General features: G+C 25.5%; 9 protein-coding genes and 2 long non-coding RNA genes across 11 annotated transcripts; 5 read left to right on the top strand and 6 right to left on the bottom strand.

Annotated features, from left to right (window-relative positions):
- Window positions 1–3,665: 3,665 nt before the first annotated feature.
- On the bottom strand, window positions 3,666–6,493 carry LOC145842653 (uncharacterized). The gene is made up of 3 exons (XR_014370201.1): window positions 6,189–6,493; window positions 4,652–4,781; window positions 3,666–4,172 (listed from the first exon to the last, which is right to left on the bottom strand). It is a non-coding gene; the product is annotated as an uncharacterized LOC145842653 (long non-coding RNA).
- A 7,236-nt stretch (window positions 6,494–13,729) lies between these two features.
- LOC145842994 (L-threonine 3-dehydrogenase-like) lies at window positions 13,730–17,132 on the bottom strand. The gene is made up of 8 exons (XM_082950464.1): window positions 17,031–17,132; window positions 16,559–16,640; window positions 15,862–15,977; window positions 15,572–15,669; window positions 14,761–14,933; window positions 14,297–14,502; window positions 13,997–14,155; window positions 13,730–13,846 (listed from the first exon to the last, which is right to left on the bottom strand). The coding sequence occupies exons 1-8, from the start codon at window positions 17,130–17,132 to the stop codon at window positions 13,730–13,732; spliced, it is 1,053 nt and encodes a 350-aa protein (XP_082806590.1).
- Window positions 17,133–22,645: 5,513 nt separating this feature from the next.
- LOC145842993 (acylamino-acid-releasing enzyme-like) lies at window positions 22,646–24,802 on the top strand. Its single transcript, XM_082950463.1, has one exon. It carries the CDS (start codon window positions 22,646–22,648, stop codon window positions 24,800–24,802), a length of 2,157 nt encoding a protein of 718 aa, XP_082806589.1.
- Window positions 24,803–43,994: 19,192 nt separating this feature from the next.
- LOC145842992 (ribonuclease P protein subunit p21-like) lies at window positions 43,995–48,458 on the top strand. The gene is made up of 4 exons (XM_082950462.1): window positions 43,995–44,106; window positions 45,391–45,491; window positions 45,835–45,920; window positions 48,436–48,458. Exons 1-4 carry the CDS (start codon window positions 44,032–44,034, stop codon window positions 48,456–48,458), a joined length of 285 nt encoding a protein of 94 aa, XP_082806588.1. The 5' UTR covers window positions 43,995–44,031.
- A 2,599-nt stretch (window positions 48,459–51,057) lies between these two features.
- LOC145842991 (lysine-specific demethylase 2A-like) lies at window positions 51,058–52,317 on the bottom strand. The gene has a single exon (XM_082950461.1). The coding sequence runs from the start codon at window positions 52,315–52,317 to the stop codon at window positions 51,058–51,060; it is 1,260 nt and encodes a 419-aa protein (XP_082806587.1).
- A 6,387-nt stretch (window positions 52,318–58,704) lies between these two features.
- Window positions 58,705–67,232, bottom strand: LOC145842595 (6-phosphogluconate dehydrogenase, decarboxylating-like). The gene is made up of 13 exons (XM_082950065.1): window positions 67,198–67,232; window positions 66,536–66,569; window positions 66,276–66,317; window positions 65,821–66,000; window positions 65,119–65,303; window positions 64,758–64,824; window positions 63,729–63,863; window positions 62,570–62,759; window positions 61,333–61,460; window positions 60,797–60,930; window positions 60,381–60,480; window positions 59,389–59,511; window positions 58,705–59,177 (listed from the first exon to the last, which is right to left on the bottom strand). The coding sequence occupies exons 1-13, from the start codon at window positions 67,203–67,205 to the stop codon at window positions 59,058–59,060; spliced, it is 1,446 nt and encodes a 481-aa protein (XP_082806191.1). The 5' UTR covers window positions 67,206–67,232; the 3' UTR covers window positions 58,705–59,057.
- A 13,929-nt stretch (window positions 67,233–81,161) lies between these two features.
- Window positions 81,162–106,951, top strand: LOC145842673 (low-density lipoprotein receptor-related protein 4-like). Its single transcript, XM_082950145.1, has 33 exons — window positions 81,162–81,265; window positions 82,796–82,963; window positions 83,163–83,282; window positions 83,455–83,568; window positions 84,460–84,582; window positions 85,546–85,677; window positions 85,945–86,061; window positions 86,960–87,100; window positions 87,280–87,516; window positions 87,960–88,079; window positions 88,253–88,409; window positions 88,773–88,990; window positions 89,307–89,483; window positions 90,185–90,344; window positions 91,435–91,612; window positions 92,080–92,267; window positions 92,409–92,543; window positions 93,468–93,646; window positions 93,745–93,982; window positions 94,098–94,228; window positions 95,472–95,621; window positions 96,115–96,226; window positions 97,255–97,423; window positions 97,677–97,909; window positions 99,582–99,825; window positions 101,932–102,125; window positions 103,228–103,363; window positions 104,433–104,609; window positions 104,848–104,961; window positions 105,108–105,315; window positions 105,393–105,521; window positions 105,763–105,856; window positions 106,348–106,951. Exons 1-33 carry the CDS (start codon window positions 81,211–81,213, stop codon window positions 106,718–106,720), a joined length of 5,421 nt encoding a protein of 1,806 aa, XP_082806271.1. The 5' UTR covers window positions 81,162–81,210; the 3' UTR covers window positions 106,721–106,951.
- Window positions 106,952–124,214: 17,263 nt separating this feature from the next.
- Window positions 124,215–124,821, bottom strand: LOC145842990 (uncharacterized). The gene is made up of 3 exons (XM_082950460.1): window positions 124,671–124,821; window positions 124,442–124,540; window positions 124,215–124,372 (listed from the first exon to the last, which is right to left on the bottom strand). Exons 1-3 carry the CDS (start codon window positions 124,819–124,821, stop codon window positions 124,215–124,217), a joined length of 408 nt encoding a protein of 135 aa, XP_082806586.1.
- Window positions 124,822–128,870: 4,049 nt separating this feature from the next.
- On the top strand, window positions 128,871–129,479 carry LOC145842989 (uncharacterized). Its single transcript, XM_082950458.1, has 3 exons — window positions 128,871–129,021; window positions 129,154–129,252; window positions 129,322–129,479. The coding sequence occupies exons 1-3, from the start codon at window positions 128,871–128,873 to the stop codon at window positions 129,477–129,479; spliced, it is 408 nt and encodes a 135-aa protein (XP_082806584.1).
- A 6,290-nt stretch (window positions 129,480–135,769) lies between these two features.
- LOC145841847 (uncharacterized) lies at window positions 135,770–136,296 on the top strand. Its single transcript, XR_014370185.1, has 3 exons — window positions 135,770–135,857; window positions 135,990–136,088; window positions 136,160–136,296. It is a non-coding gene; the product is annotated as an uncharacterized LOC145841847 (long non-coding RNA).
- A 4,591-nt stretch (window positions 136,297–140,887) lies between these two features.
- LOC145842569 (GATA zinc finger domain-containing protein 1-like) lies at window positions 140,888–141,748 on the bottom strand. The gene has a single exon (XM_082950031.1). It carries the CDS (start codon window positions 141,737–141,739, stop codon window positions 141,080–141,082), a length of 660 nt encoding a protein of 219 aa, XP_082806157.1. The 5' UTR covers window positions 141,740–141,748; the 3' UTR covers window positions 140,888–141,079.
- Between the last annotated feature and the right edge of the window lie 2,431 nt (window positions 141,749–144,179).

The following is a 144,179-nucleotide window of genomic DNA, read 5'->3' as shown; positions in this document are numbered from 1 at the left end:
TAGTGTGTGTTAAGCTGCAAAAGATTGTTTGTTGTTTCAAAACTACTTATATATTAATTTACTATAAACAGCCGTAAAAGCTGCGGTCGAAAATAAATTCCTAAACCAAGTTTTCAGAGATCTTTTATAATTTAAATTTGAGGTAGCAAATTGTCATAAGAGCCTCAAAACAGACTACCAACTGAAATAAAGTAAACTATTCAAATTAGTTTGTTTCATTTAACAGTTAAATTACATTAGAAAAAAACTATATTAAGTTAAATAGCAAACTTTTTTTTAAAATAAACTTAAAGAAAATATTAAATAGTTTAAGAAGAGTTTTAATACATTATTAGAAAGCTGAAGTTTCGCAGATATTGAAAATCAAATGTTCGCGAACTTTAACACTTATTCGCTATAAACACGTTTTCGTAAAATTTTAATAAAGCCTTGAATTTTTATTTTATTTAATGAAAAAAAAATAAAAAATATCTTAATTGAATAGTCTTGCTTTGTAGACATGTCACTTTTTGTTTAGACTATAAAGTTATATTTTAAATGCAAAACAAACTGTTTGAGATATTTTTTGTCTAAGTCTAATAAGAATTGTAACCCACATTAAATTTTTAAGAAACTTTTTATTTTATATATAAAAAATAAACAAGAAAAAAAGAAGACTGTTTGTAAAAAAAAAAAAAACTTTTTTTGATGTTTTTGTGTGATCTAAATGTAATTGTTTTATATACAAATTTTTACAAATATCTTTTGAGATATTTTTTAGTTAAAATTTGACAAGAATTGTTACACATATTAAATTTATAAGAAACTTGTGTGTTTTATATAGAATAAACAATAAAAAATATATTTGGACTTTTAGGTCAAATAAAACACTTTATCTACGTTTCGTTCAATTTAAACAAAAATATAATACCTATAAAACAATAAGAAATGTTTAAGATATTTTTTGGCTTAATTTAATAAGAGTTGTGAATGTGAGCTTCATTAAATTTTTACGAAAACGTGTTTATGGCGAATAAGTGTTTAAAAACTTCTTTTGAATATCTGCAAACTTCAGTTTACTTACATAATTTTTTTTCTGGAAATAAAGTTACTACAACAATTAAGAATTTATATTTTTTCGTACGTCTTATAGATTTACCAACAAGTATAGAATAAAAAAGCTAAAAATGTACGGTATTGAAAATAAAAGCTAGAATCGTTAATAACTAAAATCTAGTTAAAGATTGAAATAAAAAAGGAAACATAGAAATTAGAAATAAAGTTTTAACTTCCAAATTATACTAAACCAATAAAATATTTTTGTGAAATACTTTTACAGTCAGTCTAAAAAGTACTGGTTTAATTTGATTGTTGAACAGATAGTTACTTCATGAAAATTAGTTTCGAAAACGTTGCTCAACAAAAGTTATAATATGAAAAAAAAGTTTTAATTAGTGATCTACCAGATCCAAATCTTATTTTTAAATTAAGATCCGTATCCTTGTTTTATTTGAAATTAGGATCCGGCCGGTCCAATAAACTTCCTAAATTTTCCCGTAGTACTCCGTGCAGGGTTTCCCTTTTTTTTTTTTTTCAAAAGACCCCCTTTGAAGTTAAAAAGCAATGGGTCCCCTCCGACAAACTTTTTCAAAAAAACTACCAATAAAAACTCCTAGAATCTTTTTTTATTGCTCTTCATCATCATTTTAATTTATCTAATGTAAATTCAAAACTTAAAACCTCATGCCCCCCTCCCCACTTTGCTGCTTAGTGCCGCCAAAGGGGCCACTTGGCCCACATTGGAAAACTCTGATCTAGTGTAACTTTAAAAACTACTCAAAAAAATAAGACTAAGACTTTTTTTGCTCTTTGTTATGAACTATAGAATCTCTAATGTAAGTTTCATGTATTCTCATAATATCTAGTGTAACTTTAAAAGATCTTCCTTTGACATCTATTACAACTTTCAAAACTCCCGCTTAAGACCTTTTTTCTTTTGTTCATTATCATGAACTCTAGAATATCTAGTATCAGTTTAGAAAATCTTAAACATGTCTTCTACTTGTGTTGTAGAAAAAACTAAAACGAGTAAAGTTTTTCAGTGACCTACCGGATCAGATTGATATTTTCAGTTAATATCAGGGTATTGTTTCGAAATTAAGATCCCGATCTCATTTAAAAATTATGGTCCGATTACACAATGGCCGGGTCCGAATACTAGGATTTTTTTAATCACTTGTTATAATCTTAAAGGTTGGGATAAAATAATAAAGCTCGACAATAAATTTAAAATATATTTATAAAATCAACAAGCTAAATAGCTTTAAATCGGTTCTTAGGAACTTATCAGAAGTAATCTCGTTAGTTAGCCGAATTGTAGAAAAGTTTGATAATAACTACTTCCAGATTTACATTAAAAAATACTGAATAAAAACAAATATGAAGTCTCTTTTAACTGATTTTAAGCTCATTTAGTTAGCTTGAATTTTTTTTAAATGTTGAAATTTTGGATCTAATCATTTTCCTTATCTTAAAAGCTAATTAAAAACTTTTTCTTTATTCTAGAGAACGGTCCTTTGTCTAAAAAAAATCCTTTGGATTGGGGTTTTGTTTTTTGAGTGGGGCCTCCTTAGAAAAAATTGGGTTTAAAAATTTTTAGAGTTTGAGTAAAAAAAAAATATTTTTTTTAACCTTCTTAATAATACGTGTGTAAACGGCTATAATTTTTTTTTTTCACTAATCGTAAATATTTTACACAATTTGGCCTTAGTAGAGTTTTTTTATGAATTTTTTTATTTTATGAGGTTAAGTTCATAAAAACCCAATTAAGGTATTTATTACTTAAAATTTATTTTCATAATAAAATTGTTAAGTTATATCGATATGCAATTTATTTTTTAATGGGTTTTGTTTAAATATATAGGTACATACTAGTAACGTGTATATAAGTAGCAGTGAAACAAATAAAAAATGTTGAACTCATTATTTCCTAAACATTTTTTTCTTAGCTTTTTACTAAATAAAATATTATAACAACTCCTCAATTTGTTAGCAGAAAAGTTAGCTTAATTTATGTCTTGTATTATGATAAAACAGAAGTGATTATATTTCGTAATTACAACTTTTATTAAGAAGTTATTTCAATAATATTCTCAAAATGAAATTTTTAATTAATAACTATTGTATTAACAATATCAATAAAAAGTTATTGAAATTTTACGAACTTCTATTAAGGTTAATTTTACAATTTATTATAATGTATGGCAAAAACAAGGTTAAACTTTTGTTATATTGATCCTTTTTTAAAAGTTTTTAACCTTAAATTAGTAATTTAAACATAAATCTTTTAAATACTATACTTTAAAGCTTAATTTAGGTGTGAAATCATTAATCTAAACAGTATTAGTTGGGTTTTAGGTTGAAAAAAAAGTTGTAACGAATACATAACACAAAATGTTCATCATTATAAATTAAAAAATATAAACAAGCCATACACAGTGACATATAAGTTTGTAAAGAAGAAAATTTAGATACTTAAAAACTTTAATTATTAAAACACAAACTTAATAAAATAAAAAGTTAAATTCATATTACTAAAAGGAGTGAGCAACGCTTTTAAAAAAAAAGTAAAACAAAATACATCACATAATTATTAGAATTTAACAGCAAATATGTACTAGCTTATATCTTGTTTGCTAATATTTCTTGGAAAATTTATAAACAAAGAGCTTCAAAAAAAAATTGGCAAGTATTAAGATTAATTGTTTAGATTAAAAATATATTTGCTAAGCAAGAAAATACGTTCGGACGTATTTTTAACATTCTTATTGTCTATTAGTAGACATATATTTTTCTTTTAATAAAAATAAATCAATAATTAGCATATTTCATCACTTTTATACAAAACTAATGTTTAAAGTATTAGTATGATTATAAATTTTAAACGTGTATATATAAAGTTATTTCTTAAACTACTAATACAAAACTTTTTTTATATACACATTAGGATTCAAAAAGTCTGTTTTTAATCTACAAGAAATATCTTTAACTTGAAGTTATATGCATTTAGATAGAGCTTTTTGCAATAGAAGTCGCATTGTACCTTATTAGTGCACCCAATAGTTAGATGAAACTACATGCTGTTGAGATGGCAGAAATAAATATTCGAAAATATTGTAAGGCTTGCTAGGTTCCTGAAAAATAAACAAAATAGTATATCTATTTGAGGTACTGATAACTTAGTAGATCAAAAAACTTAGTTCAATTACTTTTTCTATAAAAATATAATTAAGTTATGTTTTATACTTGACGAACCATTTATAATGTTTAATAACATTTAACACAAAAAATATATACTAATTACCAAGATAACAAAAACTATTACAACTACTCATTACAAAAAAGCTTGTGTAAACTTTACAGTTTAAAACAAATTTGAATCATAATTTTTAGCATAGTCACAGATAAAAGGACAATGTTTGTCTTCATATAGTGTTTTTAATAAAAAAAAAATTCATACAATACATCACCATTTAGAATTTTTTTACCTATATAGCTAATATAGTGTTTTTTTCTATCCAAAATAAAAGCGGATTATTTCATATTAATAATATTTAATTTAAAACAAATATTATTTTTTTGGTATTCTATAAAAAAGTGTAAAAGCAACAACCTAACTGGTTAACTTCCTGTTTTCAAAAACAGTATAATCATCTTCAGAATCGGAATCTAATGGATTCAATTCGATAGTTTCTCCACGGCTGGCTATCAATCCATAAGATCTTGAAGGCCGTTTTTTTGATCTTATAATTAATATATCATTGGTAAAATAATAAATTGGTAAAAAAATACTTATGTTTTAAATAATATTTTCTTAAAAATGTATTACTATTTACTAGAGCAATTCACCTCAAATTATAAGTAAACGGTTTAGAAAAAATAAATTAAAAAAATTGAGAAAAGTAAAAAAATAAGAGACTTATTACAAAAACAATTAATCATATCTTTAACTTTTTATAGAAAAGTATTTATATTTTGTAATAAAGTACAATAAAATTGCTTATTTTTAAATAAAGAAAGACTGAAAAGTATTAAAATAAGTGTATAAGATCATAGGTTTTCAAATAAATTGTCTTTTATTGCTTTTTTTAATTGGGGCATTCCATAAGGAACCTATCAAGCTGTCTTTGTACCCTTATAACTAAAATACTTATTTGAATATAGATTAAACAGTAAAAAGCTACTGCTAGCTAGGTTGAAAATCTTATAAAAAGTGTCTTACCTCCAATGTCTTTAAAATTAAATTAAAAGGTTATGAATAAATATTTAAGGTATCTTGCAAGTTAAAAATGAGGATTTTTTAAATAATAAAAGTACTATTATTATATATTGAAGTTAATTTGTTTCGCTAGGATCTCTATTAGCAAACGATTAGATTTAAATCTTGAATAGATTTATTAAAATATAGGTTTTTTATAATCTTCAAATATTCAAAATAGAGTATATAAAAATGTTGTAAGCTTAATTATCAATAAGAGTTTTTTTTTATTAAAATATATTTAAAAGAAACTTTATTTTAACTAATTTTAAAATTTGCAACATCATTTTAGTCTTAATATCTTAAAGCTAGTTTATAATTACTAACTTATTGATAATTACATTCCAATTAAATAAAAGTATTGTGAAAAGTTTTACCGTGAAATTAAGTTTAATATTTATCATTGAAATATTTCAAAAGTTAAACTCAGTATTTCTAAATACTACCAGTTTTGAATGAACCTATTTATAAGTAAAGATAAAATATTTTTTAACACTTATTTTGAAATCAATAACATTTAACACTGTTACTAGAACCTATTATACATTCTATTTAAAAATTTATAAAAAACTTTATTGAAACAGAATGATGCTTTACACTCTGAAGGACATAGTTCTAATCCTAAAAGAAAATGCCCTAAAATGGACAAGCACATTATAAATAAAATAAAGCTGTTTAAAATAGTTGTTAAACCTAATCACAGTAATTAACATACAAAATAATCTAAATAAATATGTTGTTTTATAATCCAATTAGACTCTAAAACTACCAAAAAGAAAACAAATTTATAAAACATTATGTAGTAAGCTAGCAAGCTTAAACTATTTTCTTCAAAAACTGCTAGTATATTTATTAAGTAATGTTTTTAATTAATAATTTATTAAATTTTTACCTATAAGTTTTTATACCAAAATATATAACTACTAGTGTAGTAACTCCAAGAAAGACATAAAATCCTCTGTATAACATATCTGTATTTTCAAAAACGCTTGGACCATGAGTTGAATTGAAGCTGGTAACATTTAGTGGAGTTAAAAAGGTAGCATTTAGTGTTTCAAGTGAAGAATATTGTGAACTATTCTTTAAAGCTTCTGTAACATTTTTTGACAACTCTTGAAGCTTAGCACATGAAATGTATGAAACAATCAAACAAAAATAAAAACCAAGATTCATTGTTGTTGATATTTTATTATACTATATATCTACAAAAGTTTGTTTTAATTATAAAACTACAATACACTTAGTTTAAAAAGTATATTAATATTCATTATTTGAATTAATAATTTTTCATAATTATATAACTTACTAACTACACAAATTTTGAAACACATAGATTTTAAACAAAAAACTAGTACAACTATAATAACACTTCTTAAAAGAATTTATAATTGCTTTGTTTTAAAAGTAAAACTATGTTCAGACTTTTAGTTTCAGCATGGTATGATAAGCATTGTATCATAAAAATACTAATGAATAAAAACTAAAAATCATATTTTTACTATGACTGGACAATGTAAAAAACATAGTCAGGCCACAAATCAAGCTGAAAAAAATTTCTTGATTTTTATAAATGAAATTCTTAATCATAACCGATTCAAAATACATAACCAAATACTTGAAAGATCTTAATTTGTTCCAAAAACTCAATTAGACCTTGAAAAAAAGAAGAATTGCAAAATAAAAATTATTTAGATAATAATTTCAGGAAAAGTAGTTTTTAGTGATAATTAACTTTCTTACTAAGAGCTTGTTTATATTAAATTTTCAGATTTTTTTCAAAAACGTTCATTTTTTTTCTGAAATTTCCTGACTTTATGGCAATCCTGCCTAGTAGATTGAGACAAAATAAATACATACGTTTTTTTATTGATATCTTTAAAAGAATAGTCATACAAGTCTGTTGTTTTAAAGGCATAGAAGGGTTAACACTTATTTCACAATTTAAACTTATTTTTAAGAGGGTTAACTAAGCTGCAAGATGATTTTCAAAGATTTTTGAAATAAAAAATAAATTTTGAGATATAGCAGGTCAAAATCAGAGGCAACAATAGGTTCCTTATGGGAGGCGCAAACTTAAAACAGCAAAAAAAAACTATTTCACTATAAATCTATCTTCTCTTACATTTTTTGAGATAAATACCTCTAAGTTTTAAAGAATATTCCTTGCAATTTTTATAAAAAAAATTCATTTTTTTTTTAATTTGTAAATAAAAATTTTATTAAAAATTTTAACAAAAAATAGTTTTTTTAAATTTTTTGTCATAAAATTTTAATTTTTTCTAAGTTCTTTCTAACAGAATTTTCTAAATATTGCAAGTAACATTTCCTAAAAGTTTGAGGTATGTATCTCAAATAACATTGGAGAAGATAGACTTTTAGTGATTTCTAGTTATTTTCCGTTTTAGTTTTGCCTCTCCCATAAGGAACCTATTGTCACCTCCAACTTTGACCTGCTATATCTCAAAAAATATTTTTAAATTTCAAAATCTGTAAAAAGCAGTAGACAGTAGAGCTTGATTAAAACTCTTTAAAATAGGATTAAATTGTGAAAAAAGTGATTTATCTCCCATCCTATGACCTTAATTGACAGTAAATATGTAAAAAAAACTTAATGATTTATGCAATTAGATAGTGTGCAGATTTATATTTTAAATTATTAACCTTATAATATTTAAATAATTAGTTTTAGTTGCAAAGCTTGTTTTTAAAATTACTCCACTTAGATTGTAGAAAATATTTGACTTTTAAAAGATTCTTTTATATAACTTTTGAATGTTAAATTGCAATATAAACCTTGTTTTACTGTTAAATTCTAGTTTTATAAATAAATATATAGTATAAGTAGTATCTGAGTATAAGAAATTCAAATAATCTAACTCAAGACTTTTTAGATCTTTATTTAATAAATTAATCAAGTTAAAAATAAAATACTTGAAGTAGTAATGTAGTATCTTTCCATTAATATTCAACAATTAAAAAAAAATTGTTCTACCTTAAGGTTTCATTTTCTACAAAAATGAGTCAATAAAAGTTGTATATTAAAAAACCTGGAAACATTGAGGCGATTCTGAATACCTTAAAAAAAGTGAAAAGCTGGAAGAAATATACAAACTAAGAAATATACAATCCGTATTGAAAAAGAACTTCCAGTTTTTAATTAAGCCAAACAGTAAGTATCATCTCACATCAAAAATTTGTAAATTGAAAAAAAAACTAAAAATTAATTTTGATTGTGACTTTAAAATATAGAAGTGAATTAAAAGATCTATTGTAACAATTTTATATTATATTTATATAGATAGTTTATTGAAGAACAAAAAAAGATGCTCAATATATTTGGTCCTAGGACCTTGTGCACTAAAAACTTTTGGTTATCGAGTGGCACACCACAGATATCTTTTAATGTCTTGTCAAGGAAAATGTGGAGATATGGTTTTTTATTAATATATGTGCAGTAACTTTGCCAAAATTAGTGTTTTTATTTAGAAGTGCTCTCTAACTGTCCTCCAAAACTAAGTTTAACTGATTATATCTGATCTAAAAGCATAACTTTTTCTGCTAATATTTTTGAATTGTGTGTTGTACATTTTAAAAGTTGCTCAAAGTAAATAAAAGCAATAAAAGGTAAATTTGCAAAAACCAACCAATAAAAAAAGAAATAACTTGGTGCCTATAATAAACTGTAGTTTACATGGTCAATATTGACTGAAATGGAAAAAAAATGATTAATTATTTCAATAGAAAAGCTACTTTATTCTGTTAAAGTGTTTACTACTAAAGGTTTTTATATTAATGAGTTAAATTGTTAAATTTACAACTCCATGTCATTATTGTGCTGGACATGACATTGAATTGTATCCTGGTTTATAATTCGATAACCAAAAGATTTTTTCGTACACCAGGTCCTTAGATCAATTTTTTGAGCACTTTTTTGTTCAATAAGCAATTTTTAATATTATTTTTATTTTTTATGGTATTAGGATTCTATACCACACGGCTTAACTTATTAATGTTTAGCAGCTCTCATAAAACAATTAAAATTTATGAACTGTATGTTAATTGATGAAATAAAGGTAACTTTTCTTACCATTAATCATAGTTCAAATTATTTACAATTTTTATCTTATAAATAATGTATTAATGTAACAGTATTAATTAACATCATTCTGATAGAAAAAATAACCTTCTACGAAACGTACTTTCATGAAAAAAGTCTTTACTTGCTTTCAATAAGCTCTAGGAACGTAGTAGACTATTTCAAGTTTTACGTATGCGCCAAAAACATGAAAAAAAGCTAACTTTCAGTAAAGTACTTTTGTTGAGTTGTATTTGCAATTTTTTGAATATTTAGGTGTGAAGAGATATACGATAACTACACAAGTAAAGTCCGAAAAACTACTTAAAACAGATCAAACGAGCGTAGTGTAGTGTAGGTAGACTATTATCTCACAACAAGCTGACAAAGTCTTAGTTGTTAAGCTGTAAACGATTTAGCTGCGTCAGTTTTTCTGACTTTACCCACAAACGGTCGCTTTATTTCTTATATACTTAAGCCTGCTTGGTTAGAAGTCAACAGCAATATCTCGCGATTATGTCATCCTGATGAGTTCTAATAAGGACGAAAAACTGGTCGTAGGTTGTCTCAGACACTGGCGTTGGTAGTCGTGTGGTAAATTAAATTACTTATTACTTATATTAAGACAATTTTGTAACGATATAAATATATTTAAGTAAGATTATGTGGTCAAGTAACAAAAATTTAAATTTAAATATTATTAAAAAAGTGAAACAAAAACCTGACAAGAACACATAAAATAATACGACAGTTAGTAAGTTTAAAGTTTTTTATTGTTTTTATTGTGGACTAACAAAAAAATAATTTATATTCAATTGAACAAAGTTTGTTAATTAAAAGTATTGAATATTTTTTTGTAAGAACATTTAACTTTTATCAATTTTAGACAAGTAAATTTAACTAAAATCTTTATAAAGTAGATTATAATAAAAACTATTCAAATTCTTTTCTTTTATCTCATAAATTTAACTTTTAGGCGGTATAACAAGAATAAAGTTTTCCTTGACTTTCTACATAACAAAGTACTTTTTTTTTATAAATGCTATATTCTAAACTAAATAAGTAAGTATAACTTTTGGTCGCTATGGATTTTCTAACCTTTAACGTATAAAAACTAATTATGCAAACATTAAAAGTTCAAATGGTTTAAAAACAGTATATACATAAGTGACACTCAATGCAGTAAACCTAATATATTTAACGCTACTCTCCTTAGTGTATACATAGCAATAAATTAAAGATAAAGTTGAATTTATATAGTAATACTAGTAACCAAAATAAACAAATCTTAGTTGCATACAAAGTTAATTACACAAAAATAACCAAAGACTAATTATAATTAAAGCTAATTAAATACAATCACATAAAGATCAAAGATAAACAATACATAAACCAACACTATGGTCAAATTACTTTTGCCTGGGTAGGTTTTCTTTAAAATATACATAGCCTTCATTTTAATTAAGTCAACAATCTTACAACAACTTTTGATTACATTAATATTTTTAAATTGAAATTTTCTGTACAAATTTGATTCTTCACCAAATGTTGAATAATAGCAGATATAATTTATGCATTTATAATTTTAACAAAATAAAAATGGTAAGAACCATTAAAAAAATCAGTCACAGTCTTATACAATCACTTTGAAGAGATCTTACGTTTATTAAAAAACAAACATTTTCAATTCTTATTTAAATAGATTCTATTTGAATAGGAATTGAAAATGTTTGTTTTTTAATAAACGAAAGATCTCTTCAAAGTGCTTGTATAAAACTGTGACTGATTTTTTTAATGGTTCTTACCATTTTTATTTTGTTTATTTAAAATTCAATCCTGTCCGGTCCTTAAAATCAAAAGAGGAAGACTACCTTCATCCCATTTTAATTTATAATTTTAACAGATATCTTTTATTTTTCTTTCTCAGGTGATTTCAGAACCTTGTCAACAAAAGTTCTTATATGTTTTTGACCCTTTTTCTTGAGCTGTCTTGTTGCTAGACCGGTATAGCTTTTGTCACAAAAGTAACAAAATCAGTTTATAACCATGCTTTTATCAGCCGTTGATATCTTGTCTTTGACTACAGGGTGTCATTACATGCTTCAGGTGTCAATACATCTTTAGTATATGCTGTTTAGAAACTAATTGTAATTAGTTTTTGTAAACTGTCAATAATGCTTAGAAATAAACAACTTTTTAAGCTTGTTTGATGAAGATTTTATGTTTATAAACGCTTAACATCTAATGCTTGTTGAAGGTTAAACAGGGCTAATTAAAAAAAAAAAATTTTTTAAGCCTGTGCCACCAAAAAGTATTAAAAAAATAGCTAGTATTTTTCACTAAACTATTTTTAATCGGAAACTTCACGTATGATAATTGATTTGCTTTTTATAAAATTTTAGAAAATTAATGTTAAATTAAGAAAGTTGAGAATATTTTATATACTAATTCACCTTAGAGTTGCATCAATTTACCATCGCTGTTTCAAATGTTAAATTTGAAATTCAATGTGGTGTTATATTGAATTGATAAAAAGAAGAGTCTTTTTGTCAAAGACACCCTTAATTAGTTTGCATAGAGTTTTAGTTATATAATTGTAAATACTAAAGTAACATGTTTAAAATATCTAGTATTTTTATATTAAATGTACTGGAAATTTAAATCTTAATTTTGAACAAATATTTAAAAGAAGTAATGTATTTAACTTATCAATAGTTATTTTTTTATAAACACTTACCTAAGGTTTTTATACCTTATACAAAACTTACAACTTTTTATTGTTTTAACATTTTAACCTAAAGTTAATATAAACTGTTACTGGCTTTAAAGTTAACAAATTTTTATTGTTTTGTTTTTTCAACTTTAATTGTTTTCTTTAATTTGTAATTTTTTGAGTAAAAATAACAACCAACAATTAATATTCACTAATAATATCTGCATATTAGTCAGTTTTAACTTTTTAGTACTGTTTTCAAACTTATAACTCTTTTTCATTTGTATTCAAAATATAAATCATATATATAGTCATAGTTAATATCTACTAACTAGGTGTTCTACATGAATTCAAAAACTTTTTAGATTTACTTATTTTTACCGATGAGCTCATTATGCGAGACACTGTTAATAAAATAGTTTGTAAAAAAAAATTCAAACTTATTAAATTTTTTTAAAATATTGTTAATAATTTGGAACTAATTTTGAATACTTAATTCTTTTTACATAGTAATAAAAAAGATACTTTAAAATTTAAGTAGACACTCATGTAAATTAAAACTAGTAATAGAATCTAATATCCAACAAGTAACAGTTTTTTTCAAGATCTACTTCAGTTTAAAAAGCAAGGAACCGCCCGGAATACTTTATGACGTTTTAAACTCAAGTTTTATAGCGTATAGATTGAAAGTTTTATAAATTTTATCTTTACAAAAACATCAAGTGTTTTGATATATCTTGATTTGTTATATCAAAACGGTTAGAATTCATAAGTCTAAGGCAATTTTTGTTTAGAGCAGGGGTCGGCAAACTGCGGCCCGCGAAGACAAGTTCTGTAGCCCGCGAGGTACATATGAGTTGAAAACATTTTGAAACAATAGAAAAAAGTTTTGGTGGTGAAAACTTGCAACTAGGGTTTAATTTAAGTAATTACGCATTACTAGTGCTCTTTATTAGCTTGTTTTGTCACATTTTTTGGTTTAAAATAGTATTTTTGTACTAATTATTACAGCGGCCCGCGGAGACTTTTTTCTGTATAGTGCAGCCCGCGAGCAAATTTTGTAATATAAATTGGCCCGCGACTTATATAAGGCTGCCGACCTCTGCCTTAGAGCCTTATTTAGTTTATCTTATTAAGTTACCATATGTACTAATATTTTAAGTGTAGTTTTAAAGTGAGTTATAATTTAGTTTAATTTCTCTGCATTTGATAGTTTGAGACCAGTAGTACTATTAAACAAACATGCTTCATAGTGAAAACCGTTAAGAGTGTCAAATCCTAAGAAATACTTTTTAGTTCAAAAAATATTTATAAGTTTTTCAGTAGCCTAATTATATAAAAAAATATTTTTTCAAAGTTTACTTTGAAATTTTAATGTTGCTGAGAATATCATCGATAACTTGCCGGTTATTAAAAGCAAATTGTTTTGCAACTAGAAGCAAAATTAGAGTGTACTTTTATTATATTAGTATGACAAAACTATTTCTATAGAGATGTCGATAAAAAAAACGTAAATTAATATTGTTTTTAAATTACAAAAAAATAACTACTATTATTCATGATTGATTTGCTTAGTTACAAAAAAGTACTATCAACACGAGAAGAGATATCGGAAATGTACTAAATAAGTTCTTCAACCAAGTAATTATGGGTCACTTGGGTCAATAAGAACTTTGCAGCAATCGCCACTAACAAGTGTTTGAAATGCATTTTTGTAATCTTTCATTGAAATATCGTGTGTTACCAGTAATGAGGGGTTCACCTGTAAACAATTACATCTATAAAAGTACATAAATTGGATCACAAACCATGTAGATATTTTTATATGCTTATATCGTAAATTGTTGTACTTTTTATGATGCTTATTTTTTTTTTGTAAAATGTGTTATAAATACAAATATGTATGTATAACCTTTTTTTCGTGAATGAGTCTTTCACATTCATTCCAAGTGTGAAATATTCTCCTACCATGCACAGTTGTTATGGTAAGGGACTTAAACACAATATCTTGCAAAACATTTTCTATGTGAAGTGGCTTTTTCGGTAAGCCTAAAATGCTAACTCTTCCACCCTTAAACAAATTAGTAGTTCAAAATACTAACCATTTCGAAAACTTTTCAAATTTTACTTTGTTTTAACCAAAGTTTTCATAATAAAATAGTAGTGCGAGCGTTTTTTAATTATTACTTTAAAAAACTTATTGTTAGCTTACTTTTCTTAGATACTTGAAGCATCCATTCAACATGTCAACATTACCGCTTGCCTCACAAATTCTTCCTATGCCGCTACCTTCGGTCAGTTTAAACACTTCCTCGTCGACTTTTTGATTCAGCGGGTTTATCGTTTTATCAGCACCCATTTTAACGGCAAGATCTAGCCTTCCCTGAAGCACATCGACAGCGTATACTTTTTCAGCACCTTTTTAAGTTGTTATTTAAAACTTAAAATAAGACTTTTGAATTTTTTTTCTTTTTTAAGAGGTCGATATGATTAAGCTTTGTAGTAATACCAAAAATTAAAATAAGTTACTAAAAAATAATAAATTATTATCTTTTTAAAACTGTTTAAGCATATTGAGACTATTAAAAATCTACTAATAGTTGTTTACGCAGCTTTAAATAATTTAAATTTTAATTTTTCATGATAATAATGTAACTGACAATAAAGCCATTTTACCCATAGCTTTAGCACAAGCGATAGCAAATAATCCAACCGGTCCGCAGCCAATGACTAGCACGTCTTCACTTTTAACTTTTAAGCGTTCCACTGCATTGTGAGCGACTCCCATTGGTTCCAATAAAACGGCTTCCGTGTCAGTTGTTGAATCGTGTTGTAGCTTGTAACAGTATCTGAAAAATTGTAGAACAGAAGTAAAAAAATATTTCGTTAAAATACTATTGAATTCAAACTTTGTTAATACATTGAGCGTAATTAAGTAATAACTCTTAAATTATAAGTAGTATTATGTTTTGAATACAATTTCTATCAAGACATGTTAAAGTTTGCATATTTAAATGAAATCGTTAGTTTTCATGCAGTTATATTATACTTTTTAATAAAAATGTAACACTGTATTATATTTTTACTACTTACATCTCATATAAGTAATTCATAAAAATATTGTTTTATAATTGCAAAAGCATTGCAATAAAAAAACAATTCTTTTCTAAAATAAGTTTTTAATACTGAATATACTAAAGTTTGTGACAATATTGTGAACTGTAAGTCTACAAATGTATTTAACTTACTATTTATTTTCTATATTTTTACGTAAAAAGTTGATAATGCTGTATAATTATAGGTTATCTTGAAATTAATTGTTACATCTTATTTAAATCTGTTAGGACGCTACAACTAAAACATACAACCTGCAGAAAATATGGTAATTTCAAATAACAAATTCAAAACCAAACTACTGTCTGTATATAAAATGTGTTCAATGCACTGGGAATTTACAAACGAAAATCTCTGATTTGATCTAACTTACTTTTCTGGAACAATCGAGTATTCAGAACAACCTCCGTGGACTGTTCCTTTTCCGTGTCCGTATTGACTCATTTTGCTGCATATGTCCCCACGTTTTGTCTTATTATATTTTTATGTATTTATTGTTTGAGAATACATAAACTATCATTTTAATAACAACGACATACCAAACTTTAATCATCAAAAACAGTGCAGTTAGTTTTAACTTATAAGCTGTTTGTTATATATTTCGCTGTAAGCTATATTTTGTAGTATTTGTTTTTCAAGTAGCAAAGTAGAATTAAAACTTACATAACATTGGTAGCAGTCACCACAATAGAAATGGTTTTCCACGGCAACTCTGTCACCCACTCGTAGTTTAGAAGTTTTTGATCCAAGCCTTGTAACTATTCCAGTTGCTTCATGCCCTGAAAGTATTTATTTTTGAAGTTTTTAAGTATACTGAATTTACATACGTAAAAAAACTTTTGAAAAATTTAACTTTAATGCATTTATGTTCTATTTTTATAAAACAAAATTAATGTTAATGTTTCTATATTTATAAAAGTATTGTAGACTGTTATATAAACTTATTGTTAAACTTTTATTGCGTTACGCCGTTTCCCTGCAGAGCAGTTCATCAGACGTTATGAAATACAAACATGCTTATATTAAATTATTATATTTAAAATAGCTTAAAGTAGACATATGTAGCTGTGCGTATGAAACATTTAAAAGTAATAACATATTTATACACTATTTTTAAAGCTTTTAGAACTGAAGTTATTAAGTATTTGGATTAGTTTTTTTAATTTCTAACAAAGTTTTTGTTTGTTTTTATGTAAAATTCACCGATCTAAACTATAAAGCATAACTTACTGTAAAAAACGCAGTACAAAAATACCGTAGGTTGCTAATTTTACGTATTTTGTATATAATATTTTTTAATTAAAACAGTCTACTTCTAAAATAAATCTTATTCTTCTTCAAAAACAAGGTAAATATTTACCAGGTGTGAAAGGAAGGGATGCAATTACTTTTGCTGTTTCATTCCACTTGTACAAGTTTATATCTGATCCGCACAGTGCCACCTTTTTATATTTTGTAACTAAAACTATATAACATTAAGCTGTGTTAAAAAATGTTTTAAATGTCTTTAGGATTTAAAAAACTAGATTTCAAGCGAAAAAATTTTAAGTGTTTAACTTTTGTTTTCTTTTTTACCACTTTTTTAATTTTTAAAATGATTTTTTAAGTGTCTAAGTTTATTATTTTTTTACTGCTTGAAAATGACTTTTTTATATAAAACACTCGAATTTCGAAAATAAAATGACGAAAATAATTTTTAATAGAGTTTTAAAAATAAGTAAACTTAAAAACACGATTTATCAAACGAAATGTAAGTAGTAGCTTTTTATAAACAATGTAAAAAATTATTTAAAACTTGTTATAGCTTTCTACTTTTAGTCGTAAAGACTAACTTTTGATACTTTAATTTGAACCTCATCATCTACCGGCTCAGGTACAGATATTTTTTGATAATCATATCCTTCCAAACCTTGTGTTTTCACTATTGCCATCATTTTGAATGTTTTTAATTATTAACACTAATTATAAGGTTTATATACTGAAAATTAGCTTATGTTTATTTTTTTCATTTATTGAAGAAATCTGTAATTTTTTTAGTTAATTGAAGAATCTCGAAAAATTATACTTAAATTTAAGACTACTCAAATACAAAAACTATATTGGTAAAAAAATTAAACTTTTAGATAGAAACCAACATACTTAAAGTATTCAAAATATCAATAACGGTTAAGTATTTTAAATCATATAATACAAGACTAAACTTTTAAGTTTAAATTTGAAATATACTAATAGTTTAAGGTTTACCTATTTAGGTCTAAGATGCTTTTGCAAAAATAAAACAGTATAACTACAACAAATCACTTTAAAGATATATATATATATTAATAGTTTATTTTTAAGTTTTGGTCAATAGTACTCGACAAGATAAATTCGAGCTAAGTAGTTATTTAATTATAAAATAAACAACAGTTTTATACAGCTGTTTCGTATATGAGATATTTCTATCTCATATATTCCTCAGTAAAGCTTAGGTTTATTAAACATGTTTTGGAAAAATTTAGAATTAATTTTTTATAAGTATTATTACGTAGTAATAATGAAGGTTTTTGTGCAGTAAGCTAAATTTAAAAAGTACGCTGATTTCAGTTTTGTTACTGGTTTAAGAATTTGTGCATTTTGAAAAAGTTTTAGTAATTGCTATTAAAATTTTAGTAAAGTATGGAAAGCATTAGAAAATATTTCTAACTGTTCGTGTGCGCAGCTTATTATTTTTATTTTTAATATTGAATTATGTTTAATTTTTCTACAAAAGTTTTTTAGTAATGAATGCATATATTTAGTCTTTTGTTCTTCTTGTTTATTGTTATGGTTATATCTGACTTATCAATTTTTATTTTAGTTAATTCGCGAACCTGCAGCCGAGTAAATAATTTTGATTTTTCCTGTTTAGTATTTCCCATTTAATCTTATAGTCTGTGTTGTTATCTTTTAAGTTCCAGATATAGTTTGCCAGTTCTGTTGTACTAATCATGTATTTGCATCTGTTGTTAATGTCGTCGAATGAAGATTTGTGATTCCTATATCTTTGTTTAAAACTATTTACCGTAGAACTGTTGTTTATTATATATATAACTTCATAATATTATTAATAATACAATGAATATTTTTTTGTTTATCTTAAAATTATACGTATGAGCTAACTGAATATATTTGATAAAGTAAATTTTAAGTTATTGACTTTTTAAGTTTTAAATTCTTTAATTGTAAAGCATTTTAGACACTTAATTAAAAAATTAATTAAATTATATTCGCCAAATCAAAACTATTAGATAACAAAACACTACTTTGAACTAACAAAAGAGTTAACGCTAAAGAAAGTAAAATGCTTTTGCTAACAAACAACCTGGTATAAAACCAATAAAACTTACATTTACGTAGTGAAAGGAAAAGTGGTAGCAAAATTTTGCTTTTTTTATTGTAAATTGTATAATGATACTAATAAATAGTAATCACTTACATATGTCGATAGAAATCTTTCTTAAAATAATGAAAAAAAAGTGTTTCTATTTCTACTTGTTTATTACAGCTAATTAATAGTTTTTATTTTAAGTAACGTATATGTAATTTTTCACAAAATATTTTGTTTTCTAAAACAAATCTAATAATACGCAGTGTACAGATTGAAAATAAAACTATACAAGTTAGAAAAAAAAACTTTAACTAATAAGAAACCAAATCAAACAGTTTACGTTGTTTTATGTTTTTGAATAAACTCATCTAATAACAAATAAGCTGTATTTACATTGAGACTAAAATAAATTAATTATTAATTCAATTTTAATTTGTTTTGCAGCCGAAACTGCTATTTTCAAAATAAAGTATAGTTTAAAGCTTAGAAACTTTTTATTATTTGTAAAAAAATATTATAATACAACAACTTTTATAAAAGCTTTAATTTGTACATTTTATTACTATCCGATATCATCATGTAAATCTACTAAATGTTAAAAAAGGTTGATGAAAAGCAAAATATAATAAAACTTTAGGATTCTAATTTAATTTATTACATCTTTTTCGGTAAATTTTAGCTTCGCTGCTGATAAATTTAGCTTTAAATTTTTTTTAGTTGTCATATTTAATCTTTTACTTTTTAATTAGTTATTGAAATAGGTTGAAAACAGGGTAAAAATATAACTTATAAAATTTCCAGAAATCAACTTTACGTCTATAGAATCTATTTTTCATATTTTTTGTACCAAATTGGTGGATAGAAGTATTTAAAAATATGAAAAATAGTAAAAAAAGCTTAAAAGTGTTCTTGACAATAAGTTTGACTTACATATAAATAAAAATATACTAGTAAAACTTAGTACATAAAGTATATTAATATAAATTAAGTGCAATAATGTATAAAACAGATAGAGATATTCTATTAAAACAATAACTTTTATATAACTTCAACTAGTCAAAAATACTAAAATACGGTTTTACTTTAATTAAACTAAAAACAAAAAAGTTATAAATGTCATTAAGTTTTAATTTTTTAAAGCTTAACTCTAGTAAAAAAAATTCTGTGCTGTTAGCTTAGTTTTTTATATAAAAACTTCAAAGAATATGTATAGATAGTAAATGATTGCTTGTTTCATGAAATATAAGTTTTCTACACAAACTGAAAGAAACAAAAACGTAAAACTTTATAAACTTAAGATAAAAGTCGGAAACTTACAAACACATTTAAGTTGACCACATGTGCGATTAAAAGTATATACTTCTTTAATTATATAAATAATAATAGCCGTTTTTTATTATTCAATCAGGTTTTTAAATACATTTACAACTGAAGTCTAAATATGTTTGTACATATTCTGAAATAGTTGGAAAATGGCTATCAACTTAAAATAAAAACTTTCTTTATTGATTTTTTTTATTGTTTTAGAAATAAATAGAAAAACTAGAGATTTTTTTAGGTATAAAAAAACTACAGTTATTTCAATCGCAAAAACAAAGACTAAAATAAATCTATTGCAGTTTAGTAACTAAAGTTTATACTAAGGCTAGTTTAGGTTTTCTTGTTTTAGTAATTGAGCATACAGCTTTTCAAGTTAAGATTTCAATAAAAATAACTACAAAATTTGTTATATACAAAATGGGTTATAATTGAATAAAAGCCCTAATCATAGTCATATAATGGAGTCTATTACAAAAAATTAAAACTTAAAAAAACTCGACCCAAAAAGCCAGAGGAAATTATAATTTGTCTTTTACATTCAGTCTTGAATAAAAAAAGTTTTTGTAAGTGATTACTAAATTAAAAAAAGTGAATAAAGTGTTTGTTAACAATTTTTAAAATATTTCTAGTTCATTTTAAAGCAAGTTGACAACTAAATGTTTCTTCTTTTAAATATCTAAAAATTGTTAAGGCTTCTTAAAAGCAATTTGAAGTATTAAGTTTTGCTAAGTAAACTTTACATGTAGCGTTTTCGCTGTGATTATTTGAATTATCCATGTTGATAGCTTCAAAGTTAGCTTGTTAGTATTTTGTTATTTAAGTTATTGATAAAACATTTGTTTTGCAATTTACACTTGTAGAGTTACAACAGTCCGCAAAAACTGTTGATTATTAATCTCGGATAATAACTTAAAAAATAATTATCAGTCTTTACTCTTTAATAAAAAAACTATTTGAATGATAAAACAAGTATTTAAAAGTAACTTAAAAATAGTATACTAATTTTTTGGCTTTAAATTTGTTAACTATTTTTTTTAAACTTGCATAGTTTTTAAACAGTGTTTGACTTAATATATAGTACCTGTAACTTTAAATTCAGCTACTTTTTTAAATTATAATTTGCTTAACAGAAAAACATTTTGAAAGCCTTAAAAAACATTAAGTTACTAAACGTATTTATAACAAAATTATGTATTAAAACAAACCTTAAGTTTATTTATCTTCTTTCTTTGAAAAAAAAACATTTCTAAAACTATAATATCTAAATTTATATTTTTAACTAGTAATAAAAATTTTAAACAAATTCTACAAAAAGCCCCTTTAGATATTCTTGTCAATTTTATACTGTAGGCTTCAGATCAGGATTTTTTATTTGTTTCTTAACTTTTTTATTATTTTTAAAATTTCCGCTAGTTTTAATTATTAATTTTTAATTTTCTATTCCTCTTTCCTTTTTTTATAATAACCCTACAAAAAAAAGTTTAAATGGTGTTGGCTGCAGTTGTAAGGTTTTCGAAACTTTTTATTCATAACATTACGCAGAAGAGGAATTTCAGCATTATATTAAGAACATATATACCCTTCTCCCTTACCAACCTTACCCGAAAACAAAAAATAATAGACCAAATTATATTTTTATTTGTACTTAAAACTTAAACCAAAAATAAGTATAACATTAACCAATCAGAAGCGCCTTTGATTTGCAGCTGACGCGTTTGTGTAGGCGCTTGGCGTTAGTTTTACTGTTTCATTTCTATCTTTACTTTGTTTGTAACACAGTTCTGTTTATTGATTTTTTTTCGGTATCGTAATGTGATTTGTATAAGTTAGAGTCATTAAGGTACCCAATTTATAAGTAGAGATTGTTTTTAACTATGGAATATATAAAGTAGATATGTTAAATTATAAGTAAAGTGTAGGAATAATAGTATTAAATAGCAGCCTCCGGATTTTTATAAGCTTATGACTAAATACTGCTTTGCATTCGTTTAAAGTTATCAATACAAACGTTGTTTGTTACTTTATCATAAATCGTTAGCTTTTGCTTCAGTTCATTTGTTTTTTTTATAATTTTATTTCAAAACTTAAAAATATTGTTAAAAATTTACTAGAGAGTAGATAACGCTTTGAGAGCTTGAAAGAATTTGAATAGATTTTAAAGGGTTATACAAATTTTCAACATACTACAAAATTTTGTGAAGCTAGTGCTAAAAAAAGTTTCTTTCTGTTTTTAAACATACATGCTCAATTAATAATGTTTTTTACTTTAACATTCTATTTTGATATAGCTAACTGAAAACTAAGAGTTTTTTAACTTAGAAATTTTTTTTTACTTAAATAAGTAAATCAATGACCAAGAGCTCTTTTTACTTACCGATTCCTTAGGCTTATTTTTACATGTCGATGTTTTTTGTGTAGTAAGTAGTAGTAATCTGGTTAAGTCAATTTAGAAAAAATAAATATGATTTAAAAAAAGCAAGGCATGTGCTTAAATTAATCATAAACATTTTTTTGGGACAAAATAAACATAATAAAACATTGAATTAAGAGAAAATGTATACTTAGGTTTACTATTAATTATATATAGATATTAATTTATGAAGCTTAAGTTGTAATTTTTAAATCATAAATTTTTCTTAGCTTTTTTAAGTAACACACTAAGAAAAAAATTTCTTTACTTAAATTGGAATAGACAAATTTGTTCAGTATAAGTTTTGTAACTGGTTTACAGATATTTCTTTTAACGTTCAAAAGCTATTGAAAGCTTTTTATGTTATAATGGATGGCCAAATAGCTAAAAATGTTTTATCAGCATATTATGAGTGTATGCAACCTCATCTAATAACTGAAGTAAAGATATTTTCTGATTTTAAAGATGACAAAGTATTATATTGGGATCTTAAAACATCACAAAGAAATCCACAAAGAAAGAAGACAGTGTCGTACAGTACACGTGGAAGAGTAAACACAGACAATTTTGATTTTACAACTTTTCCTTACAGCTCAGAAACTGACGAGTTTGCTTCAGCCTATTCTACCTGCGGTCAAATGAAAGCAATTGTGGTAGAAGTTAACGAAGATAACAGCACTAAGCAGTACATGGAAATATGGCGACAAAACGCGAAATTAATGTCATTTGATTTGGCGGCTGAAGGAGCTCACGGAAACATTATAAAAACTCCTTACTTTAAGTGTTTAAAATGGTCGCACGATGGTACCAAAATTTTGTACATTGCCGAAAACAAACCTACTAGCTGGGCTGGACAAAGAAAATCTCTTTTCGACGCCAATTACCTTAATAAAAGCAACCGACGTCGTGTTGAAGACATAAGAAATAAGTTCATTTATGACGAAAGTTGGGGTGAACATTTGGGACACTGTAGGGAGCCGACACTATGTTTGCTCGATCTTTCAAAAAGTAAAATAGTCAACTTATATGAGATGATGCCTAAGAATATTTCAATTTCTCAGGCGTTTTGGAGCAAAGACGACAAGTATATAATCTTTAGCGGATATCTTTCAAGTCCATGGAGACACGGCCTAATTTGGTGTGTAGATAGACAAAGCGGAATTTACGCATATAAGTTTTCAGGCAAAATTTTAAAAACAGTGGTAGAGTGTAAAGACTCTGTTTATAATTTAACTGTTAGCCCCGACGGATCAAACTTAATATTTTTAACATGTCCAGCTCTTTCCCCTTGTTCACCGCCTTTACTAAAAAGAGTTAAGCTAAGTGAATCAACATCGTTTTGTTTCAAAACACCGAAAGTAATTAATAGTTCAATTAAAAACTTTTCGGAAGAAAACAGGTTTCCTGGGTTTGGTTTCCAACTAAATCTTGTTTCAGAGTGCTGGTTGGATAATCAAAACATCATTTTTCAATGTGAAAACAGAAGCCACTTTAGTTTATACTACCTTAACACTGTTACAGGTGATATCACACTATTAGAAAAAGAAGGCAACTGGAAACTGCTAGGTATAAAAAATGAAGTTATTTTTGCTATGCACTCGTCACCTACCATACCTCACACATTTAAAATAGGCAAAACAAAGTTTAAAAACAAAAAGGTGTGTGTTGAATGGAAAAATGTTTATAAGTTTTATAAAGTTTATAACGACATATCGTGGAATATTATGCAGCACAAACCAACTTCACACGAAAAAAATGTACAATTAGAATCTTATGAATCAATAATAATTCAACCGAAAGATACAAAAAAAATAAAAGGTTTAATTGTCTTTCCCCATGGTGGACCTCAAGTCTGTTGGTCCACTCAGTTTTGTTTTAAAACCGCGTGCTTAGCGAAACTGGGTTACGCTGTACAAAAAGTAAACTACCGGGGCAGCCCAGGATTTTCAAAAAGTAGCGTAGAGTCAATAACGGGAAACATAGCCACTCAGGATGTCGATGAAGTCCATCAGGCAGCCTTGAAGGCAGTTGAATGCTTAGAGTTTCCCAACAACAACGTCTTTGTGATGGGCGGATCCTGGGGCGGGTCTATCAGTCTGTTTCTCGCGGCAAAGTACCCCGACTTTTACAAGGCAGTGGGACTGAGAAACCCGGTTTGCAATATCCCTTACATAGCCGTCTCTTCGGACATACCTGAGTGGGCGTACAATGTTTGCGGCATACCTTACGCGAACAACGCGCAGCCGAACGCTGAAGATTACACTGAAATGCTGTTGAAGTCTCCCAGCTTCATTGCCGACCGCATCAACACTCCCGTTGTGCTTTTTGTCGGGGAGAACGATAGGAGGTGCCCTCGACATCAATCGGTTGAGCTGTTTCGAATATTGAAGGCTAATGGTGTGAAAGTGAAAATGTTCATGTACCCGAAAGGCGATCACAAAATTGGCGAGTTTGAGATGGAAACTGATATGTTTGTCAACCAAGTTTTGTGGTTTCACGAACACCTCGTTAATGAAAAAGCATAATTTTTTAGAAATTGTCTTATTTTTTTATACCTTTCAAGTAGACTTTAGCTTAAAACCTTTAAATATTGTTTTAACTCTTTTAGTTTTCTTCTATTATTATTTATACAGTGTACATGTTTTCGCTCAAAGAGATAAATAGTACAGGTTAAATAAACGATTTTTGATTTTGACAAATCTAATGTCTATATTATTCTATTTGACTAAGGATCATTTATTAATTGCATAAATTAGCTTTTGAGTAATTTTTTTTTTCATAAATATAATCTTTATTGTTCTATAAAGTGTTAGTCTCTTATTATTTTACCATTAGGAAAAACTATTATAAACTTGGTAATTTCGCACAGTTTTCTTTAAGAGATTTTTACTTAAATAAAATCATTTATTTAAACCTAGTTTTTCAAAAATTACGATTAAACCATTCGTTACTCAAATGATCAATTAGCTCTAACCTTAAGATGACAATTGGATTATAATTTGTTTTAAAAGTAAATATTTGATTTTGTTAAGTTTTCAATTTTTGTTTACATACCAAAATTTCCACGACTTTTAAATATACTTTTCCAGAGTTTAGTTAAAGTTTTGATGAGCTCATTGAGCAAAACTTTCTTTACTTAACAAAATTTAGAAAAATTAAATTGAAATTTTTCTTCTTTTTGAATTATAAATCTATTATAGGAAGGTTTTTGAATGTATTTATATACCATTTGCAATTTAATATCAATAGATTATTCATTTAGTTTTTTTACATTTTATTACACAAAGCTTTTCAAAACCATACAAGTTTCTTTGTCAAGTGATAAATTTTAATAAAATGCGAAAAAGTTTTGTTAAGTGAATAGCTTAAAAAATAACTTTAAATTATGACGTATGAATGAATTTAAATAAATACAAAAATTAGAGATTCAGTAATTAAAACTAAAGGTATGTTTGTCAATAAATTGTTAATAATTTTGTTTTACCATTAATGCTACTTGCGTGTTTAAGTTAGGTCGCTCTTCCTCAATAAATATTGATTCCAGGCTGTAGAGTTCGCTTTTCTTACATCGTTTTAAAACGTCTGACATTGTTCAAAATTTTAAATTTCATTTAACAATCCATTAATAAACATACCTTAATTTTTAATTACTGAATCTCTAATTTTTGTATTTATTTTAATTTATTAATACGTCATAATTTAAAGTTATTTTTTTAAGCTATTCACTTAACAAAATTTTTTTAAATTTTATTAATATTTATCACTTGACAAAGAAACTTGTATGGTTTTGAAAAGCTTTGTGTAATAAAATTTAAAAAACAAAATGAATAATCTATTGAGATTAAGTTGCAAATGGTATATAAATTATAAATCTCTTTTTATTGTGTTTTAAAACATCAAAACATATAACAAAAATATTTATTTAAGCTTTAATACCGAAATGAAAAACATAATTCAACGAAAAAAAATAATCATTTCGGAAAATTCAAGTTCTTTAAAAAAGTTATAAAGGGCCTCAACTAAAAACGTAGTATATATTTGAAGAAAAATCGTGAGTAGGAAACCTACGAACAAATTTTTTATGTCTGTAAAATTTTTATCATTTTTAGAGTGAAGGCTAAAATTTATATTAATATAATAACTTTTTATTATTTTTTAAAACTCTATTTTAATATGTTTATTTCTTTCTGTTTTAAGCATCGTAATTATATCAATAAGACTTACAACCACTTTTTTAAATTTTTTTAAATACATATATTTTTTTTTTGAGAAGTTACCTTTTAAAGATTTTTTTAAGAATTCAAATTGTCGGAATTTGAACTGTCATGTAACCACTAATTAGAAAACCCATTTAAAAAATTATTTATCTAAAACTGTTTACATTAAGTAAAGATACTATAAAAAATCCTAAAATGAATGAAAAAGTTATGAGAATTTTTTACAACATTAAAACATACTTAAGGGTTAATTACAGTTAAAATTTAATTTATAAAGTAATTAATGACAACAAGAACAAAAATTGCATAAATAGAAAAAATAAATATTCAATTGTCCCTTTCGTTAATCGGTCCAAACAAATATTGGAAATTTTTTTTAGCTTTTTAAGAGAAACGTTTTGATAAAACAAATACATACTTTTAGATAGCAAAACCGAAATTTCACCAAGTTTTTGTACTGCTTCACCCCAACGTTATGACTCTGATAAGTAGACATAGCAAAGAAACAATAAATAACAGATGAAATTACAAACATTTATGCAATTGTAAAACTAAGAGTAACTATCAACCTTGAAATAAATTCTGCTATCTAATGTGGTTTACCAGGCAAAAGTTTTAATAGCAAGTAAAAATTTTAAGTTAAAATTTATTCCACCAAAACAACAGCTATTCAAAAGTACTTGTAAAATTTTGTTTATTGAATGACAAAAAAATAACTCAATAAATTTAAAGACTAGGTGTACGTAAAAACATTTCAGTTACCGAATAATTTTCTATACCGATTCAGTTTTATGTCTTGTCAAGGACCAAAAGTCTACAAACATAAAGCTTCACTACGTAGGAATTAAAGTAACAAACCAAAAAGTCTACAGGAAGTTAACAAACTACCTGTGAAATTTAAGTGTAACATAATCAATGTTTAAACTGAATAGACATTTACTTATTCTTTGAAAAATGCAACCACATTTGTATGTGCAGTGCATTGTGGATTATATGCACTTTTATCAAGAAGCCATTTATCAACAACAGATATAAAAAATATCTTACATGAAATAAATACTCTTATCACGCAGTGCTAACCAGTTTTGCCAGAATGTTATTATTGATATGTTAATAGAATAATGAATACTTTAAAGTTTATACGTTGGGGTTAGTTTTGTAATACACTTTTAGTTTGTTTCAAAAAGTATGATGTTAAGATTATTTAAACCAATTTTTGTAGATATAAGTTTGTGTAACATATAATTTTTATAATAATATAAAAACGTCTTCGTGTTGTTTTGTATTGCTTTTTATACATTTTAATGTTTTTTTCACGTTGTAGTTATTACACTTTTGTTTACTATAATTTTTAAATCCCTAATTTTTAAGCAGTTTTTAATAAAGCTTTAAACTGTTCAGAGAAGTGCGAGACTATTAAAATTTGGAAAATTTAAATTCTGACAATTCAAAGGTTTAAAAAATATTTAAAGGGCTAAAACTCAAAAAGTATTATATACTTGAAAAAAAAATTAAAAAGCATATGTAGGTCTACCTAATACCTACAAGCATTTTATTTTTATAAAGTTTTTTATTTTCTATGAGATATGGCTAAAATAGTTTTTGAAATATATTAATTGAAAGTAATTTTCAAAAAATTCTTAAAATTTTTTTTTTGGAAATAGTAAAAAGCGTTTGTATGTATCAATCAAACCTACATACCCATTATTTATTAATTTTTTATTATATATAAATTTTTGAGTTTTGGTCTTTTAAACTTAAAAAAAAATTGGACCACCAGGTAACCTTGTTCATAGATTTACTCATTCAGAGTTCACTTTGTTATACTTTTATTTATATAGAATCTAATAAAAGGTGTCTTCAACATCAATAAGTTGACTTATTTGAATCTTAAGGGCTTTGAATGTAAAAGTCAAGATGAAAGTCTATCCAAAAGGCAATCATAAATTTAACTGTTTTTAGTTTGAAACTGATAACTTTATAAACCAAGTTCTACTGGATTGCAAACACCTTACTAAATTAAAAACATTTTAGTTAATGGCATAGGGGTCCTACTGACGGCATTTAAATCTAGCTAGTAGACACATATAATTAAAAAACCAAAAAATTACAACATTTTTCAACTAATCTGATTTTTCAAAAGTAGTTTACTTTGCTTAAACAAACGTTAACTTAGTTTAAATATAAAGTTTTTGGTTGATGTTTTAATTTATTATAGGACTTTGAAAAGTGAATTTTTTAGCATAAGTTTTTAATTATTGGATGTATTTATTTTTAGAAAACGACAAAAATCATGGTTTTTTCTTAAATTTAAACACTTATGCGAGGAAAAATAAAGTTGTGAAAAATATAATTCAACTGATTAAAACAAAATAAAATTTTTATTCGTTGTCACACTAAAAATTTAATTTCTTCTTTAGAATTTTGTCAGTTCTAAATATTCTAACATAAATGTTATTATTGGTATACATGCAATTGGTATATTTAGTGACGTAAAAATCCGTAAAGTTTTTTGTTTAATGTCATGTACATTTTGATTTATGCTTTAACATACTATCATAATAAACAAACTGAAACAATTTTGTTTGTAAAACGTAGTGTATTATTAATCTGTATACATATATATGTAACTTTTCAAAATAAAAATTTAAGTGGTTTTTAAAAAGATCCTAGTGAAACAAGTTTACTGGAATATAATAAAAACAAATTATACAGTAATCTTCCTTTATTGTACTAACATATGTTTCTGTGTGTTAATGGCTTAACACACTTCAACTGGGTTACACAGTTATTCCTTTCCATTCATAACCCAGTTGAAGTGTGTTAATCCGTTAACACACAGAAACATATGTTATTACAATAAAGGAAGATTACTGTATAATTTTTTATATATTATATATAAATATATATTTATGTATAAGTTTATGCTTTTGTAAATTATTTGTATTAGTATTAAGTTTTGTATTCGGGCAATGCAGTACACCAACACTTACATTTAATTTAAGTAGAATAAACGAAAGTAATATAACTAAACAACAAGTAAGAACAACTAATTTCGCTAAATAACTATCATATTTATATACTGTTTGCAACTAAATATGTATGTGTTAAAGTTACTCATTTTGTTTAATTTTTACAAATGTTTTCAAAACTAACAAAGTTGCTTTTTCAAGTGACATATGAATTTAAAATGTAGTTATTAGACAGTTTGAAAAAAAAAGTATTATGATGTATATATATATATATATATAGGATTTAATCAAATACAAATTTTAGAATGAACCAAGTAAAACTTAAGTAATTATAAGTTAATAGTTTTGCTTTTCCGTTTAATGTTATTTGCGTGTTTGACTGATGCTTTTCTTCCTGAATCAATCTTGATTCAAAACTATAGATTTTGCTTTGTTTACATCGTTCGAAAACCTAACAACGATGTCAAAGTTTTGAAAGTGTGTGCAACTAAAGAGATGGTCGAATAGCTGTTTTTATCTGTTCCATAGTGGTCTGACATTCGTCGGAAAACTTGTTCTGATGTCTCTGCAGGTATTTATAAATAAAATTCGCGTCAAATATTTCTGGGCATTTACTTTTGATACTGAAGTAGTTAGAATCTTTTTTGCTGGTGTAGGCTGGTTTAATAACAATGTTGGGTCTTTGAAGTACAGATGCTATTCGTTTTTTGAATCGTGATGGAAATTATCTACGTAAACTGTTGTGAAATAAGAGAGATTTTTGACGTCTGTCTTCTTTCCATTTTTAATGTTGATGTTTTTGTTTTGTTTGAATGTTGAGTTGACAACTTTATGAACTTCGAGAAATTTGTCAATTTTGGACTGTATAAGATTTTGTGGATACTGATTTTGAAGTAAAAAGTTTAAAACTCTTAAGTTTTGAAAATATTGAGCCTATTTTTAGCGCTTAGTTTAAAAAATTTTTGACAAATGCTGGTGTATTGCAACACTATGTTGGTTTTCTGTAAACATTTGTGTGTAGTCGGTTTTATACTTGCTTTACTTAAGTGTCCATAAAACTCTGACATTCTAAAAAACTTTCAAGTTTTAAAATGATGTAAAGAGAACAAACTCTTAAGTTTTGAATTAAGATTGATTTAAGAAGAAAATCATTTACTTTTAACTACTAATTTAACCATTTACTATTTAACTTTATAGTTTGTTGAACGACAAAAAAAGATGCTCAAAATATTTGGTCCTAGGACCTGGTGCACAAAGAACCTTTCGGTTATCGAGTCGCACACCACGGATACCTTTTAACGTATTTTCCGTTTAACTTATAATTACTTAAGTTTTACTTACTACATTCTAAAATTTGTATTTACTTAAATCCTATATTCATACATCATAATATTTTTTTGTCTTGTTTTTAAAACTGTCTAATAACTACATATTAAATTTATATGTCACTTAAAAAAGAAACTTTGTTAGTTTTGAAAACTTTTGTGAAATAAAAATTAAATAAAATGAGTAACCTAATTACATACATACTTAGTTGCAAATGGTATATAAACACTTTTAAAAACCCTCTAATAAACCCTGTTTATGTTTAACCATATGATCGTTTTAGGTTAACCAATCTGGGAGAGAATGTTTTGGAACCATGGCTCCGAAAAATTTCCGTTAGTATGATAATTAAAAGTATTTGTAGACAAATTATTTATATTAAAAAAAAACAACTGTTTTGTGCGTAATACTGACAGCGTTCTGCTGTTAATAGAACATAAACAACTTTGATTATTCAATAAAAAGAAATGTAAGTTAGAATAAAGCTTGCCAAAACAGTGACAAATGTTTGTTTATGTGTTAGGCAAGGACGAATCTAAGATAGGTAGCACAGGGCACAGACTTATTTTATTTTGTAAAAATTCATTTAGCTTCTTTTACAATAATTTTTTTCTAAATAAAGTAAGTGTTCAGTGTTTTGTTCTACCAATAATTTGAAAATTTACAAAATGTGTTAACTTTATTAAAACTTTGATTACTTTTTTTTTTTTATTATAAGTTTTTATTGTATAAAGAACAAGTTAAAACAAGACTAATAAAATAAAAACAAAACAAAATGAACAATTATTTTAAAGAGCAAACGGGAATCCGCTTGATTTTAACCGATTTTTTAATTTATATATTTGTAAAACATAAATTAAAGTTTGCTGCGCATGTCTTTTTCTAATAAAACAAGTATAGTTTAAGACTAACAACATAAAATGGAACATTTTTTAAGCAAAATTGCATTTTCTAGTTAAAATATGTAGTTCTTTTATTTTACAAAGTAAAAATCAAGAATTTTAAATTCAAAACACTGTGCAAATATTTTTCAGACTTTAAAAATATTTTTATTTTGATTCATAATAACATTGTTTTGAATCTATAAGTTAAAACTAATTACAGCTGTTTTTAAGGTGTTTTTACCTTATTTTTTATAACATATTTTATGAAAATAATTTCACAAACTTATTAAAAATAGATACATGCATTTTTACTTTTACAAGTATTTTACAACTGATGATAGAAATTACAAACAAACTAAACTTTTCAATTAAGATCAGACAAGGTTCTTACAAACAAACTTTAAAATCCTACTTAAAAAATTGTAAACATCTTCTAAAAACATCAAATAAACTTAACAAACAACATTTATATATACAAATTTTTACAGTTATATAACTATATTATATAAGATAAAAAGTTGTTCGTAGTTTTATGTTGATCGTTATACACGATAACTTTTATTTAAAAATTTTTCCGTAATTATCGTTTGTATTTATAATATATGTTTATAATAAATTTACTTAATACCAGAAGAGTTTTTGCAACCCCTGAAAAAAAAATTACTAAAAGTGTTTTCAATCCGAGACTTGTGTAACTGGATTTGATTGTTCAAACTCAGTAAGTTTTGAAATTTCAAACGTTGAATTTAAAACTGATATCTGTGAACATTGTAATTAGATCAAAGTTAAATATGTATTTTGTTTTGTAATGCTATCAATCACAACAGCTTTTCGAAGTACTTGTATACAGAAGAAAAAAAACAGTTTAACACTTAATAACTTTGTTATATAACATAGTTGACATTTTTTAAATGCTGTGGCACACTGTACACTTTGATAACCTTTCAAAATGAAAACATTAACTTTTTAATTTTTATCTTTAGAAATTGTTTGCTGTAATTAGACACTATCTAACTAAGTTCATATTTTGTATATGAAATAGTTATAGTTTATTGAACGACAAAAACGGTGCTCAAAATATTTGGTCCTACGACCTAGTGTACGAAAAAAAATTTCGTTTATTGAGTCGCACACCACGGATAAAAGTAAATGTGAAAACAATCTTTTTACAACTTTGCAAACAATCTTCCTATGGTCTTTATATAAATTAATTTGTGAATAATTTACTAAAAATTTTGACAACATGGTAGTTTGAATAACTTTAAAACTAACTAAATCCTTTTTTCCTATTTATTTTTTGTATTATTCAAGAACTTACCTATTTTTGTTAAAGTAAAAACTGTTTATAAATTTACATCTTAAAAAGTAATTAACTTTATGCGGTTAATAACATTTTTTTATCAAGATTAAGTTATATAAAGGATCTATACAAAGGTTGATAATAGCTTTTAAAACCATAACAAAGCTTTTTTTTTCGTAAAAACAATAATTGGAGTGATTAATTATAAGAGCTTGTTAGTCGTAACATATTAAAATAATTTAATTAAGGTTTAAATCAAATCTACACTCATATTATAAACTATAAGCTTTTTAATTTTTCACTTTCGAAAAAATTAGTAGCTTTGAATATTTTTATTGTCGCTATCAACATGAGCCTCTACTTATACACTGTTATTGGCCTGGTTTATTACGCAACGTGCGCTCTAACTTGTATAATAGAAGTCCCCAAGATAACGCTTAAATTATAGTTGACTTAAATAAACTAATATGAACTACTTACTATTTACTAAATGTTTAATAAATCAGTTACTTATACTAATTTAAACTGAGTTCGAATTTGTGATAATGATTATATTTACAATGAATTTGCGAAACGAAAAGATGATAAAATACTGCACAACATTACACTAATAAACCAAATTATCAATTCTTTTAAAAGACGACAATTTCGAATAAAAGAAACTAAACACTAAATTTTTAAACCAAACTCAAAAAGTATTCTAAAATCGAAATCAACCATTACAACAACAAGATTGAAACCATTAAAACTTAAGTGCAGCGAAAAGCTGCACTGAGTTCAGACCGCTGCCATGCAGTAAAAACTAAAAGAACTGAACCGTAAATTACTCGAGACTATTGAATTTATACTCGCTTGAGAAAAAAGAAGAAAGTAAAAAAGAGACAATTACCGCGTAGCGGTACATTTTCTTCTCTCACCTTCGTACTTTAAAAATTTATTCTTGGTTTTCCGAAAAAAAAAACATTAATTTTTATTCATTATCACTTGTAAGAATGCTTAAAACTCCCTATATAGAAAAATTAACGAAAAACGACCGCCTACTTTTATCTCCTTAGTTTAAAAAGCATTAATTTAAAATACACAAAATTAATAAAAGTATGATACAGTTTTTAAAATGAAAGACAAATGTAGAAAGTTTACAAAATTTCTTCGCTGCTGGAACTCGCTCCGCCCTTGTACATCTCCACGTCGTTTGACCGGTTTATGCTGATACGTCTCCTCGCCTCACCTAACGGTCTGTTGGCGCTACGGATTCCGTCTCCTCGCCTCACCTTGACGGTCTGTTGGCACTACGGATTCCGTCTCCTCGCCTCACCTCACGGTCTGTTGGCGCCACGGATTCCGTCTCCTCGCCTCACCTTGACGGTCTGTTGGCACTACGGATTCCGTCTCCTGGCCTCACCTAAACGGTCTGTTGGCGCTACGGATCCGTCTCCTTGCCTCACCCAGCGGTCTGTTGGCGCTACGGAACCGTCTCCTTGCCTCACCCAACGGTCTGTTGGCGCTACGGAACCGTCTCCTTGCCTCACCCAGCGGTCTGTTGGCACCACGGAATCCTCTGATCCGTCTCTCCATACATCTCCTCTTTCATCTCCTCGTTCCTCACCTCGTACATAAGTCTCCTCTACCGCTCCTCGCCGATTCGTTTCTCGAGCCGTTCGTGCGAAAGTGCAATTAGAATGTACGTCACTACTTGATATCAATTTTAAAAACAAGTTAAAACATTAAAAGATAAAAAAATTCAATTTACAAACTTATATGCTTCTAGTTAGCAACAACATTACATTAATCAATTAGTCTATTTATATTTTAACTTTAAAGTTTGTTAAGTTTCAAAGTTATTGAGAAACATTTTTGGCTCCAATCAATATACAGTAATTCTCTACAAGCTTTAAAATAAAAAACATTTCACATTTTACACGAATTAGTTGACAAAACAAGCGTTCACATGCGTCTCAAAAGTTTAAACTTCTTTTCGTAAAAATATAGCCAGTGAACTTGTACTGATTTTGAAAACTTTAATATTCTAACACATTTGAATCAAAATTGTTTTTTATTTTCAGATTTTAAATACCGGGTAAGACATTTGATAGCTCGAATGACCTCGTTAAAAATTATTTTTTGTAAGTACGGTAGATTTAAAACAACAAAAAACATGCCAATAAAGTTTGTTACAAGCAATTAACAAGGTCATTGTAAAAAAAAAACTTTAAATATTATAGTTTAAAGTTTGAACATGACATTGTTGCTAAATAAAAAGCTAAATTAAGTTTAATAAATTAAAGAAATTTCACTTCAATAACCGATTATGCACTCGAAAACAAGTTTTAATAACCTCATACGAATATTTTTACAAGGACGAACGAAAAACAACAATGATTTTACATGCAGTTTAAAAAGTTTATTATCGATTATAGTTCAAATTAAAACGATTGTTTGAAAACAAAACAATTAAACTTTACAGTTGCTAACTTTTATAGACGTTTAAAACTCTTTTTGTTATAAGAAAGTTTTATTAATAGAAGCCATTAATTTCATTTTAATTTTTAATAAAATGTTTAAAACGATTGAACGATATTTAATTAATTTGACAAAACGCGGAACAACTTGAAAACAAGACTAACTTTTGTTTAAACTTGCTCGTACAAGTTTAAAACTCATTTTGAAAAACGCTTCAACAATGAATTGCAATAATATCTACACAACAAATACATTTTAGTTCTAACACATGTCGATTAGCCTTTCCCCAAACCACTTTAACATAAAATTAAACACAATAAAACTAATTACCATTAATAAAAAACAACTCAAATCTATCACAAACTCGAACTACTTAGTTGTTTTTCCAACTAGAAATTTTAAACTCATTTTTATAAATTTTACAGACCTGATGACTAGGTTAAATAAATGCCATAAAGTTTATCGAATTTATACTATTATTAAATTAGGTTTATTCCACTCTGTCCCCATGTCACCATCTAAAAAGCGTAGAAATTTTAATGAAGGTATCTGTGTTCAATTCCAGCTATAAATAACTGGACGTCCGGGTCATCATGTCGCTATCAACATAAGTTTTCTACTTATACACTTTTATTGGATTGATTTATAACGCAACGTGCGCTCTAACTTATATAAAAGAAGTCCCCAAGATAACGCTTAAATTATAGTTGACTTAAATAAACTAATATGAACTACTTACTATTTACTAAATGTTTAATAAATCAGTTACTTATACTAATTTAAACTGAGTTCGAATTTGTGATAATGATTATATTTACAATGAATTTGCGAAACGAAAAGATGATAAAATACTGCACAACATTACACTAATAAACCAAATTATCAATTCTTTTAAAAGACGACAATCTCGAATAAAAGAAACTAAACACTAAATGTTTAAACCAAACTCAAAAAGTATTCTAAAATCGAAATCAACCATTACAACAACAAGATTGAAACCATTAAAACTTAAGTGCAGCGAAAAGCTACACTGAGTTCAGACCGCTGCCATGCAGTAAAAACTAAAAGAACTGAACCGTAAATTACTCGAGACTATTGAATTTATACTCGCTTGAGAAAAAAGAAGAAAGTAAAAAAGAGACAATTACCGCGTAGCGGTACATTATTGTTAGTTGTACATATTTTTGTAGTTTTAACTTACAAGGGGGTTTTACTTAACACAATAATATATTTTATAGTAAAAATAAATACGATATAAACAGTTTAGTTTTATGAGTATCTTCATGCTATCAGTTAATTCATGTTAGTGAATTTACTACATTAAAACAGATAACTTAAAATGGAGTGTTGTTAAAACGTAAATAATTTTTGGTGTATACTTTAAATTGAAAAGAATCATTAGTGTTTAGAATAAAAAAAATAACTAGACCATTGACATTGAGTTTGTTTACTTTTCTTTTTGACAAGCGGATAAGTTTATCTGAAGTGAAACGGAACAACCTTACGTCCTCAAATTGTTTTTAGTAAGTTGTTTAAAATGTTAGAATTTTTTTTTAATATTACAAGTACTTATTTTTAGATTTCAATCTAGTTGTGCAACAACTTTTATTTGGACCCAGTTTTTTTCTAAAGCTCATTGACATATGTTATCGCAGCTACTTAAAAGAAGGATCGGTAATTTAAGAACTATTCTAAAATTTAAACAAAGATTAAAAAAGCTATTAAAGAGTTTAAGATGTGCTTTTGTAACTGAAATTTACACAAGAAATTACAGCATTATTTTCATTTGAAAGTAGCTTATCACGTTTCTAAGGTTGTTCAAATGAATATTTCGAAACTGCATGTAAACTGATGACGTCATTTACGACTTATTCAATATAGTTTTTTTTTGGTACTAGTTTTTAATCAAATTTTTATAAACAAATTAATCACTTAAAAAGGTTAAAAAAACTATCAAACACTTTCTTTTTCTTAATTTAAGTTCAAATAAATCAAAAGTTTTACATTTAATTCTGTGAACAGAAAGTAATCGTTTAAAAAATTCTCTTAATTAGGTTAAAATTTTGTTTTGTAACTGTAGCAGTCTTTTTGATGGCTTATTTAATACTGTTTAGATCTATTTTTTTTCTAGTTATTAGCCTATAATAATTTACCAGAAGAAAATAGTGAAAACTAAAAGCTAGTGTTGAACTATTAAAATAAACAACACATTTTAATTGCTAATATATTAAAAATTAAGATAAAACAAAAAACGGTTGTATTAATAGTTTAAAATTCCTTAATATATAGATTTTTTAACAATAATAAATCAAGTTAGAAAATAAAATTGAGTTTAAGAATCTTTTAAATGAAAAATTTTAAGTCATTTCAAACAGTGACATCAAATCTATACTCTTTTAAAACCAAAAAAAAATTTTTTTTGAAATAAAAACTTTAATGGTTACCAAGATTTTTTTATTTATACAGATTAAACAAGTAATAACAAAAATATGTCAAATAAATTTCTTTCAAACAAATACTTTAACCACTATGCTTTAAAAACTTTTAGTGAAATGTAAAACGACAAATACAAACTACAAAATTAACCAGGTCAAAATAAAACTATTAACAGATTTAAAACATAAACCATTTAAAAAATACAGTAGACTTCCGCTTTAGTTTGCACTTTTAACAAAGTCAAAAAGTGCAAACTCAAAAAATATTACCATTTTTTTTACAAAATGATAAATTTAAATATGTTATATGCGATAACGTTATGCATTAACATAAAATCAACTTAAACATAAAACAAACATTCATAAAAAAATAGATCTATATAAGCTATTAAATTTTATGTATTTTTGTTTTATTAATACTTAGTTAGTAATAGACTTTATTTAAATTAAATTTTAGAAAATATAAATTTGCACTTTTTTTTTGGGTAAAAAGTGCGAACTCAAGAGGAAGTCTACCGTAATTAGTATTTATTAGGCATTATGCAAACCTGTTGTAGAATAAATAACTTAAAAATTTTTTTATTATAAAAAGACTACTTAAACACAATACAAACCAGGTTAAATAAGAAGTATTTTAAAAGATCAAATAAAATAAAAAAACTTTCATAAAATAATGTCTGCTACTGAAGTCTAATATAATGTGAAGGATGAGGTTCATGACTGCTTGCAAGTTTTTCTAACCTGATTGTTAATCAGTAAAATAAAGCCTCCTTTACAAATATATAGATTAGATCTTTTGCTCAAGATGTTGATAACTGAATTGAAAGCTTTCTCAACAACATAGCTAGAAGGAAAAACTATAAACAACAATCTAAATTCCTCTCAAATGATTGAATACTTTTGCCTTAGTTTATGTTGAGCTTTTCCTGAGTCCCAAAAGCTTTCATATCATTCTTTGGAAAAATTTACTTTAAGTTCAAGGTCAGTTTGTAAGTCTGAGAAGGTTTCCTGTAAGTTTTTTACTTCAAAAAGATCTGCCTCGAAAGGGACCATATTTTTGTCTATATGATAGCTTTTTTGTGTCAAATCGAAATTTTACTACTTAATATGTCGAAATTGTTAAAAAATCCAGATTTTTTAGGTTTTTTTTTGCCTAAATTGTTAAATTTCAGGTTTAACCAGGTTTCTATGTGAATTGGCAACCCTGAATAGTTTTATTTCTTAGTCTAACTTAGTGTCTTTCCAATAAAAGTAAAAGTATTAAGGGTTGCCAGTTACCTAGAAATTTAGTAATATATAACATAAATTTTTACAAAATAAAATGATCCCAAATAACGTATATTTATAAGGTTATAAAATGGTGAGAGGAATTCCGATCGTCTATGATCTATGTAATTTTTAAATAAGAAAATATACGAATAAAAATATGTAATTTACTTGAAAGTAAGAGTCATAAGTACTTGATTTTTTTTTCTATATTTTTTATAAACAAAATAAACTTATTTTGTTTAAGTTTTACCTCAGGGTCAAATATTTTTGAGCAAGCTAAAATTAGTAAAATAACAATATTAAAAGTAAAAATTTTATAACAGCCCAAAATTTTAAAATCGCCCCCTTTTCGCCCCCTTACTAATTATCGCTCCCCGACTTACTAAAATCGCCCCCAGGGGGGCGATATCGCCCACTTTGAGAAACCCTGGTCTAGGACATTAAATGAGCTATCAAAAATGTATTAAAATAGAATGTGTACCTATCAACAGATTAGTTTTGTTAAACATGAACACATAAACCATTGAAAATATATATCTTTTCAATTTTCCTAATTGAAAACATTAAATAAATTTAATTAATTTTTAAAATATTTTTATCAAGGTCTTTCTCTGCATCAAGTGTCAGTCTTGAAAAAGCTAAATTCTTACACTATAAAAGTACCAAGTCTAAAACTACTAAAAAAGAAATTATTCAAGTTGTTGAAATTGCATAATAGAAGTTGTTAAAAGATTTTAAATTTAATTTGGAGATGATATAACATATTTTTTTTTCATATATACCTATTGAATTGAAAAACAATCAAAAATTTTACAATAGTAGTTAGATCACTTTATAATGAGTTTAAAAATAGGACAATTTAAAATGAGGGCATAGGGCTGTGAGATTGTTCTAAAGTTCAATTGTTCTATCTGTTGGATTCTCCAATAGCCATTCTTTTTAAAATACATATTGTGAAAATTTTGGTTTTTGATGGGGATTGCACACTGTTTTGTGCATGATGGGCCATGCGATATTAATGTAACCTTGATTGTTTTTTATGTATGCTAGCAACATTTTTTGGTGAATTTGTTAGACTAGAAGCTACATTTTTGCTGGTTGTATATTATCTTTAATAATGCACCTGTGGAGCCTGTGTAATCTTAAGTTGTGTTTTGATGGGAGATTGTTGCTTTGTACATTACTATTAGCAGGCATGGATCATTAAAAGACATTGAGTATCATCTCTGCTGTTGCAGAGTTAGGCAGTCAAATTTTATTTGCTTAGTACTTTTTTATTGTGTGCTTGGATAATTATTTTCAAGTTGGTAGAATACCTGTAGGTGGTTTTGTTCAGGGTTGCCACAAGGTTAGGAAAAGTCAGGAAAAACAAGAAAAAAGACAAAAGTCAGGAAAAATGGGGGTTTTTGAAAAAAAAAGTCAGGAATAATCAGGGAATTTAACTAAAATTAAAAAAGGTCAGATTTTGTCAGATTAATTAATTAACAAAATTCCCCATTTTCCAAAGCCTTCAAATAGTAAAAAATTAATTAAAAATCCTCTAAAGTCTAGACTAAAATTGCAAAATTTTCCTCAAAATTTGCAAAATTATTTAGTTTCCAATGCCTTCATCTGGTATAAATTAATAAAATATCCGTTGTAAAACTGCAAAATTGCAAATTTTTTCTATTAACATTTTGAACAACTACCCTACTTGAACAAGCAGTTTTTTATACTCTTTATTATTGATGATCTATGGCAAGAACACTTTCATAGTGAAACTGTGATATATACACAAAACTTTCTTGCATTTCTTTAGTTATATGATATCTCTTATGCAGACTTTTAGACATTGTACCAAAGTACCCAGCCTGTTGTTGCCTTTATGCATGAGAAAATTTTGTTCTTTGTAGTTAAATTGCTGTGCATCAGGAACGTAGCTTTGTACATTAAATTCAATAACATTAGAGGTAGTTTAAATTGCTGTGTTCCCGCTAGGACGTGTTATTTCAGATGTTTTAATTTTTGCAGATTTGTAACTTTTTTGAGCTAGCTATGTCCCTGCTGTGCATCATTATGAAAGACTAGATAGTTACAAACCTCAGCTTAACCAGTTATTCAATGTTGAATTAAATGATCAAGCTTCCCTAAAATCTGCCCTTGATCTTTGTTGTGCTGCAACCAATTTGCTTGCAATTTTGAGGAAAAAAGACCTAGTTAAAGAACAAAAGGTCTTAAATTTCAACAAAAAATATAAACTATTTGTCATAAAACCGGTTGAAAATCTCCAGAGAAGACTAGCTATTGGAAGTACACTTGTAAAATGCATGTCATGCTTAAATCCGCATAGCCTTGAAAATTAGGAGTCACAATTGTTGTTTTGCGTTTTGCCAACATTGTGCACTCCTTAACATAGTAAAAAATGTGCTCCAACTCTGAAGGTGATCTTGCATTGAACAATTTATAATTTTGGTAAATTGTCCAATGAATGCATTAAAGTTTAAGAGCTTCAAGCAAAAAGAAGATAGTTTGGACTAGTTCTATTTTAAAGCATTAAAATTTCTTGCCAAATCTTCTCTCAAAAGTTGTTGCATCCATTATTTGTGTTGCACAATGACCAGGCTGAGGTCGAACTAGATTAAGTATTAACAAGGCTCTGCTTGAAAACAGTATGAAATGAGAAATTATTACATCGAGAAGAAGAGTTTAAGATTATATGTATGCATACAAACTAGAACTGTATCAAGTTAGAAAATACAAGTATTTTGCTGATAGAGCTGTTTATTGCAAATACATTAATCAAACACAGATAGTTTAAATTATGTAATGGAAGTTAGATGATTGAATTTATCAAAAAAAACTGTTGTTTTAACCTGTATAAAAATAAGATTGGAAGATTTATATAGTTTCAAGTGTGTGATTATGTATTTTAGAATAAGTTTAACTTAAGAGTTTAGATTTAGAAAAGTCAGGAAATTTTAGTTAAAAGTCAGGAAAAGTCAGAAAATGTTTCTCAGCTTGATCTGTGGCAACCACGTTTGTTGGACTTGTAGTTTTTGTTAAACATATTATCTTGCTTAAAGCCTTGAGCAAAATGTGTGTTTACAACCTGAAATATTCCATTTCTGACTTTGGTTTTCACTAAATAACAGTATGGTTGATTTCATGGATGCTAAAAATTTCCATGATCTTTTTTGATGTTCTTTTTTATGGTATTCAGAGCCTTTGTGTAGGGTAGTTAATCTGTTGTCGTGGTATTTGCCTTATTAGTCAAGTTTGAGAATTTCTCGCATGTGTTTTAATAGAAAAAGTCTAAATAAATTACATACTTTAGTTTCCATATAGCTTTCCATTGTGGAGCTTAACATAATATCATCATTTATTACCCATTTAGAGCTGTTGTTATCAGTTAGAATACTTAAGCATGAATGCATACTTATATTTTCATCAACTTTAGTAAAAGAGGTGTACTTTTTGGAAAAATGGAGGAGTTTTCTTGTGGTGGAGTGGTCCAGAAACGCCTGGCACTAAAAAATAATGGCTTTTGCTGAATCCATTAAAGAAAAATCAGCAAATTAAAAAAATGCTTGCAGTCATATGCCTCACTTTGAAATTGTCCTACTTTTAAACTTATTTTATTCTGATACAGTTTTTGTCATTTTAATTTTTTGTCTTTTTTAAATTTTTTTTTTACTATTTGTTGTGTACACTTACTTAAGTTTAATTTTATTTTGTCCTAATTCTAACCTAAAAATATTTACTATTGTTTATCATTACTAATTACTACCAATAATATATCTACCTATATGTATTAGTGAGGTTTAAATTTAATTTATGATTAACAGTGTAGATGTAAACAGTACTAAAATATTTCAACTAATTAAATAATCCAACAATAGTATATATTTGTACACATTGTGGTATAAGCAGCAAAAAGTTGTATCAAAGTTTGTAGTTCTCAAATAAAACCTGTTTTGTTATGACTGTTTGGTACAAGAAAAAACATTTACACAAGCAAGAAATAAAAATTTTGATTGTTTTAATTTTCTCATGTTAAACTTAAATGTTTTAAGTATGCTAGTTCATGTAAGTTTTGTTAGAATTGTTTAATGTATGATTTGTGGACTTATTAACTAACTTTAATTGTTGAAATTTTATATTTTGATAATTTAAAAGTCTATACCTAATATAATAAAAAATTTTATGTAATATTTATTTTTATAGTAAATTTTCTTTAACAAAGCTAGTAGTACATACAGATTTATTACTAACAAAATACTGTCTTACTAACAAAAATATTAAGTAAGACACTGATGCTCAGGGTTACCTAAAAATCAGGAAAAACTTGATTAAAGAAATTTGAAAAAAAGCATGGAAAAACCTGGAATTTTAAACAAACTTTACATTTAAAGTAATGAAATCATTTTAGAAACAAACCTAAAAAAACTACATTTTTTTGTACAATTTAGAATTATATTTATTATAAAACACTTTTAATATAGAATTACACAATTTAGCCACTATTTGAGTTAAAAAAACTGTCCTGAGTGACCTTAAACAGTTTTAAGTCACTCTTGGTTTTTACAAATCTTAAATTTTTATTAATATTTTTTTCATAGTTGATAAACATTAATTTCTTCAAAAAAATTGGTTATCAAATAACAAAATATTGAAACTAAATCTGGTACTTTATAAGTTTAATTCAAAATTTAGTATGTAAAAAATATTTTTATTGGCAGAACTAGTTTAAAGTTTTAGTAAAAATTTTGATTTAACTTGATCAAGTATTTTATCTAAACATATGTAGTTTTTAAGTTTTTTTCAAGTTGTACAATGGTTTATTTAAAGGATAAGTTAATGTTAAAAATTTTATAGTTTTGTATAAAAGAAATACTTCAAAAATCAATTAAATATGGGTAAGAAGAAAGGGAACTCAATATACTGCCAGAATAAAGATATTATGCAGAGAATGAACTATTTATACCAAGTAAAATTAGTTTTTGATTATAAAATACTTAAAGTATAATACTTTACTAGGTAATATTAAACTTAAATATTTAAATTTTCAAAGCTGACATTTAAAATAAAAATTAAACTGAGCTTATAAATTAATATTTAAATTCAAATACTTTTCTGAAAATATTTTAACTAAACATTATTCATAAATAAGAATTTTTTACTGTTTTAACTGTCTTGTTTTTGTTACATAAAAATCAATATAACTGCTAAATATTCTTGTTTAGTATTTAAAAGTTAAATTTTTTATATCTTAAAGTAGAGTAAATAAACTAAAAAGTATGCAACAAATGTACTATTAGATAAAAATAAAAACTATTAAGTTTAGAAACTTAAGAACTTTTTTTTTTATCCCTCATTTCAAATTCAAACCTTCAAATTTATACTTCTTATATTTGTAAAATGAATAGTAGGTATGTGTGAAGACTATTATTTTAACACAAAAGGTCTTGACAAAATAATTTTTGGAGACAATACTAATAATAATCCTATTTACAAAAAGACAAAAATGTTTCACCCCAAATTGGGATCTTAAGGTCTGAAAAGTAAAAATAGATGATGACAATGAATAACTCAATAAAAAGTGTAAAACAATTAATATAATCAAGTATATAAACTTGTAATTTAGGCTGCCCACTTTTTATAAGTTTTATTATATTAATTGTTTTACACTTTTTATTGAGTCATCCATCGTCATCATTTATTTTTACTTTTCAGACATGAAGATCCTAATTTTGGGTGAAATGGCATTGTCTTATTGTAAATAAAGTTATTATTAAAATGAATATTAAATCAATTAGAAGAGTTCTCACTACACTAGATAATTGTAATTTTATAAAAAAAACATGTGGTATAACTGTTCAATTTTAACAATAAAATTTGTAAACAAAAATTATCAAAATAAAGTCATATAAAAAATATATTTTATAAAAAATTAGCTTCTTCTAGCTATATCATAGTTTTTTTATTTAAATAAATTTACGTTATTTTTAAATTTTAGTAAAAACCCTGAAGATATTGAGCAAGGTATATTTTTAAGATTAAATACTTTCAAACATTTAGGCAGTGAAGCTACATACATTTTTAAAAACAAATTGTACAACTATATAATGCTTATCAATTGTTTGTTGTTATTCAAAGTTTGTCATCAACCAATATAGTTACTAAATAGTTATAATTTTTATATGTTGTCTTTAATTACATTTGTAGTCTGTTATATTAGCTTTGTAATAAAAATTCAAAAAAAAAAAAATAGGCTGCCCACTCTGCTTGTTCGATGAGCCCACCTAACCTTACTCTGGCACAATACTATGCGGCGAACATGAAGTCTTTATCTCATAAGAAAACAATAAAAATGTTAGTTTAGTACTTTTTGCTACTAAATACTGTTTTTGTGTAGTAATTGTATAAAAACTTGCCACCATTTCAAAATTTTTCAAGTTATATAAATAAGTTTTATTGCTGTCTGTATATAAATTGAATAAAAGCTTGATGGCATAACATTTAAACCTTCTTGTGTTTTAAAATATTGTGCTTTTCTATGTGTGACAAAATATAAATTATAATGTTTATAAATAAGGAAAGTTTATTTCCACCAGACTTAAAAATGTTCTTTATATTTTTTTTTGCACTCTCATATATTTACAGTCTAAAAACTAAGTTAAGTCTTTTATTACTTGTTATATATTCAAAAATGCAGGTGTCCTCAACTAAAAAGGTCGATTTGCAAGAAATGTTGTATACCACTCATTCCTACATTTACTTACAAAATGAAATGTTTAAAAGGTTGTTTACAGCTTAGTATTTTAAGTATCTAAAAAAAGTAAAGTTCTTAAATCTAATTGTAAAAAAAATATTTATGTTACTTATTTGTACTTTATAAATTTAAATTAGTTTACATCAAATTTATAAATCTGTAATTTGCATTAGCATGACAATTATGAAAAAAAAAAGTCATTTAGTTGTGAAGAACTTAATTGTATTTTGTTGCACTTTTAACTAGATATATCATTTATAAATTTAGGCTTAATGTTGCTTTTGGATATTCAAATATTTTTTTTTTTTAATTTCCGAATTTTTTAATAAAACCACTTATAAGATTTTTGTACTTTATATAACAATTAAACTGTTATTTAAAATCTTAAAACTGTATATTTTAATGTATATAAATTTAGATTTTGTTATTGAAACACTTGGTCTATATAAAAAGCGGAAATTTAATTTCAAGAATTAAATAAGTTTTATTCATTAAGAAATACAAACTTAAGTTCAATTTACATCTTTTCTAAAATAGTTTCGTATTACAAAAGTTTTAAATAAAACTTACTAACAATATATTTTTGGATTTTAATTACTTACTAAAAATTTCTTTTAATTTTGTATTTAATAAGAAAACTTGTTTGTAAGCTATCTATTAATTTTAAAAAGCATCTTTGAGTATTAATATGTTTGAATCTAGATAAAATAGTTGGAATTGAATGTACTTACTGTGGATTCTTCAAACGGTATCCTACTAAGAGAAAAAATAAGAAAAAATATACGTTGTGGTCTGATAAGCCTGAAAATATAAAAGCAACTGTAACGCTTTGTAGTGGACAATCTAAAACTGAGTTTCAAGATTCAAAGAAAAGTTAATAAAATATAGTTTAAAATACTTTAGTTGAATTTGATTGTAGGTTATTTATGATTTAAGCATTTATGATTTTTTGTTTAAACTTTTTAGAGAAATTAGAAAATAATTGATATACTATAAAGTTCCACTAAACTTTATAGAATATTTTAGGTGCTTTCTATTTAAATTTTAAAATATTTATATTATTAACTTTTGGTACTTCTCATTTGCTGAGTACTTTTCAAGTAAATGTTTATTGTTGAATTTGTTTTGTAACTTATTAAAAATTTAATGTAACAAAATAAGTTTGTGACCCTTAACTTCATGAATTAATAGTAGGTAAAAGTAAATACAAAAGTAAATGCTTTGAATTTTTTTTTTTAATTAGTTATTTAAATTATTTTAATGTAATAAAAAATAGCTATCAGCGTATTTTATTATTTCGTTAATTTGACAGAATAAAGTTGGTAGCTAAATATACTTTTTAAGGAATTTGAAAAGTATCTTTTTATTTATAGTAAAGAAGTTAATTTAGGTTTAAAAGATTAACTTTTTTTTAACTATTACTTACAATCACAATACAACTGAAAGCTTTTAATTTGCATTTAACAGATCACAGGTATAACTTTTTTTTTCACACTTCGTATAATCAATAAAACCATAAATAGAATATGTTTTTATTGAAGTTTTTACTCATTTTTGTTTCTATTTTGAAGGAAACTACTTAGCTATCTATTCTTTAAGCGTTTGTATTTTTAAAATTTTTTTTAAGTAAAAAATATTTATATGCTTTTTTGTAATTTGTCGGTAATAAATTAAAAATTATTTCTAATTAGATATAATATTCAATAAAAACAAATTTACAGGTTCAAAAAATATATTAAATAAAAGTTGACATTACATAGAAAAATGTTTTAAAATTTAAGGTTATTTGTAAAATAAGTTTTAAAAAGTAAGTCTATTATTCCTAAAAAAATTAACTTATTCATCCTGTAATGTCAAACTAAGAATTAAAATAAATACTAAAAGTTTCTTCATCCGTTGTAATACTATTTACATTTCATTAATACTGCTGCTTTGAAAGCAATATTTACTAATTTTTCATTACTATTTATATGTACTATTATATTCCTAAAAATAAAATATTTGTGTATTGCATTAAGAAGCTAAATATATATACAGCACATAAAAAAAAGTAAGTATAAATTTGCTAAACTGCATTTTTGATTAGTTTGTTCCAGATTTTTTTTTTCTAATGTTAACAAAAGCGGTTTCTAATTTTCCTAAATTACGTTAATTTTTTCATCTAACTTTTTTTCGTTGAATTAAGAATCCAAAGAGTAAAAATAATTTTCTTAATTGTGTTTGTTCAGTTTTAAAAAACATTATCAAATAGTGTTTGCATAAAACGCAGTGAATTTAGATAAACGTGGAGTTTTGAATTGTATTTTTTATACTTTGCATCTATTAATAGAGCTCTCATTTTATAAAACGTTATAAACTTTTTATTTTAACTTCTACGAAAAACGGCCAAGAAAAGTCTTTGTCGAAAGAATTCGGGCCTTTATGCCTGCCACTGATTACAGAGGCTTTCCAATTTTATTATAAAACTCTGAAAAAAGTATACAAAGACAAACTTATTCAAAAATATTAAAAACCATCAAGAAAACCAAAAATTTATTGTTGTAGGTGATGTAGAAAAGGAAGCTTAATTAGTACGAATAAATCAACCTTGCTTTTTATTATCAAAATAACCTAAATACATACAACTTATAAAGTGAAAATAAAATTTTATTTTTTTATTATTCATTAAAATGTATTATAACTTTAATAGTAAATAAATATTTATACGTGTTTATATACCGACAGTAAATGCAAATTAAATCTAAAATATATAATAATGTTTATTTCTAGAATGGTATAATTGGATAATTCTTTTTAGGATGTCCTTAATATATAGATGCTCTGTTTCTATAATAATAAAAGTATTACTCTTTTATTTTCGGATCAATAGTTGAATAATGATTACCGGTTTGACATCTTAGCAAAAGGTAGTTTAGTTCACCAGAACTTTGGACAAAACATTTTAAGCGCTTTTTTTTCTTCAGTAAACAAAATACATTAAGTTTAGTCTAACCTAGAGTTTCTTAAAATGAGTTATATGGCCCTCTTGGAAGCCATTACAGTAATTTAAGGATCCATAAGTAGCAGAGGGGCCATGAGGCCATAGTTTAAAACTTACACTAGAAATTCTGGAGTTGATGGTAAATAGCGAAAAAAAAACTTTAATTGTATTTAAAGGTAGTTTTTTTTCGAAATCTTGTTGTAGGAGGCCATAGATTTTTTTTTTTTTTAAATTGAAAACCCTGGTCTAGTCTAATATATCAATAAGTATTTAAACTACTTGCTGAAAAAATATTTAAAGTTGTGCAGATGGTAAACTGCTCAAAAGCTACAGTACTTTTTAAAAGTGTTTAAGAAGTAATTTACCTTTGAGGTACTTTGGTGTTTTTTTTTTTTCTTAGTTGAATTTATAAAATAAAACCTGCCATACACTTAAAATTATCCATCTTTAAATTTTCTTAACGTGTACAGATTTATTTAGAAAAGAAAATTATAAGTATTGTATTTTGGTTTTGATAAACCTGATTTTTTTTATATAGAGTTTTGTCTAAGGACCTGGTGTACAAAAAAACTTTTTAGTTATAGAGTCGTACACCAGAACAGTTTAATGTCATGTCCAGGACAATATAAGTTTATTTTTAGTTCGCAGTTTACATATGTTAGTGAATTTACTTTTACTACAATATTTAGTTTAATCAAGAAAATAACATTTATGTTTCTATAATAGAATTCAAAGCTAAAAACATTTTAACTAACTACTAGAAATTTCCTCATTATTCAAACGTTAAAAAACTTCATCACAAAATATACCTTTTGGAAATTATTGTTTTGTACCGAAAATTTTTGTTGAATAGAACTACATAATTTTAGGTGAAGATTTATATTATGCAAACCTTTTCAAATGTTTTAAATGTTTTTATTTTTATACTGTACGATTTGCTTTGCTTAATCATTAGTGTTTTACTAAAGTAAACAAAAACAGTGTTGAACAAAAAAATGTATATATTAAACTATGTTTTATTGCAACAACTAAAATTACTGAACTAAAAGTAGTAAACTTTTAATTTTTATGATTTTAAAACTGTAATGACGGTTCTGAATTTATAGAAAGTCTGTTAGATACCAGACGATGGGAACAATAAGTATTACAAAATGTTGTATAATGTTAAAGAAACTTGCAAAAAAACAATCCTGTAATTGAACAATTATATAGCGTAGTTTATATTATTACATTGAACAGAGGAGGTTACGAATAAAATATATTACAACATACATGAACAAAATGTGTTACTACTTAAAATGATACTTAGATATCTGACTCGGATTATCAGAATCAGTATATGAATTTTGTTTGTTTATAAGGATTTTGAGGAATTTAAAAATTTTAATTTTTACTTTGTGTTAAAAATTTTTAATACATATATTTATTATGGTTACATTAAACATGAGACGTTTTGTCTAGATTTTTCGACAGCGATATTCATATTTATAATATAAAAACAAATATACCTTTTTTCATAGTTTATTCATTTTAATAATATAAAAAATGTAAACGAAATTACACACAAAGCTCACAACTGCATAAATAATCAATACAATTAATAGCAGTAAATTATATTTGAGACTGTGCAATTTTATATATTTTGAACGAAATAAAATGACAAAAACTGTCTGTGTGGACTTTTCTATATCATAATGATTTAGCTCAACTTGCATATTAATGATCTTATAAACTCAACTAAATTTTTAAGTTAAGTGTTGGTTAAACTTAAAGAAACAAGCCCAAATTTCTTGCAAATATTTCTCTATAGAATCAAAAAAAAATTTTATATTAGACTTGTAAGCCTTAGCCTATTAGTTTAAAAAAAAAAACTAAAAATAGTTTTTTTAATTCAAACGAAGAAGGATACAGAAAAATTCTATTCTTTAACTCTCATTCGTCTCAGCAAATTTTTTAAATAAAGTTCAGGAGATATTTCTTTATTATCTGAAAATAGTTAAAAATTAAATTTGATTTAGCTATGTTTAAGTTTAACCTCATACCTTTACCGATTTTTACTTCTGAAGGAATAAATCTAGGAAGTGTAGAAAAAAACTTTTCATCTTGATTTTTCTCTTTTTCAAGGATGCTTGGTGCTAAAAATTAAATTTGTTACTATGTATTTTCGTTATCTAAAAAAAAAATTGTCAGTTAAACTTACATGTTGCTTTATCTTCCTTTATACATCTCCTAAAACCAGCCAATGGATAATTGTCAGCATTGTAGTGAAACTTCTCACTTGGGTTGCTGAGGCACAAGACAGCATCGCTAAACGCTATATAAAGTCCATCAAGGTCGTTTATTCCTTCAACTTTAACATTTCTCTTCGAACTCAGATGACTTGCCAGACGATCCAGACCGATAATCTGAGAGGCTGAAAAAAGCTTTCTCTCGCAAACTTTTTTAATGTTTCTGCTTTCACTCAACACTGACTGGTCAATGAAAGACTGACCTCCGCAACATCGGACCACGTGATCTGCCACGTACCAGTGAAGCTGCTCCAAGTGTGGAAATCTGCTTTCAACCGGAATGTTCATCGCTTCGTTTTGCAGCTTCGTTATCCTGAGCTGCATTTCAACGTCGTCAAAATGCAAAAAATTTCCGCCGAAAACTACAGACTTCTCGGGAGTGTAAACTGCGTGAATCCACCCGCTGGGTATCAGAAACAAGGATTTTTCTTCGAGCTCAACTTTCTGGCACTCTTTGACGATATCACCAAAAAATCTGCCATCGGAAGGTTTCAATTTCCAGTCTTTGTATAATTGCAAGTTTTTTTCGGTCGGCTCCACCAGCCAAAATATTTTCTTGCCTTTTAGAACGTGATACCATACTGACGTTCCTCCAAAATCAATGTGGAAATCAGTGAAGCTGCCTTTAGACGAAAGAAGACAGTATTTTGCAACTTTTGGATGCCTACCCCAAATATAGGATCTATTATCTTTAAAAAGATCGGGGTACGTATTATTTACCCAATCTATTTCATAAACTTTTTTTGGACCTAGAACTTTTTTGTCTAGGCAAGTGTCACTAACTTCCAAACTTATAAGGTTAAGACACTTTTCTTGTTTTTCAAATTCTTTGACAAAACTCCCAAACGTCATAGTTTCTGTTTTCTGAGTTACACTGTCGACTACAGGAACAATTCGGTCTCTTCCACATATTTCCACCAAATTTTCTAAATCATCCTTGATACTGTGCATTTTCATGCCTAAGCCTCGACAACTTTTCAAGTAGAAAGGACTTTTGAAACCCAATGAAACGTAGTCATCTTCAAAGTTTAAGCCATTTTCAAGCACATTAACAAAAGACGATTTGTATCTGTTGCTTTTAAGAGCAGAGTGTAAGTTGTTTGCTTCTATTACAAGTTCCTCATCACTCGTTATGTAACATTTACCGCTTTCGATCATTTTTACAAAAAAATGTTTTAGAATAACTTGACAGTGTATAACCTAAAATTTATAGTTGTAATGTATTAATCAATTAAAATAAAAAGATTAAAAAAATAATTATTGAAGAGCTCTAAATGCTACCGACTAACTATTATTTTATTATGATTTTACCAAATAACAATATGAGATGGTCGATAATTATTAGCGTCGTATAAAGTATTAACAGCTTTATAGCTGCTATTATTTTCGTAAACAACTTAACCAGTATAATCTAGTTTAAAGTAGCCTAAGCCTTTAGGTAAATTTCTTTCAAAATATTTAGTTAAGTGATTTTAGTACATTTATACATGACTTTTTATTCCGTTTTTATAAAAGCTAAAAAAATTAAATATGAGACAGCAAAAGTAATATCACAACTAAAAGTTTAAAACTGTAAGCAAGTTAACAAGCCAATTTTCACATTTAAGTACAGCATAATATGTTTAATTCAAGTGAAAAATCGTACATATTATGATTAAAAAATTATCTAAGTAACATTTTCTGAAAATTTATATAACTTTGTAATACATACTATCTTCAAGTATTATTTAAACAAATAAAAAATAACGAAAAAATTTGGTAAAATAAAAAAAAAACTAAATGTTTTCAAAAACTACAGGCCGTAGCTGGTAATAATTGTTGAGCTTGATTTATTATGTAGTTCATTATAAACAACTTTAGTACGCAATAAACAACTTGTAATAACTATTTTAAAGCTGTAAAATCATCTTATTAATTACAAATTTGTCGTTTGTGCTAACTAAACTATTATAGTTTAAATATAAATTACTTAGTAAAAATAGAATCATACTTTAATTAAATGACTCAAGTTTTAGTTTTTTGTTTTAAATAACTTTTGTAGCCTTACCTCATATTTTATCTAAGAGAAATAAAGATAGCTTAGTAGAAGCTAGTAAAACGCAAGTCGACTACTACAAAAAATGATTGTTTTAAAGTTTTTGATTGTTAATTAATTAAGAAAACTGATTACTGTACTAAGATACGTTTATTTCTAACTAGATTTTACTATGAAGTACAAGAGTTTTAATAAGTATTATTTGTTTCAACAAAGTTTGAGAATTATTTGCTATAAAGTTCTAGTTGTTGATTCGAAAATAATCAAAAGCATGTTAACTTTAAGATTTAATTTTAAAGTATGTAAATTTCAAAAGTTTAATTAAAAGATAGCTGGGTGAAATGTTTTTGAAAAAGTTTGTTCAGCTATTAGGCTTAATATTTTAAAATGTTACAAAATTCTACATAAATTTCAAGACATTATATTAGTAGTCGTTGCTTATCTAAATAAAAATAAATGAGAAAACATTAAACTAATAACAATTTTTTTATTTAACTAGAGAGTTTGGAACAAATAAATAAGACACAGTAATCTATCCACTAATAGGAGATTGATAATTAATAATTTATTATTTTTGAGAATAAACAATTACTCAGTTTCACCGCAGAGCGGATTTTCAAATTGTAAATCTGTAGTAAAATAATAATATTAAAAATGACAAATATTTAAAAATTGGTTTGAGTTAAGCTTATATAAAAAAAAAATTAAAAAAAAAATAAAAATTAAGAATTATATTAATTTAAGACAACCTTTAATTTTAAAACTATCAAATTATAGTCTACAAACAATACAATTAAACCATAGCATACTGTGGGGTATTGATATCTAATGGATTTTAAGAGATAAAAACTTTTACAGAGTTAGAAGTTATGGAGTAGTATATACATATTATTAAGCACACAGTTCTAATAATAAATTAATAATGTAATAATGTTCAAAATAAAACCAGGGAGTAAGCATTAGAAATTTTTTTAAAAGCATTGTTGTTGTTATTGTTAACACAGTTGTATTATGATGACAAAGTATAAAATGGCTTTTTGTGAGAAATTTTAGATAAGCGAAAAATAGAATGAGGGTTAGATTTTAGATGTTAAATTTAAAAAATAAGATAAAAATTGAATATATTTAGTTGAGAGATAATCAAAGAGAGTATAAACTACTAATCATTCAACTCAAGAAAAAAAAAATATATATATAAAATAATAATAATATATATACTAATTCTCCAATAATTATGATTTACAACTGGGAATGGGTATATTATAATGTATGCACAATTTATCTTATATCTTAATGGAATATATTTAACTAATCAACAGACTTGAAAAAATTAAAATAAAATATTTTTAACAGTTTAAGACTGAGGATGGGAATAGTATTATAATACATGCACAAATAATAAAATATTTTAATATAATTGATACCTAGGTGAGATATAAATTATAAATATTCATTTAAGTAATGTGGGCATTGGGTTATCAGTTCGTTTCTCTTGTTTAAGGCTTTTCTTTTGTCTGCTAGGGCTATATGTAGCCTTTCTAGGTTACATAAAGTGCACATGTTAGTATGGTTTGTGTTAGATTTTCAGAGAAAGCAGACAAAAGAAAAGCCTTAAACAAGAGAAACGAACTGATAACCCAATGCCCACATTACTTAAATGAATATTTATAATTTATATCTCACCTAGGTATCAATTATATTAAAATATTTTATTATTTGTGCATGTATTATAATACTATTCCCATCCTCAGTCTTAAACTGTTAAAAATATTTTATTTTAATTTTTTCAAGTCTGTTGATTAGTTAAATATATTCCATTAAGATATAAGATAAATTGTGCATACATTATAATATACCCATTCCCAGTTGTAAATCATAATTATTGGAGAATTAGTATATATATTATTATTATTTTATATATATTTTTTTTTTTTCTTGAGTTGAATGATTAGTAGTTTATACTCTCTTTGATTATCTCTCAACTAAATATATTCAATTTTTATCTTATTTTTTAAATTTAACATCTAAAATCTAACCCTCATTCTATTTTTCGCTTATCTAAAATTTCTCACAAAAAGCCATTTTATACTTTGTCATCATAATACAACTGTGTTAACAATAACAACAACAATGCTTTAAAAATATTTCTAATGCTTACTCCCTGGTTTTATTTTGAACATTATTACATTATTAATTTATTATTAGAACTGTGTGCTTAATAATATGTATATACTACTCCATAACTTCTAACTCTGTAAAAGTTTTTATCTCTTAAAATCCATTAGATATCAATACCCCACAGTATGCTATGGTTTAATTGTATTGTTTGTAGACTATAATTTGATAGTTTTAAAATTAAAGGTTGTCTTAAATTAATATAATTCTTAATTTTTTTAATTTTTTTTTTTTAATTTTTTTTTTATATAAGCTTAACTCAAACCAATTTTTAAATATTTGTCATTTTTAATATTATTATTTTACTACAGATTTACAATTTGAAAATCCGCTCTGCGGTGAAACTGAGTAATTGTTTATTCTCAAAAATAATAAATTATTAATTATTTATTAATTTTTTTATTTTACACATTTGCAGTTTTATATCACTTTTTAAAGATACAAAATTATAGTTTTTATAATTTCTTTTGGCTATCTTGTAAACTTACAGCTAAAAACAGCAAACTGCAGCCCGCAGACCTAAAACAAAATAAAAAACAAGAGAAAGTTTAAGATTTTTTATGGTAAAAGTTCTGTCAGCTAAAAATACTTGGCACTTTTGGTTGTCTAAAACTTTACTTTTTTTCATTTTAAGTTTTTATAAGTAAAAATATTTTCGATTTGTTTGATATATGTTTAGGTAACGGTTTAGAAGAAAAACCTTTATTAAACTGGGGCTAGGGATAGAGGTTAATATGTTATATGCTGTATAAATGTTTTACCTCATTTGCATAAAGATATAATTTTAAAAAATCTAACACCTTACTACTGCAATAACTTACTACTAAAACTGTATAAGTTTTAAAACAAGCTCTTTTTTTTTTGCTTATTACTATTATTTTGAAACTTTTTTCAACACTACTGCCCGCGACTTTTTTTAATTATTCAATTGGGCTTGCGATGAAATTTTGTTAGTAAATTTGTCCCCTTTACAAAAGGCTGCCCACCCCATGTTATTGCTGTATAACTTTTAAGAATTTTTAGTTGTTGCAAAAAGATGTTTCTAGCTCAACAAAGGCATATATATTAACTAAGATTACTTAGATAAAAGTAAGTAAGCATTTGAAAAAAGTTTTACATTAGAAGTATAAAATCAACTTAATAAACAAAAATATAATAACGATCATCAGTGTAAAGCTTGTAAAAATATTAGGTCTCAAAAGGAAAAAAAATTGATGTTGCACGAACAATTGCCATTTAAGTATATTTTTTTTACTATAGTTTAATAAATAGATGAAATTTGGTCAACTGTAAAATGACCATGAAAGTTTTTCACATAAATCAACACACTTAACTTTTTTAGTGCGCGTATACGAGATAAGTTAAAAAATTTCTTTTGGATTTTTTATCAAACGCTTATGTAAGTTCTATAATAATTATAAAAAAAAAAAAACGAAATATGCTAAATATTATTTGTAATAGTATTAAATAATTAATGAATTCTACCGCAAGATCAACAACAACAGCATCCGAGACAACCTACGACTGGTTTCGTCCTAATTAGGTCTCATCAGGCAGGCATAGTCGCGTGAAACCGCTGTTGAGATCTAACCAAGCAGGCTAAAGTACTGAAGCAACCGTTTGAGGGTTAAGTTGAAAAATTGACACAGCTAAACCATTCACAGCCCAACGTCTCATATATTGTCAGTTTATTGTGAGATTATAGTCTGTGCTCGTTTGATCAGTTTTAACCAGTAGTTATTACGGCCATCATCAATAGAGTTGAGGTGTATCGCGCCAAAATAACAATTAATAAACTTTACCGCAAGATCAACAACAACATCATCCGAGACAACCTGCAACCGGTTTCGTCCTAAATAGGACTCATCAGGCAGGCATAGTCGTGTGAAACCGCTGTTGAGATCTAACCAAGCGGTTTCCAAACAATATTATTTAATAATGTAGATTTTTAATTTAGTTCTTGATTGTTTTCCTACAGATTCCTATTTTTGATATAAAATTTGTGTGATTTTTTAATTATTGACGTTTTGGTCTATAAAAAAAGAACTTAAATTAGTTGGATGCAAACATTTTTTTGAAATAAGATCTGGTAAATCACTTGTTTTAATGCAAGCTGAAAACTACAATTATTTTACTATTTCGAGTTTTTTTTTAATTTAACAAGATTACATTTTAGTTTGACTTTGTGCAAGTGGCACAAAGAAAACATTGCTTCTATAAAAATAAGGTTGAAAAAATATCAGTTATTTTATAAATATGAGTTCTATAAAAGTAATAAATTTTTTTTTCAAATAGGTTGTTGCTGAACAAAATACTAAGTGATCGCTGTAAAGTCGTTAAAACAAAAGCTGTCGACCAAGACTAGTTTTATAACAAGTCTACTTATGTGAATATTTATTAAACATTAACATTTGCTTCATCAAAAAAAAGCCTTAGAACAATAGACAACTGGTATCTTATCTGCATCTATTGTAGTCCGTTTTCTTCAAGTAAAATATTCTACGAAGTAAAAACTTAAAAATTAACCATTTTTATGCAGCGTTACCAGTAGTACTTAACTCTTCTTATTTTTATTACACATATTTCTATTTGAAAAAACCTTTAAACAAAAGAAATTCATTTCTACTTATTTTTCTATATATTAAGTAATATTTATATACTTCTTCAGTTTTTAATGTTTTTTTGAAGAAGTTATTAAATTTTGTTTATTCTTTAATTTGAATAAAACTCTTTTTAGTGTACTTTTTTTCGCAAAAAAAGCTCTTTAGAAGTAATAAATTTTTATTTCTAGAAATTTATACGTTTTATCAACCAACATTAATATTATTTTACTAAGTAATTTCATTATAAATAAATATTTTTCTGTTTATCAAAGTATCTTTTATAAAGACAAATGTGGAATTTTAATATGATAAATAAAATTAAAACTTGGTATTTTGGCTAAGAAAGAATTTCAAGTATAATATCTGTTAACGAAACTAATTGAATTTAGTAGGAAAAAAAAATTATAGTGCTAAAACTTTAATTTTAAAGTGCATTTACACTGTAAAAATATTTAAGGTAACAATAATCGGTAGAAATAAAGACACTGTACTTTAAATCAAATCAATGGTTCTAAAACTAAGAGGATTTTTGAAAGAATTATTTCAATTTTTTTTGATTGATAAACTTACTCATTTTTATATGATAATACCATAATGAAAGTTGAAATTTTATTGTTTTTAACTTAAGTTTTTGGCTAATATTTTAATGGAAAACTGTTTGCTGAATTATTTTTCGATACAAATGTAAATAGCTAACTTGTTTAAAAATAATTTTCAACTAAACAAAACAAACAGGTTGGTAAAACTTTATTAAACTGATGTGACGCTTAAAATAGCCAGTGGCTTAATACTCAAATTAGTTGTGTAAGCGTGTTATATTAAAACATAAAACACGTGGAATAACATAAATGTGATTAAGTGATAACTCATAGTAATAGAGCATTTTTAAGTTGTTTAAATGGAAAAATAAAAATAGCTGATTAAAATATTCAAATTCATAATGTTGTATTAAACTATTATTTTGAAAGATATTTAAAAAGTTGCATAGCTAAAAAGGTTAACTCGTAAATTATCAGTCATACACATATTAAAGCGTACCAAGTATAATGTGGTGTAATTTCAGTTTGTGATATATTTAATGTAACTTAAACGTCGTAAGTGGACGAGGACACGTTTCCACCTGTTCCGGTCCAGTTGGTGTGGCGGAACTGACCGACATCAGACAACAGCTCGTAAGTGTGAGCACCAAAGTAATCACGTTGCGCCTGAATAAATAATTTAACATAGAGTTTTGTTTGTTTGAAAACGGTGTTTTAAGTTCCTGGAATAATTATGTTCATGTCATAAAATCATTTAATTATAAACCAAACAGATAAAAGGCACACAAGTTATAGACCATATAAAACTTACAAAAATCTTTTTCACTATTAATTAAGTTTTATTTAATTTAAACATATGGTTATAACTTTTAAGTACCTGTATGAGGTTGGCGGGCACAACAGCTGATCTGTATCCGTCGAAGAAAGCCATCGCGGTGCTCATGCAAGGAGTTGGAACTCCGTGGGTGATCGCTGCCACCAACACTCTCCTGATTCCTCCCTGTATTGGTATGTTTTCAAATTAAACGTATAAAAGAAGTTATGTTTAAAGATTTTCAAAATATTTTATGATGAAATTTGTCATAACCACCATTATTTTTCTTTATTGAGTTAAAACCTTCAATTCAAGTTTTAAATGTTATTAGTAAAACAATGTTTTACTCGTTTGAAATAAATCAAACGAGATCATCAGTTGAATAAAATATATAATTTTTTTTTTAAATAAACATGCATGAAGACATTACGCTAAATTTAAAATAAAACTGGCATTTGTGTGTAAAAAAAATAGAGTTTAAAGCTATCAATTTAGGAAAATCACAATATTACCAGGTTAGTTCATGTTAAGGTTTGAAAAAAAATAAGCTACTAAATAATATTATAAATTTTAAAACTTAAACAAATAAACATGCTTACAATTAGCAGGCTTGTAAAGTTTGTGTACAACAAAAAAATAAACATTTTTTTACACATAAATGCCAGTTTTATTTCAAGTTTAGCCTAATGTCTTCTTGCATGTTTATGTGAAAATTTTTTACAGATTTTATTCAACTGATGATTTCGTTTGATTTACTTCAAACAAGTAAAACATTGTTTTATTAATAAAATTTTAAAGTTTGAGTTGATCATTCTCCTTATAATTAAATCGAGAACGTTTATTGTGATCTATAAAGTAAAAAGTACACAAATTAAAACCTTAATAACTTTGTTTACAACAAATATTATATTTCAAAACTTTATCTCTATATAAAACAAATTATTTAATCATAAAAACTTGCTTGAAAAAATTAAAATACAACAAGAAGTTATTATTTTACAAACTGCAACTAAATAACTTCAAATTAATAATCCATCATACAACTTATAACTAACCTGTGACTGGGTAAGCGCGTCATGGAAAAAATCGTCCAAAATTAAATTGGACAAATTGGGATTTTTGTCATAAGCTGCTTTGATCTTTCCGAGGAATTGGCTAAAAAATTTTTGTACAAACATGTTAACACTAAAGTGGTAAATTATAAAAGAATACAGTTTTTCTTTATGTCAACTAAAAGTAATCTGTAATATTGTGGTAAAACCATTAATTGAACTCGAGTAACTTGAAGTTCACGCTTTTAAAAACATTATAAAATTAAAACTTAAAATTTTATACGCTATACGGCTTAATTTTAATTAACAAAAACCATTTTGTTCGATGAATGTTTGTAACCTTTTATACACATTCTTTCACACAACCAAAATCTCATTCACTTCATTTTAACTATCTAATATACAATCAAAACAGCAACCTTCTGATGATGCAGCCTCCCCTCCACATGAGCGCGATGGCTCCGTAGTTGAGCTCCCATTCCAGCTGCTTGGCGGCCTCCCTCATCAGCATGAAGCCTTGCGCGTAAGATATTATCTTGGCCGCGTACAGCGCCTGTGCGTATTTGTTGAAAAATTATCCATGTTTGTTAGAGTGAGGATATTGTCCTTTTACATACTATGTTTTTTTTAATGTCATGTGAGGTGTAAATAATAAAGAGTCTTAAAAATTTCGTATAACATTAACACAGTGGACGCCAACCAGCACAGAATAATACTTTATGTAATTATTTCATTAATTTTTGCCAATTAAAAACAATTAAGTTAGAAGAATTCGTGTCTTTTAGTATTTTAAAATTGTAATATAAATTTAATAAAAATTAATAATTATAATTGAGATATTCTACTTTATTTTTTTTGCTGTTAGCTGTGGAAAATCAGCGTAGGTCAAAAATGGTCAAAAAGAATTTAATTCATTGAATATAAAATATTAGTACAAAATAAATTAAAACAGTACATTTTCCAAGTCGGCCAGCATAGCTTGCTTGTCGCCGGTGAACGTAGCGTTGGGTCCTTGAATTTTTCCAGAAGCTTGAACTCTCTCGGACTTGAGCGCGGAAAGGCATCTTGCGAACACGGCCTCACCTTTAAAACAATAACCAGCTTGAAATTACTGATCAACTATAAAAACTAAGTTTTTACAACATAACACATAAGCACCTTAGTAAACTATGTGTAAGGAAGTTGAAAGTTACACATTTTCTTACTGCTTTACATTACTTCCTGGTTGTAAGATATAAACTTTGCATGACTCAAATTTTTAATCAGAATTAATTAAGTTTGAATAAATAGTGTTTAGTCGGTAAAGATTATTGTAAATTACTTTACCACGATGTTATAGCATTCTAATAATAATTTATGAAAATAAAACATATTTCAAATCAAGTTTTCAATAAAATAAAGTACTAATTTATATAACTGTTTATTAACGAATAAAAAGGAACAAATATTTTAAGTCGATAATTAACTCAATATGTGTTACTAAGTAATATTTGTTTTTTAAGGTAAGTATTTCTTAACATCTTAAGTCTACAAAATAAATAAGAGCTATTTGCTAATTTGACAAGATTTATTACACTTCGAACTGAAAATTTACTACTTCAATTAAAACTTTAATTTAAGTACAAATAGCAACGGTTGTATAAACTCATTATAAAAAAGTAAACTATTTTGTAAACAACACTTGACCTTTAAAAAAAAAATTGCAAAATAAAATAACTTCTAATAAAAAAGGCTAAGACAACTAGTAAAAAATGATTTTTCTCTTTTATAAAGTTTGCTTAATTTTATGCTTGAAAGATTAAAAACTTTAATTTAAATAATACAACTAATCTCTTAAAAGGTTTTATTTGAAAATAAGTCCCGATTATATAGATTTTTAGTGAAAAATGTATGCATAAATTATTAAAATTTTAATGAACTGTGAAAAAACCATTTTGTATAACAATTTTTGTATAGTAAGTTCACAAGCACACATACTAATTTTACAAATCTTGAAAAATAACAAAACAACTAAAAATTATTTTAAAACTACTTATCTAACAAAAAACAAAAAGTTTTGTCGCAGTTAACTAACTAAAGTAAAAATACACTTAGCCAAGTAAGCTTTAAGACATCTATAATAATTGCTGTCAAGAAAAACAGTTTATAAAAGTTAAAGCTTTAAATTTTTGTTAAAGTTTATAAAAACAAACCGATCAAAGTGACGGGCATTCCGAATTGAAGCGCTGAAATTGCGGTCCACTTTCCAGTACCCTTTTGTCCCGCGGTGTCGCGAATTTTGTCGAGCAAGTACTCGCCTTTCTCATCCTTGTACTTAATTATGTTGGCCGTGATTTCAATGAGGAACGAATCGAGCTTGCCCTTGTTCCAATCCTCAAAAGTCTGTTGAATAAATTTTTGTCATTTATATATGAGTGGTCTTTAGTTGTTGTTATTATTTTAATTGTTATGTTTATATCTGTTTAAAAAATTTTAATTGATGTTTTATTTTTTTTCAAATGTTATATAGATTTATATAGATACTTAAATATATATATTTTTTTTAATTGTTGTATAAATCTTTTTATAAATTTCTAAAGCCATCAAAAAATTTAACTTATTTTTTTTTTATTGAGCTTGGTTTAAAGAAACTGATTTTTACATGGTTTTATCAATTTGTTAGTGCTTTTTAACATATTAAATTTATTTTTTTTAGAAAATTAAGTGGTTTACGATAGCGGAACACAATTCAAGTGAGAGCTCTAAATTTAGCGAAAGTGCAGCTTTAAAAGCTATTTAAACCTTAATTCAATTGTTTGGTTAGTAAAAACAACTTTTAATAGTGAGTCAGCATTTGTAGTGAGAATGAGTTTTAAGCAATTGAGAAAGCAATTAAATTCTATATAACAAATTTCAACTTAAAACTATAAAAAAAATATTTTTTGACTAAATTGTGCAAATTTTTTTTAACATAAATTATAGTTTATGCTTAATTATTTACGAAAAAAAAAACAGTATTAACGTTTATAAATAAATAATAAACATAACTATAAACATATAAATTAACAGACATTTCAAACTACTAAAAATTCACAAACAAAAATGTTAAAAACTTTTTTTTTGGTTTAATATTATTTTAATTTTTATTATTTTGGTTTAATATTAAAAATAAAATCTTTTATTAGACACAATTAATTTAAATTTAAAATATAATAAAACCAAGTATTACTTTTAGTCTAAAAATTTTAATTAAATAAAAAAGACAATACAAATTAAATAAACAAAAAAATTAGCTAACATAAACGTTTTCAAACTTTGTGCACAAAAACCAACACAAACATTTGTACAAAAAAAAAACAAGCAAACAAAAACCTGAGCGATTTCATCGTTTTGCATGCCGAGCACAGACTTCATGAATTGGTAAGCCTCACATATGAGCTGCATGTCACCGTACTCAATTCCGTTGTGCACCATCTTCACGTAGTGACCTGAACCACCATTTCCTACCTGAGCATAAGTCATAATATCATACAACTTTGTTTTAATTTCTAAGATTTGTTTAAAGCGCAACTACATTGAAAGCTATCAAAGTAAACGTCAGCGAAAATCTGACAGAGCAAAAGTCTGGACTTGGTGTGCCTAAGACAAGCTCAGGTAAATATAAAAGTTAGTTTTATTATACCACTTGGACCATAAAACCACAAGCTATTGGTAAACAGAGGCCCGATTTCGTTTTTCATGAAATCCGTCGGTTAATAAAACCGAAACCTGGGTCCTGGTTTACCAAAAGTTTTGTGGTCTAGTTGTAAGAGCGGTATGATCTAACTTTCCGTTGTTCCTTTTAGTTTTTTAAGTATTGTATTAAATTTTACTACACCAAAAACAGAAGTTAACTTTTGAAAGTATAAGAAAAACATTGTATTTTCATTAAACAAAAATTTAGTTAATTTAAATAAAAAAATATTAAATATATAACATACAGAGTTGCCACTTATTTTAATGAAATTTCTTCCAGGTTTTCTGAATTTCTTTTAGGTTTTTGAAAGCACACGTTTTTGGGTCTACTTTTATTTTAAAATTAAGTTTAATATTAAAAATTGTATGAGTAGTAAAACAACATTGAAAAGATACTTTATAGTATATATATAGTATATATAAAAATAGTTTATATGATAGATTTTTGTGTCAAACCAAAATTTTATTACTTAACATGTAAAAATTGTTTAAAATTCCAGGTTTTTTTTTTCAAAATTTCTCTAATTCCAGAATTCAGGTTTTGTGGCAACCCCAAATATAATCAATAATAGTATAAGTAGTTTTAAATGGCTATCCATATAATTATCTAATGTACTTTCATAATGATTTTTTCTTTATAATAATTCGTTAGAACAAATAAATTACCCAGTCACAGCAAGGATCTGTTCCAGATTTAGCTGAAATCTTCTGGAAAATGTCCTTAATGTGGGGCCTAAAAATAAAGTAATGTTGTAAAATCATTATTTAAGCACCATATACAAAACTAAAATAAATATCACTCTGATTGACTACAAAGTAACAAAGTGAAAATTTAAAAATAATGTTTATATAAAAAAGTCTATATTGTTAAGCAAGAAATAATTAATGTAATTCAAATAAAAAACTTTTTTTAGTTAAATATCTGTTAAAAAAATTGAACATTTTGAAAATAACTCAACAAATGTCTAGATAGTATAAGAAATTCTTGTGTTGGCTACAGAGACTTTAAAATCAACAAAACAATCACCATGCTTCAGACGAGCCTCCGGGCATGAGGGAAGGCCCGTATCTGGCACCCTCTTCTCCCCCGCTAACACCACTACCCACAAACCACATTCCCTTGTTTTCCAGCATCTTGCACCTTCTAATGCTGTCCTGGTACTCGGAATTTCCTCCGTCAATGATGATGTCGCCAGTTTCAAGAAGGGGAATCTTTAAAATTTTAACTTAATTATATATTACAATTTTAATTCGAGAAAAGTCAAGCAAAAATGAAAACTATGCTAATCAAAAAAACAACAATCTTAAATAATCAACTCCTTTTGTATAGTTTTATACTGATGGAAAAATATATAACTTTTGAATATAACGTTGAAAATAAAAAAACTACAAATAAGCTTTATTATACATTAATTATTACCTCTTAAAAGTATATGAGCACAACAAATTTGAAAAATCTAATACTTTTTTGAAGTTAACTCATTATACATTTAACAATGTTTAAGATATAAACATGTACTTAAATTTAATGTTAAAAATGTATAGGTTTTTGCAATTTAGTGTAATAAAATTAAACAAGGCTTTCTAAAAAATTATGAGTCCTATACTTTTTATTTTATTTAGCATATTACTTATAAGCATATTTATTCACAATAAGCTAAAACTAAAACTAAAAAAGCTAAGTTTTAAATTAAAGTTTTAAAATATACAATTAAGTTCAAAATCTTACTAATTTTTCGATGTAAGCATCTACAGCAGGTCCAGCTTTGACAAGCATCATGACTCGTCTTGGCTTTTTCAACTTTGACACCATTTCTTCTAATGATGTTGCACCAATTATGTTGGTCCCCTTTGCTTCATTTGCCATAAATTTGTGAACTTTTGACAATGTTCTATTGAAAGCACAAACCTAAAAGTAATTAGTTATAAATTAGATACATTTGTGATTCCCATAAAAAACTAATTCAAATACGTTTATACGAACAGCACCAATTTATGATTTAAAAAACGCTGTTCAGTAATCTCAAAAAAATAGAATTAAGATAAAAAAAAATTTAAAACAATATCTCTTTTGGTAATTTTTTTTTAAATTACAACTTAACTTCTACAAAATTTAGGTAGAACATAAGTTATATAAAATAGTGTTGAAAAACAGGTTAAGAACAGTAAAGCTTGAGTACTAACCACAAATCCATTGTCGTTCATGTTTAGAATAAGGTTTTGACCCTAAAAAGTAAAAAATATAGATAAGTTTACACTTATAGAAAGATAAATTAAAATTTCTACCTTATTAACAATATTTGTTAAACTTTTAATATAACTAAAACAAATATATAACGTTAACAACGTAATTGTAATCTTACGCTGATAATTTGTAATCAACGCTAAACTAGACTACTTTAGTGTATGTAAAAATAATTATACAAGTATAAAACACAATTTACCATCACTGCCAGTCCAATCAAAGCAATATCTGCTCTGTAAAAATATTAACTTTATAAAACAAGATACAAAAGTTATAAACTAATATCTTCAGGTAGCTTAAAAACACCTAAAAAGATTCAATGATATCTTTAGGTTGGTATTTAGATAAGGTATTTAATTACTTACAAGACTAATGTATTAATAATAGCTTTAAAGTTATTTTTTTATTGGATAGTTAATCTAAATAACTAAACAGTTAATATACAAAATTTCACTTTTAATAATTTATTATTATTTTTGTTAATTGTGTTTATAAATGCTGCAATTAACTTTCAAAATTATTTTTATAATTCCAATCAAAAACTTAGTTCATATTGTTAGAGTAAAAATGTAAATTAACATAAGTATAAATTAAACCTGTATTTTATTGCTAAAATTAAATTTTAGTAAAGTTTATTTACAAAATTTCACTTTTAACTAAATTGTTTTATTTTTGATGATTGTTTTTTTTTAATGAAATACTAATAACTATTTTTATAATTCCAATCAAAAACTAGATTCATATTATTTAGTAAAAATATAACTTTTCTAAAACATAAATTAAAGCTTTAACTTATTGCTAATTTTAAATACTAAGTCATATCGCAAACTATTTAAGGTAAGTAGTCCATTAAAAACTTACGTTGCCATTGTTAGTTTTAATATTCTATATAAAAAATATCTGTTGAAAAATGTTGAATTTAGTATACTTATTTTTTTTTCGATTTCATTTAAAACACATTAATTGGAAATAGTATAGTAAGAGTTTTATCAGTTTTATTTATACAATAGTTATATAAAATTTGAATTAAAAATTTTAGTTACTTTAAAAAAATTACTTCCACAATAGCACCTATAACCATTTAAAAGTATAGAAACATTTTTAGCAGAACCTTTTTTATTATAATCTTGCCTTGTGTTTTTAGTATTTTATCCTAGTTATCAACAGAATTGCTACTCTTTTAGTCAAAAATTATCCCGAGTGACCGTAAAGTGTTCTGAATCATCTAGAGTTTTTTTATTTGAAAAAATCTTAGAAAAGTTAAGAAAATCTAGTAAACAAAAATCTAGTTTTCAAATAAAATTGGTTATAAATATTTAAATATTTTAACTGAAACAACCAAATCTTATTAGAGATATAAAAAAAATTGAGATTGTCAAAAATCTTAAAACTATCCTGAGTACTTTATAAAAGAGAAAATTGGCCTGAGACATCCGAAGATTAAAAAAATAATTAACTAGCATAAGTTTCCCTGAAATTTTCAAAAACTTCAAACAGTCCTGGTATACTACAGGGACCCAACTAAAATTTTAGAAAAACTTTTTTTCTCTTAGATGATGTATTAGAGAACAAACGTATTAAGTTGCTGATTCATACTCTTCTTTAAGTTTATGTTGTATTCTATTTATATGTTGATATTACTACACTTATACCATCAAATTATAAAGTTTACTTTTAACTTTTATAGATTAGAGTTTAATGTTTCACATTCTTTACGTTTATTTTCTACAGTTTGTAGCTTATATAAAAACTATGTGCTACGCACAGTATTAAAATACATGCAGGAGTAGTATTCTGGTAGATCATTAAAATAATTGAGATATAAGAAGCCTTATAAATAAAGTTTTAAGATTATTTAAATAAAAAAACTAAAAACTTTTTTTTTTGAATTAAAATATAGTAGGTAAGTACACAAAAAAAAATTAAAATGTATTAAAATTATAATACTTTAAAAGATTAAGTTGAAAGTGGTTCAGAACAAGAAAGTGGCAAGGCTAAGTAATTTTTGAACAGTTAATAAAATTTTGTATACTTTAAATTCCACCTTTTTTTAGATCAGCCATCTAAAGCTAATTCGAGTTTAAATAAAAGGTTGCAACTCTTTGAGTCAAAAAACTATCATAAGTGACCAAAAACTGTACTGAGTGACAAAAAACTGTCCTGAGTCATCCTGAATTTTTTTCTAATTCTTAAAAAACCATTATATATTTTTAAAGTTATTAAAAAACAAGTTCATTAACAAAATTGGTTACAAAACAACAAATACTGCAACTAAATAAACTTAATCTCATCCAAATTATATTTCAAAAAATTTCCTGAGATTTAAAAAAAATCTTATAAGTATCATGAGTTTTTTTATAAAAAACAAAACTACCCTGAGTCAGTCTGAGTTTTAAAAAATTATATTATCCAGAGTTATCTTGAGTTGTCCTGAGATTTCTGAAAAATTCAAAATATCCTGAGTTATTCTGAGTCCATGGCAACCCTGTATAATGCATAATTATCACTGACTAATTAATCAAGTGGTCTAAATATTAAATACTTAGTGCATTTTAAAAACAATAATAAATTAGAACAAAATAAACTGTAAATATATTTATTTTAATATATAAATAAATAGACAACATTTCAACTATACTTTGGAATTTAAAGCCAGAAGTCAATGTACAAAATTCAACGGAAATTTTACATAAAATATTAAAGTATGATTAATTAGTAACTTTTTAAAGAACATAAACATTTTAGTTTTATAAATATAGTACATTTGGTTTTGTTAAGGCCATAGGGGGGGTAAACCATGTTTTTTACAAGTTGATCTTATTTTCTAAGCTTCAAGAAGCTTTTTATTGTTTTAAAAAATTTGAATCATTTTTTGAGATATGACCAGTCAAAGTCAGGCCTCATAATAGGTTCCCTATGGAAAGGGAAAACTAAAACAGCAAAAAAAGACTATTTCATTTAAAATCTATCTCCTACATTTTTCAAGCAATCTTCTTCAAACTTCCACAGTCTAATCTTTATACAATAACAAAAAAACGTTACTTTGGAATTAAAAAAAAAACTGTAAAAATGTTTTTTTTGAAAAATAAAAACACTTTTTTTTTTTTTTTTGATAATTTTTTTATTTATTTAAATTACTGAGATTCTAAAGTAACGTTTTTTCCTTTTATTATAAGGAATATTTCCTGAAAATTTGAAGAAGATTGCTTGAAAAATAAAGAAAGAGATAGATTTTTAGTGAATTTTAAAATTTCCGAGAAAATTGACCCCAAAAAATTTGCGATCCATACGTTTATATAGGAAAATTTTTACAAAAAATTAAATATCTCTGAAGTTAAATGATATTTTTGAATTCTATAAAAACTGGCTTGTAGTTTGTACTCAAGGCTTTCATATAAAAGCCAAAGTTAATTTTTGTAAAAAAAAATGTTGGACCCCCCCTATGGCCTTAAATTCTATGCAGACGGATAGACAACTAGTTTTTTAAGTGTCATTATCTTTATCAGTTTTTTAAAACTTTTACAACTTACTAATAGTTTTTTTTCTACATTTTCTGGTTTAAAGACAAAACATTTTTATAAACAGTTGAAAAATGTTGAAATATTATTATAAAAGTATGAAAAAAAACTAAAACTAAACGTATTTATTTTCACCTTCTTAGTTTTATGTACCTAAAATAGTTATAGTTCTCAACTTGCATCCAAGGATGCAACTTAAGCTAAGCCTTCTCCACAAAAGTTTATTTAGAATTTTAGACATTTATTAAAAACAAAGAATTTATTAATATTAATTATTGGTGGTGTATAACTTGATAACCAAATAGTTCCTTTGTACATCAGGTTCTTAGACCAAACTTTTTGAGCGCTTTTTTTTGTCATTCAATAACAACAATATTGATTGAGTGAAACATTGATTTTATAATAAATTCATTAATTTACAAATTAAACTTTATTATATTTCATTATTTTAAAGTTGTAAAAAATTGTATTTCAGCTTAAAAAATAATTAGAAATGACCAACTTTAAAATTTTTATCTATAAATTGCTTATTTCAAGAAGTAATTGGGCAATACCTGATTTTTTGAGTTGATCAAAATTTTAATAACATTTAAATAACTTTTGACCAAATTAAATATCATATGTCTATCATAACCATTGTTTTTAATTTTTAGTTTACTAATTTTCTATATCAAAAATATCTTTTAAAGCAAGTATCAGTGTAAGGACTTTTTTATCTATTACATCTAAAATTTAGTTTAAAAATTTTTCTACAAACTGAAAAACATTTATTTTTTACTGCTGGGTTGGTAACTTTATTTAAAGGCAAAAAAGTGCTAAAATTTTTTGGTCTTAGAACCTGGTGCACAAAAAACCTTTTGGTTATCAAGTCGCACGCCACTAGGACACCATTTATTGTCTTTTCCAGGACTGTTGCCACTTTTTGAGCCAAAAAAGCAGGTCAATGAACAAAATCTAGGCTGAGATACATGAAGATAGCCTAATTTCCCTGCGTTACGGGGTATGTAAAACTTTTTTTGGTACCCCTTAAAATGATTCCAAAATGTGCTTAAAAAATACATAAAATTTTGGTGGGGTTTGCTTACCTTTAAAGCTTGAGGCCAAGATCCTTTTAGAAAAGAAGCCCAATGTAAACTACATTGAAGACAAAAAATGCAACCTTTGAGTTTTTAACTTAAAATTATTTTACATGTGGCAACAAAAGCATCCTATGTAGAAATTGAGACAGTTTTAAAAAAGTTTTATAGGAATTTTTCGATTTTCTTAAATCATTTATTTTTTTGTAAATTACAGTATTTTTTAATCAAGAAGTACCCCAATAAAAACTTCTTCAAACAGTATTATTTTTACAAAGGGTGTTTTTGTGGTAATTATCACATGTAAAACAATTTTAAGCTAAAAACTTAAAAAGTTTCATTTTTTATCTCCCATTCAGTTTACATTTAGCTTGTTTTCCAAAAGGATATGGGCCGTAAGCTTTAGAAGTAAGTCAACCAAACCAATTTTTTTGTGACCCTTATACACAATTTGGAACCTTTATAGCAGGTACAAGAAAATATAGTACAGAAAAACTTAAAATAATATATCTCTACTCCGGTTTATAATAAAATTGAAATAAAAAGTAGTGATCTACCAGGTCCACAAAGTTTGGATCTGGCTTAAACTAAATCTAAATATATTTAAAATTAAGATCTCACTGAACAGGATTTTTTTTAATTTAGGATCTGGTTGGTAACGTATTCAGATCCATTTTTTAAACTAGGATCTGGCCAGACTTGCAAAATCCTGAGGGCTTTGGAATTCGGACCAGGGGATGGATTTGGTAGACTACTAGTAAAAATTTACTATCAAAAAAACATTGTCTCCTTATTTTCAAATAAGTTGAGAAATATTTTTGTTCAATTTAGAACCTCAAATATAAATCTAAAGCAAAAAAACAGAAAAGAATACTATCAATCAAGATTAGATTCCTAAAAATCTATGCTTAAAACAAAACAATTTAACTACAAAAACATCTAAAAACTAACCAGAATTTTGAAAACAAAAATGAAACATTTTGAGTCAGTCTTAATTTTAAAAAAAAAAGCCTAAGTTGGCTAAGTTTTTCAAAAAGCTCAAAATACTAAGTATTTGATTACTCTAAGTGTGTGGCAATTATTTTAATTCTAAACTATTATCTAATGTTTGCTAGTATGACATGATGGCCTTTAGTCTTTATGACTATATATAGTCTTTATGACAAAAAAAATAAAAAGCTGTAAATTAGACACCAGCCCTTCACACATATACAAAAAAAAGTCTCTGTAATCCAACTAAAAGTTGAGTTTGATAAAGAGTTTATCATATATTTCATTTTTTTTATCAAGGGAACTATGTAGTTTATGATTACTATTTAATGAAACAACCAAGGACTAAAAAACCACAAATTATTATTTTTTTAATTTTTAACTCATTATTAATGTTAAAAACAAAGTAGATAGTTAAAATAATTAAAGTAATTTTAAAAAATTTTTAAAAATTAAAAAATAATGATTAGCTTACTCTCCAATACTTGAGAACTTTATGTAAATTTAATTATTTAGTAAAAACTGAGCACATTACCAAAAAATTAATAATATGATAAATGTTCACTTGTTTGCATTACTTGCAATTTGTCAGAAACAAATTAAAACTCCTCTTTGCAAGATAAAAAATATATATGTATAATATAATGTCTAAAATTGTTGTAAGGACTTTTTTTTTAACTCTTACTTAGTTAACCCAAAATAAATTATATGCACAACAGTTTAAAATTATAGTAATCTTTTATACTTAAGACTACTAGTTACTTTTTTTTAACTTAAAATAATTTTATTATCCAAACACAAAACTTTTTTAAACATTTGCAAGTTATTAAACAAAATACAAATTAATAGCTAGCAGAGATAATAGTTACCCTCCCTTTTATATATTTTTTGTGGTATGTAAAATAAAATGAGCTGTTTAAAACGTAGGCTCTAATTATCATACTAAGCTTGAACTGCTTTGTATGAAATATGCGGAAGAACTAGTTAAGTGCCAAGATATACCTTGCTAGTTTTTTAATAAGCTTTAGTAAACAGTTGATTTTTTCTAAATCTAATTTATTTCAAATCAATTTGTTATAATTAGTGCCTAACTTTTTATCAAAATGGTTTAAAAAAAGTTACAGTCTTAGTTGTTACTACAAGGTTATTGATAGCGACTCGCGAGTATTAATTCGCTAGATTTATTATAAGCATTAAAAATTTTATAAATTTAAAAAGAAGACTATGAAATAAGTATTAATTTCACTTCTTTTAAAAACTTAAAAGTTTTCATATAACAGTACATACAAGACGAGTTTCTGAATTTTAGCATTTAGTTAAAACTATGCTAATGCTTATCTTTTTCATAACTAACAAGTTTTAAATTTAAAGTTAGGTAAGTGTTTTTTACCTTATAATAAAAGAATATCAAATTCTTAGTTTGTACAAAACATTAAAAAAGTGAAGATATTTAAAATTAAAAAACTTAAAATTTGAAATAATCCTAAGTGCTATTATTACTACAAAAAGTATGTTTAATTTGTTATTAGCTTTTTTATTAAGTATATAAACATTATTATTTTTTTACTATCAAATTACTGTAAGTATTTAAACTATTTTTAGGAAACGGGTCAAAATAAACGGACTTATTTGTACAAAGACACTTTTACATGAAACGACATTTTTAAGCGAAAGGGGAGGCTGAAGTTTTGCAGATAGTCAAAATCAGATATTCGCATTTTTGAACAGTTTTTCGCTATAAACAAGTTTTCGTAAAAAAATAATGGAGCTTACAATTCTTAATTAATTTAGACAAAAAACATCTTAAACGATTCGTCTTGCTTTGTAGGTATAAAAACATTGGTTTAGATTAAATATAAACACCAAAAAATTAATTCTTTTGAGCTCAAAGTTCAACGATTTTTTTTCTTTTTTATTCTATATAAAACAACTAAGTTTCGTAAAAAATTAAAGGAGCTTACAAATATTATTAAATTTAGACAGAAAATATCTTAAATGATTCGTCATGCTTTTTAGATATGACATTTTTGGTTTAGATTAAATAAAAACTTTTTTTTGACCTTAAAGTTCAACTAATTTTATGTTCTAACTAATAGTTTAAGGTTTAAAAAATAAAATTTTTGATGTTTTTATTCAGCCTTAACCAAAATTGTCATATCTACAAAGCTAGACGAACCGTTTAAGATGTTTTTGTCTAAGTTTAATAATTATTGTAAGCTCCATTATTTTTTTCTAAAATTAGTTGTTTTCTAAGAATAAAAAAAATAGTTAAACTTTGAGGTCAAAAACTTTTATTTTTTGATGTTTTTATTTAATCTAAACCAATAATGTCATATCTACAAAACAAGCCAAATCGTTTAAAATGTTTTTTGTCTAAATTGCATAAGAATTGTAAGCTTCATTACTTTTTTACGAATTTTTTTTAAAGCGAATAAGTCTTCAAAAATGCGAACATCTGATTTTGATTATCTGCGAAACTGCAGCCTCCCCACAAAGGGTCACTTTTGCATAGGGTAAAGAATAAAATAAAAAAAACAAAAAAACACAAAAAGATATACTTAAAACAAAAAGAATAAAAAATAAGTTACCAAACGAGGGTAAGAGTTGGGTTGTGGTACAGTGATAATAAAGAAAAAATAACTAATAAAAAAATAAAAAATAATTAAACTTAAAAAAAAGTTACCGACCGTGAGTAAGGGTTATGAGTAACAGTAATAGTAAAAATGAAAATAACAAATATTAAAATTATTAATTTAATAAAAAAGTTTATTAACAAAGAAAAAAACAAAAAAGTTACCGACCGAGTGTAAGGATTATGTTTACTAGTGATAGTAAAAATAGAATAAGAAAAAAAATAATAAATAAAAAAAAAGTCAAGCCGTCCAAAAATGTCTTCGTGGAAAAGTGTCCTTTCATGCATATTTAACAACTAACATTTTTTTAGAATATATTTACATAAAATATTTTCAATCGAATGTTATTTTAAAAGTATTTTAAAGACTGTATTCTTGTTGTGAAAAGTACATTTTATAAACAAACTAGTTATAAAGCTTATTAATAAAAAAACTTTTCTATATATGTGTAAGTAAAAAACACCTTTTAACTATAACAAATTTAATTTCTGTTTTGATTTACCTAATCCAATGACTACGTAAATTTAGTAGCTGTAAAAGAACACTTTAAATATATTTTAAAACATTTTTGCTGTCGACAGCGTATTAACCGCTTATACAGCTGTAAAAGGTAAGTGTTTGATTTTTTGTACCAAATTTATATATATATAAATTTGACGCTTAAAGCACAAAAATATTGACTACAAAATATCTTAAAAAATGAAAGAAGAGCATAGTCTACAGTAGATGGTTAATAATATTGGCATCAGCTGCAGATTGAAGGCGCTTCTGATAGGCAGATGTTTTTTTTAAGTTTTAAGTTGTATAGGTTTTTTTAATACATTTAGATAATGTGGGTTAGGGAGAAAGGTATAAATTACAAAAAATGGGTATGGTGGATTAGGGTATAGAATATAGATGTTCTTAATATACTGTTGTGTGTTGTTATGTATGCTGTAAATTAAAAGGGCAGCCTAAGCATAAAAAACGAGTTTTTTTTCCTCTTGTAGACAAACCTGAATATCAATGTTAAAGTCTAACAAACAGAATCAAAAATATTAAAACTTATTTATAAAGAAAAATAGTTAAAGATAATACAATAACTTACAAAAAAACTTCCAGTGTTCCTTTCATGCATTATTCGCTTGTACCGTGAAATAGCATTAAGTTGTTTCGACTTTTTTCAGCTGATTTTTCGGGACACGTTCAAAATCCACCCGCGATCAAAATCCACCCGTGTTCAAAATTCACCCGATCAAAATCTACCTAGTCAAGTTCGAGAACCGCTTACCGATCGAGGGTAAGGGTTAGGGGTAACAGTGATAATGAAAAATAAATAAAAAAATATTAAAAAGTATATGAAATAAATTAGTAATTTAGGAAATGTAAAAAAAAATTGGTTGGATTTTGAACGCGAGTGGATTTTGATAGTATACCGATTTTTCAGAGGTCAGTTTGTTTTAAAGCACTCAGTAAAATTTTACGTTTTAACCGGGACACTCAACTTTACTGTACCACCAAGATTTCTAGTAGAATCGAAAAACCCCTTCATTGTTTTGAATTCTTCTGAATCAGAATAAATTCTTTTGCTATTTTACTTGTAATTTTTATTAAAAATAAAATGATGTTCATTTTAATTTTTTTCTTGAATATTTTATGTGTAGAAGTAAGTAGATCAATATTTATTTATTAAACATTTTATACGACTTATAAACTAAGCTTAGTGTGGTTCTAGATTATCCTAGCACTTTTTTTTATTTAACTTGTATTCTTTGCGTATAAATTGTTGTTGTATAAATTCAAATTTTTACTAACCTTATATATAATTTTTTTATGTATAGAAAACTACAAAAAACTATAAAGTAAGTTGCAAAACTAAAGTTTTATCTATTTTCAAACTAAGTCAACTTGGGTTTTAAGATAATTTTTCTCAACCTTTTTTTTATTTTTATACTTTTGTAACATGAGTAAAATTATATTACCTGAAATATTTGTTTTTTAGTTATTACTTGACTTTATTATTATTTTTTGTTTAAGTTTTATTAATTAATCTAACTAGTGTTTCCAATTAGTACAAATAAAGTGCAGAACAGTATAAACTATAATTTAAAAAAAAAGATAGATTTATAGACACAACCGGTCTAATCATTGCTATAACCAGTTAATTATTTTTAAAATACTTTATCAAATATTAATTACATATTTAATATAACTCTATGTATTTTTTTTGTAATCTAAAGTTTTGTGTACACTAGTGTACACCTTGACGACCACTGCTCTGTTGTATATTATCTAAAATGTACATGTTTATTGACACATATATCGGTGTAAAACTAAACCAATATTTATATAAATTTAATATATTTAAATACAAAAAAGCTGATTATTTTTTAAGATTAGTCATTTGTTGTATATTTAATAACAGTTCATTATTCATTTACTAGAAGTCACTACAACAACAGACTTTTTTATGTAGAGTGACAAAGTTAAAGTTGAACATAACATCACGATGATTTGTTTTACAGAGGCCGTATATTTTTTTTATTGATGTTTCTATAATCAAGTTTTGTACTTGATATAGCAACAGCTCTGATATCAATTGCAGTTGTTAGATTTACCTCTGTAAACAAAGTTATCGTATTCGTGAAGTCTTAAACCGAATCGTTTCAAGTTACATGTAAACTTTAAATTGTATTTTTGCCTCGATCATTAACTATGATGCAATTCAAACATTTGTATTGTGATGACAAAGTTCTTTTTTTTAAGTCTTATATTGTGCAACAACTTATAACCAAACTTATTTAAGTTAATGGATATAACTTTTTTTATATGCAAAAAAAATAGTTTGTTTTGAATAAAATTTTTTTTTTTTACAGACAAGCTGGATGTTTAAATTAAATTCTTAGTTTATTTACACATAAAAAACTGATTAAGTTTTTAAAACTACATTATTTTCAGAACTTAAAATAGAGGTAGTAGTTTGTTCTTGTCATTAAGCATTTTACCACTCACAAAAAAAAACGTTTTAGCTTTTGTATTTTAAGTCCTGACTTCTTTATGAAACTTCGAAACTTAAGGAAAATAACTAACTATCTAATTTGTAATAAACATTATTCTTTGATCAGTTATGCTGATTTAAAGAAAAAACATAGGAAAATATTTTAATTTTAATAATACGCATCCTGACCTTGTTGTTTACGTGTTTGTGTGATTACAAACTGTAGCTGTAAAAAGTTATCATACCTAAACAAAAAATGTGTAGATTATCGTAAAGAAATATTTGTAGTTTTTGACTGTTTTAAAAAGTCTGAATAAGTCAAAGAGAGCACATAAAAGGTTAAATTAAATAGTGAACAAAGTTATCCACAAGATGGCTCAAAAGTGTAATAGTTCAGAAACTCATAGAATTTATTTAAAAATACGTCTGTCAATTGAAAAACTGTAACTATTTTTTATTCACAATAAATCTAAAATTTTCTTTAAAATGAAATCAAGAACATTTTTATAATATACTGTTAAATATTTGTGAAGATCTACCTAGGCACAAACATTATTATTCGGTTTTACAGTATTTCCAAGTTTAAGTATGTTTGTGTAAATTAAGTAAAAAAGAATTAAAAAAGGTATGAAATAATTTAAAACAAATTTTAGATTTTCGGTATACATATGATAACTTTTTTTAAATAGAAAGCTAAAAGAGTTTCAATAAACATTTATGTAGTTTAGATCACGACAAAAGGCTAAAAAATATCATTCACGAATTTAAATAGCATTATATTGTAACATAAAGTTTGTTGATCATAAAATAGCTACTCTGAAAACATTTTTGTCTAAAGCTTAAGTTTGTATACAGTAGTTTTACTGTATTTTTATAGTAGTAAAAGTGTAATAAGACATTTAGTGTATATAATGCTTTAGTTTAACTTATAGTTTTTATAGTTTAATCATAGAACACTAACAAACTAATTAAGATTTTTTTCACACAATAAAAATATCTTACTCTAACTTATCAAAAAAATTATACATTTATTTTGTTATTTTTGAAAGTTCAAACAAGTTTTACATAGTTCTACAGCAATAAAAGAATTGGTAGTTTGCGAATTTTAGACGTTCCATTTTCGGCTTTTAGTAAATTTAAATTTTAAAGCATAAAATTTAATCACATATATAATTTGTTCAAGTTTATGTATTAATTTCTAAAAATCAATTTTAAAGTTTAACAAAAGTATTTAAGGTTGTTCACTAAAAAACATTCAATACTTACATTTAAAAAATAATATTTTGAACAATCAGGATATATATGAACTTGATTACAAGTTAAGCCAATTTTAATAAACCATTTCGGGTCTTTGTTAAAATAAGAAAACGATTAAAAGCTGAGATTGTAATATTTAGTTTTTTTTAAATAAAATAGCTGTTATTTACATTTTTTGTATTCTTATCCTACGGTACATCCATTTTGTCTTTTTAGTACTTTGTATTCGTGCGTACTAGTATTGATTTTAAGTACTTGCAGAGAAACTACTTGGTATAATCATATGTACGATTAAAATTATATATGTATAACTCAAATTTTGAAAATTAAAACAGAAAGGGTACTGCAGTCACCTCTCGCGAATCTACTCACTTATTTAATTACACGCTCTCGTTTAGTTACGCATTTTAGAAGTCTCTAAAATTGCAAAATGAAATTGTTTAAACCTTTGATTTATTCATATTAATTTCAAATTTCAGGTGTCTCTGTACTTTACACGTTTTTTGGCAACAATAAATGTTAGAACATTTCAAGAAAATTTAAAGTAAACATTTTGAAACATATAGGAGGAGGTAGATTTGTAATAAAATTGATGTTTTTCAATTTTTAGTTTACACCAATTCTAAGAAATTTAGTGATCTCTATAGCCGTGCTTTTTAAACTTTCGGTGTCTTAGTCCGCCTTTATACATTTTATCAAACAAGGTACAATATTCAATTCTGACAGTATTTATGGCATAAAGTTTTATTTAAACTCTATAAATGGTGGGTAAGGAACAAAGTATAAAAAATTAGTTTTTATACACATAAACACTTTAAAAGAAAATTTTACATACATCTACAATTTGGATAAAAACTATTTTTGTAAACGAAAAAAGTGTGAAATCCTCCAAACTGTAATTAATCAAAAGGATTATAAAAAAAAAACAGTTATTACAGTAGGTATATTTTCTGCCTCTTGTTTAGTTACGCACTTTTGCTGTGAACACAATGTGCGTAGATTCGCTAGAGGTGACTGTACTTAGTCATTAAAAAAATAGGTTAGATGTTTAATTCTTCATAAATAACTTTTTTAGAAAAATGTGAAGTTATGTAGGGTCACTACAATTAAAAAACGTCGTTTAAATGTGGTATTGTTTTCATGTAGTAGTGTAATAGTTGATGGCTGGGTTAAAGTGCAAAATTTTAAAGTTTGTAAGTTTATTAATTGTAAATAACCAACTTATTTGTATAAAGTATAACAAAACTAAATTATCTTCATTTCTAATTATTTAATAAATAACTAAATTAAAATTAACGAAATTATTATATTTTAAAGCTATTTTATTAAAAATTGTTATCGGTATAATCAATACTTACTTCATTTCTTTTAATTGCATTATTTTTCTAACAAAATTTGTTTAATATTTAATTTTCTATCCTACTCTTACAATTAAAAAAAAACTAAATTAAGCTGTTTTTTTTTTAATTAGTTAGTACTTTGGAATTCAAATTATGTAAATTATACGTTTTAGTAATTTTTTGTTTAGAAAGCTCATTTAATGCTTTACAAATCAAGTGATTCATTGACTAATAATAATAAACAAAAAAGTCAATAGCAAACAAGTTTTATGTAACAAATCAATTAGCATTTAAGACACATTGAACAATGAACCTTAATTCTGCCCCCGGCTCCTGCTAACTACCTTTTGTTGGGACTTTATAGCGTTTACAAGCGAGATATTTAAGTTTGAGAAAAAAGTATTAATGAAAAAATGAGATTCACTTAAAATACATAAGCTAACAACATGAACTTGAAGCACCTCTTTTTTTGGCAAGTTTATTGAAACTAATTTAAAAGTAGAATTTGAAGTGCGCTGTTCGATATTTCAGAGCATAATTACAATTGATAAAAACTAAAAATAAAAACAGTATAAAAATATATTTTTTTGGAAAAGTATAGATTATTTAAAGTTTAAAAAAAAAGCGTTTGTAAGATATGTTTTTTATTGCAGTTTATTTTTTGTTACTTTTTTACTGAAAAAAATCGTTTTTATGTATTTTTTTTTTGTAGTGTAGTAAAAAGTATTTTGTTTATTGTATAACAAAACGATACGTAAATAATCTAAAAATCAGATAAGGGAATGTGGCAACAGTTTTTAACCCGCGTCTTTTATTCGATAGTTTTTTGCTGATCACGTGCTCATCGAGGCGTGACCGCTGCTTCAAGTGTGAGCGGCAGAAAAATGCTCAAAGTAAAAACACATTTTTAAGTGCATTTGAAATTAATCATTTTATTTATAGAAAGCTTGTTGTTGTAATAAGCTTTTAGTTTGATTTAAAAAGTCAGTGTTTAGTATGTGTATATTAATTTTACTATAGTATAAAAAAAAAGTGTTTTGTTTTTAGGAAAAAATGATTTTAGATTAAATTTGCGACTAAAAAATGAACCTACTGAAATGGAAAGTCATAGTTATACAAATAATAATTTTTAGCAAGAGTAAGTTTAGTTGTTATGCTTAAATAGTTTAAAAATTTAAGGGAAAAACAGAATAAAGTTTTTCTGCTTCCTAAAAGAGTATATGAGCTCGACATACAAAAAAGACTTTTCATGCTTTCTTTAAATTTATTTTAAGTATTTATTTAATTGAATAAATTTAACAATAATGTAAGTAAATTGCATATTGAAATGTTTTGTGCACGCAACAAGTATTTTTGAAGTTTATTATATAATACTCAGTGTGAAATAGGATTACTTTTGCTTTAGGCAAAAGCGTGAAAAGAATTTAGAGTAAATCTTAACCAAATATTATTTGAAAACTAAGTAAAATTTGAGTTTTAATAGTACTAAATACATCAAAACTTTTTAAATGCTAAATAGTTAAGTATTGATAAGAAGCCAAAAAGTATAAAACTTTGAACGCATAAAAAATAGAAAACTAATTTAACATCTGGAACAAATGTTTAACTTTAACTCTTAAATGTATTAAAACTTATGACTTGGTTATTATAAATTACCAAAAAAGCAATAGTAAAATATATTGAACTTTTTTCGCTAGCTGTACGTAAACAAAGTTTAGTGTTTTTATAAGCTAATAAACAGTAGTAGGTCATTTAAAACACATTTGAAAATTTTTCAAATGTTTTTTGATACTATGCATGAGTAAGCTGATTTCCATGTAACAAAGTTACCAGGAAACCAAAATAATTAATGAGACTGTGGTTGTTTGAAGCTTCAAAGTGAAAACTTGTTGTAGAATTCAGAGTTCCAATCAATCACATAAAGCAAATATGTTTTTTAATTATGTAGTAAATTAAAAACACTAAAAAAATGTTGGAAATACCGTTTTTTGTAACTTTAACAAGATCAGTTTTCTATAAAATAAAACAATTCTTTGTTTGTTACTAAATAAGTGTATGTTTACTTTTAAAGCGACTTTTAAGTAATCTATTAAAGAATTTAACAAGCGTTCAAAAACTTTAGTTAAACGAATTTTTAGTAGTTTTAAAATACTGCCTTATTATAAAGCAATCAAAGTTTAGTTTAATTTTTGAACTTTTGTTTGTTTTTTTACACACTGCATTGAATGCAGTTTTAGAGATTTAACATGGAAATAAAAACTTATAAATTTTAACAAACGTGCAATTATAAACTAAAGTATAAATTCTAAGTTTTAAAATAAAAGAAAATTTTAAGATGACAGTATGATAATACTATAGAATGAAAAACTTAAAGTTTTTTGCTTTTAATAGGTTTCATAAATAAAAATGGGCTATATTAAAGGCTCATTCAATAAAAAAAAAACTTTATAAAATTCAAGCTCACAAACTTTAAGCTTTTTATATTTTCTTAAAGTTATCAATTTAATTTATTGCTTTTTTATACACAATAAACCAAAAGATTTATAAGAATGATTAATATATGCATTAAAATAACTTTTATTATAGTTCTTTGCGCTCTTTGAAAATTCCAACAACTATGACTCTTTTATAAACGTATTAATACTAAAAATTAATATCCATTCGGCAGTATCCAAGTGTCAGTTGTACGGAACTGCGCACGAGAAATGCGACGCGTGCGCCAGTGACGAGTTGAAATGTCGCTCATCGTGCAAGTGCTACCACGAGTCGTTCAAATGCGACAACACGTACGATTGCAACGACAACAGCGACGAGGAAGATTGCAACTTGCAGTTTGGTGAGTGGTTGTTTATTACACAAAACTTAAACTTATCAGTTGGACTTTATTTCAGTTTTGTTCTACGAGTGAAACATTTATGCATTGATGCTTCTTCTAAGGATTTTATAAATAAATATTTTATTTGAGTTTACCACATTTAAAAAATTCAAAGTATTTATTTATAAAAAAACACAGCTGATTAGAAATACATTAACAGATAAGGACGAGTGTCCAGGGTTTTTGTGCGAAGACAACACTTGCATAAGCAGCTCACAAGTGTGCGATGGAGTATTCGACTGCCCTGGCGATGATGCTTCGGACGAGCACGCAGCCTGCGGTATTTTGTTTAACATGATAAATCACACTTCATAAGACTATAGAAAAATTTAAAATCATCTTAAACTTTTGTGGTTTATATGATTTTTGAAAAAGATGAATTATATGTACAAAACAAATAAGCTTTTATAATATAACTAAAACAATATTACAAAGCCTTCTTAAAAAAACAGACCTTCATTGTGGCATCGACGAGTTTACCTGTAAAAATGGACAGTGCATTTCTCTTCACTCGTACTGTGACGGAATAACGAACTGCGGTGACGGTAGCGACGAAATTTCATGTCGTTAGTCATATTTTTGTAAACAAAAAATAAGCGGCACCAGTTTACGCTTAAAATTGTAAACTATTATAACTACATATTTATCTACTAACATTTAAATTTTTAGTTTTAAGCATTTAATTTTTAAAGACTTCAATTGTTGTGTTTACACCCTCGTTATTATTCAAGTGTATAAAAATTAGTTAAATTTATGTAGTAAACATAAAACTTAATAACTATAATTCTAAGGTAGTTCAGTTAGAATCTAGAGCAGGGGTCGGCAGCCTTTTATAAATCGCGTGCAAATTTGAGTAAAAAAGGTTGCTAAATCTAACATTATTAAAAAAATGTCTTTCACGAGCCGCAACTAATTAAGAAATTGTAGTTATCACTAAAAAAGTATAGCATAAAAAACAAAAATAAAGCACTATATGTAGCAAAATGATAAACAAAAAGCATAGTTGTAAGCTGTCACCATAAAAAATTTTATAAACTTTAAAAAAAAAAATTAGGCAAAAAGTACCTCGCTGGCCGCAGTTTGCCGACCCCTTGACTTAGAGTAAGTGACCTAATACAGTGGTCTTACTATTGAGCACCTATGCACACTAAAGTGCTTATATATTATTCAAACTGTGCACAAAAATTGTAAGGAGAAAAAACTTTTTTAAATAACGTTTGTTTTGTCTTTTTCTATTAAAAAAAGCTAATTATAACACAAATTAGCAGTTCTGAACACGACACGAAAACATATAAATTATGTTGGTTATAATTTATACATTTTATAGTCAAGCGTGTACATAATTTATTTTTTCTGTAGTTTACTATGCTGCACAGCTTTCAAAAAGGTCAAAAACCACTGACTTAGAGTAAGTTCTTAACTCTTGTTCTTGCAATTATTTTTATCGCAACTTTCAGCAAAGTACGAGGTTTGCAGCATGGGAGAGAGGGCGTGCAGGGATGGATCGTGCATCGTGCAGTCGTGGTTCTGTGACGGCGATCCCGATTGCGCTGATTTTTCTGACGAGGAAAACTGCCAGAGTTTGTTTTTATTTTACATTGTCTCTTCGAATTTGCTTTAATATTAGTTTTAGAAATTTATAGTACAAAGATTTGATAATTTTTTTAATAATTGTAGTTTATGGTTAATAAAAAACTTTATTTGAAAAAAAAATTGCCTAACATGTGTTTTAGTATTTTTGTGTGCATTTTCACAACTTTAATTTTTTAAAGTGGTTTTTAGTAAGAAAGAAGAGTAATTTGTATTTGAAAAGTTTTTTTTCTTAATTTTTTATTCTAAAACGGTGAACTCAATTTGTTTGAGTAAATATTTTCTAAATATTTATTTTTCCTAGCTGATGAATTTTTTTGTTTAAGCTTTAAAGAAATAAAACTTGTATAAATTTATATATTTTTACGGTAAATAAAATATTCTCAAAGATGTTTATTAGCACGTTTTACTTCGGGTTTCCTTTTAAACACTTAATTATAAAATTAACAAGTTTCATATAAGCTCTTAATCGTTTGATTAATTGTTTCTGAGAACCTGTTGAAAATAAAAGGTAGTAAATTCAAATGCATGTTTTACTTTCTCATAAGAATAATTATACTAAGTAAAACCGTTTTACTCGTAAAACATCTATTTTCTCATGATTAATGGTCTGAAAATTATTTAATTTAAATTTTTTTTGATCTTTATTAAAGTTTGTTAAAGGCTTAATTAAGTCTTAATTCGAAAGTTTTCGTTCATGCATGAACTTAATAACTTATTCACGTCTAGACTTAAGTTTATTTAGTTAAAAAAGAGCATCTGTTTTGGGAAGCTTAAAACATGTACTCGTTTTAAATTATAACTCGTTTAATGTGAACTTATACAGCGTTAGAAGCTTAGTAAAATTATATTAAAAAAAACGTAACTTTTAAAATTCAAAAATATTTTGAAAAAAATATAAAAATCATATAAAAAATTGCTTAAACTGTAGTTTCAGAGATCAAATTTATTAGGTTTTGGAAAAAATTCTTGTTTGAACGATGAATTTCAGTGTGAGTCCTCAAAAATCTGCATCTCTATTCACAAAAAATGTGACAAAAAGATAGATTGTATAGATTTTAGCGATGAAAAGTACTGTAATAAAGGTTAATTTCTAAATATTTGAAATTAAGTAAAGCTTTAACCAAGATCCTCGATTTTGTGAAAAATTAGCTGGCCATATTCGTTACTTAATGCAGTTTAAATAACTTTAACAAAATACTATTACTGACAAGCGTAAATTCTAATATGACTTTCAAACTATTGAAATTTTATTAGAAAACAAAAACACAATATTTTTTGAATTAAAAAAAAAAAATTATCAAAGTAAACAAACTGAATCAAGAAAGTTAATCTTTTTTTTTAATTAAAAGAATGCTTGAGCGAGGAATTTAAGTGTGACAGCGGAGAGTGCATATCATTTGCAAAAGTTTGCGACGACATTCCAGACTGTTCGGATAATTCTGACGAAAAACCTGCTATTCCCTGTTGTGAGTAACTTTACTTTTGAACAAAATCAGTACAAATTTAAAATAAATGTTTAATAAACTAATGCTTTGCTCTTTACGACTCTTCAGTTATAATCTAAATATTATTAAAGTAAAACTTGTTATAACTAATTTATTTTGAACTTGAAACATTTGTTGTTCTTAAAAAAAGAAAAAGTATATAAAAGTATTATTTAAAAAAAAATTGTTATTTTTGTTTTCATTAAAATTCATATAAACATTATTTAGTAGATAATAGTATAAAGTACTTTTACTAACTTAAAGAAAAAATTCATAAGAACTACTTTAGTCTGCAAAATTTTGTTAATTAATTGATTTTATCAAAGTTGAGTAAAACCATTGAGAAAGTTTTGCTCAATTAAATTAACTACAAAGATATTTAAAACAAATTAAAAAGTGTAGAGTACTAATATTTTTAATTCAAAAAAAATTATAAATAAATTATAGCTCATTTCAATCATTTAAAATGATTAAATAATTGATGCTTATACCTCACGCAATTCTTTCACCTTTTAGATAATTATATCATTATGGGTGAAATAAAATAATCATCGATACTGAATTTATACTAAATTTAAGTATACTGAAGTTATAATTATGTAGAGTATACAGAGTAAAGTTTATGTAAATTACCTTTAATTTTAGAAGATATTCTTATAGTTTTAAATCATCAGAAGATCTTTAAACAATTAACCATATCAAAAAATGTGTAAATTCTACTGTAAACAGTTTGAATGAACAGTGCTAGAATAATAATTCACCAATGTCAAAAAAGTTAACTTAATTTAGAATGTTCTAATTATTCTTAAACAAAAACTTACTTATCTTTATATGGTTAAAAATTTTAATTTATAAAACAGTTAATGTTATTCATTTCAAGCGTCACAACCAAGATACAACGTCAGCTGCTCGATCAACAACGGAAACTGCCATCACCAGTGCAGGTACACCAAAAAGGGGATTCCCGAGTGCATATGCGAGAACGGGTACCAGCTTGCTGCGGACCGCGTTTCGTGCTCAGGTAGTCAAGTGCAATCGAAAAACTTTGAAATTGGCTACGTGCTGTTAGATGCAAGCGGCTGAAAAGTGTAAATAAACATACAAACAATAATAAAGATTTAAAAAATAAAAAATGAAGAAAAAAACAATTATAAAAAAATATAAATTAAAAAAGTAAAAAGTTAAAAAAAAACATTGCAGATGTGGACGAGTGCGCGGAGGAGGGGAGCTGCAGCCAGCAGTGCGTCAACACTCCCGGAAGCTTCAAATGTTCATGCATTCACGGTTACACGCTCGTCGGCAACGGCAAAACGTGCAAGGCGCAAGGACCGTCCGCCAACCTGCTGCTCACTGACAGGACCGAGATCAAGAGGATCATCCCCGAAACTTCCGGCTACGAGCCCATTCTGAAGAATCTCACCAATGCCATCGGTATCGGTGAGCACGCGTGAAGCTTTTTGTTCGAATTTTTTTTCGCACCGATAGTTTGATAGACGATTAAGTTATCAATTTTAAAGCTGAGTTTTCGCTTTTGAAGTCTTTGAAATATTGATGATTAGTTTTGAGTTTATGGCGGCTTTTTATCAGAGATTTTTTTTGTTGAACTTGGATAAAAAAATTTGCAGATAAACATTAAAATGCTTTGAAGATTTGCTACTTAAATATTTTATAATGTATTAAACTAAGTTTCTTCTAGCACTCCTTAAATAAAAACATAGGCAATTGTAAATTTTGTACAGTATTATAAAAAATATTGTACTATACTAGAATTACGATGTCATTTTTAGCGTTTATAATAATTTTTTTAAGTTTGTAAAGTTTGTAGTAGTCGCCTTAGATGTGGTTAGTTTCAATGTGCTTATACTGAAATTTTAACATAGACTACGACATGAGTCGCAGCCTCGTTTATTGGACAGACGTCAAGCTGGACGTAATAATGAGGTCATACATCAACGGGTCGGACGTGAGAGAAATTGTATCCATCGGCTTAGAAACACCTAGTTAGTTTGTAGTAAAATAAACTAGCTTAAAACCTTTTCAAGTGTAAGTTTGTTTTGAAAAGATTGAACACTGAACTTGTAACATCTTATAAGCATGTATATAGTAAGCTTGGTTATAAAAACTTTATCTGTTTAATTTAAAATTAAATTAAACAACATTATATTAAAAAAAGGTGGAATCGCCTGTGACTGGATTCATGGTCTTTTGTTTTGGGCGGACTCCGGAACTCAACGAATAGAAGTTTCAGATTTTGATGGAAAACATCGAAAAGTTTTAATATGGGACGGTTTAGAAAAGCCAAGGTCTCTTGCAGTTCACCCAAACGAAAGGTAAATATCCTTTAAACTGTTTAAGAATTTAATAAGAATCAAAACAGAGCCTAAGAATTTAATCGGTTACGTAAACAGTGTTTTGGAGTTGTCTTAACCAGAACTTGTCAAAAACTACTGTGAACAATAATGCTTTTTGTGCTAATATTGGGCACAGACGCATGTTTTGATAAGTACTGGCATAAACAGTAAAACTCGACTTTCGTTCGTGTTTTAACTTTTATAAGCTGTTTTTATGACCACCAATTAATAAACTTGAAATATCACTATACTAATAGATATTATCAAAAATTCTAGTATTTTAACTATTTGCTAAAGTCTATTTGATTTTGTACACTTTAAAAAATACTTATAGTATTACAGCTTCATCTTCTGGTTGGACTGGGGCAACGTACCACGCTTGGAAAGGTCCACCATGGACGGCAACTCCCGCCTTACTCTCGCTTCCACAAACTTGCAATGGCCGAACGGGATAACGATCGATTACGTCACAAATACTATTTATTGGACGGACGCAAAGTTTCACGTCATTGAAAGAATTGACATTTACGGAAACGGAAGGAGGTCTATATTAAGTCGAGGTGAGTTTATTTAAGTAACATTTTAAGGCTTAAAACTTCTTAAAATAGTTTTTGTGATTTAGTTGCTTTCAAGTTAATTAAATGTTTAATAACACAATCTATACAATTTAAACTTCAAAAGCTTTTAAACTTTTACGAATAAAACGATATTTATTTGTTTAAGTAGATGGTACTTTCTTAGCATACTAAAATGGAAGCAAATATATTTTGTACTGTTTTTTCATGCAATGTTGACAATAGAAAAAAAAGCGCTATTCTTTGCTTATTCGCAAAAATTAAATATTTACAAACAAAAGTTTGTTTTTATCCAACTTAGGCTTGCCTCATCCTTTTGGAATAAGTGTTTTTGAAGATTTTGTTTACTGGACTGACTGGAAAACTAGAAGTGTAGCACGCGCCAACAAGTTTACTGGTTCCAATGTGAAACCGATTTCAAATAATTTTCAGCAGCCGATGTCAATCGCGTCTTTTCATCCGTTGCGACAAAAAGAAGGTAAAGTTAAGTTGCATTTGCTTTATTTTGTTACAAAAGTTAAAAAACTATATTTTTTTTTTATAAAAAATATTCTATATTGATTAAATTTAAATATTATATATAAATGTTAGATTTTTAGAATTTATGCACTTTTTTGTTGATTTCACTTAAAGCTTATAGAAATAGTTGACCTTTCTACAATAAATATAACATAAAGTTTTCCAAAGTTTTATTAGTTTAAAAATATCAATTACAAAACCTTTTATACTTCTTAACATTTTTCTTTTAAAAATAATAAAAGCATATAAAGCTTTGACTTAGTAGTATTGACATTTAGTTTGTTGAGAACAAAAGCATGTAAAAAGGATAAGAACTTTTTGAAATACATCAAAATCTTAGATTAAATTTCAGATTAGAATTTTTACTGTCATTTAAGTCCTGACAGCCTTTTAAGCTTACGATAAAACTTTTTGTAATTATACTGTATCGTTATACGCACTTAAATAGTTACGGTAGTAAACTTGAATGAGCGCCTGAACATCAAACGAAATTGCACAATATCACATTTGTTTACGGTTTTAATGGAAAAACATGACGAATGTTCTCAGAAAGAATTTCTTTTGTTACTTTCAAATGTACACCACCTGCAATTATATGACACAAAAAGATGTAAAATTGTATGAAAATTTCTTTATAAAAAAAACAAATATTTAATGCAGGAGTTAACAGATGTCTCAAGGCTAATTGCAGCCACTTGTGTCTGCCGACCCCCGCCAATGTGGTGTGTGCCTGCCCGACCGGATTCGCTAAAATAAACGACACTGACTGTGAGGAGGAAATTGACAAGTTTCTTATATTTGCGACCGAAAAAGACATAAGGTATGAACTTGAATACAAATGCAGCACTTGTATAATACTTGCTTTGAATTTTCTTGAAGAAAATAAAAATACATAAACTTTTTCTATAACTTTATAAAACACATTTAATCAATTGAAAAACTGAACTCAATCTTTTTTATTGATTATTTCAAACTGTAAACCACTGTATAAAAAACTTTAAGAAATGTTTCCTAAAAATACTTTTTCTTTACTTTTTAGCTACTGAATTTTGATATAACGTTTGATTATTACGTTTTGCTAGACAAACTTTGTAAAAATAGTTTCTAATCAAATTAAAATTTAGATAAAAGCATTATTAGTTGTTTTTAACCTTGAACTAAAAAGTAAAGTCGCAACAACGATTTTAAGTTTAAATTTAGATTGATTGGTATAAATGGTTCATTAATTAATTTTTAGCTGTTAAAATGAATGTGTTAACTATTTTGAGAAAATATCTTTACCATTTTTAAATGCTGAATAAAAAGTTTACATAAGTTTTTTATAATAAATTTATCGCTTGTAGAATTTAAATATGATTTAATATTTACAACTTCTTTGTTATTTTAAACATACAAGTTTTGTTAATGAAAATATTTTTTTAATGCTGGATGTGCTTAAATAACTATTTTGAAAACATTGAATTTATTTTTAGTAATTTTTCATGTTTTGTGTAATTTCAAGTGAAATTAAAAACAAATTATTGATTTATGGAATTAAACAAGTGTTTGTGTATCCTTCAAAATATATATGCTACAAAGTTAAAAATAGATTAAAGTTATATTGGTAAACATATTTTAATAAAATTAAATGTTTGCTCTTAAAAATATTCTACACCCTATATTATATTACATTAACATTTTATTAAAACATAAGCTTAATGGAAGGCTCAAAAATATGCTAAATGATTTTTGATGATAGAGTAGAGTTATAAATTGTTTAAACTAAAAACAACATTAAATTGGTTTATTTTTTTCTGATTAAGGTTTAAAACATTTCAAAATTCAGTTTTGATAATCTTGTACAAAACTCAAAACACTTGATGAAGATATATTTATAGTTTAAATTTTAAACAACGTGATTTTGAAAAAAGGAGAATCTCGCTTGTCGATGACAAAAAACTAGACGTGGTACTGCCGATAAAAAACATGAAAAAAATTGTTGGTTTAGACTGGCACTCTGCTACCAGTGACCAAGCTGGTAAATTGTTTTGGTCGGACATTGAAAAAAACACGATTTTTCGAAGTGACTTGGACGGGCGAAACGAAAAGGTAATTAATTAATAAGTATGCCGCATAAATTTTGAAAACTTAAACCAAAAGAGAAAAAAAAGTCTGGAAAATATCAAAATAATAATACTAGTAAGATTAACTAGAAAGACATGTATAATTTTAAATTACTAAGTCTTTTTAACTTATCGTACAAATAACTTTGAAACTTATAACTTTTAAGGTTATACTAATGTTAATTATTTTTAAAATATAAGCAATATTTATAGAACATTTTTAATGTCATTACTTTATAGAATGTAAACTGTGTAAGTTGAAGTTGTTCGAAAATTGCCAATTAAACAAAACCATCGATAAAAAATAACAAAGTATAGAGTTTGATTACAACTAAAAGTTATTTAGCTTACTTTGAATTGAAACGAACAGTTTAAAAACTCCTTTTAATTCATAGTTTTATCTTAACTCATCTTGCATGTTTAAAATCACCTCGATGATTTAATCGTTGACAGGAAATTATAGCAAGTAGTCTCGATTCCCCATGCGGAGTTGCTGTTGACTGGGTGACTGAGAAGTTGTACTGGACTGACGCGGGGTTCAACAGAATTGAAGTGTCGCTTCTTGACGGATCCATGCGGACGATTCTAATCCACACTGACTTGGACAAGCCAAGAGCCATAGCTATTCACCCTCAAAGCGGGTAAAACAAGCACTGTATTTAATTTATTTTATTTTTATATCAAAAACTACAATTACAAACATTTTAATTTGATTTAGCCATAAAGCTTTACTTGGATCTAAAATGTTTTTATTTTCAATCTCACATGTGTGTTGTTTTCAGACGTTTAGTCTTCACGGATTGGGGAAAAACACCGAGAATAGAAGTAGCTGGAATGGATGGTAACAACCGTAAAGTGATAGCATCGGTTCACATTTCATGGCCTAATGATATAACCATTGATCACTTAACAGAAAGGTAATTTTATTACTTATTTTTTTCAATAAATGTATATGCAACAAACTTAAAAAATAAAGCCGTACACTCATTTTAATTTTTTTATTGTTGTTTGAAAAGCAAGTTTCTTTATTAAAGAAATATTTTGAACTGTATAATTTTTGTAATTTTATTTTAAAAGACAGGTTTCTCATAGTCAGCAGTTTAGTCTAATGTTTAAAAAGTTAAGAGTCTAAACAAGTATTTTTACTTGTTTTTAATTTTATGTTTTTCTTAGAGGAGAGATGTTATAATTATGACGACATCTAATTCATAATTTGAAAAGTGAATTAAATAAAAATAAATTCAGTAAAAATAGTTACTTATGACTTAAAAATTAGTTTACTCTTTTTAATAACTAAACGTAGTAACTATAGATAGCTTAACCAGATTTCTGTACAGTATAAAAACTCTGTTTTTAAACAGTAGAAGTATAAACTTTTATACAATATAAAAGCCATCAGTAAAAAACTTAAAATATAGTTTAGTTTATTACCAGGTTTAATTTGAATTTAGTTTGTACTCTTATTAAGTTAAGGATGTTTAACAATTAAACTTACTTTTCAAATAAACACTTTTAATTAAAATAAATATTTAGAAGAAAACAAGGTTGTTTGTTTTTTACTTAATTAGTTATTTCAAACAACTTAATTTAGAATACTTACTTTTAAATGTTGTATTTTGATTAAAGTTTTTATCAAAAAAAAGTTCACTTAACCTAAGGCTCGTCCGAAGCTGTTTAAAAATTCACAAAACCCATTATAAATTGAATAAAAACACATTTTTACCACTAGTTAGTTTCTTCACACCTTACTTGTAAGTAGCTAAAACATATATACTAAAATGCAAAATTAAACATGTAATGGTAACCTTTTAATGAGATTTTTTGTATAAACAAATAAACAGAGTATACTGGACAGATGCTTTAGAAGACATCATAGAATCGTGTTATCTCGATGGATCTGATCGCAGAGTTTTGGTTTCAACAAACATAAATCATCCATTCGGTATAACTATTGACCAGAATAACATTTATTGGAGCGATTGGGGCCATGGCAGTGTTTTCTCTGTAAATAAAAATACTGGTGAGTGTTGATTTGTTTTAATTTTTTAATTTTGAAACTTGATAGCGTACAATAGTTTCTTCATTTAACTTATTAAAATAAAACTTGAAAAATTTCAGGAGAAAACAGGCAAGTCGTTAAAAAAGACTTGAAGATGCCGATGGACATAAGATACTTTCACAAGAACCGACCAGCGGTCAGCAACCCCTGCTCCCACAAAAACGGAGGTTGCTCCCACCTGTGCCTGCTTTCATTGAACAGGGAAGACGGGATAGGTGGAGTCCCTTACACGTGCGCTTGTCCCAGCGGGCTGAACTTGCGCGAAGACAAGAAAACTTGCAGCACAAAAATGAACAGGTTTGTTTTGTAAACTGAAAATACTGGAGCTAATTTTTTACTTATTAGGTGTTCAATTTTTACTAATGTTTATTGGTACTGTAAAAAATAATTGCATCTAAGCATTTATTGACAGTTATATAGCGATAGCACGAAGGAAAGACATTCGAATTATATCATTAGATGTGCCCTACTCTGTTGATGTTAAACTGGACATAAGTGCGAATCTCCTTAATGTAGTTGATGTTGCTATTGATCCTATTAATGGTATGTTTTATTGGAATTAGCTTAGAATTAACTTTTTCAAAGTGCTATATTCTTAGGTTTTAAAAGCATGTAAAAAGTAGCGAGTGATTAAAAGCAAACAAAAGCTATATTCAAGATTTTTTTTAGGTTTTAAACACTTTCATTATACAAAATAACTTTATTAAAGCTGAAATACTTTAATAGGTATCGATAAAAAAAAATAAACTTAAAAAAAACTATTTACTTTGTTTTGTTTAAGTTAAACAGTTTGTACAACTTTTTTTTAATTATAGATAACTATCTGAGTTTTGATTTTTATCATGTGTTTTTAGTTGTTTTCATAAACTTTTTGTTTTAAGTCAAAAGTTTGTGAGATTAACTTAAAAAAAAAAAAAATTCTTTTTAAAGTTTATACGTTTAGCTATTATTTTGCAATTAAAGTAAACTTTATTTAAATCTTTAATTTATAAAGCAAGTTTTTACAATATCTTAAGGTTGTTTAAAACAAATATATGCTAACAACTTTTAAACAATCAACACTTTAGACTTAACAATTTTTTAGTTCTAATCTTTGTTACTATAAGAATTTATATTTTTGCTTTTAAATATGTAATTTTTTATAGTTAGTATATAAAAACTCCATTGTATAAGAAATGTTGTTTTTTTATATAATTCTGCTAGGTCTGCTTGCCTTACCAAAACCGGTTATTAAAAAAAATAAAATTGTATAATTCTTTATTGGTTTTCCAACTTAACAATAATATTGTTCCACTGATCATCTCAAAAGCTTATACTTATCACTACATATTACAATAAGCTAATAAAACAAAGATTTTAAGGAAGTTTTTGTGTTTTCAACAATAAATATAGAACATGTAGTGGTGTGCTTCGCTATGTGCGTGTTTGGCGTGTGATGATTAGCCATTCGAAACCGTACACATCTAACCATTACAATTTAATCTAAAAATTCCAAAATTAATCTGCCCTATGAATACGTCAATCATGCTAACTCGAGGATTATTGTACACAAAAACGCATATAATTTAATTACATTTACACAACTTCGGTTTAATGCTTAAAAGGTATTTTTATGTGAACTAGTGAACGTGCTTTCTTTGAAACTCTTTATAGAATATTAAAACCTAATTTAAAATATTTTTTTTAATAAAAATACAGAATTAGTATCATTTTTGTTTTTAAATAGACTAATTTATAAAACAAACTACCTCTTTTTTTCATTTTAGAGAGTATAAAAACTTTGCAGACTCTATATACTTTACCGATATCGGAACTAAAACAATTCAAAAGTTTGTTATGGGAAAAAATTCATCAACTGAGGTAATAATTAAACATGGGCTTAAAAATGTGGAAGGCATTGCAGTCGACCCTTTAAATCGACTGTTATACTGGACAGGTTGGTAATAATAACTCAGTTTAATAAGAACATTTTACCGTTTTATTTTTTAACTTTTAATATAACAGTTAAACTTTAAGAAAAAAAAGTCAGTTATATGTTTATAAAACTTTTTGAAAAAACTTATATAAATTTAAGTAAATTTCAAACATAAACGCTTAGGCAGCTTATATCTAAGTGTGTACTACTGCTGTAACAATCATACGAACTTAAATAAAAAGTGGCATATTTAAAATGTTTCTGACGCAAGTTTGTTTGTTTTGTCAATATATTTAAGCCGCAATAATTTTGCTGTATCGTAAATGTTTACAGTAAAGGCAAAAAAAATTTCTTAAGCTTAATGCTTTTTAAAACTTTGTATTTTTTTATTCGAAAGTTATAACTTGAACAGCTAGAATTTCAGGTGTAAAACAAAACATATTTATTTAACTTCATAAATTTGAAACTTCTATCAATTTAAATTGTCGCAATATGATTAAAAACATTTTTTTAGACTTTGGTTTAAAACGAATTGGAGTTTCAAACTTGGACGGCAGCTCTCAAAAAGTTCTTTTGTACGAAAACATCACATCTCCACGGGCAATCGCCCTTCATTACACAAAAGGGTTAGATTACAGTTTACTACATATTAAGTCTTATAATGCTATTAAATACCTTATACGTGTAATTTAGACTTTAAAAACACTTAATAATTGAAAAAAGAGTTTTTCATATTAAGCTTTACATTCTAAAGCGTGTAAAACAAAGGGTAAATTGAAAAAAAAACGTTTGACCTTTTTGTGTCATTTATCAAACGTTAGAAACGAATATTTTCGTAGATTTCTATTTTTTGATAAATAGTTTAATACTAGACAAACAAAGTTTTTTGTTTTATAAATGATAGGTTAATTTGAACTATGGTAAGTATAAACAAATGCGTTGATAAATTTAAAAAAAAGAATGAAAGAAAAAGCTTATTTATAATTACTTATTTTTTAAAGCTTTCTAACAGCAACCAAAAAAACAAATCTTGAAAGTATTTATAATCTCTTGTAAATACACAATTAGGTTTTTTAGCCCCTAATTAAACGTAATCATTTTAAACCGGATAAGGTCAAATTATAATTAAGCTGTTCTAATGCTGTTTAATAACTTTAGGCAAGAACAGAAAAGTATTATTTACTACAATGACAAAAATTAGAAAGGGGATGTTTCACAAAACAAATACTTCTCTCTAAACTAATTAAAATACTTGAGCTATTAATTAAGATGAATTAAGTTTTTACTTCTAACATATAGCTATACTTTTCAAAAATTGTTAACGAAATTCATTAAAAAAGTCAATAAATACATGTGTATAAATAAAATTAGATTTTGTTTTTTCCTAGAAAAGCACATTTAAACAAAACCAAATTTATAACTCTTGTAGTTTCAGCTTTAAAAAAAAATTTGAAAAGGAAAACCATTTTATTATTTTTCGTGCATTATCAATAAAAACCTATGACTTTAAACGTAACAAATCTTCAAACTAAGTTTGGAAACACTTCGTTTTTTATTTAAAAAAAATTGTTACTACGCTGTTACGTTTAAACTTAAGACAAATGAAATAAAAATGTCACTTGTTTCACTCGAGCCATAACTAACAATATCGCAGGATAATGTTTTGGACGGACTGGGCAGACAAACCGGGCGCCAGAATTGAGCGGGCCAACATGGACGGCACTGGCAGGAGGGTGGTCGTGGACAGCCACATAATTTGGCCGAACGGTGTCGCTGTCGACATGGAAAGCGATAAAATCATATGGTGCGACGCTATGACTGAGGTTTGTGAAAATACGGTGCACCCTGTTTGGTAAACGCGAGGATGTTTTTGTATAATTAAAGCTAATGTTTACTTTGTTTTATTAAATAAAAACTTGGGCCATTATAATTATCTACAGCCTATAAAAGACTTAAGAATTTAAATTTTAACACCCTTGATAATAATAGCTAGCATAAAACACACAGCGAACGGGGTGCACTGTTCATAACGTATTTAGACCGTAGTTCCGAGTGTCGTTAAAATTCATTGAATAGAAATTGGAAATGACAGATTTGTCTGGCCGGAGCCGCCAGGTTCTGATTGTTGGAGCGCAGCACGCGTACAGCGTCGCCCACCTCGGCGGGAGCTTGTACTGGAGCGAGTGGAAAAACAGCGACGTCAAGCAGCTGAGCCTGGCGAATTTTACTGACACGCAAGTGCTGAGGAGGAACCTGCCGAGCCTGATGGGGATTTCCGCTTCGAACAGCAAGATTTACAACATATCCGGGTGAGGGGAATTATTTTGAATATATGTGCGTTTGTTTGATTGGTTTTTCCAGTTGAAATGCCAGTTGCTGTAAAATTTTTCAAAATTTACTAAAGGAAGAAATTTAAAATAAATCGCTTTTAACTGTAGCAACCGATATTAACAAACTAGCATTTAAAATTTTTGCGATATAACTTAGAAATCACCAAACTACTTCATTTTATTTTTTAATAATATTTAATTTTATTCATATGAATAGCATGAACAAATAAATTGTTGTTTCATAAACACTCTACTTAAATGTTTGATTAACAAATAACACAATTAATACGTGTAAAATAATAAACTTGTTGTTTTAATTTTATTATGTGACCAAGACTACTCAAAATATGTTTATACTTATTAGGCTATTTGAAAATATTTAAACTTTCTTAGAGTAAAAATAAAATTAGTATGAAAAAACAAACATGAAACAAAAAAATGTTTACAAACTAGTTATTGTTGATATCAATAAAAAACTTCGTAAAACTTTTTGGTATTAAAACTAAGTTAAAATAATGTGCAAAGTTTTATTTTTAGTGCAAAGCTTATACAAAGTTCTTATAAAAATTTAAAACACGGCAGTAGAGCCAAAGAAAAAATGAACTCATTTAAATTTTTCAATGTAAAACGTTATTTTAAACATTACTTAATAAAACTAAAAATTGATCACTACTTTGTGAACTTGCTTATTATCAAAGCATTCCGTGACAGTTATAAAAAAATTAAAGCTGTTGAAAGGTAAAACAACTTGCTGAAAAGATAGACATAGCGTAAATGTTAAAGTTGTTTTGAATACTATTCTTTCAAATGCATTTTTTAAACTAAAAAATAAAAATGATTTGAAAGATTATCAGCAACTAAATACGTTAAAGTGTTAATTTTTAATTTTTTTATTTTTACACTGTTGTCGAATACTACACAAAAACTATTTGTAGTGTGTTTTAATTTAAGAACAGGTTAATAACTTTCAATATCTAAGTAGTTATTGTTTATAATTTAGATATAAGAACTTGATTTTTAGTAAAAAAAAGTTTGATAAACTTTTAGTTACATTTTGCTCACAGTTGTATAACAAATTTTAAAATTTTAACGTTTGAATTCAATTACTTTATAACATGAGTTTTCCGTAACAAACATTTTTAAAACTAATTATGGCGTAAATCAATGTTGTTTTTTTTAAATTAAGTTGTAATTAATAATTAGAAATTTTAAGTTAGTCTGTAGTTTTATTGAGGATTAAATCAAAAACTACTTTTTGAAGATGCTTAAAGATTTTAACTGCTTTTGAATAAAAGAAAGAGATTTATTTACTTTTTTTCGTACTTGCTGTTTTAAATATCCTAACCAAGTTATAAAACAGTTTAAAAGTATTATTGTTAACAAATTTATTTAGCCAAAGTAAATTACATTTAAACCGTTCTTTTAATAAAAAGCTTAATTAATTCTCTTAAGTTATATACTTTATTTGTTTTTAGAAATAATAAATTAGAACTTTGTTTGTACAGATTCTACAAAATATTATGAACTATTTAACATTTATAAATAGTTATAACGATATCTATAAATTTTTTAACAGTTATTATTAACTTGAAGATTTTGTATCAAGTCAAATTTTAAGATTCATTTGTTAAACAAGAAAAACAATATGCAGAGGCTCGAAACGTGAATGCAGTTACCTGACTCTACCATCACCGACCGGACACACATGCGCTTGCCCGACTGGAGTGCAAATATCAGGAGGAAAGTGCAAGGAGCTTCCACTTGAGTACCTCCTGTTCACCACCAAGACCAGCATCAAGAGGATCTCGCTGGAAAGCGACTTGTACGTGGATGTGCCCCTTCCGCTCGACAATTTGACGAACGTCGTCGCGCTAGCCTACCATTACGAACACCAGGTAGGCCTGCGTGTTGTTTGAAACGCGAAAATGTTTGCGATGTAAAAATATTTAATGTAGTTTTTAAGCTTTTACAAGAAGTACTAAAACAACATTAGCGTTTTGTAGCAGCTGGTAAAACATGGCAGGAGAAAAAGGTTTAAGTTTAATACTGAGTAAAAATATTATTGTATACAAGCAGCGAAAATTGCTTTAATATTTGTAAAGCAAGCATGTTTTTTGCAACAAGTTAAACGAAGCAAACTTATTTGAAAAACAAATTCAAGTAAAATAAAACTTAAGAAATAATTCAATCATTTTGAATCCTTTGAAAAGTATTTCTAAGATTTAATCTTAAACATTTTTCAACTATTTCTCGATACAGTTTTAGTTTATACAAATACTTTTTAGATTTTTTTTTTACTCCTTTTTATCTATTTTTATCATAAAATTATTAAGAATAGCTAATTTTTAATTTTTAACTATTGCACATACTTTTTGTTGTTTGTTTTCGAAAAAAAAGCCTTATATAAGATAATTAGTGAAAGTAGAACAGGTTTAAGTTGTAGTGATTTATTATAATCGGTAAAATATTTTTATTTTCCTCTATGTTCAATCAATCTAAATATAGCTTTTTAAGTACGACTACTTTTTTGTTGTTGAAAAAAACAAACGACTTTTTTGATGAAATTCTGCCTGAGCAAAACTAGCGCTCAAGCAGTATGATTAATCAGCTGATATGGAGAGGAATGTTCAACCAAACACAAATGTCATAGACAAGCTCAAAGCTCGTGTCTGATCCAAGTAAATCCTTAACTAACCTTAGCACCCGGACTTGTTCGAAGCAAACTTCAGCCTTACAACTATTTGCATTTCTTTCTAAATTGCTCGATTATGACGTAACCGTTTGCATCATGCTTTAGAAAAATTCCGTCAACAAGGCTTTGACTGTCGAAATTTTTGAAGGCTTGGTATGAAGGTAAACTACGGTAGTCACGGTATTTTTAAAGAAGTAAAACGTTTATTTTCTAATTTCAAAATTGTTTAAAACTGAATTTCTGGTGATTTTTTTGTAATACAAACTAAATATGTCGTTGTTTAGTAAATTTTTCAACTGTACTTGATTTGCACAAAAAGTGTTTCTGTGAAATATATACGCAGTTCAGTATTTAGAGTTTTTCTTTGACAAGAACAGTTTTTGATGAACTTAAAATTGTAATAGATTTAATAAATTTTAACTTTATCAATTTTTTTTCACATACTGCTTATACAAAAAAAAATCTTCTTATTTATGTTTGTAAGTCCTTAGAACTTTGTAATTTATTAAACTACTAGGACGACTTGAGGAACTAACATATTCTTACATTATTACTGTGTTATGTTGCATATCATTTTTTTAAAATTTACATTATTTTCTAAAAATAAACATTTATTATTTATTTCTGAGCTAACAACTTATTTTTCATATCATCTGAAAGTTTATATTTTAATAAAATATGTTGAACTTATTTTTTCAAATTTATGTTTGTTTTAATTATTTTTAAATGTAAAACAATTCTTTTTTTTAATAGTCAATTGCTTTCTATGCTTCTTTCTTTTTATTCTTCTTTAATCACCAATATAAATATATGGCTTATTAATTCAAAACTTGTTTATTACTTTTTATAATTAAGTTGGTTTAATTGACCTATTCATCGTTATTTTTGACCAAGTCATTCTTCTAATTCATACTTTTGGAATTTTAAATTAAACAATCAAATTAAGCTTATACTGCATTTTTTTATCAAAAGTTTTAAATTACCAATTTTTTCAATAAATAACTCTTTATATAAAAAATAGTTGAGGCTTATACGATAATTAATCTTATAAACAATTTTAGCTAATTTTTTTTACAAACTATACCTCTTTAAATTTTTAAAACTTTTAGAACGTATTTATTATTAGTATTTTGAAAACTAACCAATGCGGCTAAACAAATACAAAACCAGTTCATTTCGATATCAGACCTTAGTGTTTAAAGCAAACGCATAATTATAGCAAAAAAAGGTATGATATATTGAACATAATCTCTAAGGTTCCTTATACAAATTAAAAATTATAATATGCATTCTCCTTTTAAATTTTCAGATGTTGTTCTACACTGACGTTCAAGAGGGACTGCTGATTCGCTCGCATTTGAACGGAAGTGACGTAACAACCATCACTTCGACGGACGTGAGGGTGGCGGAGGGACTGGCAGTGGACTGGATGGCCGACAACTTGTACTGGACGGACACCTCCTTCAACACGATATCCGTGTCGCGGTTGGACGGTTCGTCGAGGTTCGTAACTCTGAAAGTTTGATTTCGTAGAATGTTTGTTTTTGTAGCGAGTTACTGCTTTGAGTTAATGTATTGTAAAAAAACTAGTTTTTTGTAATTTTGGTATAAAAACAATGTTATATTTTTAAATCATGTATTGTACTTATTATGTGATTTTTTATATTTAAAACAAGTTTTTCCAATTGTTAAAACAATTAAGTAGTTTGTTATTTAAATTAAAGTATCCTTTTTGATTAAGCTCTGTAGGTATAGTTCTTTTACATTACAAATAGTTTATTGAACAACAAAAAAACGCTCTAAATATTTAGTCCTAGGACCTAGTGCACGAAAAAACCCTTTCGGTTATCGATTTGCACACCACGGATACCTTTTAACGTCTTGTCCAGAAATGTGTTTTTGTTCTATTTTTTAAATTATATGCATGTTTAACCAAAGAAAACTTAAGTTCCTTTTAAAATTTATTATGAGCGTTTTCTAGTTAACAAACAAAAGTTTAATAAAAATTAAATAAGTCTAAAATAATTATAATGTACAACTTTTCATTAGTTGATAGTAAATATAGTATTTGATCGTAATGCAGCAGCTTATCTTCGATTGAGAAAAAAATCACTGAAACATAAGAAAATAACATGACGTAGGCTAATTCATAATATAAATAGGCTTCCGAAGCCGTAAAAACAACATTTTCTGCCTGTTAGGCAAACTAAATTTGACGAACTAAATTTAGCAATAAATCACGAATTTGTTTACTTTTGAGCTTTTTTATATAATTATTATTACCTATTATATTTTATTATTCATACTTTTAATAACTGTTTTTTTTATACTGATCTGGAAAAATTACTTATACTTTGTCTCTTATAGTTTAATGTTTTGGTATATACAATCAAACTTATATCTTTTTTTAGCCTATATTTTTTCTAACGATTTTTAGTTTTAAATTTAGTGTTGCATATATTTTTATTTTTTAATCAGATATTCTTTGCATAATTTTTTAATTGATAAGTTGCATGAAACATTTTTTTTTAATGAAATAGTTTTTTCTCGCAAATTTTTTATTTTAAAGCTGTACGCATTAGCTTTTAACAATAATTTATTTTAGAAAAACTCTCATCAATGAAAATTTAATGGAACCGCGAGCGATTGCGTTGCATCCAGCACTAGGCATCATGTTCTGGACTGATTGGGGAAAGAAAGGAAAAATAGAAAAATCTTCACTAGCTGGTACTGAAAGAAAAGTAAGTGATTTCAGTATTTGTATAGCTACTTTTTAAAAACAAAAAATTAGTGTACTGTGTACAAGTGTACTTTTGTTTTATTAAACTAAAAAATATTTAAGTTGCTGTTTTAGCTTTGAATTTACTATCAGAAAAATACAATTATCTAATAAGTAAAGCTTAATTAAACCATAAACAATAATTACAATAATATAAACTCTAATTTTGAATAATTAAATTAACGGTTTTTTCTAGTAAATATCTTATTGTAAGAACGATAAAACATTAGTTGACAGTAATTTTTGATGTAAGTAGTTTTCTTCAAATTATTTAACCTGTGATGTGTTTTCTTCAAGTGCTTCCACAACAAGTTGTTTAATTTTTTTTTAAATTAAACTAAACTAGGTATAAGGTTATATATACTAAAACATACACGTTTTCTCTTATATGCACAATACATAGGAAAAAATCGTTCTTTAAAAAAACTAATCTTTTTTTGTTTGTATGTTTAATAGTGTTAAGAAAAAAAAAACTTTAATTTTTTTATCTAATTAAAAAACACATAAAATATCTTTGAAATATTTTAAAGTTATAACTTATGATGCAAATACGGAATTTTACTAAGCAATAAAGATTAAATCGTTTTCTTTATTGTAAATTTCTAATATTTTATCTAAACTTATTTATGTTATAAAATCGCTTTAAACTATAACTTTTTTATGAAATTAGTTAAAGTTTTTGCTGGATTTTGCTATTTATAGATTTTAAGAGTAAAAAAATCTTTTGGCTAGAAATTTGGTATTTTGTAATGACATTTAGCTGAATTCAGTTTATAAGAGTTTTTAAATTGTAAAAAGATTGATTTTAGCTAAAAACTTGGTATTTCATAATGAAATTAATTAGAAATTAATTTGAATTTCCCATGAATAGTTTCTTTAAAGCGTAAAAAGATTGCTTTTAGCTTAAAAAACTTGGTATTTATAAATCAAATTACTTGAAAATTTAGCTGAAATTTACGTGAACATACGTGAGAACATAAAAAGTAGATTTTGGCTAGGAAACTTGGAATTTTATGATGAAATATTTTAAGGTTATTGTGAAAAGGTCAGTTGGCTGGCCAAACGGTTTAACGATCGATTATGAAAATTCACGGGTTTACTGGGTCGATGCAAAAGACTCAAACAACCACATTGAGTCCTGCGATTTCGACGGATCAAAAAGAACTGTTGTAGTGAAAAACACACCGCACGGATTTTCTCTCACTGCTGTTAGTTTTCTTAAGTTTTGGTTTACAAAATTTTAACTTGGTGTTTAATGTAACTGTAGATTTTACACTGCTGTATATTTTTACTTTTACAAAAAAAAGAAGAAAAAGTTTTTTTGATTAGTTTTGTATAACTTCTGCAAATTTTAAACAAAACTTCTTTTTTTTATAAATTCTTAATCTTAATATAAAACGATAGGCTTAAAAAGTTTGCTTACTATTAAAAGATGCTTTTTTTTAGTTAGGAGATTCCTTATTTTGGACAGACTGGGTAACACCTTATGTTCACAGTTACCAAAATGGTGAGAATATCAAAATATATCGCGGAGAAAAACAAGAACTTATGGACATTAAGGTTTCAATAACTTTGTTTTTAAAAACTTAGACGCCTAAATTGTTTAAGCAAATTAATATATAAACAAGAGTTCAAGTTCGGTTATTTTTTCGAATCACACATTCTAGATACATACGATTTTTACATGGAATTTTTTTAAACACTAGGTAGTTTCTGCGCGAAGGCAACAAGGATCCAACATATGTTCCCACGACAACGGCGGATGCAAGTACTTGTGCCTGATGGTCGCCCCGCAGCGCAGAGTGTGCCGCTTGCCGGACGGCAAAAAGTACGCCGTAGACGAGCCTTACTTGTATCCGCAAAGGGAAACAACCACAACCGAATACACCGAAGCGGCGCCTCTTTCCACGAAAGGTTAGCTGGGATCGACCGAATTGCTCGCGGTTTTTTTCGCATTTTTTCCTCACATTCATTTTCCAAACATTACACAGGCGTTAAATACACAACAAAAGAAGGTTCCGAGGAGAACAGGACGACCAACATGACGACCACTCAGCAATATCAATCCGCAGCATCGGAAACCAGCGGGGGCGGGGGATTTGACGGAACGAGAAGTAAAGGTCAGCTTACATTTCACATCAACTTCTGTTATTTACGTTTGAAAGCCCTGAAATCATAACCCTTTGTTGGAAATATTTTAATTGGTGTTTTCCATCCGTTGTAAAAATGCTCGGAATTCTGTGTTTTCAACCGAGTGGCGCGCGCCTCAATGCTAATCGCGTGAGAACGAAACTGTTCGGATTGTTTTACTTTTGCACTGGGGCTTTGTCGAACACCCGAACAAAACAATAAATTTTTCAGCCTCGAAGGAAGTTTGGAAGCTTGTTTTGATTGCCGGGGTGGCGTTCGTACTCGTTGCAGGCTCCGTTGGACTTGTCGGCTACTTTGTTGTGAAGTAATTGTGACGTTTATTGCTTTGTGTTTTTTATTTTGTATTTAGTCTTTTGGCGCTTTGAATTAGTAGCGTTTAAGGGTTTTAAGGAATTTTTATATTTCATAACACAAAGAAATTGTTCGCTTCAAATATTTTCAATTGTGCTGTTAATAACAAAAGTTTACAAACTATTCTAATTATACTTTTAATCATTTGATTTCGAGCTGTGTTTGATAGTACATATATGTATATATAACAAAAATTTATAATAAGTATTTATATTATCTTAAATAGAGTCAAAAAGTATGAAAACAATTTAAATATTTTAATTATAAATGCTTTTAGTAATACTAACTATCAAAAATTTTATTCATTAAAATGTATTTATTTATCGTAAAAATGTCAGACAAAATAAATAAATTTCTAAGCAAAGTTATTTAGAAAAAATTTGTGAATCAACAAAAAAAATAAAATTTGTAAAAAGTACTTTTAATTTCTATATGCTAAAACAGGAAAAGAAAACGCACGAACAACGCGGGGGTCTACTTTCAAAACCTCACTTACGGGGTGAACAGAGACGGCCAGCAACCACAGCAGTCCGTGCGTCTGCTCCAAGTCGACCAGCAGATAGAAGTCAAGCCGCCACAAAGCTCGCTTGCCGCAGATAGACCGCCTGAAAAGGTCAAAAAAGATGATAAAAATGTCGAAATCGACAGTGAAAGCTCGCTGTTGGGCGGCAAGAAGACGATGACGGAAGGCAACGATCTTTCGGCGGAGGAAGAATCGGAAATGACGTCATTGAACACGGACGAAGACGAGTTGTCAAAGTGCGAAAGCTCGGACAATGACACTAATAAAATCAGCTCCGAAAAGGATATGACATAACGTTTCATATTATTTTTCTTTATTTTTTCTTATTTAACAACAAATCACTGTCAAAATCGCTGTTTTTTTCTCTTTTTTAATGCATTTTTAGTTTATTCATTGAGAATTTTTCTTGCTAATTTTAGATTCTCTAATAATCATTGAATTCTTTTTAAATTTATCTGTTTAAGTCTTCAGTTTTTGTAAGTTTTTGTTTGTCGAGAAATATACTGTTATTGTTTAATTTGAAGTATCTAGTTAAATTTATCCAAATCAATTCTAGGTTTTAATTGTCAATTAACTTTTTTTTCTTATATGTCTGTAATAAATTTGTTAGTATAAGATTTATTACTTGCAGGTTTGTAGTTAAAAGACTTTTAATTTTTTAACTTTTTATAAAACTTTAAAATTAAATAAAAAAGTAATTTAGTTGTTTTACTATAATTTTTTTTGAATTACAAGCTTGTACATTTACTATTTAGAAAGTTGTTAATGCATATTCTAGGTACTTATAAAAATAATTAAATAGTTTTGATGTCTATCAGCAAAGTTTATACTTTGGTTAGCTGTATATAATTTTTTAATAACATATTATGAATCATTGCAAAACAGTTTATTATATTTTACTGCAAATCCATGTTTGACTAAATTGGAAAACTTGTTTTGAAAAAAAAACACATATAATATAAAAAGACGGATAAATACTTATTTAAAGTAATACTAGGTTTCTATGCACACTGCAACTGTTACATAAGTTTTATACTCAGCACAACATAAATTTACATTTACTTACTTTGAAAACGAAATTACACAAAATAGCTTTATCTACTTAAATATTTAATCAATTAATTTTATGTGTAATTAATCTGTTTAACTGTTACACGACATACTTAAGTAAATTAACATAGTAAGATGTTATAAGCGTTTATAAAACATTTTTAATATTTAAAATAATTTTAATATTTTTTCTCTTAAAAAATTTTTATTCTCCAAGGTCGTAAGAAATTCTTAGTTTTAGTTATAGCTAATGATATAAGAGTAATGAGTATTATGAAAATTGCACGGCTAGGTTTTGTACAAAATTATTGCATAATCATAAAACAAAGCATGAAAACTTAAATGAACAGGCTAAGTTGTATTTAATAACTAACAGAGCAAATACGATAAGTTCCTCAAACAATATTAATAAAACAATATATGTTTTAATCAGTTTGTTTTAAAACCTAACCCAAAAAAATGGTCAAGTAAAAACTTGCTACATTTAAGGCTACATAACGTTCAATATACTTGAAGCAGAATAGAACCAAACTCAGTTTTTAAAAGAAGAAGCCCAGCTCCAAACAACTAATTTAAAATCTTGGTTTAACGTTTTAGTCACTAAAATAGTCAATGGCCGCTTGTCAGCCCACAGTGCAATTTGAAAAATATAAAAAGAAACTTATTGTTTATACAAATAAATGATTCGACTATGCAATTGTTTAAAAAAATATTTTGTTTTGTTTTATCTAACAGTTTAGTATCAATTAATAAATACATACCACTAAATAAATTTTTGTTTGATAAACTACCACTTTAAATAATATTTAGCAAAAAGAAAATCAAAGCATTTAAACTTTAGTGTAACTAATATTCTAATTTGAAGGTATTTTATAAAAATAGGATAAAAAACAAACACAGTATTTTTTTCGAAAACTAGAATATTAAGCAAGACTTATTTTTAATATAAAAAAGTTTGATTAGAAGCTTACTAAAAATGTTTAATAGCTTTTATGTCATTATCAAATAAATTTCGGTTTTGTATAGAAATATGAAAACTTTAGTTTCATTTGTTTTTATAGTAGTTATTTAAGTGATAACTACATTAAACTTCATAAAAATAAAAATAAAACTTTCAAAATAAGTGCTTTAGTTTTTTTTGAACAAGTATAAAAATTCAAAACTAAGTTTTTGATTTTGTATAAATTAATCAAAAGTCAACTTACAATAAGTATATACTTTGTAAATATAAAACTACACTAGCACTTAGTATATTTTTAATATAGTAGTTCAGTTAGTTTATAAAATTACTTATGCATTTAATATTTTTAAGTGTCAGTAAATTTTGATTAATCGCACATTGGTTGTAAGAAAACAAAAAAAGGTGAAAAATGAACTCTAGATAAAAAAAATTTCGTTAGTTTTGTAAAATTAAAAGATATTTCATTTAAAGCATAGAAAAACTGTTTTTAATTTTTAGAGTATTTCAAATGGTTTAATATTTAAACAACCAACAGCATCAATTTAAAAATATATACTATAGAAAGTAGTTTCTACTCGAATTGTCACTGAAAAAAGACTTGAAAATAATAAAACAATGTATTTCAATATTTTGTTTTAAATAGTAGTTAATATTTCTTTCAAATATTCAAAATTAGTTTTGAAAATTAAAAATAAACATAAACTTTTAAAAGTGGTTTATGATATTAGATTGTTGTATAACAAAAAATATAATACGGAGTTAAATTAAATAAAACTGATTTGGTTTATGCATATTAGCCTGTGAGTACAGTTTATAAAGTTAGATTTAAGTTAACATTTTTTTCAATACTATAGAGCTGTTAGTATTTTTAAAACTAAATAAAGCTAAGTTTACCTTACTTAGTATGTTAAACTTTTGTTATTAATCATTAAAAATTATTAATCATCTTGTTAATAGAGAATACACTTCAAAAATCATAACAAAGAAATTATCTAGTTTACAAAAACTTTTAACATTCGCATGTATAGAATTATTGAATTAAGTAACTTTAAAAGAAAAAAATATCTTTGAAACTTTAAAAAATGTAAACTATGTTTATTAAGTAAGCAATGTTTATAAACAAGTAGTTGTTTTATCGTAGTGTTAAAAAACAATTTATTTTACAGAATATTTACTAATTAATAAAAACCTAACTGAATATTTTTTTATACCAATAAATGCAAATGACAGAAAATTGTAAAAAATGAATATATTTTTTTTGTAGAAATAAATATTTGTAATAATATTTTTTTTTTAGATGGAAAACACTTAAATACTTTTAGTCATTTTACAACTAATGAATCAAAATAAACAAATTTATGATGTTAATTTAATGACTAACATAGCGTTAGATATACTGAAATATAATATTAGAAATTACTTTCAATGAAAATTCTATAGCAAATACTATTCTTAAGCAGCAAATTATTCATTACAAAGTAGTATAACTAAATAATTTATGAAAAAGTTAATAAGCTACAGGGATAAAAAGTTGAACATTAACCTGTTTTTTCGAACGTATTTAAACTTTTAACACAGTATCCAATGTTTAAAACAAGCTTGAAAGACACTAAAATTATAAAAATTAAAAATGTGTAATTGTTTAATCTCTTCTATCATTAAAATAAGTTTTTTTTGATGTAAAACTGGTTATAAGTTATTCTAAAAAAATAGAAAACATTTAAAAGATTTTAATCAGTTTAAAACTAATTAATCATGAGAAAAAAAAAAGTTATGATGTTAATTGAATAATGACTATAGCTTTCATTTAAACTAAAATATAATATAACAATAGTTGTTATTAAAACATTTTTATACAAAATTCAACTATTCTTAAGCAGACTATCAATATTACAAAGTAGTTTAAGTGAAAACTTACTTAAAAAGTTTAAATTAAAAGCTATACGAAAAAAAAGATTAATATAAGCCTCCTTTTTTTTTTAATATCTAAACTTTTAACACAGTAGCAAATATTTAAAAGAAGCTTTAAAGACGCTAATATTTTATTTAAAAAATAAATATATTGAACTATTAAAGCTCTACTACCATAAAAAAAAAGCTTTTTTCGATGTAAAACTAAGTTGATGTAAACCACTTGTTCATATAAATAAGTAGGTGTTTTAACTTTACATAAATGATCAATGTGTTTTGCTGAATATATTAATTAGAAAAAAAAGAAAATTATTACTTTATATAAATCAGTGCATGCTAAAGTGTTATTGCAAAAAATTAATATAATGTTTTTATGATAAAAAATACAGAATTATATTGGAAAGCTGAATTTTCGCAGATATTAAAAATCAGATATTCGCATTTTTGAACACTTACTAGTTATCAACACGTTTTTGTAAAAAAAAAAACAATGGAGCTTCAACTAAAAATATTCGGACCAAAAACATAATAAACAATATGCCTTGCTTTTTAGATATGTCATTTTTGGTTTAGATTAAATAAAAACATATTTTTTCTAATCTAAAAGTTCAACTAGTTTTATTCTTGTTTATTCTATATAAAACAACTACATTTCGTAAAAAAATAATGGAGCTCACAATTCTTATTCAATTCATACAAAAAACATCTTAAACGATTTGAATTGCTTTGTCGATATGACAGTTTTGGTTTAAATTAAATAAAAACAATAAAAAATAAAATAAATTTTGACATAAAAGTTCAACAACTTTTTTTTGTTTGTTCTATATAAAACAACTAAGTTTCTCACAAAATTAATGGAGCTTACAATCCGTATTCTATTTAGACAAAAACATCTCAAACGATTTATCTTACTTTGACATTTTTGGTTCAGATTAAACAAAAGCACAAAAAAAAAGACCTACAAACTAATAATTTTTTACGTCAGTTTTCTTTACCGAAGTAAACACTTTTCCAATTGATATAAGTGACTTTTAAATTCTAGATTATTTTTAAAATTCTATATAAAACAACTAAATATCTTAAAGGTTACAATCCTTATTCATTTTAAACAAAAATCATCTTAAATGATTCGTCTTTGTATTTATGACATTTTATTTAGATTAAAGAATTGCAACGAAATAATATATGTTTAAAAGAGACTTAAAATTTTACCATTTTAATCAAAAAAGTAAGAGTAATTAAACTTTAACGATACACTTCGTGATCTTTTTTTTTTTTTGCTGCTTGTTTCTTGAATTCATTTGTTAATCAAACTGCATAAAAATAATTTTTACCAATTTATTATAGTTTAATTTTTTTTATAATACATTTTTAACTGTTATAAACCTTCAACTGCTAAAATAGAGATTCCCATTTTTACTATTTTTTATCAGAATTGTCCTCTGCGTTGTTAATTTTTTTTTTCATTTTATATTGTTGGAAATACTTTCAGTATCTCTTCAGCCATCTGCATAGAGTTTCATAAAATAGAGAAATTATATTTAAGCTTGAGTATTTTCTTGTTTCCTTAACATAATGAAACTCATTACCTCAATGACATGAGTTCCAAAACTTTTCCCTTCCATTTGTTGCTAATGCTGAGTATAAACCTTCTTCCCGATTATTTAATCATTCAATGCTAAGTTTGTTTAAAGATAGAGCTAAAAATATACAAAACTGTTAAAAAGTTAATTCGTTTTGATAAAAATACATAAGATACAAAGAGCTTTACTTAAGTTTGACGGAGGCCTTTTTTATTTGTAAGTTTATCAGACTCTCTTGTTATAAAGAGATCCAAAATGTGGTTTTTTATTTAACGTTTAAATAATAAAAAAAGTGCTCCCTACATTAAAAACTCATTATTAGTATTTGTACAAAACTATTTCTATCTGCAAACAGTATCCAGTGTTTGTCATTAAGTTGAAAAAATAACAATATTGTCTCGCGCATGTAGAGTATTTTTTGTGATTTAATGAGTGTTTTTAATTTTAAATTTACATACTTTATTACCTCAGTTATAAATATAAGTTGACTTTTTCACAATAAAGATCTAAAAACATATTTTGGAGTATAATCTCTTCAATATATCCCAATTTTTTTTCCACTTTTTTCATTAAGTGAATGAAAGTGTTGCAAATAATCTACAAAAATTTTATCAACACGTACTTATTTTAAAACTTTTCACCAAGTAAAAATAATTTACCGCGTTGTGATAATAAACAAAATGGTGGTAATAACCTAAAATTCTAAGATCCTCTCTCAAAACAGTTATGCATGCATTTGGCATGTGTGCAATACAAACCTTTTCAAAAATGCCTTTCTCCATCTCTTTTCTTTACTGTTTAGAAAAGATTAACGCTTATAAACTTTAATAAACTAATAACAAGACTAACATCTTTCAAGTCTGCTAATTAACAATATAGAAAACAACTGATAATTTATTTACTTTTCTCTGTAAATGAAATTTATAGACCATGAAATCCTTAAAAATTAGGTATTAACAGGATATAGCTTAAAAGTATTCTTAACCTTTAAATAAATGCTATAAAAATTTAAAACTTAACTTTATGTATTCAAAATACTTAAAGAATATTTTTTTTACTTACTCTATCATTGTAAACTACTTTTTATTAAAATGCTTGCATCTTTTCAGAAGCATTTCAACTTCTTGCCTCTCAATCGTCAAAAAATTGTCTAAATTAAATAAGAATTGTAAGCTCCATTAATGTTTTACAAAACTTAGTTGTCTTTATGTAGAATAAACACAAAAAAAACTTGAAGTTTTAGTTAAAAAAATAACTTTTTGATGTTTTTGTTTAGTGTAAACCAAAAATGTCATATCTAAAAAGCAAGACAAACCGTTTGAGATATTTTTGTCTAAATTGAATAAGAACTGTAAGCTATATTATTTTTAACAAAACTTTATTGTTTTATATAGATTAAACAAGAAAAAAAGTTGTTGAACTTTTAGGTCACAAAAATATTTTTTACGTTTTTGTTAAAGTTGAATAAAAAATATCATTATCTACAAAGCAAGACATATCGTTTTAGTTTTTTTTAAATTGAATAGAAATTGTATTATCCATTCACTTTTACGAAACTTAGTTATTTTATACAGAAAAACGAGAAAAAAATTAATTATAATTTTAGGCCATAAAAAAATAATATTTTGATATATTTTTTGATATAAACCAAAAATGTCATATCAAAAAAAAGACGAATCATTTAAGATGTATTTTGTCTTAATTAAATCAGAATTGTAAGCTCCATCAATTTTTTACAAAACTTAGTTATTTTATATATATTAAACTAGAAAAAAAAGTAGTTAAATTTTTAGGTCGAAAAAATAATGTTTTGATGTTTTTGGTAAAGTTAAATAAAAAATGTCATTATCTACAAAGCAAGACATATCGTTTTAGATGTTTTCTTTTAATAAGAATTGTATTATCTATTGTTTTTATACGAAACTTAGTTATTTTATATAGAGAAACGAGAAAAAAATTAGTTAAACTTTTAGGCCAAAAAAAAATTTTTGATATATTTTTTGATATAAACCAAAAATGTGATATCTACAAAAAAAGACGAATCATTTAAGATGTTTTTTGTCTTAATTGAAAAAGAATTGTAAGCTCCATTATTTTTTTACAAAAACGTGTTTATAGCAAATAATTGTTCAAAAATGCGAATATCTGATTTTTGAATATCTACGAAACTTCAGTTTACTTAAAATTTAAAAAAATTTCACAGTTTTTTTAAGCATATTCTAATAAATTCTTTTAACAAAGACATGTACGTTTTGTTTTGTTTATTAAATAAAGTTTAAAACTTTACAAAAAACAAGAGTCTTTTAGCGTTTTAGTTTTAAGTAAGTATAATTTTTATCATCTTTTTATGTAGTTTATTGATATTTTCTACTAATTATATCGTATGTTTGCTATAATTATGTAATTCAGTAGATAGATCGCTTGTTAAAAAAATCTATACATTTTAGTTTTTTACTTATTATACGATTATAACTCAAAAATTTTAAGATTTTATTTATTAAATCATATTTCACCGAAAAAAATGATATTATCATTTAAAAGTAAAATCTTAATAAAATTGAAATATTTTAAAATATCAATTCCATCGTAAGAAGTTTAGACTAAACGATTATAATTATTTTTTTATCAGCACATTTAAAGTTTTAATGCAAAAAAACGCAGTTCTCTACCTTATTTTGTTTTGTATCTAACTTAAAAGTTTTTTTTTTGATGTTTTCGACAAAACTATTTATAAAAACTATAGAAATTATTTTTATAAGCACTTCATGTGAAAACATAGATTTTTAATTTTTTTTACAGTACATAATTATTGAAAGTTCTATTTAAAATAAACTAAACAGTTTTTGATTTTGTAAATAACTTTTTTTCAACCTTTTTTAATCATTTTGAATAGGTTAATCTTTATTTTAAATTAAATGAAGTTTTGCATGAAGATTTAAAACTTTATAACGTATAAGTTTTTCTTAGGTGATCAATTTTGGACAATGTACTAAACAATTTAATCTCATCATTTATCATTTAAATTTAAGAACGACACAAACTATAACTATTATCTATAATACTTTTCTTAATTGACTATAACTTACTTGATACTTTTACAACAGCTTAAAGTCATTCAATTTATTTTTTATACAGGTTAACAATATTTTATTAAAAAAACCTAGCAAACTAGAAAAAGACTCAACTAAATTTTACAAATATATTATAATTTAGCTAATTTATCTTTTTAATAACCAACCAAGTTATTTTAACATGCTTTGAATTTAGGGCATTGAATTTTTTAACGTGTTTAAGAAACTTATTTTATTTTGAGTTGCTAATTTTGAAATACTCACTGCTTGAACTTAAGTTTTTTGTTTAAGCGTAATTATTAGTTTTTAGAATATTATTGTCATGTTTAGATTAATCTAAATACTTTTTTATTTAAGATTTTGTTAATTCTTGTTTGTATTAAAATGATTATATAATTTTAATAATTCAAATAACACAACTATTTTTTTGTAGCATTTAATAGTGTCAAGCAATAAAAAGATAAATATGTTTTAATTAGCATTTAACTGCATCTTTGAGCTCTTCTGGAATTTCATCGAATTTCATAACAACTGGTTTAGGAGCTTCTACTTTGTGTTCAAATTTTACACTGGCTTTAGCACTTACTTCGATTTTTTTGACTGGTTCAAGACCGAAATCCTCCAAGTTAAGCTCTAATTATTATTATTAACAATATTATTTTTTTTTACTTATTAGTACATTAAGTTAATTTAAAAAACTTAATACCTTCTCCACTTTCACAAGCTTTCAACATAGCTTTGAATGTATCGGCGTCAAGAGTTACACATTTAACTTCTCTCTTTGGTGCTTGAATACATACTGAAGCTAAAATATTTTACTTATAAAATTTTAAAATACGTTAAGTAGAACAAACTTTAATACGAAATATAAAAAACTGGTATAATTTTTCTTAAGTTTATTTTTATCAGTTACAAAAATAAAATAACCTTTTGCTGATTATTTGTCATCTGAAACAAATTCAACTTTTTCAACCTTGGGTTCATCGCCAGTAACGCCACTTACCTTAACTTCTGCAATAGGTTCACACAAAGCAGATTTTGCTACAAAAAGCAGAGCGAACAAATATATGAATTTCATAATTTTATGTTTGGTAGTTGTAATGTAGATTACAATTGATTATGACACTAAATTTTCAGTTCCTATTTATATATTTTTTTGCCTGAAGTAAGAACAGTTAAACTGTTTTTTTAACTAGCAACACAACGTAATTGACAAAATAAACTACATACAATCGAAACTATATCATATGGTTTTTACAGGTATTAAGTTCAAAACAATTTAAAAAAGATTAATCTTACTTCAGTTTAAACATAAAACATTTTGTTATTACAAGGTGCTGTTTAATGACTAAATTAAAACTTAAAGTTATATTTAAATAATAGAACACTAAACTAGTTAGAAGTTTTTTATTTTATTTTCATATAAAGTAAGTTGAAGAGATGATTAATATTTATTACTTAATTAAGTCTTTCTCTCTTTTTTATCTATCAACACATAAGTATTGACAAAAACACTTCATACAACTAATAAAACAACAAAAGGTTGTTATACGTATTTGTATTATATTTACTACGTTTAAAATTCAATCAATCTCTCTTTAATAAAAAATTTAAACACTTTGTTTTTTTTTAAATTATGTTATTCACATTTTATTAACGATTATTTGTAACGATATAATAATGTAATTGTCTTTTATTACAGTGGTTTGAATTATGGGTCGATCACCTTATGTAATTCAAATTTTTTTTTTAAACTAAACTATTGCTCAATAACCTTTGTGAGTTTAAATTAGTCAGAGTGCTAAAGAATTAAGAAATTTTATGCACTAAAGAATTTAAAAAGTATTTGTAACTGTTATCAAAATAAAAAATTAAGTTATATAGCTGCAAACATATGATATATAGAAATTAAATAAAGTATAACTTAAATCAAATTCATATATCCTATAAAGTAGGGTTTGGCAACGTTTTTAATCAGCGGGCCGAATCAGGAAAAATTTAGACCTTTGCGGGCTGGAGCATTTCTAACTAGTAATCTACCGGATCCAGTATACGAATCAGGTAGAAAAGTCCTTTTTTAAGATTCGGATCTGGCCGGATCCTAACTAGAAATTATTATTCGGATTCGGCTGGATACTAACTTTTGAAAACTGTTGCGAATCTGTTTAATTCAAAAAAATTTCTTAAGTATGACATGTTGAGTTAGTGTTTAGATTGATAACAATTTTATAAATAAAGTATTTCAATTACTAAAAATTACTCGAAGCAAAGTATGACTTGTTAAGTGTACCATATTATTTTTTAGTTTTTAATTTTCCTATGAGGATGTTCTTATACTGAAGTTCATCGTCACACCAAACTCATGGTCAGCTAAAACTATGATATTGATGTACTTTTCCGTTGATATCACTGGTTGTTTTGTTATTGAAAGTGTTGCAAAATGCGTAAAGTTATTCTTACTGAGATGGGAAAAAACAGTTTTAAGTTTAACCAAAATGCATTAACTGAATAGTTCATTTCATGAGCAAAAGTACCCTTCCCCATTAGTTTGGTATTCAATTTGTTCATATGCAAAAAAAATACCCTGAATGCAAAATATGAAAGCTGATCCTTATTGGAAAATTGAGTAAAACATTTATACTTTTTTTTACGTTTAAAGGTTGCCGATTTGCTGCTTTAGATTCAAAACGCGTCTTAAAAATTTTCTAAACTTTGTTAAAATGTAAGTTGATCCGTTTGACTTGAAATAGTTGTTAATTACTTGTTGGAAAATAAAAAAATACTTTTCTTAATAACTACATAAACAACTCAATATTTATTCAAGAAAAAATGTCATTTTTGATATGTCCATTGTTTATGAGTTTCATTGACATGGTAGATTGAAAAAGGTAGACATGTTAAATATCAGATTTAAAATAATATACTTTGCTTAGGAAAGTTTTACAAAACAAAATATTAGTACAAAATAATGTTTTTACTATTATACATAAATTAAAAAACAAATTTAACATTTTGTTAAAGTCTTACTCTTATGTTTTTTTTTGTAAAAATTTGATAAAAGTTTCATACAAATTTTGTAGAATTAACCTTGGCGGGCCAGTCATTCTCATCCCCAGGCCGTATTCTATCGAAATTTAAAAAACATTTGGGACCGGTCATTTTCACTTTACGGGCTAGATCCGGCCCGGGGGCTTACGTTACCCACCCCTACTATAAAACGTTTTTAATAGTCATAATCGCTTGCTTACGGGATCATATTGTTTTATACATAGTTATAAGTATACATAAAATTCGCACTCTAAGGTAAACTATGTTTAATAGTTTTGACCCGTAACACAAAAAATGTTGTCTACCCCTGATCTTCGTAATATCTGTATCGAAAATATAAAAAAAAACTTCTTTAATCAATCATTAAGCTTTACTAACAATAAAATCTTAGTATAGCTCAATATAAACTAAACTACTTCTGATTTAACTACTCAAAAGTTTTGTTTTTATACTTGATAAAACAAATAACAACGCGTAGTAATGGTATTTAAAAAAAAGTTAATGCATAATTAGTTAAACCAATTTACTTAAACTTTCAAACATTTGAAAATGGTTTTTAAAGTATAGTTTATTCCTAGACAAGACGTTAAAAAGGTGTTCAAATATAGTGCAACTCGATAATCGAAATGTTTTTTGTACACCAGGTCCTGGGACCAAAGGTTTTGAGCGCTCATTTTTATTGGTTCAATAAACATTGTAAATTATATTTATCTAGTTTTAGCTAAATATTTATCTAGTTATACAAAAACTATAATTTATACAGCTGTTTCACACATGAAATTTAAAATTTCATGTGATCGTCAGTAAGTTACAGTTTATTATAATAGTCAACAGAAAATTCGATTTTAAAGTTAATAAATTAAAAAATATATAACTAGATAAATATTTAGCTCCAATTTAATTTGTCGAGCACTATCGACCAGAAATTTTATATAAAACCTTTAATGTATATATATATATATATATACCACAGATGTTCTTGTGTTAAAACTTTATTTCAACTAACGGCGTTTCACTGCTCTCAAATAAATTTAAGAACAGATCTACGGAGTCTATAAAATATTAACACTCATTAGAAAAAAAAGCAGAAAAAGCATGTATAATTATGTATAGTTATACATGCTTATACCTATATAAACCTTTGGTCCCAGGACCTGGTGTACAAAAAACCTTTCGAATATCGAGTTGCACAACATTTGAACACCTTTTTAACTTCTTGTCCAGGAATAAACTATACTTTAAAGACCATTTTCAAATGTTTGAAAGTTTAAGTTAATTGGTTTAACTAACTATGCATTAACTTTTTTTAAATACCATTACTACGTTAGTTGAAATAAAGTTTTAGCACAAGAACATCTGTGGTATATATTTCGATAAGCTTAGCTTATCAGGATCTCCAAAATTTATTACCTTTTAACGTTACATCTTATATATATATATATATGTAATGTAAAAAAAAGTTTATTTCAAGATGTAAAACTCAAAGGACTCGAGTTTCGTGCCTATGCACTCATCAGCTTCTGAACAAGTTTAAAATAAAGCACAACACAAAAACAAACAAATGAAAGTTAAAAAATTTAGCACAAATAGATTATGACGTAACTTAATATATTATATATAAATGTATATATATATTTGACTTTTCTTTGTTGGAAAAATATATTAACAATATAAAATATATTAATAGATTCTATGGCAGTTTTAAGGTTTTACTGAAGAAGAAGAAATGTGTTTTGAATTAAAAAAATTTTTTTTTTAATTAAAAATAGCTTTAAAAGGGAATTCAATAAGAAACATAGGTCATACTTAAAACTTTATAGTATATATTGATTTTATATAAGTACTTAAAACAGTCAAATAACTTAATATTTATACAAAAAAAACAAACAAGCAGATAGTTAAACAGCTCGTTTGAAGCAATTGATCTGTTTATACACACAGAAACATAGTCATCACTATAGCAAATTAAATTAAGTAGGGGCTAATTCTAAACACCTTTTTAAATTAATTACAAGGGTTTCAGACTGAGAATAAAAATTGAAGTAAACAGACTAAGTTTGTGGTAAATAGATATAAATAAATAGGACAAGTTTATAAAACAATTCAATTTTTAGTCAAATTATTTTTTACTTACTAGTATAAAACTATTTAAAAAAAAACGGTTAGAGTTTTTGCTTTTTAATTAATTATAAAATTTTGATGGAAATATGTCAGACATATCTATTTTTTTAATTTTGTGAAATGTAGTATTATTTTTTTTATGGACTTATATTTACTTAAACTTCTACTTTATGATTACAGATGTTTGATTTCTTTGACTTTGAGGAGCAAATTTTTTTTTATAGTAGCACGTCAGGTTAGTAACAAATACAACACAAAAAAAAATCAGAGAAAATCTATTTTAAATAAAGTTAAATGTTATCAAATAAGTACCCTACATGATACTTAACTGTACTTATAATTAAAAATTTTAAAACTATACAGTCTTAGTTACACTAATGTAGACTTTAGCTTTAAATTATGTAGTTAGACACTTGTTTAAGTGCTGCTTTAAAGTTTTTTAACCATGAACACATTATCTAGTTTACAATACCCTTTAAACAAAACCGTACTTATTGTTTTATTTAGTACTTTATGAGCACTACCTAAATATTTTGGAAGTGAAAAATTTGAATATGTAACATTATACAAATTTTTATAATTTAAATTTAAATACAAGTAAAAATATCATTTTGAAACACCTCTACAACAGTGATCTACCGAATCCACAAACCCAAACAATTTTTTTCAAATTAAGATCCGAATCCGAATTATTTTTTTCAAATTAAGATCTAGCAGGATCCGGGTCTGGATCCGGATATTTTTATAAGTGGAATTCTGAAGAATTACGTTGCTTGTAATGTAAATAAAATACAAGTTTACAAACAATAATTCTGTATTAATGCTGTATTATGATGTTCAGTAATAAAAAGTTTGAACAATATTTTTAACGTGTTAATAAACAAATCCATTAGTATTGTTGGAATAGTTTGTTTCTGAAATGAACAAAAAAATAAACGTCTTGCTAAAAAGATAAAAGAAAACAAGCTACATACACCACATTTAGTTTTTTAATACACCTTAGTTTAGTTTTTTGATATTAATGCAAGCCACATTATCAATAAACTTGTATTTTTGTTAGTTGTAACAATAAAAGAAATAAAATATCGACTTTAATAAACGCCTATAATAGAAAACGAATCACAAATAAAGTTAAAGTATTCTAAGTTCAACTAAAGATTTTTTTAATGTTACAAAAAACAAATTAGAACATTTACTTTCGCAAGTGTTTAAAGTTATAAAACAGAGTACAATTGCAAATTACAATTAACTGTCATAAAATAGAAATATTTTATTATCAACTCTACAGTAAGGGCCTAAAATAAAATAGGTATCAAAATAGTTATAAAAAGTTTTTAAACTGGACTTAAGGTTAAGCTTTTACCATAACAAAAAAAAAATACCTTTTTTAAATTGTTTATGTTCTATTTTTAAACTTTGTATAATCAGTGATATTTGAAAAAAACCTTAAAAACAGCAGCATTACTGTGACTGATGTTTTTATATTCCAACTAAAACGCTCTCCGAAAAAGACACAATAACATTATAAATTTAAAAAAAAAGGATTAAAATAAAACAACCAAATCCCTCAATCGTGATCAGAAAATTCAACAAATAATAAATAACGTATACAATTTAAATTTTATTGAAATTTATACTAACGAAAGAAAAAATATTTTACATAATTACATAATTTTTGTTAACTAGAACCTTCAATCAAAGCATCATATACTTATCCATAACATACATGTCATAAATTAATAACATAAACTTAATAGGGATTGTTAAAAAAAAATCCTGATTAGGCCTCAGCTTTCCAGATAAGATTTCAAGCTGAACTGGGGTGGCCTGAGAGTGACCTTACTAAAATGAAGTGAAATAATTTACCTACCAAGGACATTTATCTTTAAAATTCTCGTAAGAGAAAAGCCAGAATGTTATTTGAACCGAAATAGGGTCAACACAAAGATAAAAAAAACTTTATTGATAAACTAAATGTATGATGAATAAATAAAAACGGTTATGCAAAGAGCTGAGACTAAAAGCCTTAACTAAGTGCTTAATTTTATTTAAAAGTCTAACAAAAAATAGTTTTTTACGGTTTTTATACTCTGTACAGAACTCTAGGCCAAAGGTTAGAAGGCTTTTTTAAGTACCAGGCCAAGAAATTTTCATTATAAAAGTTGAACTCAGACCGAAGTAGTTTAAAATATACTTAAACATTAAAGCCTTGAAATAATAAACAATATTAATTCTCCTCAAGAAGTAGAGTTCTCTGTATATTGTTTTCAAAAATTCAGAAAATGTAATAAAGTAGAATACTTAATTAATAGTAACAATGACATGATACTAAATATTAACACAATGTGACTTTTGTCAAGTTTGATTTTAAAAATCTTTCAGTGCAATATTCATAAACTTTCTTGTTTTTTTGTTTTTATAAAACCACTAGTTAATAAATATTACAAAACTTGACACTTCTAAAGTTTTGAAACTATGTAAATATATGCTGATAAATTTTATGCCTTATTTCTTTCCTGTTTTTATGAAACTGTGAAGTTTATTTTCATATATTTTATTAATTAATCTAAATACATATTATCACAAATTTTTATAACTTTTAACTTAAAACATAATAACCATGGTAATTTTTTCAACTAATAAGAATCTAAATAGCAGTAAATAAATTTTAACTCTAGAGCTTATTAAACAATAAAATGTTAACTTATGTATAAAAAGTTTAGTGATTTACCGAATCTACAAAATTTGGATCCAGCCGGATCCGAATCCGAATACTTTGATCCGGTAGAACACTACTCTACGACTACAAAGTTTTTAAAAACTGTTTTTTATATCAAAACTTCATAAATTAGTATACATATTTAATCAATAGTAATAAATGTTTTTGTTAAAGGCATGTGTACCTTTTGTTTTACTTATTAAGTAATCTTTTGTTGACTTTATAAAAAAAAAAAAGAGTAATTTGGATTTTTATTTTTAAGCAAGTATATTTTTAACTATTGTTATAAGCTTTTTTTTACACTTTTTTAAGTTACTTAACGTATGTTTGTAATAAATATGTAGTTCAAGTAAATAATACCTTGTTTAATCTAGAGAAAAAGTATAAAATTATAAGTTTTTACTGAATATTCGATTATTGATTAATTTTTATTCAGCACATCAAAGGTTTTATTGCAAGCAAAGGCAGTATCTCTACCTTTACTTATTTTATTTTCTAATTTAAAGTTTACTTCTGGTAATTTGGACAAAACTATTTATAAAAATATAAAAGTGGTTTTAAAATGCATTTGTATATGCAAACTTAGATGTTTTTTTTTACAGCATACAGTTATTTAATTTTCTGTTTAAAACAAACTAAATAGTTGTTTAAGCTTTTAAATCGCTTTTTATTTACAAGGTGTATCATTTTGAATTGGTGAATCTTTTGCATGAAACTTTTGGTGCTCATAAGTTTTTTCTTCGGTGATCAATTTTGGACAATTTACTAAACTATTTTATTATACTATTTTTCATTTATTTTTAATAACTAAGTCATATATCACTTAATTTCATACTAAATATATTAAAATGACTAGAAATTTATTTATACTTTTACAATAGCTGTAAACTGTTTAATATATAAGTTTACTAAAAAATTTGTGTTTATAGATTAAAATTATTTGATTTAAAAACCCAGCAGACTACAAAAAAACTCAGCTAAATTTTATAAATAAATTGTAATTAAGCTGTTTATATTTTTTTACCTAGAAATCAAGTACTTTTAACATTTTCATAGCTTTGACTTTTCTAATGTGTTTAATAAACTTATTAATATTTTTGAGTTGCTAACTTTGAAAAACTCACTGTTTGATTTTAAGCTTTTTCTTTTAACATATGTTTATATTTTTTAGAATACTACTGTCATGTTTAGATTAGTCAAAACATTTATGATTTAAGATTTCTTTGTGTAATTAAAATGCTAGTACAGTTTCAAAAATTAAAATAAAACAATTTTTTTGTAGCATTTATTAGTATTAAACAATGAAAAGATAAACATTTTTTAATTAGCATTTAACTGCATCTTTGAGCTCTTCTGGAATTTCATCGAATTTCATCACAACTGGTTTAGGAGCTTCTAATTTGTGTTCAAATTTTACACTGGCTTTAGCACTTACTTCGATTTTTTTGACTGGTTCAAGACCGAAATCCTCCAAATTAAGCTCTGATTATTAATTTGAATATATTTATTTGTTACTTTTTAGTACATTAAATTATTTTAAAAACATAATACCTTCTCCATTTTCACAAGCTTTCAACATAGCTTTAAATGTATCGGCGTCAAGAGTTACACATTTAACTTCTCTCTTTGGTGCTTGAACACATACTGAAGCTAAAAGTTTTTGTTTAATAAGTTTTAGAATACGTAAAGTATAACAAATATCAATACAAAGTACAAGATACTAATATACTTGTTATTAAGTTTTAATTTTTAAATTACAAAACCTATACAATCTAATAACCTTTTGCTGATTTTTTGTCATCTGAAACAAATTCAACTCTTTCAATCTTGGGTTCATCGCCAGTAACGCCAGTTACCTTAACTTCTGCAATAGGTCCACACAAAGCAGATTTTGCTACAAAAAGCAGAGCGAACAAATATATGAATTTCATAATTTTATGTTTGGTAGTTGTAATGTAGATTACAATTGATTATGATACTAAATTTTCAATTCCTATTTATATATATTTTATTTGCTTGAAATAACAACAGCTAAGCTGTCTTTTTGTTCCTAGCAACACAACGTGATTGACAAAATAAACTATATATAATCAGTCATGTTGTTGTTACAGGTAAGTTTATAACAGTCTAAAAAATAATTAATCACTGCTCAGTTTAAATATATAACATTTTTATTACAAAAGTCGTTTAATGACCTAATTAAATACTAAAATTGTATTCAAAATTTTAAAACAATAAACTAGTTAGGTGTTTTTTTCATACGAATAACGTTGAAGAGATGAGCAATATTTATTACTTAATCAATTTGTTTTTTATTTTTTATCTTACAATTTAACAGTATTGATAGAAACACTTCAACTAATCAAATATCAAATTGTTTTTGAAGGATTTAAATTATTAATTCTTTTTTTTATTTAAACATTGAAATGTTTTTTTTTGTGAGGTTTATATGTTTGTATGGAAAACAGTAATAACTAATTTATCACGACACAATAATGCATTTTTTGTTATTACATTGATTCAATTTATAAATCATATTGATTATTTAATATAAACTTGTTTTTTTAAACTAAATATTTGCTATATAATCTTTGGGAACTAAAATAAGTCAGCGTATTTAATAACGACAGAATTTTATTTACAAAAGACTTTAAAAAAGGCAACATAAATTTTATTAAAACACAAAAAAGGTATGTAACTGGAAGTATACATTGTATAAAAATTACATAAAGTCTAAATTTTACGGTTGTTTATGTCAAAGGTCGTTAATATTACCTTATTGATAGTTAAAATGACCCGCGGACAGTATCAAGCTGTTTTACAGTTAGAAAAAGTTGAATAACGCAATACAAATTACTTAAAAAACTTGAAACTATATTAAAAACATGCTGTAAATTTTCTTGGAGAAAGCTATAGTATTAATTTAACAATAGTTCAATTGAAACTGTGTTGTTTTTTTTTTAAATAAAAGTTTACATAAAACTCGCACTCTAAGGTAAACTATGTCTAATAGTTTTGACCTGTTACACAAAAAATGTTGTCTACCCCTGATCTACGTAACATCTAGAAAAGTTCTTTTTTCGCCAAAAAATTATAACTTTTTTCTATGTTAATTAAATTTAACGTGCTAGAAAAATATTAAAAAAACTAAGTTTTTGTATTATGTTTTATAATAGATAAAAATCTTAGGATTGCTCAATGTAACCCGAAATAATTTTTTTAAACTATTTATTATTTTTTTAATTGTTTAACTGAATAACAGAGCATAACAATTGTTTTGAAAAAATAACAGGTTGGTGCATAATTATTTTAAATTATTTAGTTAAACTTTGAAACATTTTAAACTAGTTTTAAGTTTAAAGTCTATTTGACTTTTACTTTTTGGAAAAAATACATTAACAAGGTTTTTCTGGTAGTTCTAAAAATTTACTGAGGAAAAAATGCAGTTTTAGTGTTTAACTCGATCAGAGTTTTTATTGATTCAAAAAAACTTTAAAATGGAAATTTTAAAAAACATAAGTCATACTTAGAACTTTACAGTATATATCGATGGAACAGTTTTATACATCTACTTGAAAAGGTTAAAATATTAATGTTTAAAAAAAAAGTTTAACAGCTCGTTTGAAGTAATTGACCTGTTTATACACCCACAAACACTTGCACCAACAAATAAAATAAAATACACACATAAAATTATTCAAAACTATAGCAATTAAAATAAATATTAAGTTAATTATATATTTTTTTATCTTTAAGGCTTTTAATTGAGAACGCTAATGGTTTTTCTTAGTAAAAAAGTATTAAATTTTTGTAGCCATTAGTTTTGGACCCAAACATATACTTTTACTAAATAACATATTTAGTTTTAAACCAAGGTATAAAACTACTACTACGTAAAACTCATATCAAGCAAAAACGTACAATAAAAAGCCGCATAAATAAAATTAAAAAATGTTCTTATATTATAACTTAAATAAAAACACTTTCTATAAAATATAACATAAAAATCAATTAAAGTAATAAACTATTACCTTTAATATATTTTAAAAGTCATTTGTTTAACTAAACCTTTTTACCTTAGATTAAAGTTATCACAGCTTAACATTGTATGTAATTTTTTAAAAAAAGTTTACACAAGTTTAAACAAAGTTTTAAAAAAGTTTACAGAAGTAATATAAAAATAAGCTACTTTTTTAATTTAAAGAAGAAAATTAGGTCCTTATGATAAACTAAATTTGCCTACTTTAAACTAAATTTGTTTAATTCAAATCGTTTAGTTTTTTAGAAATGCCCTTATATTTATTAAAAAATGATTATCAACGAAATACACTTCTTAGAAACTATATAATTTTTAACTCTTGGCATGCAACTATTATAAATATATATTTAAACAATTTTATACTTTTATGTAATAAGTAGTGTGAAGATTTTTTAGTTATACTCTTTTGTTTTTGATACAATATTGACTTATTTTTTTTGGTTAGTGATATTTTAGTAAAATTAACTTTTGCACTTTTTGAAAAGTAACTTTTGTTGATTTAGTATATATTTTTCAACAAAAAATATAAATATATACTTAACTATAAATAATATTTCATAAAACATATACGTTAATTAATTTTATAAAATAAAATAAAATTCTTGTTATCTTTTATGGTTTCTATTTTAATTAGACGTAAAAAAGAGTTAAGGTTGTATTATAGATTTTACTAGAAGTTTAAACGAGCACAAAATTTTTACGAAGTACGTAAACATTTTCTATACGGTTAATTTTTTTAGTCATGAGTATATTTAGATATAGTAAATTGCTGCGTTATTTTTTATGATAATCCGAGAATGAATGAAGGACTGTAACAGATCGTTAAGGCAAAAACTGTATTTCATTTTTTGAATGCAAAAATATTTCTTATAAGTTTAAATAGAAAAACTAGTCATAATGTATTTTTTAACAAAAAATCTTAACTTTAACAAGCAATAAATACGAAAATAATTCTGTGTAAACAAAATAGTAATTTTATTTGAGTCTAATACTTTTCATATATTCGTTAAATAGTTATACTTAAAACATAGTAAACGCAAGCAAAAATTATGTAAGAAAAATGTTTAATCAAATATTTTTATGTCTAAAGTAGCGGCAGTTGAAAATATGTGAGTTACGTCGATGGTTACTGAAAAACGAACTGTTTAAGAATAAGCTTATAAGAAATATTCTATTGTTTGATTATAAAAAAGTAATAACTAATGTTTCAAAGATATTAAAGTCTTAAAAACCTTAATACACCTTACCGTTAGCAATTTTTTTTACTTGACAGTTTTTTTTTTTTGTGAAACTGTGTCAAAAACTTTCTGGACAATTTTTAAAAAATAGTTTTGTCTAAAACTCATTACAAAAATTTGATATAAAGCTTTTCTTAAGACAATGCACAGTCTTTTAAATAAATTGTACTAATAATATATTATTGTTTGGTTAACTTGAGTAAGAAAACTTTATGTAAGCTTATTTTCATTTTAAAATGAAAAGTTTCTTAATTTTTTAGAATGTTTGTTTTTTGTCATAAGTATATAAAAAACAACACGAAACTTAGTTAAATAATAAATATCAATCATCTCTAAAACTTGTTTCAATGATCAATAAAAACAAAGTGTTAACTAGTTTAATGCTCTACATTTTTTAATTAAATGTTAAGCTTCAATTACGTAATTGATCATACCTTGTAATAACAAACTATCATATGTTTAAACTGAAGAGTGATCAAGTAATTTTTAAATGTTTTGAACTTATTACCTTTAACAACTATATGATATGTTTTTAATAATATATAGTTTGTTTTGAAAATCATGTTGTGTTGCTAGGAAATAAGTAAAAAAACAGCTAAAACATTGTTTTTTCAAACAAAGTATATTCATATATATATGAGGACGTGAAAATTTATTATCATAATTAATTGTAATCTACATTACAACTACCAAACATAAAATTATGAAATTCATATATTTGTTCGCTCTGCTTTTTGTAGCAAAATCTGCTTTGTGTGTACCTATTGCAGAAGTTAAGGTAATTGGCGTTACTGGCGATGAACCTAAAGTTGAAAAAGTTGAATTTGTTTCAGATGACAAAAAATCAGCAAAAGGTTATTAAATTTCTTAAATAATTTTGTAATTTTAAATTTAAACTTAATAAAAATTATACCAGTTTTTTGTATTTTGTATTGAAGTTTGTTCTACTTTACGTATTGTAAAATTTAATAAGTAAAAACTTTTAGCTTCAGTATGTGTTCAAGCACCAAAGAGAGAAGTTAAATGTGTAACTCTTGACGCCGATACATTTAAAGCTATGTTGAAAGCTTGTGAAAATGGAGAAGGTATTATGTTTTTAAAATAATTTAATGTACTAAAAAGTAACAAATAAATATATTCAAATTAATAATCAGAGCTTAATTTGGAGGATTTCGGTCTTGAACCAGTCAAAAAAATCGAAGTAAGTGCTAAAGCCAGTGTAAAATTTGAACACAAATTGGAAGCTCCTAAACCAGTTGTGATGAAATTCGATGAAATTCCAGAAGAGCTCAAAGATGCAGTTAAATGCTAATTGAAACATATTTATCTTATTATTGTTTAATTCTAATAAATATAAAAACGAAAAAGTGTGTTGTTATAACAATAAAACCTTTAAGAATCTTTAAATCTTAACTAGTATAAAAATTAAAAAAAAAAAATTAGAATCAAAATAATTTTGATTAATGTAAATACGACACCCATATTCTAAAAAATCTAACACATGCTATAAAAAAAAATTAAAAACAAGCAGTGAGTTTTTCATATGTAAAACCTCTTAAAATAATAATATATTTACTATCAAAAAGGATCTGATGTATAAAAATATTTTTGGTTATAGCTATGCAAAAACTATTTTTTGTCATTAAAAATTTAAAACATTTGACAAAAAAAAAACATTAAATTTGATATATTTCAGTTAACTTAGCACAAAATCGCGAGTAGTGATTTATTTTAATAACTGATTAGATTAGGGGTTGGCAATGCTTTCAGTTGGCAGGCTAAATACAGAAAAAATTAGTCCTTGGCGGGCGGGAAATTTTGGAATCAATTTCATATAATTCCAAACTCACTAATTATCTAAATAAGTGTTTGTCTTTTTACTTCAATTCTCAGAGTATCTAGTGTAAGTTTCGAGTTTGCCATAAATTTTACCTGTGGTTGTTTTCTCTTCTCACTTCAGTTTTAGAATATTTAGTTTAAGTTTGATAAAGCTTCACTCGTTGGTCGCAGGTTATACCTTTCATAGGCCGCAGTGTAAATTAAAAAGTTGGTTTAGCAGGCAAAAATAAGACGCTCACGGGCCAAACTCTACATAATTTTGTAAACAGTAGCGGGCCAGATCCGGCCTGCGGACCGTATTTTGGCCACGCCTATATTAGAGTAATAAATTCAGATGTATAAACTTGTATTACATCGTGAAAATATTTAAAACCTTAAAATATATGTTTAGACCTAAAAGTTTAACTATAATGGGATAAACACTGTTAACAAACTTATAACAGAAAATGTTTAAATCGTTAAATGTATTAATTTCTCTATAGATTTTTTTTTTAATTGTGAGTTATTCTTAACTAAATGTTTTTATTTTTCTTAATACTCAACATATCTAAAAACATCTACGTATAAAAACTAAGTAAAATTGCTTACACAAAAAACATATTAAATACTCTTTTGGTATTTACTAATAGCCTAATCTAAAATATAATAGTAATCTATAAAGTTTAGGCTGGACAAATATTATTAAAACCTAATCAACATATTTAGTAAAAACTATACAACGAAATAAAGTAATTATTAGTATATTCTAAAGAAAATAACGTCCTCATACAACCTATTTATTCTCTCTCTTGTTGTCATTTCACTGTGTATTAAATCCCTATTAGTGTTAGTAAAACGCTTATAGTAATTAAGTTACCAGAAAGTTAAAACAAAAGTTTTATAATTTTTTAAAATAAACTTGTTTAGAAGTATTTATGAACAACTTATCTACAGTAGAAACACCAAAAAGGTACGCACCCAAGTAAGGTAGACACTTAATTTCAAAAATAAGTAGGATGTAAAAAAATGAAAACAAAAATTTTTATGATTTGTTATTTAATGAATGAAATTGAATAAAAAAATATTAAATAATACTAGTGCAAATATAACTTTTTTTTTAATAATTTTTTTTTTGTAACTTTCAAAAAAAGAAATAGACCGTACCTTTATTTTTAAAAAAGTAGGTATTAGCTAGATACGAGAATAGTATATGTTTCGAAATTGTAAGGTATACACTTCTTACTGGGTTCAAGCTAGAGTAACTCATCAGTATCCGTTTTGTACTCTTAAAAAAATTTTGAAATAACTATTTTCAACGCCTTTACATAAAAAGTTTTTATTTGATGTTTTTTTGATATATGCAATGCTTAAGTTTACCCCTACAAATAAATTTGTTAAAAAGTTTAGTTTACAAAAATCTATCCAAGTAATCTTGAATATAGTTATTATTTTGATTACATAACATGCTTTAGGTATTTTTATTTACAAAACTAAACTTAAAACGTTAGTTTTTTTAGCGTAGCATAGAATAAGGAAATAAATTCGAATGCTAATATACAAGTTTTTCTTCAATATAGCTTTTATGAACACAAGTTTTTAAATCTAGTGATTCTAAAAATTATATTTTTCCTCTTAAATCTATTTCCCAACGATCGAAGATTTGATTATAAAAAATATTTTCTCTCACATCACTAGATTTAAAAAAAAAATTGTAGCTTCTATAGTAGATCAAGTTAAAAAGTAAAGAAAAATAGTTTGTTTAAATTTTATTTTGTGAAGATAATTGTTAAAAATAATTCGGTTATTATTTACCAATAAATTGCTTTTGAAACACGCTAATCGACAGTTAGTTTTTCAGAAAAGTTAACGAACTTTATAGTTGACTAAGTAGAACAAAATAGGTTTCGTTTTATGATTTTTTTCTCTCAAGCCTCATTATGAGTTTTACTGCTTTTCATTTATCATAATTATTTATAGTATGAACTTTATTTCTTGTTATTCAACACTATTCTACATCAATCAAAATACAGTTAACATACTAATAATTCGAAAGTTCACGACAATTGTGACTTACAGTAACCTCTCGCTTATTTACTCGCATTGTGTCCACAGAAAAAGTGCGTAAAGATACGAGAGGTACCAAGTATACTTACTATAATGCCTGTTTTTTGATATTGCTTCTAGTTAAAAGCAGACTGGGTAATTTCCCACTATTTACAATTTGTTTACTTATAGATATGAAAACAAAAGATAAAACTATACATTTGGTAAAAAAAGGATTTAAATTTATATAAAATAATAATACTTGTAGAAAAATTTTTATAATTTTAATATCAAGTAGATTTTATCTTAATCTTTATTTATATGTGACTTATTTGATACTTAACATTTATATTCTATTGTACTTAGCAAATTCAATTTATAATTAAGCATTTGTTTACAATTAAGAAATGGTGTGATGTATATTGAAATCTTTTTCTATATTCTTTTACAAAAATATGCATTTGGTGCTGTAATGGATTTCTTCTTTTGAACAAAAATATATAAGATATAAAAAATGTTTAGTAGAAATTGTTTATGTTACTACAACTTTTTTTAAATTGACCTTTGCCTACATAAAGAAAAAACTTAAATTTAATCTATTATTGTTAACAAAATTTCTAATATACTGAGGTATAACTAAATGTTCATCAACTAGTCAAGGAACGTAAGTAAACAAAGTCTAAAGATATACAGAGGTGAGTTAGCATTTGAAAATATACTTTAAACTAAAAATATACAATAAACCTAATTTGAGCAATACTAAGAAAAAAAAATTTTCGAATTTTAAGAATTCTAAAATGCGTAACTAAACGAGAGTGCGTAACTTCACGAGTACGTAAAGATGCGAGAGGTTACTGTAATTAGAAATTATTTGCCAATTATTAAAAGCAATAAATTCAAAATTACTTGTAATTTTATAGTATTGCTGTTTAATACAAATTAGAAGTTTTCAATTTCGACAAATTATGAAAATTATAAAAAGTTTTAAGCACATATCTCTAATTACATACAGTGTTAAGCTGTGATAACTTTAATCTAAGGTAAAAAGGTTTAGTTAAACAAATGACTTTTAAAATATATTAAAGGTAATATAAATAAATATATAATAAAGGTTTATTACTTTAATTGATTTTTATGTTATATTTTATAGAAAGTGTTTTTATTTAAGTTATAATATAAGAACATTTTTTAATTTTATTTATGCGGCTTTTTATTGTACGTTTTTGCTTGATATGAGTTTTACGTAGTAGTAGTTTTATACCTTGGTTTAAAACTAAATATGTTATTTAGTAAAAGTATATGTTTGGGTCCAAAACTAATGGCTACAAACATTTTATACTTTTTTACTAAGATCTAATCTACTTAATGTTATGCATAAAAAAAATTTATAATTAACTTAATATTTATTTTAATTGCTGTAGTAATGAATAATTTTATGTGTGTATAGATATTTGTTGGTGCAAATGTTTGTGGGTGTATACCAGGTCAATTACTTCAAACGAGCTGTTAAACTTTTTTTTAAAATATTAATATTTTAACCTTTTTAAGTAGTTGTATAAAACTATTCCATCGATATATACTGTAAAGTTCTAAGTATGACTTATGTTTTTAAAAATTTCCATTTTAAAGTTTTTTTTGAATCAATAAAAACTCTGATCGAGTTAAAAACTTAAACTTTATTTGTTCTTCAGTAAATTCTTAGAACTACCAGAAAAACCTTGTTAATGTATTTTTTCCAAAAATTAATTAGACTTTAAACTTAAAAGTAATTTAAAATGTTAAAAAGTTTAACTAAATAGTTTAAAATAATTATGCACCAACCTGTTATTTTTTCAACACAATTGTTATGCTCTGTTATTAGTTTAAACAATTAAACAATATTAAATAGTTAAAAAAAAATTAGTTTGGTTTATATTAAGCAGTCCTTAGATTTTTATCTATTATAAAACATAATACAACAACTTAGTTTTTTTTATACTTTTGTAGCACGTTAGATTTAATTAAGATAGAAAAAAGTTATAATTTTTTGGCGAAAAAGAATTTTTCTAGATGTTACGTTTTTGAAATTATAGTGGAATGAAAGACTTATTTCTATTGAAAAAGACTTTTATGTAGTAAGTAGTTGAAGATTTTTTAGTTATACTCTTTTGTTTTTGATACAATATTGACTTATTTTTTTTGGGTTAGTGATATTTTAGTTAAGTTAAATTTTGCACTTTTTAAAAAGTAACTTTTGTTGATTTAATATATATTTGTCAACAATAAATATAAATATATAGTTAACTATAAATAATATTTCAAAAATTTAAACGTTAATTAAATTTATAAGAAAAAATTCTTGTTATCTTTTATACTTTCTATTTTAATTAGACGTAAAAAAGAGTTAAGGTTGTATTATAGATTTTACTAGAAGTTTAAACAAGCGCAAAATGTTTACGAAGTACGAATACATTTTCTATACGGTTAACTTGTTTAGTCATGAGTTTATTTAAATATAGTAAATTGCTGCGTTATTTTTTATGATAATCCGAGAAGTAATGAAGGACTGTAACAGATCGTTAAGGCAAAAACTGTATTTCATTTTTTGAATGCAAAAATATTTCTTATAAGTTTAAATAGAAAAACTAGTCATAATATATTTTTAAACAAAAAATCTTAACTTTAACAAGCAATAAATACGAAATTAATTCAGTGTAAACAAAATAGTAATTTTATTTAATCCTAACACTTTTCATATATTCGTTAAATAGTTATACTTAAAACATAGTAAACGCAAGCAAAAAGTATGTAAGAAAAATGTTTAGTCAAATATTTTTATGTCTAAAGTAGCAGCAGTTGAAAATATGTGGGTTACGTCGATGGTTACTGAAAAACGAACTGTTTAAGAATAAGCTTATAAGAAATAGTCTATTGTTTGAATTTAAAAAAGTAATAACTAATGTTTTAAAGATATTAAAGTCTTAAAAACCTTAATACACCTTACAGTTAGCAATTTTTTTACTTGACAGTTTTTTTTTTTTTTGTGAAACTGTGTCAAAAACTTTCAGGACAATTTTTTTATATAGTTTTGTCTAAAACTCATTACAAAAATTTGATATAAAGCTTTTCTTAAGACAATGCACAGTCTTATAATTAAATTGTACTATTAATATATTATTGTTTGGTTAACTTGAGTAAGAAAACTTTATGTAAGCTTATTTTCATTTTAAAATAAAAAGTATTTTAATTTTTTAGAATGTTTGTTTTTTGTCATAAGTATATAAAAAAACAACACGAAACTTAGTTAAATAATAAATATCAATCATCTTTAAAACTTGTTGCAATGAACAATAAAAACAAAGTGTTAACTAGTTTAATGCTCTACATTTTTTAATTAAAATATTAAGCTTCAATTACGTAATTGATCATACCTTGTAATAACAAACTATCATATGTTTAAACTGAAGAGTGATCAAGTAATTTTTAAATGTTTTGAACTTAATACCTTTAACAACTATATGATATGTTTTCAATAATATGTAGTTTGTTTTGAAAATCATGCTGTGTTGCTAGGAAATAAGTAAAAAAACAGCTAAAACATTGTTTTTCAAACAAAATATATTCATATATATATGAGGACGTGAAAATTTATTATCATAATTAATTGTAATCTACATTACAACTACCAAAAATAAAATTATGAAATTCATATATTTGTTCGCTCTGCTTTTTGTAGCAAAATCTGCTTTGTGTGTACCTATTGCAGAAGTTAAGGTAACTGGCGTTACTGGCGATGAACCTAAAGTTGAAAAAGTTGTATTTGTTTCAGATGACAAAAAATCAGCAAAAGGTTATTAAATTTTTTAACTAATTTTGTAATTTTAAATCTAAACTTAATAAAAATTATACCAGTTTTTTGTATTTTGTATTTAAGTTTGTTCTACTTTACGTATTGTAAAATTTGATAAGTAAAAACTTTTAGCTTCAGTATGTGTTCAAGCACCAAAGAGAGAAGTTAAATGTATAACTCTTGACGCCGATACATTCAAAGCTATGTTGAAAGCTTGTGAAAATGGAGAAGGTATTATGTTTTTTTAAATTAATTTAATGTACTAAAAAGTAACAAATAAATATATTCAATTTAATAATCAGAGCTTAACTTGGAGGATTTCGGTCTTGAACCAGTCAAAAAAATCGAAGTAAGTGCTAAAGCCAGTGTAAAATTTGAACACAAATTAGAAGCTCCTAAACCAGTTGTGATGAAATTCGATGAAATTCCAGAAGAGCTCAAAGATGCAGTTAAATGCTAATTGAAACATATTTATCTTATTATTGTTTAATTCTAATAAATATAAAAACGAAAAAGTGTGTTGTTATAACAATAAAACTTTTAAGAATCTTTAAATCTTAACTAGTATAAAATTTAAAAAAAAATTAGAATCAAAAAAATTTTGATTAATGTAAATACGACACCCATATTCTAAGAAATCTAATACATGCTAAAAAAAAAGCAGTGAGTTTTTCATATGTAAAAACTCTTAAAATAAAAATATCTTTACTATCAAAAAGGATCTGATCTATAGAAAGATTTTTCGGTCATAGCTATGCAAAAACTATTTTTTGTCTTTAAAAATTAAAAAACATTTGACAAAAAAAAAACATAAAATTTAATATATTTCAGTTAACTTAGCACAAAATTGCGAGTAGTAATTTATTTTAATAACTGATTAGATTAGGGGTTGGCAATGCTTTCAGTCGGCAGGCTAAATACAGAAAAAATTAGTCCTTGGCGGGCGGGAATTTCGGAATCAATTTCATATAATTCCAAACTCACTAATTATCTAATTAAATGTTTGTCTTTTTACTTCAATTCTCAGAGTATCTAGTGTAAGTTTCGAGTTTGCCATAAATTTTACCTGTGGTTGTTTTCTCTTCTCACTTCAGTTTTAGAATATTTAGTTAAAGTTTGATTAAGCTTCACTCGTTGGTCGCAGGTTATACCTTTCATAGGCCGCAGTTTTAATCTAGTGTAAATTAAAAAATTGGTTTAGCAGGCAAAAATAACACGCTCACGAGCCAAACTCTACATAATTTTGTAAACAGTAGCGGGCCAGATCCGGCCTGCGGACCGTATTTTGGCCACGCCTAGATTAGAGTAATAAATTCAGGTGTATAAACTTGTATTACATTGTGAAAATATTTAAAACCTTAAAATATATGTTTAGACCTAAAAGTTTAACTATAATGAGATAAACACCGTTAACAAGCTTATAATAAAAAATGTTTAAACCGTAAACTGTATTAATTTCTCTATAGAAAGTTTTTTTTTTCAATATCGAGGTGTTCTTAACTATATGTTTTAATTTTTACTTAATACTGAACATATCTAAAAGCATCTATGTATAAAAACTAAGTAAAATCGCTTACACAAAAAACATTTTAAATACTCTTTTGGTATTTACTAATAGCCTAATCTAAAATATAATATTAATTTATAAAGTTTTAGGGACCAATTTAATTAAAACCTATTCAATATATTTAGTAAAAATTATATAACAATATAAAGTAATTGTTAGTATATTCCTAAAACATAAGAAAATAATGTCCTCATACAACCTATTTGTTCTCTTTTTTGTTGTTATTTCACTGTTTATTAAAGCCCTAGTAGCCTTAGTAAAACGCTTATAGTAATTAAATTACCATAAAGTTAAAACAAAAGTTTTATATTATTTAAAAATAAACTTGTTTAGCAAACTTTATGGACAACTTACCTACAGTAGGAACATCAAAAAGGTACGCACCCAAGAAAGGTAGGCACTTAACTTGAAAAATAAGTAGGATGTAACAAAATTGTAAACAAAAATTTTCATGGTTTTTTATTTAATGAATGAAATTAAATAAAAAAAATGAAATAATACTAGTAGAAATATAACTTTTTTTTTGTTAAATTCTTTTTGTAACTTTCAAAAAAAGAAATAGACCGTAGCTTTATTTTTAAAAAAGTAGGTATTATCTACCATTCGGAGATACGAGAAAAATATTTGTTTCGAAATTGTAAGGTATGCACTTCTTACTGGGTTCAAGCTAGAGTAGCTCATCAGTATCCCTATTGTACTCTTAAAAGAAATTATGACATAACTATTTTTAACGCCTAACTTGAAAAAAGCTACATTAAAAGTTTTTATTTGATGTTTTTGTTTAATATATGCAATGTTTAAGTTTACACTAATAAATAATTTTTTTTAAAGTTTATTTTTCAAATTTCTATCAAAGTAATCTTGAATATAATTGTTATTTTGATTACATGACATGCTTTAGGTATTTTATTTACAAAAATAAACATAAAACGTTAGTTTTTTTTAGCTTAGCATAGGATAAGGACATTAATTCGAATGCTAATATCCAAGTTTTTCTTTAACATAGGTTTTATAAATAAAACTTTTAAATCTAGTAAATCTAACAAGTATATTTTTGCACTTAAATCTATTTCAAAACGATCGAAGTTTAAATTATAAGAAATATTTTCCCTTACATCACTAGATTTGAAAAAAAATTGTAGCTTCTACATGTATCAAGTTAAAAAATAAAGAAAAATAGTTTGTTTAAAATTTATTTTGTGAAGATAGTTGTTAAAAAGAGTTTGGTGATTATTTACCAATAAATTGCTTTCGAAACACGCTAATCGACAGTTAGTTTTCTAGAAAAGTTTTTAGTTGACTTAAGTAGAAGAAAACAGGTTTCGTTTTATGGTTTTTTTTTTCTCAAGCCTAATAATGTGTTTTACTGCTTTTCATTAATCAGAGTTATCTTATAATATGAACTCTATCTCTTATAATTCATCGCTATTCTACATAGTTCAAAATACAGTTAACATACTAATATTTCGAAAGTTCACGACAATTGTGACTTATTTAAAAATTATTTGCCAATTATTAAAAGCAATAAATTCAAAATAACTTGTAGTTTTATAGTATTGCTGTTTAATACAAATTACAAGTTTACAATTTCGATAAAATTATCCAATGTTTTACTTAAACCTTTAAGTTTTATAATTATAAGGCAGTTTAAACAAGGTAGCTACTGGATTTTGTCAAGTTTTCTCAAGGCTTTCAAAATTTCTTCCAGGATTTCGAAAGTGCATCTTTTTTGACCATTTTAGTTTAAAATTATTCTTATTGAAAAACGTTGCTTTTTGATATACTTAAACAATAAATTATTAATATTATTTAAATTTTTGTTTTATTCAATTGTAACCTGTACTATTATTTAGAATAAACTTTTCTCATATGATTGTTCAAAAGTATTTATGTTAATATATAACATAAATAGCACACAATCTAGTTAAAATATGTAGTTAGTTTTAATTTGTTTGTAAATAAAAATTATTTATTTATGTTGCAAAATTTCAAAATATTATTTAACAAAACAGTAAATAAATAATACTTATTAATAAATAAATTAAAACTTACAATATATTTTAACTAGATTGTATAGCTATTCATGTTATATAACTCATATTACGTTAAATAAAAATGAAATCAACAACTAAAAGAAAAAATATAAAGAATTAAAATTTAATATAATTCACAATTAGTCTTGTATTTCTACTTGTTTTACTTCGCACTAGTCTTTTACAACAGTTTTTTAGTGCAATTAAAATTTTATCATTGAAAAACCTTACCTAAGTTCTGTGAAACACAACAAACTTTGACTTGTAAAATAAACTTTATTAAGTTGCATCATTTAGAAATAGGTTCTTGTTTACTGACTTTGCATGACATTTGAAATATCAGAAATGCAAGTAAAAACTTAGTTTTATTAAGTTAAAAATTAATTCAACTAATAGTTTACCAATTACAATTTAAAAATTTGTACTATACTTTTTGTATATTTGTACTTTAGTCTAAAAATAATAAAATTTTGAATTTTTTTTAAACAAAAATGTTAAAATACTAAAATTTAAAATAATTTCGGGTTGTTTCACGATTTTTGTACAAAAATATAGTTTTTTTTCAAAACTTCCCAAACTTAAGATTTTTTTTGCCTAAATTGTGAAATTCAAGGTTTTAAGGCCACCATGTGTAAAGATTATTTAACTGTATAAGATAATATATAATTCTATAAAAAATATAAATAACGATACTTTCATTGTATAAATCTTGCTTTGAGCTTTAGAAAATAATGCACTTGGTAAGAATTTTATAATTTATTTATAAATTTAAATGCGCGTTGAGAGATTTTTAATGAGAAATTATTATAAAACATATAAACGGTAGATATTAAATAATTTACAATTACTTTCTATTGTTATACTATGTTGTGCTAGTATTAACTGGCTGACTTAGTAAAACTAAAGTATTAAAAAACTAACATTTGTGTTTGTAAACAAATTAAAAAATCCTGCATAATAAATTTTAAAAGTTTTATTTTTGTAAGTTATAGGTTGTACAAAATTTCAACTTAAAACAAGAAAAAAGTTATAAAATACTTGAAATTAAAGGATATTTATAAAAAGTTCACATAAATTTATAACAAATACCATCGTAACATTTTGCACTTAGCCTTTTATTTCAATGGTTTTTTTATTTAATTATTAAACAAAAATACTTCAAATATATTTACAATAAACTTTTACTTGAATTACTTAAGTGAAAAATAAAATACACAAAACTAAAGTGAAAAATAAAATACATAAAATTAAAGTGAAAAATAAAATACGTAAAACTAAAAAAAATAATGATTTCAATAAAATGTTGACTTTATTTATTTTTGATTTAATAATTAAATCTATGTAGAGTGTTTATATACCTTATTACAGAAAAAAAATGTTATATAATAATTTGTTTAATATACTATCTCAGATCATTCCATTATTCTTATAATTCGTAAAACTATACTTAACCACAAAAAAAAAATTAGGAGGTCATTCATTCTATGCAATTCATAAAGTTAAAAACAATAAGTTATTAAAATATTTAACTTAAAAATATATTATTTTTCAAGCAGTTGAGCACAAGTTAAAATTTAATAAGTTTACATTTCTTAAACAGTTTTTATCAAAAGTTAAACAAATTATTTCATTACATAACTAATTGAGTTTCTTGGTGGCAGAAAGTTAGAAAGTGCACGGTTTCTATTTTCAAAATAATAGTCTGTTGGGGCGTGGCAAACAAAATTGATTGTTTCTATACAATGAAATACTTCATCTGAAAATGCAATTTTGTATTTTGAGGGAACAAACTCTTCGTTAGTTTGAAAGGTTTTATCTTCTCTTGGCGCCAACCAGTTGTAACCAACATACTTTTTGTAATACTTATCAGTTAGAAATATTAAGCATTGAGCATAATATATATTGTTATCTTCCGAATCCACTACACTTACAATGTCCCCCTTCTGAAAAATCTGGCCTTTGAAGCAAATGTAATCTGATGTTTTGTCTTCTGCCTGGGTTAAAATTGCCTTTGCAGCTTTTTTAGGCTTTGAAAGAGTCCTCCTACCCTTTTCTGCACCAAGCAGTCTCTTTTTTGATGGCTTTGGAACTCGCTTGCTCACAATTAGTTTTTGTTTGGTGAATGTTTTCCGCTTAGAACTTTGTTGCTTGCTTATGAGAGTCTTCTCTTTCATTTTTTTGATATGGCAGGTATGACAGCTGTATCCGCTAGCATCCTTGCCTTCTTTTTTTGTAGGATGCCACAGATCAGTGTCTGTAGTTTTACATATGTTGCATTTCATTATAAATTATTGTTGTACATCTGTCATATTAAAAAAAATAAAAACAAGTATTAAACTCATTAAGTATAATTTATGTTTTGTATAGGATTTTGTAAAAATTAGAACAGTTTTGTATACAAACAGCACTTAGACAGTAAGATTAAAAATATTCTTTTTTTGTAGGATGCCACAGATCAGTGTCTGTAGTTTTACATATGTTGCACTTCATTATAATTAAAGTTGTACATCTGTCATATTAAAAAAAATAAAAACAAGTATTAAACTCATTACGTATAATTTATGTTTTGTATAGGATTTTGTAAAAATTAGAACAGTTTTGTATGCAAACAGCACTTAGACAGTAAGATTAAAACAGGCAACTAACATACAACTTCTTAAACTTTTAAAACAAAAGTTTTAAGAAGGGCATTCAGAAAACTTTTAAAGATTATAAGTTTTTATTATATCTAAAAATTGAATAAACTAGAGCTTTTTTGATATTTCAAAAAAACTATAGGTTTGGTTGTTTAAAATTAATTAAAAATCTTTATTTTATATAAGGATTTTTTTTTTCGAAAATTTCTTCAAGCAACTAATTTAGTTTAGAAAACTAAGTATTAGCAAACAAAGAGCTGTCATGCATTAAATAAAAAAATCTTGTTTACTTTAAAAAAAACTTTAAATATAGAGTTCAAACTGAATTTTTTTAAATATCCAACATTGGAAAACAAAAAAATATATAGATTAACTTTTTGAAATAAATTTTATTTGCTGAAAAATCCTATTTTACAAAACTATTTTTATTATTCTGAACTTAATTTTAATAGTTTTTTTTTTATAAAACATTTTATAATAATTAAAACTTAGCAAACTGATGGCCAAATAAATTTTTCCATAGTTATCTTCTCTGCAAAGACTTTTAAGATTTATAGGATTTATTATTTAAACTGTTTTTTTCCTACTTTGAGTAATGATTATAAAATAAGTATATTTTATTTGGAACATACTTAAATTTTACTGTTATAGAATAAAGATTGCTTTTAAACAGTTTTTGTGTACTTTAACAGAAAGAAACGTATTTGCAATGGACAGTGTTAAAGATAATTTCATGAACAGCATTCTAGTTGATAATATTATAGGATAAGATAACAAAATGCAAGAACAAATCTGATTGGATTACAAAGACTGATAACATATTTTTATTTACTTTAAAACAATAAAACCAAAAATTAAACTGCTGCAAACATTTTAACAGGGGATAAAATAAATACAATAAAATTTGTTTTTGAAAAATTTGTTAAATTTTAAACTAATAAATAAAATTTAATAACTGATGATCCATTTAGGTGTATTTTGGTACTATATTAAATGCTAAGAAAATATACTACATAATCTGTTTCCTGAAATTTTTTTTAGTTAAGAACTCTAATCTTTTTTTTTTAAACATCAGCTTAATACTATTATTTTTTTTTGACAATAAATAAGTTTGATAATATAAAATTGTGTATATAATTAAAAACTTTCTCAAGAACAAAACAAAAAAAACAAATTCATTGTTTCTTAGTTTTTTCAAGACCTTTTATTAAAATGGTTACCAAGTTTTTTCCAGTGTAATGGGAAGCTTTTAATAACTAACTTGGACATTTTTTGTAGACAATCTTTGCTAATAATATTAAAAGTTATATTTTTTGTATCATTTTATTAGAAAGTATTAAATGTTTAAATTTTTGTTTAAATAGTGTCAAAAAAGATATATTTTAAATAAAATAGTCCTTCCTTGTCTTTTTAACATATCTTTTAATTAGGAAATTTTGACCTTAATTACTTATACAGAAACCATTTTAAAATAAAAAATACACTTATTATAAAAACAGTTTAAATTAAAACCTTCAAATTAAGACAATGAACTGAAAATTTGAGAATTTTGGTTATTTTTAAAAATTGCAATTTAGTTTAATTCTAGACCAAGACTCAAAATTACAGATATGGAAAACAAATTCAAAAGTATATAAAACTTAATTAGTTGTAATTTTACATACAAGTTAAACAATAATTTTGCTCACAAAGTATTAAATAATACCTGTAAACCACTACTAATATTTTTTAATTTATATGGACGAAATTAGAATATCAAACTGTTATCTTTTTAATGGTTAAAAACATCAGTAACTCTACCCTTTGAAACAATAAACATTTTCTAGGCAATAGCAAGTGTATTACATTATTTTAATTTTGCCTGCCAACTAATAATTACCTTTTAATTATCTAAAAATAAAATAAACAAAAAACTATTTTTTGAAAAAAAAACCTTGGTGACACACCATAAAGGCTAAAATCTCAACACTAAATACCACTAAGTGTGCGGAAAATTATGAAGCTTAATCCCTAAGCAAGTGTTCACATTCTGTTTAATAAGAGCTAAATAAGAGTTGAAAACTTTTTATTGGACAAGCTGAATTAA

This window comes from Thalia democratica, chromosome 8 (assembly GCF_965202585.1).
Source record: "Thalia democratica chromosome 8, ktThaDemo2.hap1.1, whole genome shotgun sequence".
NCBI classification, from domain to species: Eukaryota; Metazoa; Chordata; class Thaliacea; order Salpida; family Salpidae; genus Thalia; species Thalia democratica.
Note: the sequence above shows the minus strand (reverse complement) of the source record. Positions and strands in the feature narration are given on the sequence as shown.

Bases quoted from the DNA above. Each gene is read 5' to 3' on its own strand.
- LOC145842569 (XM_082950031.1), bottom strand. From the start codon at position 141,739: ATGAAATGCAACATATGTAAAACTACAGACACTGATCTGTGGCATCCT.
- LOC145842993 (XM_082950463.1), top strand. From the start codon at position 22,646: ATGGATGGCCAAATAGCTAAAAATGTTTTATCAGCATATTATGAGTGT.
- LOC145842673 (XM_082950145.1), top strand. From the start codon at position 81,211: ATGAACCTACTGAAATGGAAAGTCATAGTTATACAAATAATAATTTTT. The intron at 92,268-92,408 runs GTAAAACAAGCA...TGTTGTTTTCAG, and splicing joins GCTATTCACCCTCAAAGCGG to ACGTTTAGTCTTCACGGATT. The intron at 105,857-106,347 runs GTAATTGTGACG...ATGCTAAAACAG, and splicing joins GTCGGCTACTTTGTTGTGAA to GAAAAGAAAACGCACGAACA.
- LOC145842994 (XM_082950464.1), bottom strand. From the start codon at position 17,132: ATGATGGCAATAGTGAAAACACAAGGTTTGGAAGGATATGATTATCAA. The intron at 15,978-16,558 runs GTAAATATTTAC...AAATACTTTCAG, and splicing joins ATCCCTTCCTTTCACACCTG to GGCATGAAGCAACTGGAATA. The intron at 14,503-14,760 runs GTAAAATGGCTT...CAACTTAAAAAG, and splicing joins CGCTTGTGCTAAAGCTATGG to GTGCTGAAAAAGTATACGCT.
- LOC145842992 (XM_082950462.1), top strand. From the start codon at position 44,032: ATGGGTAAGAAGAAAGGGAACTCAATATACTGCCAGAATAAAGATATT. The intron at 44,107-45,390 runs GTAAAATTAGTT...AAAAAAAAATAG, and splicing joins GAATGAACTATTTATACCAA to GCTGCCCACTCTGCTTGTTC. The intron at 45,492-45,834 runs GTTAGTTTAGTA...TCAAAAATGCAG, and splicing joins CATAAGAAAACAATAAAAAT to GTGTCCTCAACTAAAAAGGT.
- LOC145842989 (XM_082950458.1), top strand. From the start codon at position 128,871: ATGAAATTCATATATTTGTTCGCTCTGCTTTTTGTAGCAAAATCTGCT. The intron at 129,022-129,153 runs GTTATTAAATTT...AAAAACTTTTAG, and splicing joins TGACAAAAAATCAGCAAAAG to CTTCAGTATGTGTTCAAGCA. The intron at 129,253-129,321 runs GTATTATGTTTT...ATTAATAATCAG, and splicing joins AGCTTGTGAAAATGGAGAAG to AGCTTAATTTGGAGGATTTC.
- LOC145842991 (XM_082950461.1), bottom strand. From the start codon at position 52,317: ATGATCGAAAGCGGTAAATGTTACATAACGAGTGATGAGGAACTTGTA.
- LOC145842990 (XM_082950460.1), bottom strand. From the start codon at position 124,821: ATGAAATTCATATATTTGTTCGCTCTGCTTTTTGTAGCAAAATCTGCT. The intron at 124,541-124,670 runs GTTATTAGATTG...AAAAACTTTTAG, and splicing joins TGACAAAAAATCAGCAAAAG to CTTCAGTATGTGTTCAAGCA. The intron at 124,373-124,441 runs GTATTATGTTTT...ATTAATAATCAG, and splicing joins AGCTTGTGAAAATGGAGAAG to AGCTTAATTTGGAGGATTTC.
- LOC145842595 (XM_082950065.1), bottom strand. The intron at 66,001-66,275 runs GTTAGTACTCAA...AATTACTTTTAG, and splicing joins TGAACGACAATGGATTTGTG to GTTTGTGCTTTCAATAGAAC. The intron at 65,304-65,820 runs GTAAGATTTTGA...AAAATTTTAAAG, and splicing joins ATGCTTACATCGAAAAATTA to ATTCCCCTTCTTGAAACTGG.